Source organism: Pseudophryne corroboree, chromosome 2 (assembly GCF_028390025.1).
Source record: "Pseudophryne corroboree isolate aPseCor3 chromosome 2, aPseCor3.hap2, whole genome shotgun sequence".
Classification (NCBI taxonomy): Eukaryota; Metazoa; Chordata; class Amphibia; order Anura; family Myobatrachidae; genus Pseudophryne; species Pseudophryne corroboree.
In genome coordinates, this window is record NC_086445.1 from 386316712 (window position 1) to 386439094 (window position 122383).

The window sequence follows — 122383 nt, forward strand, 5'->3', positions numbered from 1 at the left end:
TATAGTTCACAGGAAACAGTCATTAGATAATGAGAGAATCTGGTGTGACATACACTGCACAGCTTGTGCTTACCTATATTTCATAGTAAGTACAAAAACACACAGACAGTTATAGTGCAAGCCTGCCCTACTGTATGTGAGAGGAGACAGAGAGAGGGATGATACCAGCACACTCTGAGCTGCACAGCCCCAGTGAGACTGTCAGCTCTGTAAAACACAGTAAACACTAACAACTGCAATCCTAAATATGCTCAGGATCAGTGGCGGAACTGTGGGAGGCAGTGGAGTCGGCTGCCGCCGGGCTCCTGGCCACAAGGGGGCACATCTCCACTGTCTCCCCATGCCGGACGATCGCTCGCTGCTATTGCAGACGGAGAAGCTGTGTCAGTGACACGGAAGCTGCCTCCTGTGTATACACTGGCACTGGCTGCAGCTAGGGGGAGCTCCAGAGCGCAGCTCCTCCCGGGCCCTGCCAGTTAAGCAAGCCAGCCCGGAGAAGCTCTCTACTCCTCTGTCAGTCTGATGGTAGCCAAAGGTAGGCACTGTGTGGGGGGTGGGGGAGAGGTGTAGTTGGGGGTGCTTTAATAAATGTTGGAAGCACTGTGTTTTGTGTGTGCATGTTTTTAAGTGAGGTGTGTGTTTTTAAGGAAAGTTGTGTGTTCAAGTAAAAGAGGCATGTGTGTGTGAGAGGCATGTGTGTGTGTAAGTGAGTGGCATGTGTGTGAGAGGCATGTGTGAGTTGCATGTGTGTGTGTGTGTGTGTGTGTGTGTGTGTAAGTGAGTGGCATGTGTGTGAGAGGTGTGTGTGTGAGAGGCAAGGATTAAAGGTGGCACACACCTGGTCTGGCTACACGCTACCTTACAAATATATGGAGGGGTGTCTGTTTCTGAATGTGTGTGAGAGGCATGTGTGTGTGTAAGTGAAAGCGGCGTGTGTGTGTTTTTAAGTGGAGGCATGTGTGTGCCTATAATGTGTCTCGGTGCTCTCTACCTGGTGCAGTGTGTCTCAGTGCAATCTACCTGGTGCAATGTGTCTCAGTGCTCTCTACCTGGTGCAATGTGTCTCAGTGCTCTCTACCTGGTGCAATGTGTCTCAGTGCTCTCTACCTGGTGCAGTGTGCCCCAGTGCTCTCTACCTGGTGCAGTGTGCCTCAGTGCTCTCTACCTGGTGCAGTGTGCCTCAGTGCTCTCTACCTGGTGCAGTGTGCCTCAGTGCTCTCTACCTGGTGCAGTGTGCCTCAGTGCTCTCTACCTGGTGCAGTGTGCCTCAGTGCTCTCTACCTGGTGCAGTGTGCCTCAGTGCTCTGCCTGGTGCAATGTGTATAATGTGCTCTATCTGGCGCAGTGTGCCTCAGTGCTCTCTACCTGGTGCAGTGTGCCTCAGTGCTCTGCCTGGTGCAATATGTATAATGTGCTCTACCTGGTGCAATGTCTATTAGGTGCACTACTGTGTGGTGTAATGTGAATTGCCACTATTATGTGGCCACGCCCCTTCCCCATGAAACATCGCCCCTAAATTTTTGGTGCGCGCCTTCGGCGCACACTGTCCGTGCTTTAGCCTGTAGGAATGGGAGCACCAAGCATTATAGTATGTACCTAAGTTTACCTATCTAACTTAAAAATGTGCCCTCCTGAATGAAAAATGTGCCCTCCCCGTGATCAGCGCCCTGCCCTAAAAAAATCCTAGAGTGAACATTAATTATATCGGCACACCGCTGCGCCAAAGCATCTCCATCGAGACCCGCTAGCGGGTGAGGGAGCACTGTAGGTTTACTATAAAGGTATGCTGGTGTTTGTTTAATTGTAGTGACTGACTTGGAGTGCATCCACTTTCTATGTGTATCTATATTACTATTGGGAAAGGTACCTGAGCACGCTGCTACTGTTCACCCTGAGTTCCGGATAGCTACATATGGTATGTGTGTGTATATGTAGGGGGCACCAACATTTATCATGCCTCCGGGCGACTGGGACGAACTTACGCCACTGCTCAGGATAGTGTACTCAAGTGGCTCTCCCCCCTTTGCTACACCCTGTACCAGTTTTCCAGCGTGTCTGTGAGGCAGAAAGCGCTGTGTGTGCTGTAGATGACTGCATTAAGCAAAGGAAGGCGGCAAAATGCCCCAAGACCCGCTCTGAGGAAGCTCCACCCCCTCCAATGGCACCAGAGCTGTACAGATTTTTTTATACTGGCAAAGTCTCCTAAACAGCTTAAAACAGCAACCAAGTGCTAGTCAAGCAGTTTTGTGCCAGTTTACACATGGGGGATCCTATGGTGACCCCCCAGGGAGGGTCCCATACGCCACGTCTGTTGTCCACCGCACTTTGAACTTAAGAGTAAGCGCTCTTTCCAGATACTTTGCGAGCATTGGACTACACAAGACCACCAGGGCACAAATGTATTTGGACAGCCACCGATTGTGCAAGTTGACCCACTTAAAAAGATTAAAGAGGTCTGTCATTTCCATCATAGGGACACTTCAAGTGTGAGAGACAGAATCTGAAAAAAAAATAAACAGGAAATCACATTGTATGATTTTGAAACAATTTACTTGTATATTCTTGTGGGAAATAAATATTTGGACACCTACCAAGCAGCAAGATTTCTGGCTCTCACAGACCTGTTACTTCTTCTTTAAGAAGCTCTTCTATCCTCCACTCGTTACCTGTATTAATGGCACCTGTTTTAACTGGTTATCTGTATAAAAGACACCTGTCCACACCCTCAAACAGTCAGACTGCTACCTCTCCACCATGGCCAAGACCAGAGAGCTGTCTAAGGACAACAGGGACAGAATTTTAGAGCTGCACACGGCTGGGATGAGCTACTCGAAAATATGCAAGCAGCTTGGTGAGAAGAGATCAACTGTTGGCGCAATTATTAAAAAATGGAAGAAATACAAGATCACTGACAATCTCCCTCGACCTGGGGCTCCATGCAAGATCTCAACTCGTGGGGTATCAATGATCTTGAGAACGGTGAGGAATCAGCCCAGAACTACACAGGGGGACCTGGTCAATGACCTCAAGATAGCTGGGACCACAGTCACAAAGGTTACCATTAGTAACATACTACGTCGTCATGGATTGAAATCCTGCAGCGCCTGAAAGGTCCCCCTGCTTAAGCCAGCACATGTCCAGGCCCCTCTAAAGATTGCCAGTGACCATCTGGATGATCCATGGGAGGATTGGGAGAATGTAATGTGGTCAGATGAGAGCAAAATCGAACTTTTTGGTATAAACTCCACACGTCGTATTTGGAGGGAGAAGAATAATGAATGGCATCCCAAGAACACCATACCCACTGTGAAGCATGGGGGTGGAAACATCATGCTTTGGTGCTGCTTTTCTGCAAAGGGGACAGGACGACTGATCCGTATTAAGGAGATGATGAATGGGGCCATGTATCGTGAGATTTTGGGCAAAAACCTCCTTCCCTCAGTAAGAGCATTGAAGATGGAACATGGCTGGGTCTTCCAGCATGACAATGACCCCAAACACACCGCCCGGGCAACTAAGGAGTGGCTCCGTAAGAAGCATTTCAAGGTCCTGGAGTGGCCTAGCCAGTCTCCAGACCTCAACCCAATAGAAAATCTGTGGAGGGAGTTGAAAGTCGGTGTTGCCCGGCGACAGACCCAAAATATGACAGATATAGAGAAGATCTGCATGGAAGAGTGGGCCAAAATACCTGCTACAGTGTGTGCAAACCTGGCCAAGAACTACAGGAAACGTTTGACATCTGTAATTGCCAACCGAGGTTATATTACAAAGTACTGAGTTAAACGTTTTGATTGTCCAAATATTTATTTTCCACAAGAACATACAAATAAATTGTTAAAAATCATACAATGTGATTTCCTAGTTTTTTTTTTTCCAGATTCTGTCTCTCACAGTTGAAGCGTACCTATGATGGAAATTACAGACCTCTCTCATCTTTTTAAGTGGGTCAACTTGCACAATCGGTGGCTGACCAAATACTTTTTTGCCCCACTGTATATTATTGGTGCTGGGGACACTTTCATAAGGCCAATGTACTGGTGGTTAAAGTCAGCTAGGGGAGGCAGCACTTTCCCCAGTGCTTTTCCCCCAGCCCAGGGTGCCATTACGCTGCGGTTTTCACAGCCCTGGGCTGCTCCTTCTCCTTCCTCACAGAGACCCTGGGCAGCTATTTCAAGAGCTCTGCAGGTCTCCAAGAACGCTGGGTTCGGTCTCCCTGTATGCCTCTCCTTGGAGCCAGGTTATACGCCGTTGATTCGTACCATCTCTAATAGCTTAGTTGAATTTAGTGCTTAGTGCAGTTAAATTGTGATTTCTGCACTGTATGTGAGTAATGCTAGATCTGTTTTTTTCTAACTGGACATTTATATCCCTTTCCCTTTCTACTTATGTCTCTACACCAAAATGTCTTTCAGCTTTTGGTGAACAAATGGGGTCTTCCAGGAGTGGATCTGATGGCCTCCAGTCACAATCGCAAGGTACGCATGTGGGCGGTCGAACAGTTCCATGATCCTTTCGTCTGGCATCTCTTTCCTCCGGTATCTGTCCTTCCCAGAGTGCTACACAAATTCAAAGAGGAAAGTGGCACATTCTTTCTAGTGGCTCCAGCATAGCCCAGACACCATTGGTTCATGGATCTCCAGTGTGTTTTCATAGACGTGCTGTTTCCACTTCCTCTTTGACCAGACCTCTCATCACAAGGTCCATGTCTACACCCAAACCTAGGTCGCTTGTCTTTGACAATGTGGCTCTTGAGTAATCCATCCTAAGGGATAAAAAAAAATTCCAGTACGATTATTCAAACTATGCTCAGTGCCTGGAAACCAGCATCAGCTTGCATCTATTATCGCATATGGTGTGCCCATCGACACTATGATCTTCTGGTGTTTCGGATTTCTAGACTCCTGGCATTTCTTCAAGCTGGCTTTGTCATGAGCCTACGCTTTGCTTCTCTTAAGGTTCAGGTCTCCATTCTGTCTGGTTCCAGAAGAGACTTGCTCCGTTGCCAGATACGTATTTTTCTTTAGGGGGTACTCCAGAATTCAGTCTCCCTTTGTTCCTCCATTGGTTTCTTGGGACTTGTCCTTGGTTCTTCGGGCCTTGCAGCCTCCCTTTGAACGGATTCTGTTGACCTCATATGGTTGACCGCAAAGACTCTTCCTCATGGCCATCGCAGAGTCTCAGACTCGGCCTTCCATACTCCTGGCCTCTCACCTGAGGAAGCTGTTAGATGTGGTCCGTGCTCTAAAGATCTACGCTGACCGTAATAGTTCCATTAATAAAACGGATTCCTTATTTGTTCTTTATGTATTCCTCAAACATGGCTGTCCGGCTAAGAAACAAACTTTGGCTTGCTGGCTCCACTTCATCATCACACAGGCCTACAAGCAAACTGATCTTCCACTACCGGTTACAGCCTCTACTTGCTCTGTGGGACCTTCATGGGCAGCCCGCAATGGTGCATCTGCTGAACAACTATTTGAGGCCGCTACGTGGTCTTCTGCCCACACGTTTCTTAGGTTCTAGGCCTGTGATACATGTGCCTCTCAGTATGCAACCTTTGGCCACAATGTCCTCCTTTCAGCTTAGTAGCATTCCCTCCGTATTACAACTGCTTTGGTACATCCCCAAGGTAACCCTGTTGAGACTATGGACACTGAAGAAAAAAAAATGAGTTATGGTAAAACTTAATTTGGTTAACTCTTTTTCTTCGAGGTCCATAGGATCCACAGGGCACCCACCCTGACGCACCCATCTTCAATTGGTTAGTCTTCTCGGTCACCAGTTCCCTTCTCCTCCTAGTGAGTGTGTTTCCTGTGTTTCCCATTTTTCCATCACTCTTCTCCAACTCCTGCTTTAGGTTTGTTAACTAAAATGGAAGAGCCTGAGCTGTGGATGGGGTATGAGGGGAGAGGGGTCCAGTGCATCCTGGGAGCTTGCAAAAGCTTTGCTGTTCTGTGTCTGTCCTGGTCTCAACCAGCATATCCAGGGGTTAACCCAGTGGATTGTATGAACCTCAAAGAAAAAGTTAACAAAGATAAGTTTTACCATAACTCTTACTTTCCAAGTTAACCACATTAATTCCACTGTGTCAAGTGGCTCAAACGGAGCCAGCTTAAGAGCAGCTAAAACTAAATTAAAGGTCCCATGGTGTGACTGGCGATACATAAGGTGGTTGGATATGCAATATCCCTTGCATCTGGTATAGACGCCAGATGTCTCTGAAAAAGAATAGATAAGGCTGACACCTGACCCCTCAGGGGCAAGAGGCGGAGGTCTTTAGTCAATCTGTACTTAAAAAAGAAAAATAAATACAATAACCGAAACAGAGAAACCAAAACCTTTCTATAGTCGCACCACACAATGTAAGCCTCCCACACCCTATAATAAATTATAGAAGTGGATAACTTATGTGCCCATAACATAGTCTGGGTAACGGCTGTAGAAAACCACTTGGACCTCAAAATACTGGTATCAAGTGTCACGCCTTAAAGCCAATTGAGGTAAATTGGGATGGTGGAACGGACCTTGTGACAGAGACAGAAGATTTGAGGACCATGACCCCCATAGCCAGTCTGGCACTATTAGAAGGGCATGAGCCTTTTTTGCGCTTGACCCTTCTGATATAGTGCGGGAGTATGGGAATTGGCAGAAACAGATAACCTTGCTTGTGGATATCTGGACTGTGGCAGCTTCCTGTTCAACCTGGATACCATGAGGTCTGTCTCTGGCAGACCGCATTTCTCCACAATTAGCTTGAATATGTCCTGATGCAGTGACCATTTGATGGGTGAACCATGTGCCGACTAAGAAATTCGGCTTCCCTTTTGTTCACCCCTCAGATACAATCTTTGCCAATCTAAGTCTCTTTGCCCACATCATAATCTGGGCAGTCCCCACCAGAGACTCCTGGTTCCTCTCTCCTTTGTTGATATATGCCACTGTCGTGGCACTGTATCTGGTTCAATACTTCCCCATTCTCAGCAAAAGATCCTTCTGAATCCTACCCTTCCCCCAAGATATGTACCGTCTCGGTTGGCTGTCGTTTACAAACACCTGCACCCGCCGAGAACAGACCCTGGAAAGTCTATCCACCTGAACAGACATCTCTATTCATCGGGTTACTGACTCAGGGGAAGGAAAACCAGATGGTGGAACCTGCTGCAAAGGTATAAAGGTTGATGCACTAACATTAGCCTGTTCCCGAACATCTTGTACCTCCTCAGCCATATCTGCAATGGACTGAGCCATAGCCTTTGCCCATGTCTGTAACACCTCCTACGACGGAGTGTCCATGGATGAGCACAGCACAGGCATCTCAATCTCACAATACACATACACAGGGCTCCCTGCACGCTACTTCCCTTAAGGAGTTTGGCAGACCATGTAAAACATGTATAATGTAATGCAGCCACCTGCTTAGCCTTAGGAGGTTGGTCCCCTTTTGGAGACATACTGTTACCACCAATGGTAACTCAAACAGTACAAAAAACTTACAGCCTAAGTCTGTATAGTGAGAGAGAAGAAAAATAAGAAAATCAAGAAGAAAAAATTTTTTTTTGCCACATAACTCTGAAATGAAGCAATGAATTACGTCATAATTTTTCTGCAAATCCACGGACCAAGACCTTAATTATTAATTTTGGTATAGTCAATAGCAACCTGCTCAGACAACAGTAGTCTAGAAATAGGTCACATACAAGTAATCCTTCTATTAATAATATATAACTGGCTCAACGGTCAAGTTGTCCTTAACAGCTCTGTAACAGAGCATCCATGCAAATACTTTCTAGGTAAGATACCAAGCGATCTATTGAAACTTTAACATAGTTACAGTCATGGGAGCAAAGTTTGTTTATGGGATTGCAACAATCCAGGAACTTCACATAGCTACAATTTATTAGTATTGTTGCACTGACTGTAGTAGGGAAAACAGAGTATACATAAAACCTCCACTGTTTTACATCTGCATTTATTTGGTCTTGCTTATGTCCTCTCATGGCACCTGTGAGAAACTTTAATATGAAGTGGAAAAACTCTGATGAGGCCAATAAAATTTTTGGCCTCAATGGTAGGTACAATGTTTAAACAAGATCTCATCGTGAAACATCTAACCTTACCATGAAGCATGATGAAATGACTGTGGAGATGTTTCTTTTGCTTCAAAGAATGGAAGATTGTCAAAAATGTATGGAGCAAGAGCAAAAACATTTTAACATAAAACCTGCATGATAAACAACTCAATCATGCAACATAAGCTACACTAGAAAATAGATATGAAAACAACAAAAACAAATATATTGTATGTAGATAATTACAGTAGATCTATCTAATAAGAAGCTTTGTCTGAATGGGGTGCCCATTATGGTAACATTATTCTCAGATGGTTTGGGAGCTAAATGCTTAATTTTTTTTCGCCTGCTGGTCTCCTTGAAGATGGGAGAATTGTCTTCTGGGCTCTGTCTTCTCACCTCACTTAGGAATAAAGTAGAAAAACCCAAGACAGTCAACCTGGCCAATTTGACAAGCAAAAACGTAACTATTTTCATCTGTAAATAATATATCTAGCTTTGGTCTAAATAAAATATTCCTTCCAGACCAAAATCCAGCACGCATCACGTGCGATGACCACTGAAGCTGAATCCTAACCTGGTGAGCCCAGTATTCAGTTACCCCTCCTATGGTACCTAGAACTGCAAGACAGGTGCAGCCCCTCCAAACATGGTCTACCAGTCTGCCATATGCCTGAAAACACCTACCTATTGGAAGTACTCATTTGACCTTCCAAGAGTGACCTTCAGCAGAGTTTGGGAGGTTTGTTATACTTTGCAGATTTAATCATTTTGGACGGATGATACCTTTAACAGAGGTGATGTACCAAATTCATCCAATATACTGGCTACCAGGTTTGTCCTGAGATGTATTAGTGGGAACCAATGGTCCCTGCCATCCATTACAGGTAAAAAAGCATACATTCTCAAAGCTTTCGTAGAGGGAAGCATCACATTCGACCCACAGGGATGGGCAGAGAAAGTGTAAAACCTTCCTATACCCCAGACCTAACACCTCACCCAGGCTAATTCGATTAATTAAATAGAACCCCCCACTGCCAATGTGTGTAGCTGCTGGACCTCCACCTCCCATAGTGCATCAGCCATGACTGGCCACTAGAATGGATCCTGAAATTGGTAATATATATATATATTGCCATTGGTGCTTTACCTAAGCAAGCCTATGATCTGGTGGAGACCAGGACTGCGCCAAACAATAAAGCTTTGTGAGCCTCCCAGGATGCAGTGGGCTCCTCTCCCCTGATAGCCCACCCCCATGCACAGGTACTTCAGTTTAGTTAACAAGCCCAAATTTCCACAGGGTTAACCTTGGGGATGTCCCAAAGCAGTTGTAATATGGAGGGAATGCTCCTAAGCTGAAAGGAGGACTTGGCGACCAAAGATTGATACATTTGCCTCTCAGGAGGCAAAGGTAAAAAACCTAAGAAATGTGTGGGCAGAAGACCACTTAGCAGCCTTGACCAATTGTTTAGCAGACGCTCCATGGCGTGCTGCCCATGAAGGATTCACAGAGCAAGTAGAGTGAGCAGAGACAACTTGTAAAAGGAAGATCAGCCTGTGTGCATTCCTGTGAGATGATCAATGTGCCAATGTTTGTTTATTGGCAGACAAGCCCCATTTGTGGAATCCATAGAGGATGAATAAGGTATCTGTTTTCCTAACGGAACTAGTACGGTCTACTTAGATCCTGAGAGCACAAACCTCATCCAACAAGGCTTTCTCTGGATATAAACCAGGTTCCTGGAAGCCCCGTACCACAATTGGTTCATTGATATGAAATGGAGACCCTACCTTAGGTAGGTACCCATGTCTAGTCCGAAGGACCGCCCAGTCCTGGTGGAATATCAGAAAGGGGGAAAGACAGGAGAGAGCTCCCAAGTCAGAGACTCTACGGGCTGAAGCAGTTGCTAGCAGAAAAAGAGGCTTAGTTGTGAGCCACTTGAGATCTACCATTTTTAATGGTTCAAATGGACTCTGTTGTAAGGCCTGAAGAACCAATGATAGGTCCCAAAGAGCAACCAGAGGAACGAATGGAGGCTGTATTCTCAGTACTGCCTGGAGAAAGGTAAGCACATCGGGCAAAGGAGCCAGTCTCTTCTGGATCCAGATGGACAAAGCTAAGACCTGGACCTTCAGAGAAGACAAGCGCAGACCCATGGCGAGGCATGCCTGTAAAAAGGCTAACAGCCAAGGGATCTGGACAACTTAGGTTCGTGTCGACGATGACCACACCACTGAAAATAGGAGTGCCAAATCCGGTGATATATGTAAGCCAAGACTGGTTTCCTAGCCCAAAGCAGTTTGAACTATCGCACCGGAGAAGCCTTTCTCCCTTAGGAGGGATTACTCAAGAGCCAAGCCTTCAAAGACAGGTGAGGCAGGTCCGGATGAAGGCAGGGCCCTAGACAGAGTAGGTCTGGCTGAAGAGGCAGAGGGAAGGGCTTATCTATGGAGATATTTAGTAGATCTGTGAACCAATGGCATCTGGGCCATGCTGCAGCTACCAGTATGATCGTGCCGCAGTCCTCTTTGAACTTCCACAGTACTCTGGGAAGGAGAGACACTGGAGGAAAGAGAGAGGCCAACATGGAATACCCAGGGGACTGTGAGTGCATCCACGAAGCTCGCTCCTGGCCCCGTACACTGGAACCTTGCGGTTGTGTCTTGAGGCCATGAGATCAACCTCTGGAAGGACACATTTCTGCACCAGAATCTGAAGACCTCTGGGTGTAGGGACCATTTGCCAGCATGAATATCCTGCCAACTGAGAAAGTCTGCTTCCTAGTTGAGTATTCAGGGAATTAATATTGCAGAGATGGCTGGGAGGTGGTGTTCTGCCCAGGAGAAAATCTGAGTTACCTCCTACATTGCTACAACACTGCAAGTGCCGCCCTGTTGATTTATAAAGACCATTGCCGTGACGTTGTCTAACTGTATTTGGACCGGAGAACCCTGCAGAATAGCCTGAGCCAGCTGAAGGGCCTGGTAAACAGCTCAAAGTTCCAGGACGAAGATATCATTGATGCTATAGGTACATGGAGGTACGCATCCTAAGTATCCAAGACGACCATATATTCTTCATTGCGCTTAGCCAAAACAATGGAACATAGTGTCTCCATACAGAATTTTGGGACCTTGCGGTACTTGTTCGGCAGTTTCAGATTCAGAATGGGACGGTATAACCCATTTGGATTCTGAACCAAAAAGAGCGTAGAATAGAACCCCTGACCCTGTTGAGGCCATGGGACAGGGATAATGACCCCGAGTGTAGTAAGGAGTGTATGACTCCCTTCAGTGGCTATGCTTTGCCGGAGTCTGGTGACGGAATAGTAGGGAAGTATTGTCTGGGAGGACGCTGCAGGAAAGAGTATACCCATGAGAGACCATTTCTAGGACCCAGGGTTGTGTGGTGACCTGACATGTGTGGGTGAACTGAAGTAGTCCGCTTCACACCCTGGGATTCCCCAGTGGGAGTCCGGCCCCATCAGGCTGAGGGTATGTCCTCTGGCTTGGTAGTTGGACGTCTGGTAGCTCAAGCCTGTTTGGTTTTGGGATTAGAGATCTTGACAGTGTGAGACATTTGTGCGAAGATCTGTCATTTGGCCTTGCCCTGCTGACAAAAGGACGAAGTCCAAGGCCGCACCGAGGATGCTGAAGGCAGGCAAGAGGTTGACAGTTTCTCTACAATCTTGTCCAGTTCCGGTCCAAACAGTAACATTACTGTGTATGGCTAGGCATCCAGGGCCTTTTTTGTGTCTGAATCCACTTTTCATGAGCGAAGCCACACAATTCGGTGAGCTGCAATGGAAATAGCGGAAGCCTTAGAGGATAACAGAACTGTGCCCAAAGCTGCCTCACAAATGTTATAGGCTGCATCTCTGATATTAGCGAGTAGAGACAACTGGTCCTTGGTGGGATGAGACGTGAAACTATGTTCATGGTTGTCGGCTCAAGTCTTTATGTCCTTAGCAACCCAGGCTGTATCTATAGCTGGTCTGGCAGTCACTCCTGTAAGGCAGTACAGAGATTTGAGACACGTGTCCAGTTGTCTATACGGCAGCTCCTTAAGAGAAAATGCAGTCGGGATAGGGAGTATGGAACTTTTAATTAAATGTGTTACATGAGCATCCACTGTGGGTGGAGTGTACAACTTTGTACAATCTGCTGTAGGCAACGGGTAAATGGAGTTGAGCTTATTAGGAACCGTACATTTTTTAGTGGGAGTTTTCCATGCCTCATTCATAGCTTCAAAGAAGTGGTCTGAGTGTAGAAACTCGACTAAAACTACCTTCTGCCATTTGCGTAGAGGATCTTTAGTAGCAGGGGCTGGTTCAGCCCCTTCCAGCTGAAATGAGAATTTGACCGCTCTAATTAATGCAGCCACATGAAATTTAGGTGAGGTCTTCTCATCTCGAGGGTGTCACGATCCACGTAATTCCTTATCAGTATTTACCTTCCAAATGCCTCTTGAGACTGTCCCAGCGTTCCAAGCCTGGATTCCATCGGCACTGTCTGCATGCAGCACGCTGCATCTCATTGTCTTCACTGTGATTCTGGCAGCTTCATGGTTAAAACTCACATGCAAGTTAAAAACAGTCTTTCCCTCCAAGTTCAAACATGGGCGCAGCCATGTTTGTTTTCATCACATGTTACTTTTCAGCCTATCAGCTGCACTCTGGTTTCTGCCTAATTATCCAGCAGCTGCACTCTAGATTCTGCTTAATCAGCCAGCCAATCCCTGTTTCCCAGCTGCTATAAATATCCTGTTCCTGGGCTGGAAAGTGGTCAGTGCTTCAGTTGTCATACCCTGTGATAGAAGGCTCTCCTGCTTGTGGTGTTTCTGTTATTGATCCAGGTATTCCAGCACCGGCGTACAGCTCCACAAGAGACCCGCACCAGCTACCACCTTGCGGTGCAGCCTGACTCTGCAGTGTCCCAGCATTGCATCCTGTGACCGGCAGTTTCCCGACACCGGCTTACAGCGGTGCTCTGCCCTGCCAGTAACCATCGGTGCTCCGCCATCGATCTCCAGTCACCATCGGTGCTCCGCCATCGATCTCCAGCATTGCCTTCTGCGACCGGCAGTTACCCGACACCGGCTTCCAGTTTCCAGTGGTGCTCTGTCCTGCCAGCCATCGATCCCTATTTCAACATCTGTGTTCCACCATCGATCTCTATTTAATCACCGGTGTTCTGCCATCGATCTCCATTCCATCATCAGTGTTTCGCCATTGATCTCAAGCATCACCAGTGTTTAATCTCCTGCTACACTGGTGCCTTAAACAACATCTCACAGTTCATCTTCGGTGTTCCTGTCATCTCATCGTCACTTCATCAAGTGAGTTCTGTGCACCCGCACCATCTGGTCTGGTTCCATCCAGCATCTCCGGCAGTACATCAGTGCTCATGCCATCACAGCATTTCATCTATACCTCCAGCTTCCAGCGAGTCATCTGCTGGTCAGTTTCTATATTTATCCCTTAGTGCAGTGGTTCTCAAACTCGGTCCTCAGGACCCCACACAGTGCATGTTTTGCATGTAACCCAGCAGGTGCACAGGTGTATTAATTACTCACTGAAACATTTTAAAAGGTCCGCAGGTGGAGTTAATTATTTCATTTGTGATTCTGTGAGGAGACCTGCAAAACATGCACTGTGTGGGGTCCTGAGGACCGAGTTTGAGAACCTGTGCCTTAGTGGATAGGTGTTGGTTATGGACTTACCATCTCCAGGTCTTCCAAGACTGTCATATATTTAAAACCACACCTAACAGTATTCTACATCTCTGCTGCATTCCGGGAACTGTGTTTTATTCATATGCTACTGCTTCTTATTGCTGGGCACTGTCATTTCATGTCTACTGCCAATTTATATTTGAACTGTGCTTAATAAAAACCCATTGACTTTTATCCACTTGTCGTGGTCACGCCCTCGGGCATTGGTACTGCAAGTTCCCTATATGTCAAGGAATCCAATACGGTCTTCCAGGTTCACACACACGCCAGCCCCTACAACTGAGGTTTCCCCTGGTCAACACCAGCCCTCAGTTGTGACAGAGGGGGATTCAGCATCTGAAACTTCAGCATGATCAGCAGTATAACTGAATCAGAGAGGGGAGTGGACTGTGAGGAAGGCACAGTAAGCTTAGATGTAGAGGATGTAGGCAATGTACCCTGACCCTGCTCTGAAATGCAGCAGAGGAAGCAGCCAATCTCTATACAGAGGCAGAGAATTAATCCAACCATGGAGGGGGGACGGGTGGGGTTGCAATTGGCTAATAAACAGGCTGTAATGACTGTTGGAATTCCATAAGAGGAGCCTTTGAGGGCTGCAGTGGTTGTGTTATACCCATAGAGGGCCACAAGTGGGGTAGCAATGTGGTCAGCAATTTGTCAGTACTGTAGCAATAGATGCCCATGGGGGTTCCTTTACAAGTGCAGGGGGGGTATGAGGTGCTGGGAGGCACCAAACAGGTTGTGCACAGACCATCCTGTGACAATTATTGAGGTAAAACCTCCACTCTACAGGTTTTGCATGCTACCAAGGTAGCAGCCCCTGTCTGCTTGGTCTTAAACTTGTTAGACATGGCAGAAATAAAGTGTACACACACAAATATGGCAATGTGCAGCGTGTAACAAGAATAGTATGTGACAAGGTGCTCACACAATGTACAGTACAGTGTGTCAAATTCATCCCAAAACACACTAGTTTTCAAGGATTATTGAAAGAAAAGGGAAAGCAATAACAGACAGTGAAGCGATGTGAAAACATGCAGCAGCACTAGCATAAGTCACATAGGGGTCGATTCAATTCGGCAACAGTTGAATAGCGCCGGGAATTAGCTCCCGACGCTATTCAATTCAGCTCCAGTTAAGTCAGCGATGGCCCGTTCTCGCCGACTTAACAGGTAGTTTTGTCGGGAGAACGGGCATTCTCCGACTTAACTACCCGCGGCGATACTGATTCCCGACAGAATCAGCCTCGCGCCGGCCACACTTTTGTCTGGTTTCTTCTCTCATCCCCCGGGGATGAGAGAATTCCTGACAATTGAGGGTCAGTCGTCACTGTATTGAATAGCGCCGGGAGCAAACTTCCGGCGCTATTCAACTGTTGCCGAATTGAATCGACCCCATAGAATGAAGAGTAAACAATTTCACTGCAATGGCCACTGATATCAACTACCCTGCTCTGTGGAAGATACCTGCTATGTGGTAGAGGTATACAGGGAGAGTCAGCCCACTGATCCTGGAGACCTTGCAGAGCTCTGATAATGACTGCTCAGCATCTCTCTCTGGAGGATGAGGAGGAACAGCCCAGGGTGGAACGCTGTGGAATAGCACCCTGGGCTGCGGGAGGGTCCGCTTGGGAAGCCCTGACCTCCCCTATGCTAAATGTCCCCACTGGTTCTCATGTCCTGCATGTGTCACCAGCACCAGTATATATTAAAGCCCTGGTAGTCTAGTGCGGCCGCAGGACCACTTAATGGTCCGGGAGCACCTCAGCAGCGCTGGTCCTCTCTCCAGACCAGCGGTAAATGGATACTGCTATACACGGGTCCTGCAAGCGCAAAACCCACCTTACCTGTCCACCAGTATGGTCTCCTTACCTGTCCACCAGTATGGTCTGGTTGCCGTCCAGGGTGCCCCTGTGCCTCTGCTAGTAAAAGGTGTCGCCAGTGGTCCTTCCAAAATCACTGATCCAGTTGTGGTGTCGCGGCTCAGTGGGGGTGTTTGAGCATCAGCACTGGCTTCCTCTGAACTGCCAGACACTGGTTACTCATAAAAATATTAAAAATCTTGGGTTGCAGTGTGCAGCCCTTGTTCAGTTTGACCAGCTCCTTGCTGGCACCGAAAAAAGTGCTGGAGCATGGTATGAGGAGAGAGAAGCCTAGTGCATCCTGGGAGGCTCACAAATCTTTATTGTTCAATGCTAGTCCTGGTCTCCACCAGATCATACCCAAGGTTAACCCTGTGGAGACCATGGACCCCGAAGAAGAAATAAGTTCATGGGGAGAAACAGAAAGCAGGTTGCAATGCACAAACACAACTGCAAACCAGAGGTAAAATCTAGAGAAGAGCGGGTTCGGTTTTACTTGGTTCTCAAAACGTCATCTTATTGGCTCACGGATGTCTCTTGTATTGGATAGCCAATAAGATGCCGTTTTGAGAGAGTAAAACCCGAACCCGCTCCTCTCTAGTAAAATCTAATTAAAAAGCAATATATAGCGATAAGCTGCGATTGCAGAACAGATACTAATTTCAGAGTAACCTGTAGTGAATAAGATGCTGGCTGCTCCTGTATCAGTCTCTTGATTGGTTGACTTGTCTCCCCTGCCAGGGAGGAAGAATTAGATAGGGATAGTACCCCCTTCTCCCTAGTGTCAAGCAGCGAGACTTCATCATTCAAAAAGGACAGCCCCCCCCCCCCCCCCAAAACATGCCATGTACAGTTAATATTTTCCCGATGTAAGACTAATGAAAAACAAACCTCTTAATATGGCATGTGCAAAACATGTACAGGAACTGTTCTAGTTGATAAATGGATATTATTTGAAAACCAAAATAATTTTTAATTCACACGGTCTTAATTTATGCCAAGTAAAGTTATTCCCAGAGATACAGATGGAGCCTCCCTCATCGTTGCAGTTTCTCTGCCTAAACAGAGTATTTGTCACACCTTAGCTATAGCTCAGGTTGTTGAGGTGTTGCACAGGGGATCCGGTCTGAAGATCGACAGTATCTAGGTCGACAATGTTTAGGTCGACATGAATGGAAGGTCAACAGGGTTTCTAGGTCGACATGTGCTTTTCACATTTTTTTTCTTTTTTTTAATTTTTTCATACTTAACGATCCATGTGGACAACGATTGGAACGGTAAAGTGTGCCTAGCGGAGCGAAGGCACCATGCCCGAAGCATGGCGAGCGAAGCGACGCGGTGCACTAATTTGGGATCCCGGTCACTCTACGAAGAAAACGACACCAAAAAAAAAACCTCATGTTGCACAGAGAGGCTTGTTGAAGTGCGACTACACAGCATGCAATACACATCTTCACCACTAATCCAGTACTGTAGAGCGATTAGCGGCGGATGGATATACAGTACAGTAATCATACTGTAATAGTGTACTCTTAACAAGCTCTGGCAAATAGCCAGTGACAACTGTAATGTTATACACACAGACCAACGGTGAGACGTAGAGAGTCAATCAGGAACTTGAAGTGTATAGCGTACTGTAAATAAAGGGACGATGTAGAAAATATTCACTTTGTCTGGACCCAAAAAATTAAATAATAAATTAAAATGGTGTATACAGACGCAAACTTGCGTGTTAAAGCAATGCTCAATCTCAAAGATAAGACTCTCGTAATTTGAAAAGTCACACCTTGACTGGTACCCCCATCCCCCCCCCCCCCCCCCCCATTAGTTCCAGTGCCGGGGCTTGAGGATACATACGCTGCTTCTTTGCTGGATTTCCTGTCGGTGGTCCCCGGAGGTGCTCTTTCTGCTTGAAACGGCTGCAAATTGTTGGTAGAGCTGAATGAAGTGTCTGCTCCTTGGCTGCACCTGTTGAATCTGTAGCTGTCCCCTGTGTGCAATTTGGCAACTCATTTCAGCGGAGAGTTCACTTCACCCTATAACCCGGTATCTAAAGCTGTCTGAACCGAACTGCTATATGCTTATACAGATTTATATTAGAGTCAAAAACTGAGATAACTGAATCTGGATATACAGTACTGACTGAATTCATCACTTGTCTTTCTATTAGCAATAGTAGATAACTTTACACACTGTTAGATATTCTGAAGAGGATAGTTTACCAGTATATTGTATTACCAGAAGTTACCTCTTGTGCTTATTCAGTCAAGTCACTCTTGGAACGTTTCAGATCTGTTACCTACTTACTATTCGTGTTTATTACAGAATTTTTTTTTTACTGCAGTAAAGTTATTCATGTCTTTATTGAGACATTGATTGAATTTGCTACCTTGATTATATTAGCAGTAATTGATAATTTCACATGAGGTTGAACATTGTATAAAATACAGCTTTCTATATTCACCTTTAACTCACAATAAACAACTGCCATGTCTTTGTTAGATAGAAAGCTAGATAGCATCTTGATGTCTTTACAAATCGCATTGTTACGCCTTGATTCGTTTACTTCTCCAGTTGCTAGTTCCCAAAACAGCCTCACTGATTGCACTAGCGTACCATTTACAATGTTGACTACAACACAAACTTCTCAGGTCATTGCTTCTCCGCCCACCATTTTGGCTAACTCGACTACTACCGATATTGGTCTCAGAGTTTCCTCTTTTGATCTACCTGAGAGGTATCGGGAATTTCATTTGTCCAAACCATCTTATTTTGGCCGTATGCCTGTGCTTAATGAAGTACCTTTGACCACCTTGATTACACCTGGTCTTTGTCGTAAAGTTACGCTTATTGACATAACCAAGACAATTGGGGAATCTCATTTGCCAGCATTGACCAACTCTCTCATTCTGGTCATTTGCCCATACTTCTTGATACACAGAACCCATTAGGACTAGTTATGTGTCAGACAAGAGCTGTGCTTACCGATGTAAAGAAGCTCATGGTAGTCATCATGTGGAACACAAGCCCCCCTATTTACTCAAATTGTAATGCTCTCCCTCGACAGGGAGAAGGTTAATGCATAAATCGGCTTGCTTACTTATCGATATCCGGACAGAAATTTTTTTTTCTTTGGAAATCTTATTGATTTTCCTTAGACTGTTCCTATACACACACCTGAAGCCTTTCTCTTTAATGATTCAATGTATAAATATTTCTCTAGTTTCATACATAACTATTACATACCATGTGACACTTACTATCCAGTTCAGATATGTGTAGCTTTGTGTTATCTGGTTACCTATATGGTGTACTGTTCCTTATATACACAATAATTCCTTATTATTACTGAAATCATAGTGTTATCCTTTCATACTAGTTGGAAAAAGAGAAAATGGATGTCAAAATCCTTGCTTTGATATCGTAAGATAGACATTTGTGCTTGTGTATTTGATGATACCTAAAGACCGTGAAGACGGACATCATTACAGTTTTATTTTTTTCTCACCTCTCATCACTGTATGTCACAAAATAATTGTGTAACCTGACTTATATGTTGATGTTCTCTGTTTATTGTACTGTCACTTGCACTCGATTATGGCATGTCTATAATACCTTGTACTATATTTTGCTTGACTTTAATAAAAACATTATTGAAAAAAAAAAGTCACACCTGTATATTTGTGTAAGAAGTAGCACCTACAGTTTTTTTCTAATTTTCACTGTATATCTGTGTGCATGTCTGAGATTGTATACTGTACAAAGTATGACATGACTTGTTTTAGCAAAATTAGAAAAACTGTGGATGCTAATCTTTACACAGATATACAAGTATGTCCTTTGTGGGAAGCGAATCCTAGCTCACGGGCATGGCAACCATCGATGATACAACTCTGCCAAGCTGTGTAGAACTCTGAACTGTGCTTTTTTTGTGTGCATTGAAGACGCTGAACCAATCTACAGATGTGCCCTCTTACATCCTTGCTTCAGTCACTCTAAACAGCCGTTGAAGTCACACCACTCCGTAGCACCGATTGTCTTTGTTTGCATTTTCTGTGAAAATGCGTATTAGATGCAAAGGAATGTAATAGGATGCACAAGCAACTTCTGCTTGACGCATGCCTATATTCTGTGTGTGACTGCAACTGTATTTGCATACATAATGCGTTGCACCTGGAAAACACTAACATTTCATTTTGGATGCAGAGAGCCGCTATTACACATAGAATGGTGTAGGACATGGTAACCATCGACGATACCACTAGGCCAACATAGACACAGATATGTACAGTAAAGTAGTTCTTGTGCTATAGTGTATATCAATGGAGACCTCACTCATGCACAATGGTGATTCTTGCACTATAGTATTTTATTGGACAACTCACGCATGCGCAATGGTGATTTTCAAAAGCTAGATGATCGCTGGTATTACACTCACTAGTAACGCCATATGCTCTATGGGCCACCCTGCGACCAGGCACACTGCGACTCCGTGATCGGGACAAACGCCATAGATTGTATAGATGAGCAAGACTCCATCTGTAACTACTCTAAGGTGGGTACACACTAGGCGATGTGCTCTATAAGCGACGTCGCCTAGTGTTTCCCATTCCATCGCTCAGCGACGTCACGCTGCAGCCGGGCCATGCAGGCAGCTCTTGTACAGTCCAAATGAAGCTGCATGCATGACCGACAGAGAGGGACGTTAATGACCCGCGGGGCCAAGCATCGCTCACCGGTATACACACTTGCCAAGAAAGTAAACAACTACGCTCAGGAAGGGTGAAAATGAGCGACGTCATTTACTTTCTCGGCAAGTGTGTAGGCACCATTAGCCTTATATCCCTCTCCGGATGTCATACATATTCTTGACAACAATGATCTCTACTAAGAAATTTACTGAATTAATTTAGATAATAATGACTGTTGCAGAGCATGAAGTACTTTAAAAGATAGCTAGTTTGGCATAGTGACTGTCAGAAACATAACTAAAAATTAAAGTCAAGGTAAGAGCTGGATGACCCAAATAAATATCTTATTATTTAACTGCTCTTAAATGGACCAGATAAGAAAAGCAGAACCCACACACTGAGGAAAACCTATAGAAAGGTGTACCCAACACCCAAGTAGTGGCTCAAAAAGTATCACATAGGGAGACTTAACTAGATGTCATTTTAATTTTCTTATTTTTTTTAAAAAAAATTTTGAAATGCAGATTAGACAGAACATGTAATGTAAGTGAACCCAAACTCTGACTACACCTGAAAGTTATAATGTGCGTACATAACTTGGTGGGAGATGCCATACAGGTCAAAGTGTGACTACAAATGTTTTTGCAATTTTCTATTTTTATTATTATTATTATTATTATTATTATTATTATTATTTTTTAACTGTAGTAGAATTCAAAAAACATTTGCATTTCAAAATACTTTAATTTACTAGTATTGAAAATGTAATTTACAGGACAAATCTACAGCATTATGCGTACAGAGATTAAATTTAGGAACTGATTTACTTATGTACAATTACAAGTTATCAGTGCAACATCTTTTAGAATGAGTCATAAAAAGTATGTTAAGGCAAAATAAAACACTATCCCACAAGCTGGTCCAATTATAATTAAATTAAAAGCAAAGTTAAAATGATTGTCTATACAACTGGGGGAAATAAAAATCAGTGTTCAGAGATAGATATTTTGAGACTGGCAAAGTGAAAATACGCAGATTGCCCTTCGGCTCAGTTAATTACTTTTAAATAACATTAGATATCACTAAATATTTACAACAGATTTTTGCATTGACATTTCAGAAAGCTGGTATGGCCTCTTAATGATAGTTTCACTGTCACAGGCCACCAAAAATACTGTTCTTAAAAAGGATTCATCACATCAATTCACACTTACACAGTATTGGTCAAGTGGGGGGTCTCCACTGGCCTAACCAGTACCTTATATTAAAGTAGTAATCTGATGGGCCACAAGCAGCTCAAGGAAGAACACAATGGAATAACCGTGTATGACTAAAAACGAGATTTATTCCATGTTCCAGACATGGAATGCCTCAAAAGACTGAAAACATTACCACATTCTTCTAATGGAGATGCCATTCTGGTTATATACTGTATGTAGGAAGTTCTCCTGACAGGACCCCTGTAAATTTTAATCTTTGTTTTCCCTGCAAACTTCTCATCCTCGTTTTGCCAGAGGACTCTTAATACATGCCTACTGTAAATGAAACCAGGACCAAAAACAAAGAAATGAAGACAAACATTTAAATAATGGTATGACCAAATACAAAATATACTGCATGTAGAAAGAGCACTTCTGCTATAACCATTTAAGGTTCACCTTAAAGCAGACTTTCACTTTGCACATACTGTATACCACTCTGGTTTCTATCTATGAAGTGTTAGTGCAACATTCCTATCACCCACTCTAATGCCTAATCCTGAATTATACCAATGTTGCACTTTTGTTCTTCAATGCGTACCAACCGGTGGCTCTTCCAAACTCTGGTTCCATAACAGGATGCCTATATCAGTTTTAGCTAGATAACATGCCAGGGACAATTAAAGTTCTTACGAGACCTACAGTAAAACACTTTTAGTGCTGTATCTCAAAGCCACAGATTATTATGGTTAACTTCTGATATGATCTTCTTTTACTTATTTTCATTTTGTTTTGTAGAAGTTATTCATTGGTGGTTTATCCCTTATTGTGTTTACAATGCTTTTCCTGTAATGATCCACAATATAGAGAGCAGCAGGATGGTGTCACAGATAAAAGAAGGCATTCAATTATTTATTTATGTGACCAAGCAAAATGTCAAAGGCAATTCAGTAATTAATATTCAGCCAATGATCCATCTGAAGAGTTTAGGATCATGCTTTTTGTTTTGCTGCCAGTGACTAGAATATCAATTTTGATTCAAAATGAAGCTAAACTGCCATTGCGTCGGGAAGCAGTGCCCTCATTCATCTGTAGGTCGCCGTCACAAAGGTGACTCTCTTCGTCGCCATTCAGGTGTTCATAAATATGGTTGGAAAGGCTCCCATTTAGAACTCGTTCGTCTTTCCGTAAAGAAAGTGGCAGGTTGGATAGGTTAAGAGATACATCTTTGAAGGCGTGCAATAAAAAGATTCCAATAATAATGGTTATAAAACCACTGAAAGTGCCAATCATGTCTTTCGCCGACATATGTTGCCATTCTTTGAACAGAATGGCGGAGCACGTAAGCACTGAGGTGGTAAAAAATACATAGTAAATTGGAGTCACTAAGGATGTGTTAAATATATCCAAAGCTTTGTTTAAGTAGTTTATCTGAGTGCTTACACACACTATAAGGCTGATCACAAGAATCCAAGACAATGGATTCCTCAGAACAGGCTCTCCAGCAAACAATCCTTTAATAGCAATTCCTAATCCTTTAACACAAGAGACAGATAAAGCTCCGATGACCGAGCAGATGGAGATATAGACCAGAATATTGGACTGTCCATGACTTGGTCCCACCACAAAAATCAGGATTAGCGAGACAATGACCACTCCTGTTGCAAAAATTAAAAAACCTAGAAAGAAAAATAGATTGTTACCAAAATTATGTATCTGCAACCTAAATCTTTCCACATATGTCCCTAGTAACTTACATAATAATTTTTAAATATAAAAAATGCCACTACTCAGATTTCTTTTTCTTTCTTGTAGCAATATCATCATGTTTCAAGGACAGTTTTACCCTTCATTCAGGCTAAAAAAAATAGGATTTTAATTACCTACCGGTAAATCCTTTTCTCATAGTCCATAAGGGATATTGGGGAGACTTAGTACGATGGGGTATAGATGGGGTCCAAAGGAGCCGGTGCACTTTAAATTGTTTCACTTTGTGTGCTGGCTCCTCCCCTCTATGCCCCCTCCCACAAGCAGCTATAAGTAAAAGAGTGCCCGAAGGAGAAAGGACATACATGAGAGAAGGAACATAACAATGAGTACTGAGATTTATACACCAGCACACCACTAACATAAAACAACCAGCAACGGCTGGTAACCAAACAGCAACAGCTGAACAGGTAACCATAGAAATGACATCCTGCAGAAAAGTCAACGCACGGAGGCGGATGCCCAATATCCCTTATAGACTAGGAGGAAAGGATTTACCGGTAGGTAACTAAAATCCTATTTTCTCTAGCATCCATAAGGAATATTGAGGAGACTTAATACGATGGGGATGTCCCAAAGCTTCCAGAACGGGCAGGAACGTGCAAAGACTGCTGCAGCACCGCCTGCCCAAACTGAGTATCCTCTTTGGCCAGGGTATCAAACCTGTAGAACCTCACAAAGGTGTTCTTCCCTGACCAGGTAGCAGCTCGGCAACGTTGCAAGGCCGAGACTCCACAGGCAGCCGCCCAGAAAGACCACACCGATCTTGTAGAGTGGGTATTCAGAGACTGTGGAACGGGTAAAGCTGTTGGACAGTAAGCCTAAGCCAATGAGCAATGGACTGCTTAGAAGCAGGACAACCTTTTTTCTGTGCATCATATAGCACGAACAAAGAATCAGTCTTTCTGATCCGAGCCGTTCTTTTGACAAAGATCTTCAAGGCTCGCACCGCATCCAATGCCTCCAGAGGAGCAGAAGTGCCAGAACCTGACAGAACCACAATAGGTTGATTCAAGTGGAATGCAGATACGACCTTCGGCAGGAACTGCTGCCTAGTTCTGAGTTCCGCTATGTCCTCGTAAAAGACCAAGTAGGGACTTTTACACAATAAGACCCCCAATTCTGAGACACGCCTAGCAGAAGCCAGGGCCAGTAACATCACCATCTACCATGTGTGGTACTTGTCTTCTACCGTCATCCATTCAAACCGGGAGGACCGTAGAAATTCCAACACTACATTCAAATAAAAGGGTCAGGGGGGGCACAAAAGGAGGTTGTATATGAAGTAACCCTTGCAAGAAGGTCCGAACTTCTGGCAACACTGCCAATTTCTTCTGGAAGAAGATGGAGAGCTGAAATCTGGACCCTAAAAGGAACCTAGACGTAAGCCCTTATCCACTCCAGCCTGCAGGAAACGGACGAAGCGTACCAAGTGGAACTCCGGCAGGCGGATACGTGCATTCCTCGCACCAAGAGACATATCTACTCCAGATATGATAGTGTTTTGACGTCACAGGCTTCCTGGCCTGCACCATGGTAGCAATGACCTTTCTGGAAAGGAGATTGTGAACGCTCCACCTCCATGCCGTCAAACGAAGTCGCCGTAAGTCCGGGTAGACGAACGGTCCTTTTTGAAGATCTCATCTTTAGTGGTAGAGGCCAAGGGTCTTCGACGGACATATCCAGGAGATCCACATACCAAGCCCTCCAAGGCCAATCTGGGGCAAACAGAATTGCCTGGATTCTTTGATTCCCGATTCGCTCGAGCACCCGTGGGAGCAATGGAATCGGAGGAAACAGGTAGACCAGCCGGTAAGGCCACGGCGATGTCAGGGCATCTCCTGCCCTCGCCTGAGGGTCCCTGGTTCGTGAACAATACCAACGAAGCTTCTTGTTGAGTCTAGAAGCCATCATGTCTATTTGTGGGCAACCCCACCGATATGTGATTTGCTAAAAATAGGATTTTGGTACTTACCAGATAAATCCTTTTCTTTGCATCCATAGTACTCTTGGGATATGGACGGCTTTAGCAGGACAGGCACTGAATATTTAAATTTAGTAACTCTCCTCCCCTCCATACTCCCAGAACACCTCAGTGTTTTTACTGAGCCGAACAGGAGCGATAGAGAGGATGACAATGGAGAATTACATATAACATTATAACATAACGGACAACAATAAAGTTGACACATAACGTAACTGACAACTAAACAGTTGACACCATAACCGATATAACTTGAACCTTTGAACAAGTCGGTGAGAATGTGTTACCATAAGATCCACTGAACTTACCACAAGACAGGTAAAACTGCTCTGGGTGGGCATCCAGTGCCCCCTATGGATTCAAAGAAAAGGATTTATCTGGTAAGTACCAAAATCCTATTTTCTTTTTCATCCACTAGGGGTCACTGGAGTACTCTTGGGACCTACCAAGTTTCCCCCTTGGGCGGGAGAGCTGTTTGGCACCTGTAACACTAGGCGACCAAAGCTAGATGCTGATGCCGCAAACGTATCAAACTTGTAAAAGCGCACAAACGTGTGCACTGATGACCATGTAGCCGCACGGCAAAGCTGTGTCGTAGAAGCACCACGACCAGCTGCCCATGAAGTTCCCACAGAACGTGTGGAATGAGCTGACACGGATGTAGGCGGCTGTAGCCTAGCATGAAGGTAAGCCTGACGTATGGTCAGTTTAATCCATCTGGATAAGGTCTGCTTGGAAGCTGGCCAACTCATCTTGGCAGCATCATAGAGAACAAACAATGTATCCGTCTTACGAACTGTAGACGTTCGGGCTACATAAACGCGTAGTGCGCGTACCACATCCAAAGTTCCTGAATCTTCTGATAACACAGGAACTACTATTGGTTGACTGATGTGAAAAGATGACACTACCTTTGGCAGGAAAGCGGGATTCGTCCGAAGTTCCGCTCTGTCATCATGAAACACCAGATACGGTGGCTTGCATGACAAGGCACCCAAATCTGAAACACGCCTTGCTGAAGCGAAGGCTAGGAGAAAAACTGTTTTTCAAGTGAGAAACTGAACATCCACTTGTTGTAAGGGTTCATGAAGCCTGTAAAAAATCTAAAACTAGATTCAAGTCCCATTGCGCTGTAGGTGGTATAAATGGAGGTTGTACTCTGAGGACGCCTTGCAGGAAGGTGTGTACAGTTGGCAAAAGAGCCAAAAGCCTTTGAAAGTAAATTGACAAGGCCGAGACCTGCACCTTGAGTGTAGATAAACGTAGTCCTCCATCTAACCCAGTCTGTAAAAATAGCAAAAGACGGGATAACTTGAAAGATGATGTCGTAAACTTCCGAGCTTGACACCAACCTATATAGGCACGCCAAATTCTGTGATAATGAGCTGCTGTAACTGGCTTCCTAGCACGTAACATGGTTGGTATAACCGATTCCGGAATGCCCTCTCTTCTTAGGAGGGCAGTCTCAACAGCCACCCCGGCAAACGCAGCCGCGCTAAATCGGGGTAAAGGAACGGACCCTGTTGTATCAGGTCCGGACATAGTGGGAACGGCCAGGGATCGTCTGCGAGTAGTCCGCAGAGATCCGAGAACCATGCTCTCCGAGGCCAATGAGGCGCCACTAGTATGACTGTGGCGGACTCTCGTTTGATCCGTTTTAGCAACAGAGGGAGCAGTAGAAACGGTGAAAACAGATACACGAGGCTGTACAGCCACGCGATTGTGAGAGCATCCACTGCCTTTGGATCTCGCGTTCTGGGGTGTTTGGTGATTGTGGCGAGATGCCATTAGGTCCACTTGTGGGTAACCCCACCTCTGGACCAACATGTGAAACACTTCTGGATTTAATGCCCATTCTCCTGGATGAAAATCCGACGGCTGAGATAATCCGCCTCCCAGTTGTCCGCTCCCGGAATGAACACTGCCGACAATATCACTTGGTGATGCTCGGCCCAATTGAGGATTCGAGCTACTTCCCGCAAGGCCATGCGGCTTACATAGTTACATAGTTGTTGAGGTTGAAAAAAGACAAATGTCCATCGAGTTCAACCTATTGTACATTACATTATTGTCAGAGTCGGTTTAGTTTGTGTCCCCGGAGGGGGCGCTAGTGGGTCAGTGGAGGTAGGTGGAATGAAGTGAGGAGGCAGTATTGGGTTTCTGCGCATGTGCACAATGTAGATTTATTAATAACAGAAAGTCCAGATAATAATGCAGCAGAAAGTAAAACAAACGAATGCAATGGAAATGACAATGGTAACGGCAATGGTAATGGCAATGATATAATATGGTTTGAAACTGAAAGTCTATGGCAGAGTTTGTAATGCAGAAATGGAGCCAGAGTAATTAAAACGTGGAGCCAGCAGAGGTGGAATAATGGTAGCAAACCTGGTAGCAATGCAGGAGACTGGATGGTAATGTTCACTGTGCTGTTGGAAGTGCACAATCAGCATGCAGGCTGAATCACAGGTGAGATGACGGAATGCACCTGGAGAGGGAGTCTCTACTGCTGTAGGCTGGAGCACACTGCAGGTGTAGAAGGTGTGAAGCCAGAAAGGTATTGCTGGTGCTGGTACTTGTAGTTCCACGGAAGTAACAGGTACAGAAGAATATCCAGGAACACGGAGGATCAGGAGAATATCCAGGAACACGGAGGAACAGGAGAACAGGTCCAGACACACGGGTCGCAGGAGTGACACAAAGTTCAGGACAACCTCTGTCTCACCCTGCAGCTACTGATATACCCCCTGACCGGCAGGTATTGGCTGGAGTGAGACGAGGAGGTGCGGCCAAGCTCCGGATTGGCTGCCGCAGTTACACTGGGGAAAACTGTCATGGCGGCGCCCATGACGCGGCCCGGCTGGGACGCGGCGCGCCCACACGCCCGTTGACTCCAGGGGCGCTCCCAGGCCTGAGATGGTATCCACGAGCAGGGTGACAGGTGACAGCAACATGCAGTGACCCCGGACGGAGTCCGCTCCGGCGGACAGACATAACAGCGGTAAGTCGATTCCTGACAGTACCCCCTCCCTTATGGGTGGGCACCGAACACCCACGTGGCTTGGAAGGATGAGACCTGTGGAAAACACGGACCAACCTGGGAGCGTGGACATCAGCAGAGTTCACCCAACTCCTCTCCTCAGGACCATAGCCGGCCCAGTCGATGAGATATTGCAGACGACCATACCGGTGACGGGAGTCCAGGATCTTCTCTATCTCGAACTCTATGCCCCGCTGAGTTGGAATGCTGGGGCCAGCTGGAAGAGCTCTTTGGAAGCGATTTAGGACTAATGGTCTGAGGAGAGAGACATGGAAAGCATTAGGAATACGCAATGAAGAGGGTAACTTGAGCTTGTAAGCCACAGGATTTAGAACTCTTTCGATGGAGAAAGGACCAATGAAGCGTGGTGCAAACTTCATCGAAGGCACTTTAAGACGAAGATTCCGGGTTGACAGCCAGACTTTATCCCCAGGTTTCAAGCTGGGAACTGCACGTCTCTTGCGGTCGGCAAAGAATTTGTACCGGGCAGAAGCCTTTTTGAGTGAAGTATGAATCTTCCTCCAGATTGTTGAGAACTGACTGAGGACAGTAGTGGCAGCAGGGACATCGATGCTAGGAAGGTCTTGAAAATCAGGAACTCGTGGATGCTGCCCATAAACAGCGAAGAACGGAGTAGTTTCAGTAGATGTGTGGTAGCGGAAATTGTGAGCGAATTCAGCCCACGGGAGCAAATCTACCCAGTCATCTTGGGAAGATGATATGTACAGTCTCAGGAAAGTTTCTAACTCCTGGTTTACCCTCTCTGTCTGCCCATTCGTCTGAGGATGATACGCTGACGAGAACTTGAGATGGACCTGCATGGCAGAACAGAGAGCTCTCCAAAACCTTGCCACAAACTGGACTCCACGGTCAGATATTATTTCAGTGGGTAGTCCATGTAAACGGAAAATCTCCCGTAGGAAGATTTGAGCCAGTTTTGGAGCGGAAGGAAGTCCTTGGAGTGGAACAAAATGAGCCATTTTGGTAAATCTGTCGACCACTACCCAGATGGTATTGAATCCTTGGGAGGAGGGAAGGTCAGAGATGAAATCCATAGACAGATGTGACCAAGGACGGCTGGGAATGGATAATGGCTGTAACTGACCTGCTGGAGACTGACGAGGAGTTTTGTGCTGCACACATTTAGGGCAAGACGCCACAAAGTCTTTGATGTCGACTTTCATCTTCGGCCACCAGTACGTTTCAGAGAGAAATTTAAAAGTCTTTAGGACACCAGGATGCCCAGTAAATTTAGACTGATGAGCCCAAGACAACAACTTAGAACGGAGTTCAGGAGCAACAAAAGTCTTACCAGGAGGCGGAGCTGGAGAAACTTGTGAAGAAGCAAAAGCAATAGGATCCAGGATGGAGCGTGGTACTGGATCGGATATCTCGTCCTCAGATTCCATGGATCGAGACAAGGCATCTGCTTTGGTATTCTGAGAACCTGGGCGGAAATGGAGCTTGAAATTAAAACGGGAGAAGAACATAGCCCATCGGGACTGGCGAGGATTAAGGCACTGAGCTGCCTTCAAGTAGAGCAGGTTTTTATGATCCGTATAGATATTAAATGGAAACTTCGCCCCTTCCAGGAGATACCTCCATTCCTCAAGGGCCAGTTTAATCGCCAGAAGCTCTTGATCTCCGGTGGAATAATTAACTTCTGCAGGAAGAAACTTACGGGAAAAGAATCCACAGGGATGAATCTTCCGGTCAGCTCCCATCTGAGAGAGAACAGCTCCCACTCCTACTGTGGAAGCATCCACCTCCAACTCGAATGGCTTATTAATATCGGGCTGTAACAAAACTGGAGCGGTAACAAAAGCCATCTTGATTTTTTGAAACGCAGCCAGGGCATCTTCTGACCAGTTGGAATGATCTGCCCCTTTCCGAGTTAAGCTAGTAATAGGAGCAATGAGAGTTGAAAAGCCTCGGATGAATTTCCTATAATAATTGGCAAAGCCCAGGAATCGTTGAATGGACTTGAGAGTGTTCGGAATGGACCAATTGGCAATAGCTTCCAATTTTGCCGGGTCCATCTGGAGATCCGATCCAGAAATTATATACCCCAGGAAGGGTATGGAGGTAACCTCAAAGGTACACTTAGATAATTTGCCGTAAAGACAATTCTCACGAAGACGTCGGAGGACTTCACGAACTTGGAGACGATGAGAAGGGAGGTCTTGAGAGAAGATGAGGATATCGTCCAGGTAAACAACGAGATACTTGTACAGAACGTCACGGAAAATTTCATTAACAAAGTGTTGAAACACTGCTGGAGCATTGCTCAACCCGAATGGCATTACCAGGTACTCGTAATGGCCATCCCGAGTATTGAAAGCTGTCTTCCATTCGTCACCGCTGCGGATTCTGATGAGATTATAGGCACCGCGGAGATCTAACTTGGTGAAGATGCGGGCTCCTTTGACTCTATCAAATAACTCGGTAATAAGAGGTAACGGGTAGCTGTTCTTAACGGTAATATCATTAAGTCCCCGGTAGTCAATACATGGACGTAGTCCTCCATCTTTCTTTTTAACAAAAAAGAAACCTGCCCCAGCAGGTGATGAGGGACGGATGAATCCTTTCTGTAGGTTTTCTTTGATGTATTCGCTCATCGCTTCGGTTTCAGGAACAGATAACGGGTAGGTGCGCCCCCTAGGTGGTTTTTTGCCAGGAATGAGGTCGATGGGGCAATCCCACTCTCTATGGGGCGGCAGGACATCAGCGGCCTTCTCGCTGAAGACGTCAGCGAAATCTTGATAGGCCATAGGAAGAGTAGACTGGGTCTTGATTTCAGAAGTCTTGACAGGAACAACTTGGGCTAAACAGGACTGACGGCAATGTGAACCCCAAGCAGTTAGTTGTAAGGTAGCCCAATCAATCTGTGGGTTATGTAGCTGGAGCCAGGGCATACCTAACACAATCTCCTGAGTTGCCTGAGGAATAACTAGAAATTTTATTAACTCAGAATGCAGGAACCCAACCCCCAGTATCACTGGCCGGGTTTGTTGAGTGATATACCCCTTAGAAATACGACTACCATCAACTGCCGTGATGTAGACTGGATATGGAAGTTCATAGACCGGCAGATGAAACTTGTCTACCGCAGCTTGAGTGATGAAATTTCCCGCTGCACCACAGTCTACCAACGCAGTTGCAGATTGGAGTCCAGCCGCCGTCTCTAAGGTCACTGGAAGAATGAAATCTTGGGTTGAAGGAGCTTGCTTGAAAGATCCCAACTTGACTCCTCCCCTACAAGTCAGGATCTGGCGTTTCCCGAACGCACTGGACAAGAATTTATTTGGTGACCTACTGCCGCACAATAAAGACACAGTCTCTCACGAAGTCTCCTTGACCGCTCCTCAGAGGTTAAGCGGGACCTATTAATTTGCATAGGCTCGTCAGAAGGTGGAGGCTGCAACTGTACAGGAGGTACCATTCTTGGTTTGCGACACTCAGCACGAGCACGCTCATTGTTGCGTTCGCGGATGCGAGAGTCCAACTTGATACATAGGGAGATTAGCTCGGGTAATTGCTCAGGAATATCACGGGTTGCCAGTTCATCTTTTATCCTCTCCGAGAGTCCATGCCAGAAGGCTGCTACCAAGGCTTGGTTATTCCACTGGATCTCTGCGGCTAGCGTCTGGAACTGGATGACGTATTGGCCCATACTGCGAGTCCCTTGACGGAGCTGGAGAAGATCTGCGGAGGCTGATGTTGCACGACCCGGTTCATCGAAGATGCGTCTGAAGATGGAAACAAACTCAGCATAGTTGTTCATCAACGGGTCGGCACGTTCCCATAGAGGAGACACCCAGCTCAGGGCTGATCCAGAGAGCAGTGAAATGATATAAGCAACCTTGGACCTTGGCGTGGGAAAATTGTGAGGTAAAAGTTCAAACTGGACTTCACACTGGTTGAGGAACCCACGGCATAACTTCGGACTGCCATCATACCTGCTAGGCACAGGCAAGTGCAAACGAGATACAGGAGCAGATGCAGCCGGAGAAGAAGAAGAACCCCCAACACTGGCATGTGCAGGGGTAACAGGAACTGGAGGTGCAGGCGCACTTAGCAGAGATTGTTGTAACGTATCAATCCGGGAGGACATCCCTTGCAGAAACTGGAATATCTGCTGCTGCACAGCCTCTTGTCCATCAAAACGGGAGACCAGGTTTTGTAAGGCCCCTGACCCCACACTCTGACCACCGTCCGAGTCCATCGGTCCTGAACTTACTGTCAGAGTCGGTTTAGTTTGTGTCCCCGGAGGGGGCGCTAGTGGGTCAGTGGAGGTAGGTGGAATGAAGTGAGGAGGCAGTATTGGGTTTCTGCGCATGTGCACAATGTAGATTTATTAATAACAGAAAGTCCAGATAATAATGCAGCAGAAAGTAAAACAAACGAATGCAATGGAAATGACAATGGTAACGGCAATGGTAATGGCAATGATATAATATGGTTTGAAACTGAAAGTCTATGGCAGAGTTTGTAATGCAGAAATGGAGCCAGAGTAATTAAAACATGGAGCCAGCAGAGGTGGAATAATGGTAGCAAACCTGGTAGCAATGCAGGAGACTGGATGGTAATGTTCACTGTGCTGTTGGAAGTGCACAATCAGCATGCAGGCTGAATCACAGGTGAGATGACGGAATGCACCTGGAGAGGGAGTCTCTACTGCTGTAGGCTGGAGCACACTGCAGGTGTAGAAGGTGTGAAGCCAGAAAGGTATTGCTGGTGCTGGTACTTGTAGTTCCACGGAAGTAACAGGTACAGAAGAATATCCAGGAACACGGAGGATCAGGAGAATATCCAGGAACACGGAGGAACAGGAGAACAGGTCCAGACACACGGGTCGCAGGAGTGACACAAAGTTCAGGACAACCTCTGACTCACCCTGCAGCTCCTGATATACCCCCTGACCGGCAGGTATTGGCTGGAGTGAGACGAGGAGGTGCGGCCAAGCTCCGGATTGGCTGCCGCAGTTACACTGGGGAAAACTGTCATGGCGGCGCCCATGACGCGGCCCGGCTGGGACGCGGCGCGCCCACACGCCCGTTGACTCCAGGGGCGCTCCCAGGCCTGAGATGGTATCCACGAGCAGGGTGACAGGTGACAGCAACATGCAGTGACCCCGGACGGAGTCCGCTCCGGCGGACAGACATAACAGCGGTAAGTCGATTCCTGACAATTATTTTATTTAATTATTATCATTATTTTTAAATAAATATTATTTAAATGCTGTATCCCTGGGAAAAAATTTCAGCTAGGAATTTATCTAATCCATTTTTAAACTTATTGATTGTGTCCACCATTACTACCTTCTCTGTAAGAGAATTCCAAATCCTAACTGCTCTTACTGTGAAGAATCCTTTTCTCCGTTGGGTATGGAATTTTTTCTCCTCTAACCTCAGTGGGTGTCCTCATGTCCTATGTAGTGTTTTTTTTGGTAAACAAATCGTTTGATAGATCCTTGTATTGTCCCTTAATGTATTTATAAATATTAATGATGTCCCCTCTCAGTCGCCTCTTTTCCAGTGTGAACATATCAAGCCTTCTAAGTCTTTCCTCATAATCCAATGCCTCTAACCCCTTAACCAGTTTGGTGGCTCGCCTCTGAACCCTTTCGAGTTCCAAGATATCTTTTTTTATAGTATGGTGCCCAAAACTGTACACAATATTCCAGGTGTGGTCGGACCAATGATTTATACAGTGGCAGGATTACACTCTAATCCCTTGTCTCCATACCCCGTTTTATGCATATAACACCTTATTAGCCTTTGCTGCTGCATTTTGACATTGCAAACTGCTACCAAATTTATTATCGATGAGCACACCAAGATCCTTTTCAACTACGTTATCCCTACAATTTCCCCATTTAGTTTATAGGCTGCCTGATTGTTCTTAGTCCCAATGTGCATAACTTTACATTTGTCTATAATGAACCTCATTCCCCATTTGTCTGCCCAAGCCTCCAGTCTAGTTAAGTCGTTCTGTAGAGACTCAACATCCTTGTCTGAATTAATTATTCTACATAATTTAGTGTCATCTGCGAAAATTGACACTGTGCTTTCCAGTCCCTCACCTAAGTCATTAATGAATATATTAAACAGCAATGGCTCGAGTACTGAGCCCTGCGGTATTCCCATTAACCCCCACTCGCTGTTCCTTATTAAACAGCCAATTACTCACCCAAGTACAGATAGTATTTCCCACCCAAGCTCTCTTAGTTTGAGGATTAGTCTCCTGTGTGGAACTTTGTCAAAAGCCTTAGAGAATTCTAAAAAGATCACATCCACTGCTTGACCCTTATCAATATTATCGCTCACTTTCTCGTAGAAACTTATTAAGTTAGTTTGACATGACCTGTCCTTCACAAATCCATGTTGATTCCTAGTAATAACCTTGGAGGTATCCAAGTACTCTAGAATGCTATCCCTTAACATACCTTCTAGTATTTTCCCCACTATAGATGTCAAGCTAACCGGTCTATAGTTCCCGGGGAGCGTTTTAATACCATTTTTAAATATTGGGACTACCTCTGCTATACGCCAGTCCTTTGGTAACATTCCTGATCTAATTGACTCGATGAAGATCAAATATAGATGTTTGGCTATCTCTACGTTGAGTTCCATAAGAACCCTGGGGTGGAGTCCATCCGGCCCAGGAGATTTATTTATTTTAATTTTACTCAGTCTCTCCCGGATTACTCCCTCGTTTAAGCAAGTACCAAGCAGTGGGTCATTATTATTATTTCTGCTATGCTCTATTCTTGTCAACCTGTCCTCTTTCGTGACTACTGATGAAAATAATTTATTAAATAAATCTGCTTTTTCCCTATCATTAATCAACACATCCAGCTTACCCTTTAAGGGCCCAATATTCTCCCTTTTCAACCTTTTACCATTTATATACTTAAAGAATTTTTTCGGATTTGTTTTACTCTCCTTTGCGATTTGTTTTTCGTTTTCTATTTTAGCTGCTCTAATCGCTTTTTTGCATTTATTGTTACACTAGGTGATTCATCGCGCCCTACGGGCGCTCTTCACACCGTCGTAAGGGGCTACTCCCCCGTAACCCCCGGAGAAATGTCAAGGTGTAGAATAGTACTTTCAGAGTGTTTTTTTGGTGGAGGTGGAGTTGGGGGGGTTTGAGGTGTATGTGGTTTACAGTTTAGGGGCAGATGTTGTATGTGATAGGTTTTGGATGGTTTTGTGCTGCATTGTGGAGGGGGGTGAAGTGACTGTGGGTGGCTGAGTGTGTTGTGGGAAGGTGTACATGGATTCGGTTGGCTGGGCCGAAGATGCTGTGGTTGGTGGGTGACCAGAGTGAGGTTGGACGGTGTATGTGGTCCAGTCACTGTATACTTTGGGCTAGGACTGATGTTTGGGGGAGGGGAGGGGAGGGGAGGTGTTCCACTTGGTGGAGGTGCAGGGGTTAGGGGTAGGGTAGACGAAGGTGCCATGGCTGAGGGATGTTTACATGGGGTGAGTTGTGTAGGGTATTGGGGTGTGTGGTTGAATTGTAGTGGCAGGCTTTGTTGTGTGTTGTAGTTGTGGGTGTGCAAGGGCTGTGAGGGTTAGTGGTTGCTAAGGTGGAGTTGGTGGGTGGTGGTTTTGCAAGTATGGGGAACTGGTGTTGTGCGAGCAGGGATGTGTGGAGGGTGCGTGCATGGTGTGTTTGGGGGAGGGGTGGGTGGATTGTTCCTTCGTGTGGTAAGGAGAAGAAGATGTGGTGTTACAGTGTTTGTTGGGGGCTGAGGTGTGTTGGTTTGGTAGATGTTGGAGTTGCGATGTGCATCTTTGTAGCTGTAGGATATACGGGTAGTGTTGTGCGCTAACTTGTGTTTTGTTGGTTTGAGATAATGAGTTGGCTGTAGATGGAGGGAGGTGGGTGTGGGATTGGTTTAGGGTGGTGTTGGGCTGGAGTGTGGAGGGTGTTGAAGGGAATGTGCGTGGTGGAGTGTTTGGGAGGGCAACGTAGTTTGCTGTGGGGGTTGCAAAAATGCTGTGGGGAGTGTTTTATGGTGCTTGCGCAAGTGCGTGGAGGTGGGCTGCTGACTGTATACGTTTTGGGTAGGGGTGAGGGATGGTGGTGGTGACAGGAGGTGTAGTTTGTGATGGAGTTGTGGGTGGCAGGGGGATGGGGGTTGGAAGTTTGCATGGGTAGAGGAGGTCCACATGGAATGGTTGGGTGGAGGTATTTTTGGGGTTGTGGTGTGTGCATGCAAGGGGGGGTGACTGGGTTAGGCAGATGGGGAAGGTTGTGGTGTAGGGGGTGTTGGATGGGTGGTGTATTTAGAGGGTGGGTGGCAGGTATGGGTTAATTGTGGTTGTGGGATGGGTTTGCGGTGTGCGGCGGGTGTTGGTCAGGTGGTTGAGTGGGTGTGGGGTTTGTAATTTGTAGTGTTGGGTGTGTGAGGGTTGTGTTTTTTTATGTGGTGTGAGGGTGAAGGGGGCAGGAGGGGTTGTTGGTGGGTGGGGGTGTAGCAAGGATGGGGAAGGTGTTTTGTGTGTGCAGGGGACGGGGGAGGGTGCGTGCGTGTTAGGAGTGTGGAGGGTGAGTGTGTGTGTATGTAAGGGAGAAGAGGTTGCACTGTATGTGTGCTGATAGGCGATGGTATGTCTCTGGCTGATGGCTGGATCTGTAAAGTGTTGTGGTGATAGGGCTGTGCTGGGACCATGAGGCTGTACTTGTTCCCCTCCTTGTGATGGCGGCATGCAAGTGTGGATTAGGGCATAAGGCATTGCTGCACATACGGGGATGGGTGATAGTGCAAGGTGGCTGTCTGTGAGTGTCTGGCTGCGTTAGGTGTATAGAATCTGGAATGTGCGCTCGTGTCTCTTGTCCCGCGGTGTGGGTGTCTGGTGCTGGCTTGGAACATACATGTCTTCCGCAGGACTGGGGGCAGTTGTGTCGATACACCTAACGGAGGTACAGAATGAGGTGCGGGGTGCTTGCAGTGTGATGCGGTGTAGCATGTGCAGCAACGGGCAGTGTTAACATGGTGTGTGCTGGTCCGTTGCGCGGACGGCGGCTCCCGGCCAGCATGTCCCCTCAGTGGCTGGATTTGGTTGCTGGTGACGGGGTTTGGCGGAGGGAGGGTTCGGTGGTGTGGCATGTGGGTGTCAGTTGGGGTGTGGGTGGCTGTGTGTTGGCGGGAAAGGAGGCTCTCGCTTCCACAGGGCCGCAGTGTGTGTGTGAGCTGGCAGCTGTGTCCGGAGCGAAGTATGGTGCGTGCAGTGGGAGTGTTGTGTGAGCAGGGATGGGTGGGTCGTGTGGCGTTGTGCAAATGGCGTGTGTTGGTCTGCATGGCCCCCCTGTGTTAGGTGGTGATGGGGTTGCATAAGTGAGGGGTCCATGGCGTGGGGTGTGGGTGTATACGTGGCCGGATTAAGTCCTGGGGGGACCCAGGGCACCCAAGACAGGCGTGCGACCCCCCCTGCCGATCACCAGCACCATCCCCCCCCCCCGATTTCCGGCATCCCCCCCTGCTGATATCAAGGACCATTCCCCCCCCCCCCCAATTTGCAGCACACCCCCTGCTGATCACCAGCACCATTCCCCCCCTCAATTGCCACCACACCCCCTGCTGATCAGCAGCATCATTCCTCCCCCCCAATTTCCAGCATCCCCCCCCTGCTGATCACCAGCACCATTCCCCCCCCCCAATTTCCACCACACCCCCTGCTGATCACCAGCACCATCCCCCCCCCCCTGATTTCCAGCATCCCCCCCTGCTGATCACCAGCACCATTCCCCGCCCCCCGATTTCCAGCATCCCCCCCTGCTGATCACCAGCACCATTCCCCGCCCCCCGATTTCCAGCATCCCCCCCTGCTGATCACCAGCACCATTCCCCGCCCCCCGATTTCCAGCATCCCCCCCTGCTGATCACCAGCACCATTCCCCCCCCAATTTCCACCACACCCCCTGCTGATCACCAGCACCATTCCCCCCCCCCCCCGATTTCCAGCATCCCCCCCTGCTGATCACCAGCACCACCACCCCCCAATTTCCACCACGCCCCCTGCTGATCACCAGCACCATCCCCCCCTGCTGATCACCAGCACCATTCCCCCCCCCTGCAGATTTCCAGCACCCCCCCCCCCCCTGCTGATCACCAGCACCATCACCTCCTCGCCGATTTCCAGCACCCCCCCCCCCTGCTGATCACCAGCACCATCCCCTCCCCGACGATTTCCAGCCCCCCCTTCCTGATCACCAGCACCATACGACCCCCCTCCCCGCTGCAAGCGCGGCTCACCTGGGTCGGTCACACAGGCAACGGGAGCGCTGCAGCAGGGAGAGAGGAGACCAGGTTGCCGGGGCTGGAGGGATCCCCGCTGGCGGGAGCGGAGTGCGGGCTGTGCATGCGGCTTCCTCCTCTCGGGCAGCATGGTCGAGCAATCTCCAGCCTCCGCCGCCAGCAGCATCTCTCCTGGTAGCGGCGGAGGCTGGAGTTTGCTCGATCGTGCTGCCCGAGAGGAGGAAGCCGCATGCACAGCCCGCACTCCGCTCCCGCCAGCGGGGATCCCTCCTGACCCGGCAAGTTGAATGGGGACCGAACTCCGGCTGAGGGCCCCTTAAAGTAGGGGATCCCGGGGTAGTGATCCCCCGGCCACCCCCCTTAATCCTACTCTTGTGTTGTGTGACCGGGCACGGTAGGGCGTCTGTCCAGTGGCGGCTTTTCCGTGGTCAGTGATTGTGTCCGCCTCCTTGGTGTTGTGCTGGCACAGGGGACAGGCCGTTGACTCCGCCCAGCACTGTAACTCCACCCAGCGTTACGGCAGGCACAGAGTCACAGATTTAGCCTAATATATAGGAGATTCCTTGTAGAACTGGAATGATTCCACCTTTCCGTCAGACTTAAATGCTTTGAAAGCACGCTTCTTTTTATCCATTTGTTCCTTGACCTTTATATTAAGCCACATCGGTTTGGATTTCCTACTTCTGTTTTTGTTGACTTTGGAAATAAATAAATTAGTGTACTTATTGAGCGCAGTTGTAAAAATGTCCCACATTTCAGCCGTATTCTTACCATGAAATACAATTTCCCAATTAATCTCCTTCATCGCTTGTTTCAGCAATTTGCTTTCCTAAAGTTATATTGTTGTTTTTTAAAGCCGATATCGAATGTGATCATATTGTGATAGCTATTTCCTAGGGTCTCCCCTACTTTAGTATTTGTTATTATTTCCTCATTATTTGTTAGTACTAGGTCCAGTATAGCCCCTTGCCTAGTTGGCTCCTCAATTACCTGTGACAAGTAATGATCTTTTAGCATGTTTAAGAACCTGTTACCCCTAGCTGTATTTACTGCTTCTGTGTTCCAGTTTATGTCCGGGTAATTGAAGTCCCCAACAATAACGACGTCCCCCAGTAATTCGTTAGCCACACTAATATCTGGCGGTTTATAGCATGTCCCTATTAAAAGTTTTTTTGTATCTTTACCCCCACTCGAAATCTCAACCCATAAAGACTCTACGTTATCTCCAGTCCCCTCGTAACTGACCTCCTGTTTGTCGATGTACGCGACTGCTGTTGCGTTGTCTGACTGCACCAGGACAGTCTGAGACCGGAGCATGTGCACTGTTTGTCGCAGCGCATTGTAAATTGCCCGAAGTTCCAGGACATTTATTGACAGCAATCTTTCGTGATTCGCCAAGAGACCCTGGAGCTGACAATTTTGGACCACAGCTCCCCAACCTCTGAGACTGGCGTCTGTTAGAATTATCCAATTCCAGACGCCGAACCGTTTCCCTGCGGTGAGATTGTGTACATTGAGCCACTAGAGTAGAGATACTCTGGCCCGTGGAGACAACCGCACCATCTGGTGAATCTGCAGATGCGAGCCTGGCCACTGTGCGAGCACATCCAGTTGAAAAGGACGTGAGTAAAATTTTCCGAACTGAAGCGCTTCGAAAGCTGCCACCATTTTCCCTAACAGGCGAATGCATAAATGTACAGAGACTGTGCGTGGCTTGAGCACTAACTGTACCAGATGACGAATACTGTGTACTTTCTGTTCTGGTAGGTAAATTCTTTGATTCACCGTATCGAGAATCATTCCTAGGAATTGAAGTCGTTGAGACGGAATCAGATTTGATTTTTTTAAATTGACAATCCAACCGTGCTGAACTAGCACATTGTATGTCAGCAAGGCATGTTGTAGGAGTATATGTTGAGACGGAGCTTTGATGAGCAGATCGTCCAAGTACGGAACTATTATCAGTCCCAGGGATCTGAGATGAGCTATCATCACAGATATCACTTTGGTGAATACCCAAGGCGCTGACGAGAGGCCAAACGGTAGAGCCTGAAATTGGTAATGGTTTTGCCGCACCGCAAACCGAAAGAACCTCTAAGGTGGCCAAATTGGAATATGTAAGTACGAATCCTTGAGATCCAGCGCAATCATGAATTCATGTGGCTCTAAACCTGCAATGACTGACCGCAGGGATTCCATCTTGAATCTGTAGTAAGTGACGTACTGATTGAGACCCTTCAGATTCAATATTGGTCTGACTGAGCCATCTGGCTTTGGTACTACAAAAAGACTGGAATAATAACCCTGACCTTGTTGGTGAACAGGGACCGGAATCAAAACTGCTGAACCTAGCAGAGACTGAATCGCGATTTGCAGAACCGCTTTCTTGTCTTCTGACACAGGCAGTCCTGTCTTGAAAAACCGCACTGGTGGGAGACAGTCGAACTCTATTTTGTAACCTTTTAACACTAAATTACGGATCCACCCATCTGTGGATGTCTGGAACCACGCCAAATGGAACGTCTGAAGGCGTGACCCCACAACTGAAGATCCGAGATGGGCTGGGAGCCCGTCATGCCACTGGCTTGTCGGTGACCTTAGCTTCCTGACGACGGGTGGTGGTTTGTTGAAAACCACGTCCTCTACCGGACGTATTGGAGGCAATGGAAGGAAAACAATAACGTGGACTGGGCCAACTTTCGGATGGCCTTTTGCAACGTAACTTGCGTATCCTCCAAAGCTGGTAAGCTTGATTTGAAAAATCGTTGGGGTGGAGCACCGTCGAACTCCAGCTTGTAGCCCTGAGAAATGAGGTCCTTGACCCAAGTATCCTGGCAGGATCTCTCCTAGACGCGGCTGAAGTGACACAGTCGAGCTCCCACCTCGAGATCCCCTTAGGACTTAGTGGAAGTAGAACTGGTGTTCTGTTCCTGAGAACCTGTGTTTGTAGGTCTTCTTGTCTTACCTCTGGTGTCTCTAGCCGCATTGGAGGCACCTCTGGCCCTAGATCGAAATCTGTTAGACCGAAAAGACTGAACAGATGGCCGGGTAGGAACGCCTAGCCGGCGGGGCCCCAGAGGGGTGAAACATGGCTTTCCCCGCAGTAACCTTAGAAATCCACATATCCAACTCAACCACGAAGAGCCATTCCCCAGAAAGGGGGAGAGATTCCACACTGCACTTGGACTCTGCGTCCGCTATCCATTGACGCAACCACAAGGTCCTGTGCGCCGACACTTCCATCGCAGAGGTCCTAGCATTAATATTGGCCATCTCCTTCAGCGAGTCACAAGGGACACGTGCAGTGTCCTGAATGTGTTTCAGGAGAGTCACCGTAGTGACCAGAGGCATATCCCAGGAGAAGCCCGCCTAAATTTGAGAAGACCACGTGTGAATGGCATTGGTCATCCAGCAACCCGCTATGACCGGCCTTTGTGACACACCTGCTGCTTTGTAGATAGACTTTAGTGTAGTCTCTATTTTTCTGTCCCCAGGGTCCTTTATGGTAAGGGGCAGGCAGCACCGCCTTTTTAGACAGTCGAGAGACTGATAAGTCAACCCCTGGGGGTTCTTCCCAGAATTTCCTACCTTCAGGAGCAAATGGGAAAGTGTGCAAAAATCTTTTTGACACTTGGTATTTTTTGTCTGGATTTTTCCAGGCTAACTTAAAACAGGTCATCTAACTCTGTAGAATCAGGAAAAGTGAGATTACGCTTGTTCTGTGTAAAGAAAAACGGGAAGTTTTAACTTGTCCCGTATAGCCAGAATGAGGGGTTCAAAACCATGAGCAGAAGTGGAATCCAAGTCCTCCCCATTCTCCTGTATATCTTCATCTGAATCAGAGAAAAGAGCAGGTAAACCACGCTTTTGTGGCCCTTTGGACCCCGTCTATACCCCATCGTACTAAGTCTCCTCAATATCCCTTATGGATGCTAGAGAAAATAAGATTTTACTCACCGGTAAATCTATTTCTCGTAGTCCGTAGTGGATGCTGGGAACTCCGTAAGGACCATGGGGAATAGCGGCTCCGCAGGAGACTGGGCACAACTAAAGAAAGCTTTAGGTCACCTGGTGTGCACTGGCTCCTCCCACTATGACCCTCCTCCAAGCCTCAGTTAGGACACTGTGCCCGGACGAGCTGACATAATAAGGAAGGATTTTGAATCCCGGGTAAGACTCATACCAGCCACACCAATCACACCGTATAACTCGTGATACTTTACCCAGTTAACAGTATGAATATAACTGAGCCTCTCAACAGATGGCTCAACAATAACCCTTTAGTTAGGCAATAACTATATACAAGTATTGCAGACAATCCGCACTTGGGATGGGCGCCCAGCATCCACTACGGACTACGAGAAATAGATTTACCGGTGAGTAAAATCTTATTTTCTCTGACGTCCTAAGTGGATGCTGGGAACTCTGTAAGGACCATGGGGATTATACCAAAGCTCCCAAACGGGCGGGAGAGTGCGGATGACTCTGCAGCACCGAATGAGAGAACTCCAGGTCCTCCTCAGCCATGGTATCAATTTTGTAGAATTTAGCAAACGTGTTTGCCCCTGACCAAGTTGCAGCTCGGCAAAGTTGGAAAGCCGAGACCCCTCGGGCAGCTGCCCAAGATGAGCCCACCTTCCTTGTGGAATGGGCTTTTACAGATTTTGGCTGCGGTAGTCCAGCCGCTGAATGCGCCAGCTGAATTGTGCTACAAATCCAGCGAGCAATAGTCTGCTTAGAAGCAGGAGCACCCAGTTTGTTGGGTGCATACAGGATAAACAGCGAGTCAGTTCTCCTGACTCTAGCCGTCCTGGAAACATAATTTTTCAAGGCCCTGACTACGTCCAGTAACTTGGAATCCTCCAAGTCCCTAGTAGCCGCAGGCACTACAATAGGTTGGTTCAAGTGAAAAGCTGATACCACCTTAGGGAGAAACTGGGGACGAGTCCTCAATTCTGCCCTATCCATATGGAAAATCAGATAAGGACTTTTATATGACAAAGCCGCCAATTCTGATACACGCCTGGCCGAAGCCAAGGCCAATAACATGACCACTTTCCGCGTGAGATATTTTAGATCCACGGTTTTTAGTGGCTCACACCAATGTGATTTTAAGAAACTCAACACCACGTTGAGAACCCAAGGTGCCACTGGAGGCACAACCGGGGGCTGAATATGCAGCACTCCTTTTACAATGTCTGAACTTCAGGTACTGAAGCTAGTTCTTTCTGGAAGAAAATCGACAGAGCAGAGATCTGTATCTTAATGGAGCCTAATTTTAGGCCCATAGACACTCCTGCTTGTAGGAAATGCAGAAATCGACCTAGTTGAAATTCCTCTGTTGGGGCCTTTTTTGGCCTCACACCAAGCAACATATTTCCGCCATATGCGGTGATAATGTTTTGCAGTTACATCTTTCCTGGCTTGAATCAGCGTAGGAATGACTTCCTCCGGAATGCCCTTTTCCTTTAGGATCCGGCGTTCAACCGCCATGCCGTCAAAACGTAGCCGCGGTAAGTCTTGGAACAGACAGGGCCCCTGCTGCCGCAGGTCCTGTCTGAGCGGCAGAGGCCATGGGTCCTCTGATATAAGTTCTTGAAGTTCTGGGTACCAAGCTCTTCTTGGCCAATCCGGAACCACGAGTATCATTCTTACTCCTCGCCTTCCTATTATTCTCAGTACCTTTTGTATGAGAGGCAGAGGGGGGAACACATAAACCGACTGGTACACCCACGGTGTTACCAGAGCGTCCACAGCTATCGCCTGAGGGTCCCTTGACCTGGCGCAATATCTTTTATAGCTTTTTGTTGAGGCGGGACGCCATCATGTCCACCTGTGGCCTTTCCCAATGGTGTACAATCCTTTGGAAGACTTCTGGATGAAATCCCCACTCTCCCGGGTGGAGGTCGTGTCTGCTGAGAAGATCTGCTTCCCAGTCGTCCACTCCGGGAATGAACACTGCTGACAGTGCTAACACATGATTTTCCGCCCATCGGAGAATCCTTGTGGCTTCTGCCATCGCCATCCTGCTTCTTGTGCCGCCCCGTTGGTTTACATGGGCGACTGCCGTGATGTTGTCTGATTGGATCAGTACCGGCTGGTTTTGAAGCAGAGGCCTTGCCTGACTCAGGGCATTGTAAATGGCCCTCAGTTCCAGAATATTTATGTGTAGGGAAGTCACCTGACTTGACCAAAGTCCCTGGAAGTTTCTTCCCTGTGTGACTGCCCCCCAGCCTCAAAGGCTGGCATCCATGATTACTAGGACCTAGTCCTGTATGCCGAACCTGCGGCCCTCTTGAAGATGGGCACTCTGCAGCCACCACAGTAGAGATACCCTGATCCTTGAAGACAGGGTTATCAGCCGATGCATCTGAAGATGTGATCCGGACCACTTGTCCAACAGGTCCCACTGAAAAGTTCTTGCATGGAACCTGCCGAATGGGATTGCTTCGTAGGAAGCTACCATTTTTCCCAGGACTCGCGTGCAATGATGCACCGATACCTGTTTTGGCTTCAGGAGGTCTCTGACTAGAGATGACAGCTCCTTGGCTTTCTCCTCCGGGAGAAACACTTATTTCTGTTCCGTGTCCAGAACCATCCCCAGGAACAGTAGACGTGTCGTAGGAACCAGCTGTGACTTTGGACTGTTTAGTGAGCGGGCGTTTTTGAGCCCCTGATGGCCTTTGAGACGCCTGGGCAGGCGCGGACTGAGAAGCCGGCTGTCCCACAGCTGTTACGTCATCCACCCTTTTATGTAAGGAGTTGACACTGTCGGTTAATACCTTTCACCTAACCTTCCACTCTGGTGTCGGCCTCACAGGGGGCGACATCACATTTATCGGCATCTGCTCCGTCACCATATAAGCCTCCTCATTAAACATGTCGACACAGCCGTACCGACACACCGCACACACACAGGGAATGCTCTGACTGAGGACAGGACCCCACAAAGCCCTTTGGGGAGACAGAGAGAGAGTATGCCAGCACACACCAGAGCGCTATATAATGTGGGGATTAACACTATAACTGAGTGAAATTTCCCCAATAGCTGCTTGTATATATAATATTGCGCCTAAATTTAGTGCCCCCCTCTCTTTTTAACCCTTTGAGCCTGAAAACTACAGGGGAGAGCCTGGGGAGCTTTCTTCCAGCTGCACTGTGAAGAGAAAATGGCGCCAGTGTGTCTGAGGGAGATAGCTCCGCCCCTTTTTCGCTGACTTTTCTCCCGCTTTTTTCTGGATTCTGGCAGGGGTATTTACCACATATATAGCCTCTGGGGCTATATGTTTTTATTGCTGCTCAGGGCGCCCCCCCCAAGCGCCCTGCACCCTCAGTGACCGGAGTGTGAAGTGTGTATGAGGAGCAATGGCGCACAGCTGCAGTGCTGTGCGCTACCTTGGTGAAGACTGATGTCTTCTGCCGCCGATTTTCCGGACCTCTTCTTGCTTCTGGCTCTGTAAGGGGGACGGCGGCGCGGCTCCGGGACCGAACACCAAGGCTGGGCCTGCGGTCGATCCCTCTGGAGCCAATGGTGTCCAGTAGCCTAAGAAGCCCAAGCTGGCTGCAAGCAGGCAGGTTCGCTTCTTCTCCCCTTAGCCCCTCGCTGCAGTGAGCCTGTTGCCAGCAGGTCTCACTGAAAATAAAAAACCTAATTCTATACTTTCTTTCTAGAAGCTCAGGAGAGCCCCTAGTGTGCATCCAACCTCGGCCGGGCACAAAATCTAACTGAGGCTTGGAGGAGGGTCATAGTGGGAGGAGCCAGTGCACACCAGGTGACCTAAAGCTTTCTTTAGTTGTGCCCAGTCTCCTGCGGAGCCGCTATTCCCCATGGTCCTTACGGAGTTCCCAGCATCCACTAGGACGTCAGAGAAATGGAAAAAAAACACTTGGTTGTTAGTACTAGTCTCATGGAAGACAGAAGCAAGACTTGACAACCCACTAGTTGGCAGTGCTGCATATTCTGCCTGGATTAGCCTCTTGCATCTCTTATAAACTCTGGTTTTCGGGATCCCGGCAGTCAAAGTCCTGACACAGCTCAGGGTTAGGGAGGTTATGGATTAGGTTTGGCATGGTCACCTACTAGGTGTCTGGGTCCTGAGCGTCTAGATCAGGGCTGGCCAAACCGGTCCCCGAGATCTACCAACAGTTCATGTTTTCCAGGCATCCTGGAGATGTGTAGAATTGTCAGTTAGGAATGAATGCAGCACATCTTAATTAGTAATGACTACACCTGTGCACCAGCTAGGTGGTCTGGAAAATGTGAACTGTTGGTAGATCTCGAGGACTGGTTTGGCCAGCCCTGGTCTATATGCTGCTGTCTGTATTTTGTTTGCCAGCATCCCAAGCACCAGAGTCCAGATACCATACCGGCAGTGCACTCTAGACTGCACATCTGTTATGGAGGAATTTTGGGCGGTATACGTAGCTATAGCAATTCCAATATTATATTAACTTAACACTTTGCATCTAAGCACAAACACTGATAATCACTACTGAATCAAGTATGTTACCTGGATCAGCTAGTTTAATTGACATTTCATTTAAACTTTCAATCTCCTCTTCTTGGGGAGCATGGATGACCATCACTGTGGATCCCAATATACTCAGCAAACATCCAATTTTTCCATGAAGATTTAGCTTCTCACTTAAGAAGTATGAAGATAGGATGGCGCTGAAATGTAAGATGTGTGTTATCAGGCAGAACCATATACATATATCTCACTTTAGCACATGGGTGCGCTGCCCCCACTGGCAGTCAGAACTCACTTCACATTATAAAATAAGAAATAAAGGGAACTATAGGTGGTGAGTGATGTACATTTGTTTTGGGTCGTATAAGTAGACATGTGGTACCCTATATCAGTGGCTCCAAACACGATCCTCAAGGGGTATTAACGGTCCAGGTCTTAAATATATACATGGTTTAGCAGCAATGGTCAAATCATATTTAAGCATAGATTTACTTATACCCTGGACAATTAGCGACAGTTTGGGGACCACTGCTCTATAGTAAGGAGGAAAAGAGTACATATAAATAGTATTATATATATATATATATATATATATATATACACACACACACACACATATACACACACTGTATATACTTACACATGTATATATTATATACATATTATAAACACACACTGTATATATTCTATACATACACATATGCGCGCACACACACATTAGAGATAGATAGATATATATATATATATATATATATATATATATATAAATATAAGAGAGCACGTTTAGTTTACATGTTTTGTCGTCATTAATTATAAATATAATTCATGTTGTTATTCTTTCACCAACATGTTTTTTGTTAGCAGTTGGGCAAAACCATGTGCACTGCAGGGGAGGCAGATTTAACATGTGCAGAGAGAGTTCGATTTGGGTGTGGTGTGTTCAATCTGCAATCTAATTTGCAGTGTAAAAATAAAGCAGCCAGTATTTACCTTGCACAGAAATAAAATAACCCACCCAAATCTAACTCTTTCTGCACATGTTATATCTGCCTCCCCTGCAGTGCACATGGTTTTACCCAACTGCTAACAAAATTCCTGCTGCGATCAACTTGGAATTAACCCCATTGTGAAGTAAGATGGGCTGTATCACTGTTGAGGGACTTGAGTTCCCTGCAGGGTGAACATTTAACAGAGTGAATACAAGGAATGCTGACTGGCAAATCTATTTTATTGGTACTGTCTGAGTTAATGTAAAGCTCTGTTTAAATGCTATTTATTATTATCCTTTATGTATATGGCGCCACATGGGGTCCACAGCACCATACAAAGCTGGGTTACTGATTTTCACATTGCTGTAATACCCTAGTTTATTTATGTCATCACATTGTGCTCTTGTCTGCTCTGCTACTGATCTCAGAGACAGCATGGAATAATTACGAATGTAGTGCTTATATGTATTGTTTTATGACACCTGCAACAAGTCCCCATAATTCTCGGAACAGTATTACTTTAGTTACTGCCAAGTGCTTTCTGCCTGCTCCATCACTGATATAGTTAAAATTTGTGTACTATTGTAGTGTGAGCTAACGCATTGCATTTTATGTGAACTTTTATTGAATTTTAGACTTCCTGGGATGGGTGAGGCTCACACGTTGGCAGGCAGGTGCGGTCACATGGTCAGCTGCTCTATACAATATAGGAATTAGCACTCCTTTAAATAGGGTTTTTTATATCTAATGCTCATTTGTTATTTGTACTTAATCAATATTGGTATTACATAGTTAGTATTGGAGTCAATGTACAGATGTTTATTTTCATCTTAACAAAAAGGTGGACATATTGTTTAGCATTCCTGCTGCGATCAACTTGGAATTACCCCCAATATTCCCCAAAGGAGCCGACACAGGTCAATAAAACCAAAGTGAGTGGAGACATTGCAAAAGTAGCTAGCTCAATTAGAGTAAGTGTAAAGTTTTAATTAGGGTAAGATAAATAAATGAGGGGGGGGGGAGTTTGAATTGTATGCAGTGGACAGATGGTTCTGGAATGGCATATTAACCACTTAACTGGCATGGTCAGATTTCATGCAACTGCGCCGTCCCACCCTGTCCCCCCATTTTTGACGAGGAGATCCGTTTTAAAAAACAATGTTAACGCTTTTGAAGGGAAAAATAGTCAGTTAAGTGATTTTAAGGCCAGACGCATCGTAAGTGTTCCCCAGTAACCCATAAAGTGGGGAGATTCCACTCTACTGTATGGCTCTATGGGGGAAATTCAATTTTTTTTGGGTCATCCAAAGTAATGGGTGCACATCACACCCATCACAGCAATTCAATAGTTGCTCTGATCAGGCGGCCATTACTTTTTAAGCACTGGGTTTAGCCTGTAACGCAAAACATCACACATTTCTGATCACCACCTCAGGAGGCTGCAAGCAAAAATGTTGGCGCCCGTGGTGACTGTGCTTGAACAACAGAACAATTGAATTGCTGCTGTTGAGCGCCATCTAGTGGCTGGCACCTAAAAAAGAAAAAATTAATCGCCCCCTAAGACTCGATACTGAACATCACATCACACCCAGCTGAACTGCAAGTCTTCCCTTGCTCCCCATAGGGAAAACTTTTGATGTCTGCACTACCATAAATGGGCAATACGTGCACACAGCACATGACTTTGAATCTCGCCCAATTACACTTACATAATCATAAGTGCACAATGGAACATTTTCTGTTTCCACCAAACAAGGCAAAAATGGTTTAACTGAAATATCGGTGCTATGTTACATTTCAAAATGTATTCATGGTTACTAAAAGTAAAAGCCTGGATAAATAGGTGCTTGCCATTTATTAACACATCACATATCACTTTTGCTACAGTAGTTATGTAGCAAAAAACAATGAAATATAAAATCAGACAGACAGCACCAATGAGTCATGAAATAATTTAGTTTCTTTCAAATACTTTATTGTCTGCACGGTAAATGGGTTTTTTTTAATTAAAATACAGCTGTTGCAATATGGAAGTACTTGAACACTTAGAATGGGTTTATTGAAAGGGACACTTACCTCATTTTGGTTTTCTTTATTTGTGTTGTGTGCAGGAAAGTAAACAAATCTCTTTAGAATGTAAAGTACTTCTATTTGCAGTATGGAAGGGGAGCGATGTATGAAGGAGGTGGGAATTCTTAGTCACAGATATATGGAGGTATACAGTATTTTTAACTAAACAGATAAGAACAATGGTGGTTCTGCAAACAGTCTGGTTTCAGCAGGCACTGACATTTATACATACTGTATACATATTACCTATCTTTATGTATAACTAATGACGTACTAAATCTGAATTCTATTGAAAACTAAAAGATGGCTTAAGAAGCTATGAATAATGGGAGTTATACATAGATGGTTATACTAACAATTCTGCTGATTGCTTTCAACATGCTCTATGCTGGCATTCAGGCTACATTGTAATACGTCTATTCTCAATTTTATCGTTTCTGTGGAAGGGGCGGGGGTTAAACACAGCTGCACCACTTAATGGTTTGTCCTCCATTCATTCCATGGGCACCAATATTCCCAGTCTCCCTCCCATCATCCCCAGCAGTCCTCCTCTACTCCACATGTTGCTGTCACTAACAGATCTCCTCTCTACCGCCATACACTCATACACCCCCACCCCCTCCCTTATGAACAGTAGTTTTCCTTTCCCTCTGGACACAATTTGTGTGTCCTCAATAGAATTTTACCAAGGCAAAAATTCTATTTCTACAATTAGTGTATTTACACAACAGTTATTTTTATCCATGCATAAATGAAGTTTTTAAAAGTTAGATTCCCCAAAGGAGCAGCCACACAGGTCAATAAAACCTAAGTGAGAGAAGGCATTGTAAAAGTAGCTAGCTCAATTAGACCAAGTGTAACGTTTTTACAGGCTAGAAAGTTAGGTTAGTTTCTGTATGTTAGAAAAAAAGAATCCAAAATATTACCTGACTAACACACTTAAGGCGCCTAAGGGTGTCACAAGTGTAGCCGGTGCAAAGGCATATGCAGCGAAGTTTGCAACTTCCCCAGCTCCCACTGAAAGAGAAAATAGGATTTTAATTACCTATCAGTAAATCCTTTTCTCGTATTCCGTAGAGGATACTGGGGTCCACATTAGTACCATGGGGTATAGACGGGTCCACTAGGAGCCTTGGGCACTTTAAGAAATCAACAGTGTGCACTAGCTCCTCCCTCTATGCCCCTCCTACCAGACTCAGTTTAGAAACTGTTGCCCGAGGAGACGGACATACTTTGAGAGAAGAATAGAGAAGGACAGTGGTGAGATTCCGAACCAGCACACACAACAAGAGGAAAGCCATGCTAACTAAACATGAAACAGGAACAGCAACAGCTGAACCAACCTTAAACAAGGAACAGTGCAGAAAAACGAAGCACCGGGCGGGCACCCAGTATCCTCTACGGGCTACAAGAAAAGGATTTACTGGTAGGTAATTAAAATCCTATTTTCTCTTACGTCCTAGAGGATACTGGGGTCCACATTAGTACCATGGGGATGTACCAAAGCTTCCAAACCGCGTGGGAGAGTGCAGAGGTCCCTGCAGAACTGATTGACCAAACTGAAGGTCCTCAGAGGCCAAAGTATCGAATTTGTAGAACTTCGCAAATGTGTTCGAACCAGACCAAGTCGCTGCTCGGCAGAGCTGTAAGGCAGAGACACCCCGGGCAGCCACCCAGGAAGAACCCACCGACCTAGTAGCGTGGGCATGTACAGATCTAGGAACCGGCAAACTTGCAGCAGAGTAAGCATGCTGGATAGTAAGCTTGATCCAGCTAGCAATAGACTGCTTTGAAACAGGACTCCTACTTTTATTGGGATCAGAGTACAAACAGCGAGTCTGAGTTTCTGTGACGAGATGTCCGTTTGACATAGATTTTTAAAGCACGCACAACATCCAGGAACTTTGAAGTGGAAGAGGTGTCAGTAAGCACCGGAACCACAATAGGCTGGTTGATGTGAAACGCAGACACCACCTTTGGAAGAAATTGCTGCCGAGTTCTGAGTTCAGCTCTATCTTCATAAAAAATCAAATAGGGGATCTTGTGAGACAACGCCCCCAATTCCGTCACATGTCTTGCCAAAGCCAGCAATGTTACGGTCTTCCACGTAAGAAACTTTACACCAACCTCCTGTAAAGGCTCAAACCATTCAGATTGTAGAAACTGCAACACCACATTGAGATCCCAGAACACCTTTCAAGAACGACTGAACCTCAGGGAGGGAAGCCAACTGTTTTTGGAAGAAAATGGACAAGGCAGAAATCTGGACCTTTATGGAGCCCAGGCGTAGGCCCACATCCCCACCAGACTGCAGAAAAAGCAGAAACCGACCCAGTTGAAATTCCACTGCAGGAATTTTCCTGTTTTCACACCAAGACATATTTTCTCCAAATCCGGTGGTAATGTTTAGACGTTATCCCTTTTCTGGCTTGGATCAGGGTAGGAATTACCCTGTCCGGAATTCCTTTCCGGGCTAAAATTTGACGCTCAACCTACATGACGTCAAACGTAGCCACGGTAAGTGTTGATAGACGAACGGCCCCTGTTGCAGAAGATCCTCTCTGAGAGGTAGAGGCCATGGATCCTCCAGAAGCATGTCCAGTAGATTCGCGTACCAAGCCCTTCTTGTCCAATCCGAAGCAATGAGAACTGCCTGAACCTTTTCCCTTTTTATTCTTTTGAGAATTCTTGGGATCAGTGGAAGTGGTGGAAACACATACACCATCTGGTAGGCCCATGGAGCCACCAGAGCGTTCACCACCACTGCCTGTGGGTCTCTCGACATGGAACAATACCGCCTGAGTTTCTTGTTGAGAAGAGAAGCCATCATGTCGATTTGTGGAATTCCCCACCGATGTGTCACGCACCCGAACACCTCCGGATGAAGGCCCCACTCTCCTGGGTGGAGGTCGTGTCTGCTGAGGAAATCTGCTTCCCGGTGGTCTACTCCCTTCTGCCCAGAGGAGTATCCGTGTTACCACTGACATTGCTGCTCTGCTCTTCGTTCCGCCCTGTTGGTTTATGTACGTTACCGCCGTCACATTGTCCGACTGAACCTGGATTGCCTGATCGTGAAAAAGATGTGCTGCCTGTAGAAGGGCGTTAACATAGTATCTGAGGTTGAAAAAAGACAATTGTCCATCGAGTTCAACCTATTTTTGGTCTCCTATGCATGATGATTTGACTAAAATTTCTGACTGATGCTGCTGTCAGCCGTTGCATTTTATCCCTATTTATAGTAACTATGATGCATGACTATGCACCATACCCCTGGATATCCTTATCTATTAGGAATTTATCTAACCCATTCTTAAAGGTGTTGACAGATTCCGCCATTACAACTCCCTCGGGCAGGGAATTCCAAACACGTATTGTTCTTACCGTGAAAAAGCCTTTATGCCGTATTGTGCGGAATCTCCTCTCCTCTAACCTGAGCGAGTGTCCACGAGTCCTCTGTGTTGATCTAACCAAAAACAGGTCCCGCGCAAGCTCTGTGTATTGTCTCCTTATATATTTGTAGATGTTGATCATATCCCCTCTTAGTCTTCGCTTTTCCAATGTAAACATGCCTAGTCTTTCAAGCCTTTCCTTGTATTCCAGCGTCTCCATGCTCTTAATTAGTTTGGTCGCCCTCCTCTGTACCTTTTCTAGCTCCAGGATATCCTTTTTGTAGTACGGTGCCCAGAATTGTACACAGTATTCAAGGTGTGGCCTCACTAGTGATTTATATAACGGGAGTATAATACTCTCGTCCCTAGCATCAATACCCCGTTTTATGCATGCTAATATCTTATTAGCCTTCTTTGCTGCAGTCCTACTTTGGGTACTACTGCTTAGCTTGCTATCTAGGAGGACACCTAAGTCCTTTTCCAGTACAGAATCCCCTCATTTTACCCCAGTTAGTAGGTAGGTGTAATTTTTGTTCTTCTTGTTACCACAGTGCATTACCTTACACTTGTCTGTGTTGAAGCGCATTCTCCATTTGGCTGCCCATGCTTCTAATTTAACTAAGTCGTTCTGAAGAGACTCGACATCCTCCTCTGTATTTATAGCCTTACACAATTTGGTATCATCTGCAAAAATTTACACCATGCTCTCTAGACCTTCTGTTAGGTCGTTAATGAAAATATTGAACAATAGCGGTCCTAATACTGAGCCTTGCGGCACACCACTTAGCACTTCAGTCCAAGTTGAAAAAGATCCATTAACCACAACGCGCTGCTCCCTATTATCTAACCAGTTTTTGACCCAAGTGCATATTGTGCTTCCTAGCCCTTAGTTCCAGAATGTTGATTGGAAGAATGGTTTCCTGATGTGACCATTTTCCTTGGAAGTGTTCCCCCTGGGTGACTGCTCCCCAATCTCTGAGGCTTGCGTCTGTGGTTAACAGAATCCAATTTTGAATCCCGAACCTCCGTCCCACAGTCAGGTGAGAAATCTGGAGCCACCACAGCAGAGGAATCCTGGCTTTTGGCGACAGACGAATCCTCTGGTGAATGTGGAGATGCGATCCGGACCATTTGTCCAACAGGTCCAGCTGGAAGGGTCTAGCGTTTAACCTTCCGTACTGCAGCGCCTTGTAAGCGGCTACCATCTTTCCCAGAAGGTGAATGCAGATACCCGGGTTGATTTTAGAACATCCCGCACCAGACTGGATCACCACTGCCTTCTCCAATGGAAGGAATACCTTCTGTACTTCCGTATCCATTATCATCGCCAGGAACGGAAGCCTCTGTGTTGGTTCCAGGTGAGATTTCGGTAGGTTCAGAATCCACCCGTGATCCCGGAGTAGCTGAGTTGAGAGGGCAATGCTGTCCAACAACCGCTCCCTGGATGGTGCTTATATCAGCAGATCGTCCAGGTACGGAATTATGTTCACTCCCCGTTTGCGGAGGAGGAACATCATCTCCGCCATTACCTTGGTGAACACCATAGGAGCCGTGGAGAGGCCAAAAGGCAAAGCCTAAAACTGGTAGTGACAGTCCTGTAAGGCAAACCTGAGATGAGCCTGATGAGGCAGCCAGATCGGGATATGAAGGTATGCATCCTTGATATCCAGAGACACTCGGAATTCCCCTTCCTCTAGAGTCGAGATCACCGCTCTCAGAGCCTCCATCTTAAATTTGAACACCCATAAATACGGGTTCAACAACTTGAAGTTTAAAAATGGGTCTCACCGAACTGTCCGGTTTCGGTACCACAAACAGGTTGGAATAATACCCTCTGTTCCGTAGCTTAGGTGGAACTGGAACAATGACCTGGCATGATGTCGCCCATACGTGACTGAAATCTTTTAAATCGGGCTCCCACCTGCCTGTCTTCCAGGCAGAGGGCTCCACCATCATGCTGAAGGCTTTCTGGATTTACCTCTATTGCCTTTGAAGGCTGTAGAAGAACCCTTGGATTTATTTTAAAATTTTGCTGTCCGAAAGGACTACAGAGTCGGCACAAAATAGGCCTTCCTAGCTGGGGGGGCTGCGGAAGGAAGATATGTAGACTTACCCGCCGTAGCCTTGGATATCCACGTATCCAGTTTGTCACCAAACAGGGCCTCGCCTGCGAAAGGTAGGCTTTCTATCCCCTTTCTGGAATCCGCATCTGCCGTCGCCATAGGACCCTGCATGCAGACACTGCCATGGCCGTGGTGCGTGCATTTGAGCAATCCGATCCTGTATATAATGCAGGGGTAAAAGTATCTTACCTCTTGGTAAGGAATCTAACCCCCTCAAGTAGGTTACCCGACCATTTTGTAATGGCCCTAGTGATCCAAGCACAAGCTATAGTGGGTCTCTGGGCCACCCCCGCAACTGTGTATACAGACTTGAGAGTGATCTCAATCTTGCGGTCAGCCGCATCCTTTAAGAAGGCTGCCCCCGGGACAGGTAAGACTATCTTACGGGACAATATAGATACTGATTTGTCAACAATTGGTGGGTTTTTCCATTTTTTCCTATCGTCCTGAGGAAAAGGGAAGGATGTCAGTTACCTTTTTGGAATCTGAAACTTCTTGTCAGGATTAACCCAAGTTTCTTCAAATAGGGAATTTAATTCCTTAGATGCCGGGAAAGCAGCAGAGGATTTATTTTTTACATTAAAATAGGATTCCACCTCATCCTCTGTCGCTTTGTCAGGAATGTGCAGGACATCTCTAATAGCTTCTATCAGGGCCTGTATTCCCTGTGACAAAGCTGCATCCCTCCCGAGTCCAACTCACCCTCCTCAATGTCTGATACATCATCATCAGTATCAGTGTGCAGGATTTGGGACAGTGTACGCCTTACAATTTTGGGCCAGCAACTGTCTTAAGTATTGCGTCTCCTCATTTTAGAATCATTTATGGGAAATATTTGAGATCATCCCTTTCAATAAATCTAACCATACAGGTTCAGATCCACTAGCCCGAGAATGTGTACTATCCTGAGTACACTGCAGTGATCCCCCTGAGTGAGAAAATAAGAATTTACTTACCGATAATTCTATTTCTCATAGTCTGTAGTGGATGCTGGGACTTCCGTAAGGACCATGGGGAATAGCGGCTCCGCAGGAGACTGGGCACAAAAGTAAAAGCTTTAGACTAGCTGGTGTGCACTGGCTCCTCCCCCTATGACCCTCCTCCAAGCCTCAGTTAGGATACTGTGCCCGGACGAGCGTACATAATAAGGAAGGATTTTGAATCCCGGGTAAGACTCATACCAACCACACCAATCACACTGTACAACCTGTGATCTGAACCCAGTTAACAGTATGATAAACGTAGGAGCCTCTGAAAAGATGGCTCACAACAATAAACAACCCGATTTTTTTGTAACAATAACTATATACAAGTATTGCAGACAATCCGCACTTGGGATGGGCGCCCAGCATCCACTACGGACTATGAGAAATAGAATTATCGGTAAGTAAATTCTTATTTTCTCTGACGTCCTAGTGGATGCTGGGACTTCCGTAAGGACCATGGGGATTATACCAAAGCTCCCAAACGGGCGGGAGAGTGCGGATGACTCTGCAGCACCGAATGAGAGAACTCCAGGTCCTCCTCAGCCAGGGTATCGAATTTGTAAAATTTTGCAAACGTGTTTGCCCCTGACCAAGTAGCTGCTCGGCAAAGTTGTAAAGCCGAGACCCCTCGGGCAGCCGCCCAAGATGAGCCCACTTTCCTTGTGGAATGGGCTTTAACAGATTTTGGCTGTGGCAGTCCTGCCACAGAATGTGCAAGCTGAATTGTACTACAAATCCAACGAGCAATCGTCTGCTTAGAAGCAGGAGCACCCAGCTTGTTGGGTGCATACAGGATAAACAGCGAGTCAGATTTTCTGACTCCAGCCGTCCTGGAAACATATATTTTCAGGGCCCTGACTACGTCCAACAACTTGGAGTCCTCCAAGTCCCTAGTAGCCGCAGGCACCACAATAGGTTGGTTCATGTGAAACGCTGAAACCACCTTAGGGAGAAATTGAGGACGAGTCCTCAATTCTGCCCTGTCTGAATGAAAAATTACGTAAGGGCTTTTTTTTTTTTTAAATTGTTTATTTTAATTTTCAGGGTATAAACTTTACAGGGTACAAACATTACTGCAGCCTTCCCCCTTACATGGGATGGGCTGTTCTGTCTAGCATAACATAACCGATAACTGATATATAACCTTAAAAATAAGGAACATGTGGTTCCCACATTGCAAAGAAACAGCAAAGAGTTATGTCTCAGGGTAGACAGAGACTATTCAGGTGGGTGGGAACCGACACACAGGTTCATTAATATGACTGCAGGAGGGTAGAGACTAAAGAGGTAGAACCTGAGAGGCGAGAAAAAGAGACAGGGGAGATGGGGAGGGAATAGAGTAGGAGGAGAGGTGGCAGGGTTAGGGAAATTCCGCTGGTACGCCCCCGTTTTGCGTTGGTACGCGCATGGCGTTAGTATTAAATGGAAAGTGCTACTCGGGGGAACACGAAAAGGTTATGTTAAGGATATCCTCTGAGTTACTTGTCGGGCTAGGAGAGTACAGGGGTCATAGTAGTATGGCCGTCGAGCTCCCGGGGGGTCGAGCTCCGTGTGCGGGGGCCTGTGAGTCAAACCAGAGTTCCCATATTTGAAGGAACTGAAAAGATCTGTTATGGAGGTATGCCGTGATTTTTTCCATGCTTGCGAAGTACCATATTTTGTTGATGACCTGTTGTATAGGGGGGGACTCCCTCTTTTTCCAGTTTAGGGCAATTGCGCATCTAGCCGCGTTCAAGATCTGTGTCTGTAATTTACCAGAGTTCGGAGGTGCGTTGGCAGTGGGGAGGCCTAGCAGAAAGGACCAAGGATCTTTGTATATCCGGGTCTGGAGCACTGTACTCAGCAAGTGGGCGACTGAATCCCAGAATAGCTCGATTTTAGGGCATGTCCACCATATATGGAGGAAAGAGCCGTGACCGCCGCATCCTCTCCAGCACAGTGGCTGGGAGGAGGGGAACATTTTGTGAAGTCTAGAGGGGACTAGATACCACCTATATAAGATTTTATATGCGTTTTCCTTAACTAGGGTTGAAATCGAGGATTTCGCGGCAGCCGCAAAGACATCTGACCAATCATAGTCATCTGGTATCGGGCCAAGGTCCTGTTCCCATCTGAGTATAAAAGCCGGGGTCGTCTCCTTATCCCCTACCTGGAGAAGGGAATACAGTTGTGAGATGATTCCACGAGCGAGCGGTTTGTAATAGCAATAGGACTCCAGGGTGGAGAGAGGTTGGAATGGGGATGTGCTTGTTAAGGACGAGACAAAATGTCTCACCTGTAGATAGGTAAAAGGGTTCGCATCCGGGAAGTCATATTTTGACGCAATTTCCGGTAAGGGTGTACAGGCCCCTTCGGACAATACATCTAGAACGAAGCGGATGTTATGTGTGTAAGGGCTTTTATATGACAAAGCCGCCATTTCTGAGACACGCCTGGCTGACGCCAGAGCTAACAGCATGACCACCTTCCATGTGAGATATTTTAATTCCACAGTGGTGAGTGGTTCAAACCAATGTGATTTTAGGAACCCTAAAACTACATTGAGATCCCAAGGTGCCACTGGTGGCACAAAAGGAGGCTGTATATGCAGTACCCCCTTGACAAACGTCTGAACTTCAGGCACTGAAGCCAGTTCTTTCTGGAAGAAGATCGACAGGGCCGAAATTTGAACCTTAATGGATCCTAATTTTAGGTCCATAGACAGTCCTGCTTGCAGGAAATGCAGGAAACGACCCAGTTGAAATTCCTCTGTGGGGGCCTTCTTGGCCTCACACCACGCAACATACTTTCGCCAAATGCGGTGATAATGTTTCGCGGTTACATCCTTCCTGGCTTTGATCAGGGTAGGGATGACTTCATCTGGAATGCCTTTTTCCATCAGGATCCGGCGTTCAACCGCCATGCCGTCAAACGAAGCCGCGGTAAGTCTTGGAACAGACAAGGTCCCTGCTGGAGCAGGTCCTTTCTTAGAGGTAGAGGCCACGGGTCCTCCGTGAGCATCTCTTGCAGTTCCGGGTACCAAGTTCTTCTTGGCCAATCCGGAGCCACGAGTATAGTTCTTACTCCTCTCCTTCTTATGATTCTCAGTACTTTGGGTATGAGAGGCAGAGGAGGGAACACATACACCGACTGGTACACCCACGGTGTTACCAGAGCGTCCACCGCTATTGCCTGAGGGTCCCTTGACCTGGCGCAATATCTGTCCAGTTTTTTGTTGAGACGGGACGCCATCGTGTCCACCTTTGGTTTTTCCCAACGGTTTACAATCACTTGAAAGACTTCTGGGTGAAGTCCCCACTCCCCCGGGTGGAGGTCGTGTCTGCTGAGGAAGTCTGCTTCCCAGTTGTCCACTCTGTTGACGTGGGCGACTGCCGTGATGTTGTCCGATTGGATCAATACCGACTGACCCTGAAGCAGAGGCCTTGCTTGACTTAGGGCATTGTAAATGGCCCTTAGTTCCAGGATATTTATGTGAAGAGACGTTTCCATGCTTGACCACAAGCCCTGGAAATTTCTTCCCTGTGTGACTGCTCCCCAGCCTCTCAGGCTGGCATCGGTGGTCACCAGCATCCAATCCTGAATGCCGAATCTGCGGCCCTCTAGAAGATGAGCACTCTGTAACCACCACAGGAGAGACACCCTTGTCCTTGGAGATAGGGTTATCCGCTGATGCATCTGAAGATGCGATCCGGACCATTTGTCCAGCAGATCCCACTGAAAAGTTCTTGCATGGAATCTTCCGAATGGAATCGCTTCGTAAGAAGCCACCATTTTTCCCAGGACTCTCGTGCATTGATGCACTGACACTTGGCCTGGTTTTAGGAGTTTCCTGACTAGCTCGGATAACTCCCTGGCCTTCTCCTCCGGGAGAAACACCTTTTTCTGGACTGTGTCTAGAATCATCCCCAGGAACAGTAGACGTGTTGTTGGAATCAGCTGTGATTTTGGGATATTTAGGATCCACCCGTGCTGACGTAGCACTACCTGAGATAGTGCTACTCCGACCTCTAACTGTTCCCTGGACCTTGCCCTTATCAGGAGATCGTCCAAGTAAGGGATAATTAAGACGCCTTTTCTTCGAAGAAGAATCATCATTTCGGCCATTACCTTGGTAAAGACCCGTGGTGCCGTGGACAATCCAAACGGCAGCGTCTGAAACTGATAATGACAGTTTTGTACCACAAACCTGAGGTACCCTTGGTGAGAAGGGTAGTTGAATTTGAACCTTTTTATGTAAGTGTTCAAGGATTTTAGATTTAAAATTGGTCTCACCGAGCCGTCCGGCTTCGGTACCACAAACAGCGTGGAATAATACCCCTTTCCCTGTTGTAGGAGGGGTACCTTGATTATCACCTGCTGGGAATACAGCTTGTGAATAGCTTCCACTACCGCCTCCCTGTCGGAGGGAGACGTTGGTAGAGCAGACTTCATGAACCGGCAAGGGGGAGACGTCTCGAATTCCAATTTGTACCCCTGTGATACTACCTGCAGGATCCAGGGGTCCACTTGCGAGTGAGCCCACTGCGCGCTGAAATTCTTGAGACGGCCCCCCACCGTGCCTGAGTCCGCTTGTAGAGCCCCAGCGTCATGCTGAAGACTTGGAGAAGCGGGGGAGGGCTTCTGCTCCTGGGAAGAGGCTGCCTGGTGCAGTCTTTTTCCCCTTCCTCTGCCCCGGGGCAGAAATGAGTGGCCTTTTGCCCGCTTGCCCTTATGGGGACGAAAGGACTGAGTTTGAAAAGACGGTGTCTTTTTCTGCTGAGAGGTGACCTGGGGTAAAAAGGTGGATTTTCCAGCCGTTGCCGTGGCCACCAGGTCCGATAGACCGACCCCAAATAACTCCTCCCCTTTATACGGCAATACTTCCATATGTCGTTTGGAATCCGCATCACCTGACCACTGTCGCGTCCATAACGCTCTTCTGGCAGAAATGGACATCGCACTCACTCTAGATGCCAGGGTGCAAATATCCCTCTGTGCATCTCGCATATATAGTAATGCATCCTTTAAATGCTCTATAGTTAGTTAATAATATACTGTCCCTATCCAGGGTATCAATATTTTCAGTCAGGGAATCCGACCAAGCCACTCCAGCGCTGCACATCCAGGCTGAGGCGATTGCTGGTCGCAGTATAACACCAGTATGTGTGTATATACCTTTTAGGATATTTTCCAGCCTTCTATCAGCTGGTTCCTCGAGGGCGGCCGTATCGGGAGACGGTAACGCCACTTGTTTTGATAAGCGTGTGAGCGCCTTATCTACCCTAGGAGGTGTTTCCCAACGTGCCCTAACCTCTGGCGGGAAAGGGTATAGTGCCAATAATTTATTAGAAATCAGCAGTTTTTTATCGGGGGAAAACCACGCTTTATCACACACCTCATTTAATTCATCTGATTCAGGAAAAACTACTGGTAGTTTTTTCACACCCCACATAATACCCTTTTTTGTGGTACTTGTAGTGTCAGAAATATTCAATGCCTCCTTCATTGCCGTGATCATGTAACGTGTGGCCCTACTGGACATTACGTTTGTCTCCTCACCGTCGACACTGGATTCAGTATCCGTGTCTGGGTCTGTGTCGACCATCTGAGGTAACGGGCGTTTTAGCGCCCCTGACGGTGTCTGAGACGCCTGAACAGGCACTAATTGATTTGCCGGCTGTCTCATGTCGTCAACAGTTTTTTGCAAAGTGCTGACATTGTCACGTAATTCTTTAAATACGACCATCCAGTCAGGTGTCGACTCCCTAGGGGGTGACATCACTAACACAGGCAATTGCTCTGCTTCCACATCATTTTCCTCCTCATACATGTCGACACAATCGTACCGACACCCAGCACACACACAGGGAATGCTCTGAAAGAGGACAGGACCCCACGAGCCCTTTGGGGAGACAGAGGGAGAGTTTGCCAGCACACACCAGAGCGCTATATATATACAGGGATAACCTTATGTAAGTGTTTCTCCCTTTATAGCTGCTGTTTTATATTAGCTGCCAACAGTGCCCCCCCTCTCTTGTTTTACCCTGATTCTTGTAGCAGGACTGCAGGGGAGAGTCAGGGAGCCATCCTTCCAGCGGAGCTGTGAAAGAAAATGGCGCTTGTGTGCTGAGGAGAAAGGCTCCGCCCCCTTCACGGCGGCCTTTTCTCCCGCTTTTTTCAGGAAAACTGGCAGGGGTTAAATGCATCCATATAGCCCAGGAGCTATATGTGATGCATTTCTTTAGCCATATAAGGTTTTTATAGTGTTTTATTGCGTCTCAGGGCACTCCCCCCCAGCGCCCTGCACCCTCAGTGACCGGAGTGTGAAGTGTGCCGAGAGCAATGGCGCACAGCTGCAGTGCTGTGCGCTACCTTATCTGAAGACAGGAACGTCTTCTGCCGCCGATTTCTGCGGACCTCTTCGCTCTTCTGGCTCTGTAAGGGGGCCGGCGGCGCGGCTCCGGGACCCATCCAGGCTGAACCTGTGATCGTCCCTCTGGAGCTAATGTCCAGTAGCCAAGAAGCCCAATCCACTCTGCATGCAGGTGAGTTCGCTTCTTCTTCCCTTAGTCCCTCGGTGCAGTGAGCCTGTTGCCAGCAGGACTCACTGAAAATAAAAAAATAAGAATTTACTCACCGGTAATTCTATTTCTCGTAGTCCGTAGTGGATGCTGGGAACTCCGTAAGGACCATGGGGAATAGCGGGCTCCGAAGGAGGCTGGGCACTCTAGAAAGATCTTAGACTACCTGGTGTGCACTGGCTCCTCCCACTATGACCCTCCTCCAAGCCTCAGTTAGGTACTGTGCCCGGACGAGCGTACACAATAAGGAAGGATTTTGAATCCCGGGTAAGACTCATACCAGCCACACCAATCACACCGTACAACTCGTGATATGAAACACAGTTAACAGTATGAAACAATAGAGCCTCTCAACAGATGGCTCAACAGTTAACCATAACTATGTACAAGTATTGCAGATAAACCGCACTTGGGATGGGCGCCCAGCATCCACTACGGTCTACGAGAAATAGAATTACCGGTGAGTAAATTCTTATTTTCTCTAACGTCCTAGTGGATGCTGGGAACTCCGTAAGGACCATGGGGATTATACCAAAGCTCCCAAACGGGCGGGAGAGTGCGGATGACTCTGCAGCACTGAATGAGAGAACTCCAGGTCCTCCTCAGCCAGGGTATCAAATTTGTAGAATTTTTGCAAACGTGTTTGCCCCTGACCAAGTAGCTGCTCGGCAAAGTTGTAAAGCCGAGACCTCTCGGGCAGCCGCCCAAGATGAGCCCACCTTCCTTGTGGAATGGGCATTGACAGATTTTGGCTGTGGCAGGCCTGCCACAGTATGTGCAAGCTGAATTGTACTACAAATACAACGAGCAATAGTCTGCTTAGAAGCAGGAGCACCCAGCTTGTTAGGTGCATATAGGATAAACAGCGAGTCAGATTTTCTGACTCTAGCCGTTCTGGAAACATATATTTTCAGTGCCCTGACAACGTCTAGCAACTTGGAGTCCTCCAAGTCCCTAGTAGCCTAGGCACCACAATAGGCTGGTTCAGGTGAAACGCTGACACCACCTTTGGGAGAAACTGGGGACGAGTCCTCAATTCTGCCCTATCCATATGGAAAATCAAATAAGGGCTTTTACAAGACAAAGCCGCCAACTTTGATACTCGCCTGGCAGAAGCCAAGGCCAATAACATAACCACCTTCCACGTGAGATATTTCAGATCCACGGTTTTTAGTGGTTCAAACCAATGTGATTTTAAGAAACTCAACACCACGTTGAGATCCCAAGGTGCCACAGGAGGCACAAACGGGGGCTGACTCTGCAGCACTCCTTTTATAAATGTCTGAACTTCAGGTACTGAAGCTAGTTCTTTTTGAAAGAAAATCGACAGAGCCGAGATCTGTACCTTAATGGAACCCAATTTAAGGCCCATAGTCACTCCTGCTTGCAGGAAATGCAGAAATCGACCTAGTTGAAATTCCTCTGTTGGGGCCCTTTCGGCCTCACACCATGCAACATATTTTCGCCATATGCGGTGATAATGAGTTGCTGTAACCTCTTTCCTGGCTTTAGTAAGCGTAGGAATGACTTCCTCCGGAATGCCCTTTTCCTTCAGGATCCGGCGTTCAACCGCCATGCCGACAAACGCAGCTGCGGTAAGTCTTGGAACAGACAGGGCCCCTGCTGCCGCAGGTCCTGTCTGAGTGGCAGAGGCCATGGGTCCTCTGATATAAATTCTTGAAGTTCTGGGTACCAAGCTCTTCTTGGCCATCCACGAGTATCGTTCTTACTCCTCGCCTTCTTATTTTTCTCAGTACCTTTGGTATGAGAGGCAGAGGGGAGAACACATAAACCGACTGGTACACCCACGGTGTTACCAGAGCGTCCATAGCTATCGCCTGAGGGTCCCTTGACCCGGTGCAATATCTTTTATAGCTTTTAGTTGAGGCAGGACGCCATCATGTCCACCTGTGGCCTTTCCCAATGGTGTACAATCCTATTGGAAGACTTCTGGAGGAAGTCCCCATTCTCCCGGGTGGAGGTCGTGTCTGTTGAGAAGATCTGCTTCCCAGTTGTCCACTCCGGGAATGAACACTGCTGACAGTGCTAACACATGATTTTCCGCCTATCGGACAATCCTTGTGGCTTCTGCCATCGCCATCCTGCTTCTTGTGCCGCCCTGTTGGTTTACATGGGCAACTGCCGTGATGTTGTCTGATTGGATCAGTACCGGCTGGTTTTGAAGCAGAGGCCTTGCCGGCCTCAGGGCATTGTAAATGGCCCTCAGGTCCAGAATATTTATGTGTAGGGAAATAACCTGACTTGACCAAAGTCCCTGGAAATTTCTTCCCTGTGTGACTGCCTCCCAGCCTCAAAGGCTGGAATCCATGGTCACTAGGACCTAGTCCTGTATGCCGAACCTGCGGCCCTCTTGAAGATGGGCACTCTGCAGCCACCACAGTAGAGATACCCTGGTCCTTGGAGACAGGGTTATCAGCCTATGCATCGGAAGATGCGATCCGGGCCACTTGTCCAACAGGTCCCTCTGAAAAGTTCTTGTATGGAACCTGCCTAATGGGATTGCTTCGTAGGAAGCTACCATTTTTCCCAGGACTCGCGTGCAATGATGCACCGCTACCTATTTTGGCTTCAGGAGGTCTCTGATTAGAGATGACAACTCCTTGGCTTTCTCCTCCGGGAGAAACACTATTTCTGGTTTATGTCCAGAACCATCCCCAGGAACAGTAGACGTGTCATAGGAACCAGCTGTGACTTTGGACTGTTTAGAATCCAACCATGCTGTTGTAGCACTTTCCAAAATAGTGCTACCCCGACTACCAACTGCTCCTTGGACTTCGCCCTTATAACGAGATTGTCCAAGTACGGGATAATTACAACTCCCTTTTTTTGAAGGAGTATCAACATTTCGGCCATTACCTTGATAAAACACCCTCGGTGCCATGTACAGTCCAACGGCAGTGTCTGGACTTGGTAATGGTAATCCTGTACCACAAATCTGAGGTACTCCTGGCGAGGATGGTAAATGGGGACATGCAGGTAAGCATCCTTGATGTCCCAGGATACCATGTAATCCCCCTCGTCCAGGCTTGGAATAACCGCCCTGAGCGATTCCATCTTGAACTTGAATTTTTGTGTTCAAGGATTTTAAATATAAAATGGGTCACACCGAACCATGCGGTTTCGGTACCCCAACCCGTGTGGAATAGTAACCCCGTCCTTGTTGAAGTAGGGGCACCTTGAGTATTACCTGCTGGGAATACCGCTTATTAATTGCCTCTAGCACAGCCTCCCTGCCTGAGGGAGTTGTCAGCAAGGCATATTTTAGGAAACGGCTGGGGGGAGACATCTCGAATTCCAGCTTGTACCCCTGAAATACTACTTGAAAGAAACAGGGATCCACCTGTGAGCGAGCCCACTAATTGCTGAAATTTTTGAGACGGCCCCCCACCGTACCTGGCTACACCTGTGGAGCACCCGCGTCATGGTGTGGCCTCACAGGAGGCGGGGGAAGAATCTTGATTCTGGGAACAGGCTGACTGGTGCAGCTTTTTTCCCTCTACCCTTGTCTCTGTACAGAAAGGAAGCGCCATTTGACCCGCTTGCTTTTCTGAAGCCGAAAGGACTGTACCTTTGTCTGTGAGGAAACCTGAGGTAAAATTATTTCTTCCCAGCAGTTGCTGTGGATACGAGGTCCCAGAGACCATCCCCAAATAATTCCTCACCCTTATAAGGCTCTCTATGCGCTTTTTAAGTCAGCATCACCTGTCCAGTGACAGGTCTCTAATACCCTCCTGACAGAATGGACATTACATTTATTTTGGATGCCAGCCGGCAAAATATCCCTCTGTGCATCCCCCATATATAAGACGACGTCTTTAATATGTTTTTATGTTTGCCAACTAGTATCCCTGTTTGACAGGGTCACCGACCACGCTGCAGCAGCACTATCTGCAGGTCTCAGTCTAGTACCTGAGTGTGTAAATACAGACTTCAGGATAGCCTCCTGTTTTTTATCAACAGGTACCTATTAAAGTGGCCGTATCCTAAGACGGCAGTGCCACCTTTTTTGACAAACGTGTGAGCGCCTTATCCACCCTAGGGGATATCTCCCAGCGTAACTTATCCACCTGGCGGGAAAGGGTACGCCATCAGTAACTTTTTATAAATTACCAGTTTCTTAACGGGGGAACCCACGCTTTCACACACTTCATTTATTCATCTGATGGGGGAACAAAACACTGCCTGTTTTTTCTCCCCAAACCTAAAACCCATTTTTAGAGGTGCTTGGGTTAAAGTCAGAAATGTATAACACATTTTTTATTGCCGGGATCACGTCACGGATGTTCCTAGTGGATTGTGTATATGTCTCCACCTTGTCGACACTGGAGTCAGACTCCGTGTCGACATCTGTGTCTGCCATCTGAGAGAGCGGGCGTTTTTGAGCCCCTGATGGCCTTTGAGACGCCTGGGCAGGCGCGGGCTGCGAAGCCGGCTGTCCCACAGCTGTTACGTCATCCACCCTTTTATGTAAGGAGTTGACACTGTCGGTTAATACCTTTCACCTATCCATCCACTCTGGTGTCGGCCCCACAGGGGGCGACATCACATATATCGGCCTCTGTTATGTCACCATATAAGCCTCCTCATTCAACATGTCGACACAGCCGTACCGACACACCGCAGACACACAGGGAATGCTCTAAACGAGGACAGGACCCACAAAAGCCCTTTGGGGGGACAGAGTAAGAGTATGCCAGCACACACCAGAGCGCTATATATATACAGGGACTAACTGAGTTATGTCCCTAATAGCTTTTATATAATATACTGTATACAGTGCCAATTTTAATGCCCCCCCTCTCTTTTCCCTCTTACTGTGCAGGGAAGAGCCAGGGAGCTTCCCTCCAGCCGAGCTGTGAGGGAAAAATGGCGCCAGTGTGCTGAGGAGATAGGCTCCGCCCCTTTCGCGGCCTATTCTCCCGTTTTTTATGGAATTCTGGCAGGGGTATTTACCTCATATATAGCCCCTGGGGCCATATATTGAGGTATTTTAGCCAGCCAAGGTGTTTTTATTGCTGCCTCAGGGCGCCCCCCCCCAGCGCCCTGCACCCTCAGTGACCGGAGTGTGAAGTGTGTGAGAGGAGCAATGGCGCACAGCTGCAGTCCTGTGCGCTACCTTGGTGAAGACAGAGTCTTCATGCCGCCGATTTTCCGGACCATCTTCTTGCTTCTGGCTCTGTAAGGGGGACGGCGGCGCGGCTCCGGGACCGAACATCAAGGCTGGGCCTGCGGTCGATCCCTCTGGAGCTAATGGTGTCCAGTAGCCTAAGAAGCCCAATCCGGCTGCAAGCAGGCGAGTTCGCTTCTTCTCCCCTTAGTCCCTCGCTGCAGTGAGCCTGTTGCCAGCAGGTCTCACTGAAAATAACAAAGTCTAAGACTATAACTTTCTAAGAGCTCAGGAGAGCCCCTAGTGTGCATCCAACCTCGGCCGGGCACGAAATCTAACTGAGGCTTGGAGGAGGGTCATAGTGGGAGGAGCCAGTGCACACCAGGTAGTCTAATATCTTTCTAGAGTGCCCAGCCTCCTTCGGAGCCCGCTATTCCCCATGGTCCTTACGGAGTTCCCAGCATCCACTAGGACGTTAGAGAAACCTATTTAAACTTTTACTCTAAGCAGCTCAGGAGAGCCACCTAGCATGCACCCTTCTCGGCCGGGCACAAAAATCTAACTGAGGCTTGGAGGAGGGTCATAGGGGGAGGAGCCAGTGCACACCAGATAGTCTAAAGCTTTTACTTTTGTGCCCAGTCTCCTGCGGAGCCGCTATTCCCCATGGTCCTTACGGAAGTCCCAGCATCCACTAGGACGTCAGAGAAAAACACTCTGCCACACTCCTTTGACATAGTAAAATGTGAAAGAACCCCCACACACAGGACAATAGGATAAAAGCACAGTTAACCCACACAGAGCCCCCTAGGGAGACAGAGTATGATGGAGCCAGCCACAGCCCGCCCTTATAGCTAATTTCCAAGTTTAGCTGGGTCGCAAACTAAGCACCCTTAACAGGGCTTAGTATACTATTATTGCACCCCTACCTTGCTATTACCCCCTGGTACCGCTGAGGTGATCTGGAGTCTTTGTGGAGGAGCTGCGCTTTCCTGCCAGCCTGTCTGTGTATAGCTGCAGAGGGAAAATGGGGCTGGTGAGCTGCTGGGTCCGCTCATAGTGAATCCACGCCCCCTTAATGGCGCGCGGGCTTCCAGTTTTTTTTATACTGGCTGAGGTAATATTTCTGCTCTACAGTGGGTTAAAACCCCTGTAAGATGTACTGCCAGCGTGGGCAATAATAGTTATGGCTTCAGCTCGCCCCTCACAGCGGACCACGCAGCACCCTGCATGTTTCTGAAGCCTGGGGCCGCAGCCTGCTTTTCAGCGCTGCGCTCCTACCCCTGAGTCGCCATTACAACCATCCACCCGCTAACAGGGTTGCCGGCCATTTACTCACCACTCTTCTTACTTCTGGCTCTGTTACGGGAGGCGGCGTGCTGCGGGTCTGTACACACGCCGTGGTGGGGCTTGCGAATAGGACCCACAGGAGCTCAGTGTCCTGTCAGCGGGGAACGGGACCATTAACCCTAAGGAGGTTGGGCCGTTGCCCCCCCTAAATCCCACGAAGCAGGCAGTCTGGTGCCACCCAGACCTGCCTGAAAACAAAAAATAGAAAATAAATGCAGAAAACTCTTCAGGAGCTTCACAATCGTGACCAGCTCCTCCGGGCACATTTTCTAAACTGTCTGTTAGGAGGGGCATAGAGGGAGGAGCCAGTGCACACTACTGATTTCTTAAAGTGCCCAAGGCTCCTAGTGGACTAGTCTATACCCCATGGTACTAATATGGACCCCACAGTATCCTATAGGATGTAAAAGAAAATCATTGTTCAGAAAATATTATAAGTGCTACAACTGATACAATGATCTAAGTTTACCGTAATAAAAACTATAGAGTGAAAGGAGTTCTCGAGTAGACATGGGTTTGTTTATTAAGGCGTATCCTATAAGAACAAAAATGGATGACTATGATGCTAGAACAGCAGTTACACAAATTAAGAGGGTATGATTATGTGTTGTTTCTCATTAGATACTTACTTGAGAGAAGACCAGCCCACCACAACCATTCTTTAAGATATGCATGACCTCCTTGACCTGTAGCAAATGGAAGAAAATTAAAAGAGAACATTAGGTGTACTGTACTATAAATAAAATTACTGCTAAGAACATAAAGATTTTAAGTTTAAAATTTACTTGACAAAACTAAATGTTAAATAATTTACTACACTTAAAACATATTTCACTGATCATACTTGCAAATGCCCTGGGAAAATGGCTAAAACCGCGTGAAAACGAACTGGAACGTCAGCAATGTCTTCTAACGGGTTGGGGATGGAATCCCGGTGGCTGGGATCCTGGGAGTTCAGAATACCGACACCAGGATCCTGTCCGCCAGAATACCGGCAGCGGGGTGAGCGCTGGAAAGTCCCTTTGCGGGCTCTGTGCGCTCGCCACAGGTTCTATTCCCACTCTGTGGGTGTCGTGGATGGCCACGACTGGAAAATAGCCCTAGCACAGCTGACCGCATTCTCGGATATTAACTACATCCCTCTTTAACACCTTTACAATATGCTTTCACCAGGACAATCCAGCGTACTGATCGTACACTTTAAACACATGCTGCATAAAAAATAAAAAAAAAAAGCATAAACACTCCACTAAAATTAAACCAAATAATGGCATGAACAAGGAGATATACACTACCACCAAGTTTTATTGCAAGTGTTAATAAGTAGATGGAAAGCACACTAAAAATGTATCTATGTGAACAAGCCCTTGTGGGGAATTCTGATGTAATTGATGGAATTGCACTATGGAGGTCATGTGCAGATAAAAATGCAAAATAGGATTTTGGTTACCTACCGGTAAATCCTTTTCTCGTAGTCCGTAGAGGATGCTGGGGTCCACATTAGTACCATGGGGTATAGACGGGTCCACCAGGAGCCATTGGCACTTTAAGAGTTTGAGAGTGTGGGCTGGCTCCTCCCTCTATTCCCCTCCTACCAGACTCAGTCTAGAAACTGTGCCCGAGGAGACGGACATCTTCGAGAGAAGGATTTAACACAGATAGTGGCAAGATTCATACCAGCTCAAACATACAAGGCACATCAAGCTAACTTAGCTTGACAACGCAGCAACCGCTGAAACAGTACTTACCAAGTAACAATGCAGTACGTAACTAAAAACAAAGTTGTACTGAACCAGATTAACAATTGCAGGAAAACGAAGCGCTGGGCGGGCGCCCAGCATCCTCTACAGACTACGAGAAAAGGATTTACCGGTAGGTAACCAAAATCCTATTTTCTCTTACGTCCTAGAGGATGCTGGGGTCCACATTAGTACCATGGGGATGTACCAAAGCTCCCAGAATGGGAGGGAGAGCACGGAGGTTCCTGCAGAACTGATTGGCCTTTGATGAGCTGAAATTCAGTCAAAGTATCGAACTTGTAGAACTTTGCAAACGTGTTCGACCCAGACCAAGTTGCAGCTCGGCAAAGTTGTAACGCCGAGACATCCCGGGCAGCCGCCCAGGAAGACCCCACCTTATGAGTAGAGTGGGCCTTGACATACGTAGGACGCGGCAAGCCTGCCGTAGAATACGCATGCTGGATAGTGAACCTGATCCAACGAGAGATAGTCTGCTTAGAAGTAGGACACCCAATTTTCTTGGGATTATACAGGACAAACAGAGTCCGATTTTCTGTGACAAGTAGTCCTCTTCACATATATTTTCAGAGCCCTTACAACATCCAAGGACTGTGATGAAATTGAGGAGTCAGTAGCCACTGGCACCACAATAGGTTGGTTGATATGAAATGCCGACACAACCTTCAGAAGAAACTGCTGACGTGTCCGGAGCTCAGCTCTATCGTCGTGGAAGATCAAGTATGGGTTTTTACAGGACAAAGCCCCCAACTCGGACACACGTCTAGCAGAAGCTAAGGCCAACAACGTGAGTGTTCCATGTAAGAAATTTGACCTCAATCTCCTGTAGAGGCTCGAACCAGTCTGATTTGAGGAACTGCAACACCACGTTCAGGTCCCAAGGCACCGTAGGCGGTACAAAGGGAGGTTGGATGTGCAGAACCCCCTTCAAAAAGGTCTAAACCTCAGGGAGGGCAGCCAATTGTTTCTGGAAGAAAATGGATAGGGCCGAAATCTGGACCTTCACAGATCCCAACCTCAGGCCCATATCCACACCGGCTTGTAGGAAGAGGAGAAACCGTCGCAGTTGAAACTCCACCGCAGGAAAACTTCTTGGGCTCAAACCAAGATACATATTTTTTACAAATTGGATGGTAATGTTTAGACGTTACTCCTTTCCTAGCCTGCATCAGGGTAGGAATAACCTTTCGAGCTAGTATCAGGCGTTCAACCTCCATGCCATCAAACGTAGCCACGGTAAGTCTTGATAGGCGAATTGCCCCTGCTGCAGCAGGTCCTCCCGAAGAGGAAGAGGCCTCGGCTCTTCTTGCAGTAGATCCGCGCACCAAGCCCTTCTTGAACCCTTGTTCTCCATATGAGTTTTAGAACTCTTGGGATGAGTGGAAGTAGAGGAAACACATACACCGAATGCAACACCCACGGAGTCACTAGGGCGTCCACCGCCACTGTTTGCGGGTCCCTCGACCTGGAACAATACCGCCAAAGTTTCTTGTTGAGACGAGGGGCCATCATGTCGATCTGGGGTACTCCCCAAAGATCTGTTACCTCCTTGAACACCTCCGGATGGAGAGCCCATTCCCCTGGATGGAGATCGTGTCTGCTAAGGAAGTCCACTTCCCAGTTGTCTACTCCCGGAACGAAGATTGCTGACAGCGCCAACGCGTGTTTTTATGCCCAGAGGATGATTCTTGTTACCTCTGACATTGCAGCTCTGCTCTTCGTTTCGCCCTGTCGGTTTATGTAAGCCACTGTTGTCACATTGTCCGACTGTACTTGAACGGCCCGATTTTTCAGAAGAGGGGCCGCTTGGAGAAGACCGTTGTAGACGGCTCTTAGTTCCAGAATGTTTATCGGCAGGCCGGCTTCCAGACTTGACCACCTTCGTTGGAAGGTTTCCCCTTGAGTGACTGCGCCCCAGCCCCGGAGACATGCATCCGTGGTTAGAAGGATCCAGTCCTGAATCGTGAAACCTGCGGCCCTCTAGTAGGTGAGGTAATTGCAGCCACCAGAGGAGTGAAATCCTGGCCTTTGGTGACAGACGTATTCTCTGGTGCATGTGTAGATGGGATCCCAACCACTTGGAAGGACCGAGCGTGAAACCTCCCGTACTGCAGAGCCTCATAAGAGGCCACCATCTTCCTCAGAAGGCGAATGCACTGATGAACTGACACCAGGGTTGGCTTCAGTACATCCCGGACCATTGTTTGTATCACCAACGCTTTCTCATCTGGAAGAAACAGCCTCTGCACTTCCGTGTCGAGGATCATTCCCAGAAAGGACAACCTCCTGGTTGGTTCCAAATGTGATTTTGGAAGATCCAGGATCCAACCATGTTCCCTGAGAAGCTGTGTCGTGAGAGCTATGGATCGTAACAGCTTCTCCTTGGACGATGCAGAGAAAGATAAATACTGGCGCCGGCCGAATCTCAGAATAAAGAACGTCAACAATTAAATCAATTAAAAAAATCACATATTTAATATAATAAATCTAAGAAGTGTGTAAATAGCACATGAATTATAAAATAACACATGAATTAAAAATATATAGCAGAGAGATCCTAATGGAAAATTGAGAGTCTCTCAGATAGGTTAGTGACCACTTCAATTTGGATAGGGCAATAATCACTGATGATCTGGCTAGAACTCAGTCCTCCAAGAAATCCTCATAAATTAGTGGTTATGAATATTACCATCGTCTCAGTAAAGGGTCCCCTTGGTTCTCAATTGCAGATCGAGGTCCAATAGCAGCAGGGGAATAAGCAGAGACGTCAAACAGTGCCGTTTGCAGAGGTTCTTGAGGATTCAAAGAGAGTCCCAAAAATTGCCAGAGGATTCCAGGTGAAAGTCAATGTGGTGCCCGTGGTCAGATGAGAGTGGTGGTTCAACGCGTTTCGCTGGTCTATGTCACCGCCAGCTTCCTCAGGAGCCATCACCTTGGTGAATACCCTCGGTGCTGTGGAGAGGCCGAATGGTAGGGCCTGGAACTGAAATGACAGTCCAACAGTGCGAATCGAAGATAAGCTTGATGCGGCAGCCAAATCGGAATGTGGAGGTACGCATCCTTGATATCCAGGAATTCCCCCTCCTCCAGACCAGACATCACTGCCCTTAGAGACTCCATTTTGAACTTGAACTCCCTCAGAAAGGAGGTTTAGTGATTTTAAGTTCAGAATGGGCCTGACTGAACCATCCGGTTTCTGTACCACGAAAAGGTTTGAATGGTAACCTTTGTTTTGCATATGGGGTGGTACTGGCACAATGACCTGTTCCTCCACCAATTTCTGGACGGCTTCTTGCAGGACAGTCCTGTCCGCCAGCAGAGCTGGCAAGCCTGATTTGAAAAATCGGTGAGGAGGGAGATTTTGAAATTCCAGCCTGTACCCCTGAGACACAATATCTTGCACCCAGGGGTCCAGGCCGGACGACACCCAGACGTGACTGAAATGACTGAGTCTTGCTCCCACTGACCCCACCTACGGGGCGTGCAGTCCACCGTCAAGCGGAAGACTTTGGTGTACCTGAAGCAGGTTTCTGTTCCTGAGAACCTGCAGCCGCAGGTTTCTTGGACTTGGGCCGACATCCCCAAAAGAAGGTGTTGGACGACTTGGCCTTTCTGGGCTTGGCAGACCGAAAGGGCTGTGATGTAGCTGAAGAAAAGGGTTTCTTCAGAGCAGGTGTAGCCGAGGGAAGAAAAGGGGACTTACCAGCCGTAGCCGTGGAGATCCACGCATCGAACTCTTCCCCAAAGAAAGCCTGACCTGTGTAGGGTAGGGTCTCAACACTTCTCCTGCATTCCGCTTCTGCAGACCACTGGCGCAACCACAGTCCTCGACGAGCCGATACAGACATGGAAGAAATTCCCGCAGCCATGGAACCCAGGTCTTTCATGGATTCTACCAGAAATCCTGCCGAATCCTGAATGTTACGTAAAAACAATTCAACATCACATTTCTCCATAGTATCCAAGTCTTCAAGTAACGTGCCTGACCACTTTACTATAGCTTTGGCAATCCAAGCACTGGCAATAGTGGGACGTGGTATTGCCCCAGAAGCTGTGTACATTGATTTGAGCGTATTATCAATTTTACGATCAGCCGGCTCTTTTCAAGCGGTAGATACAGGAACAGGTAAAACCACCTTTTTTGAGAGTCTGGATACAGACGCGTCAACAATAGTCGGGTTTTCCCATTTTTTCCTATCCTCTACCGGGAAAGGAAACGCTACCAGAACCCTTTTAGGTATCTAGAATGTTTTTTCCGGGTTTTCCCAAGACTTTTCAAAAATAGCATTTAATTCCTTTGATGCAGGGAAGGTTAGCAAGGCTTTCTTATTTTCAGTGAAGTAAGCCTCCTCAACCTGCTCGGGTGTTGTATCAGCAATATTCTACACATCCCTAATAGCCTCTATCATCAACTACACCCCTTTAGCAAGAAATGCTGCCCCCCGCAACACATCCCCATCACCATTTGCAGTGTCAGAATCGGTGTCCGTATCATCCTGCATGATCTGCGCAAGAGCACGTTTATGTGAATATACAGCGGGGAGTCCTGGGGGTATATGCAATTGCGGTCGAATTCCCGAAATTTGTCGAAAACCGGGACTTTTTCGACAAAAAAAATAATAAAAAAAATTAAAAAAAAAAAATCGACAATGCAATTCAGTACTTTCCATCAAAAAAACGGACTTTCAAAATTCGACTTTTTGAAATCCGACATTTGTCAAATTCAACTTTTCTGCAATGGTACAAATGCGTCAATTCGACCAAAGTATATTCAATTGAAGTTTGGAAATTCGACAACAGTGCTTTTAGACAGTAAATTCGTCATTTTCAATCCGCCACACTTTGGTGGGTGAATCTAATAAAAAAAATTTAAAACATGTTTTTTGGGGTGTTTTTTTTATTGGTAATAGCATATCTATTTATATTAGAAGGGATTAGGTACTTGGTTTGTGTTTTTGGGAGGCACAAGTATTATTTATATATTTTTAAAAATATGTATTTTTTTTAGATGGAATGGTAAAATCCCGGAAAAAAATGGCGTGGGGTCCCCCCTCCAAAGCATAACCAGCCTCTGGCTCTTCGAGCTGGTCCTGGTTCTAAAAATCCGGGGGGAAAATGGACAGGGGATCCCCCGTATTTTTAAAACCAGCACCGGGCTCTGCGCCTGGTGCTGGTGCAAAAAATACGGGGGACAAAAAGAGTAGGGGTCCCTCGTATTTTTTACACCAGCATCGGGCTCCACTAGCTGGACAGATAATGCCACAGCCGGGGGTCACTTTTATATAGTGCCCTGCGGCCGTGGCATTAAATATCCAACTAGTCACCCCTGGCCGGGGTACCCTGGGGGAGTGGGGACCCCTTCAATCAAGGGCCCCCCCCCACCACCCACCCAAGGGCCAGGGGTGAAGCCCGAGGCTGTCCCCCCCATCCAAGGGCTGCGGATGGGAGGCTGATAGCCTTGAGAAAATGTAAAGAATATTGTTTTTTCCTGTAGTACTACAAGTCCCAGCAAGCCTCCCCCGCAAGCTGGTGCTTGGAGAACCACAAGTACCAGCCTGCGGGAGAAAAACGGGCCCGCTGGTACCTGTAGTACTACTGGGAAAAAAATACCCAAATAAAAACAGGAGACACACACCTTGAGAGTAAAACTTTATTGCACACCTGCCGACACACACATACTTACCTATGTTGACACGAAGCAGTCGGTCCTCTTCTCCAAGTAGAATCCACGGGTACCTGAAAATAAAAGATAATTATACTCACCTGATCCAGGGTCCAGATTATAATCCACGTACTTGGCAAAACAACAAACCGAACACCCGCACCAAACGTACTGAAAGGGGTCCCATGTTTACACATGAGACCCCTTTCCCCGAATGCCGGGACACCACGTGACTGCTGTCACCGAGGTCCCTTCTGCCAATCAGCGAGCGCAACGTCCTGGCACTCTGCTGATTGGCTGCACGTCTGAGCTGTCAGACAGCGCCTCGCAAAACCTCTCCATTATACTCAATGGTGGGAACTTTGCGTCAGCGGTGAGGTCACCCGCGGTCAGCGGCTGACCGTGGGTAACCCCACCGCTACCCGCAAAGTTCCCACCATTGAAAGTAATGGAGAGGCTTTGCGAGGCGCTGTCTGAGGTCACACGCGCATACAGCCAATCAGGTGAGTGCAACGAAGTAGCACTTCCTGATTGGCTGAAGGGACCTCGGTGACAGGAGTCACGTGGTGTCCCGGCATTCGGGGAAAGGGGTCTCATGTGTAAACATGGGACCCCTTTCAGTCCGCAGGATCGGCTGTTCGTTTTCTTTTTTTGCCAAGTACGAGGATTTATATCTGGACACTGGATTGAGGTGAGTATAATTTGATTCACAGGTACCCCGGATCGTCGGATCAGGAGACGTGGCAGTCGGCGGGTCAACATAGGTAAGTATGTGTGTCGGCAGGTGTGCAATAAAGTTTTACTCTCAAGGTGTGTGTCTCCTGTTTTTATTTGGGTATTTTTTTTCCAGTAGTACTACAGGTACCAGCGGGCCCGTTTTTCTCCCGCAGGCTGGTACTTGTGGTTCTCCAAGTACCAGCTTGCCGGGGAGGCTTGCTGGGACTTGTAGTACTACAGGAAAAAACAATATTCTTTACATTTTCTCAAGGCTATCAGCCTCCCATCCGCAGCCCTTGGATTGGGGGGGGGGGGGGGACAGTCTCGGGCTTCACCCCTGGCCCTTGGGTGGCTGGGGGGGGGACCCCTTGATTGAAGGGGTCCCCACTCCCCCAGGGTACCCCGGCCAGGGGTGACTAGTTGGATATTTAATGCCACGGCCGCAGGGCACTGTATAAAAGTGACCCCCGGCTGTGGCATTATCTGTCCAGCTAGTGGAGCCCGATGCTGGTGTAAAAAATACGGGGGACCCCTACTCTTTTTGTCCCCCGTATTTTTTGCACCAGGCGCAGAGCCCGGTGCTGGTTTTAAAAATACGGGGGATCCCCTGTCCATTTTCCCCCCGGATTTTTAGAACCAGGACCAGCTCGAAGAGCCCGAGGCTGGTTATGCTTTGGAGGGGGGACCCCATGCCATTTTTTTCCGAGTTTTTTCCCGTTTTTAAAAAAACGGAACAAATCCGTCAAATCGGCCGTTTTTCGACAGCGGGACTGTCGAATCCGTTTTTTATTGCATATGGTCAATCTCGGCACCCACTTGCCGAAATTAGACTGTCGAATTGTGTCGAATTGAAAAACGGCCGATAATTTGCCGCGATTCGCCGCTAATTGCATATACCCCCTGATGTACCAGAACTGGGCCAGACTGCCATAGAGTTCTGTAAACGCGTGAGTTGCAGATTCATTCTGTGCAACCCTATTTGAAATCTGAGAAATCATAGATTTGATAGAGGATAACCACTCAGGCTACCTTGTTGGAATCTGTGCTAAACCAGTGCAATCCTTATTACATGGAATGGGATCATCCTGAGAGGACATATACTCTGCAGCATATGACACAGAGTCCCTGGACATTGCTTAATGGAGACCACAGACACTCCACACACACACACACAGGGGAGGACAGAGAGTTTCACTCCTAACAATGGCAAAAGACACAGATTGGAGCCAACCCACACACAGCGCTTTTAATGTAAAGGGAGACCCTTACTAGCGCTGACTGTGTACCTTAATAGGTTACACAGTCTTAATGCAGCCCCCCCCCCTCCCCTTCTACAACCCCCTGGTACCGTGAGAGATAGCTGGAGTTGCTGTGGAGGGACTTGCTCTTCCTGGACAGCGCTGTGCAGGCAGGAAAATGGCGCTGAACGCTGCTGGGTCCGCTCTGAGGTGAATCTCCGCCCCCAAAATGGCGCTGTCTTCCCGCTCTTCATAGGATTATACGGGCCTGAGGATTTATGCTGCCTGAGATCCCGGGACACAGACAGGCTATGTGACAGGTGTAGGCACTGGCTCAGGGCGCCGCACAATTTACAGCTGAGCCTCCGGAACGCAGTTAATACTGCACTCCTACCCTGAAGCCGCCATCTTCACACCGGCCCCCGCTTGCCAGGGGTGTCAGTGACTCACTCACCACTGATCTTCAGCTCTGTAAGGGGGTGGCGGCATATTGCTGGGGTGAGCGTTCCCCTGTGGCGGGGAGCAATCTATCCTCTGGAGCTCAGTGTCCAGTCAGCGGATAGTGGCTCAAACCCCGCAGGGTGGACACTACTCCCCCCTTAGTCCCACGAAGCAGGGAGGCTGTTGCCAGCAGCCTGCTTGTAAAATAATAAACTCTAAAATAAAACTTTACTAGAGAAACTCTGGAGAGCTCCTCTAGCTGTGACCGGCTCCTCCAGGCACATTTTCTAAACTGAGTCTGGTAGGAGGGGCATAGAGGGAGGAGCCAGCCCACACTCTCAAACTGTTGAAGTGCCAATGGCTCCTGGTGGACCCATCTATACCCCATGGTAGTAATGTGGACCCCAGCATCCTCTAGGACGTAAGAGAAATATTGTTTAGAGAGAAAAGTTCCTAATAGATTAAATAAAGGACAACTCCTATTTCACAATACAGATATTCCTCACATAACGACCGGGTTCCGTTTCTACGACTCAGTTGTTAAACAACAGATCTTATTTACTATATAAAATCAAGGATTTTATACATAATACAAGTACAGTACACTTCTAAATAAAGAAAAGGAAACTTGTTTTATTTTGCATTTTTTTAATTTTGCAAACAGTAAGCTATTTTTTAACATAACTTGTTTTACTGAGCATGTTAGTAACATTACTTTTTTTTTTTTCTTTGAATGTTTTTATTTTGCAAGTTTTTTTACTTTGTATAACATAACTTGTTTTACGTTGCATGTTTTATTTAGCAAGCATTTTTACTTCACATAACTTTACTTTGCATAACTTGCATAGAGAACATAAATAAAAAAATGAAAAAGACAAAAAAAGACAGAGTACAGTACCATCAACCAGCAAGGTTACCTGGAGTTGTAGAGGGCCCAGGTAAGGGATTATGACAGCAAAGAAATGGCAGGACTTGTAGGGGTAGGGGTACCGGGTGTAGCTTTTGAGACGAATCCCATCAGTGAGGGGATTGTTTCAATGTTCTTTAAGCAGTGTAAAATGTTGTATGATTCCAAAAATCACGAAGGGTTACTTAATCACTTTCTGTTGCTAATACAAGTTTGTAAAAAGTGGAGCCCAAATAGTATGCTTTGAACGTAGCTATAGTTCCTGCTCCATTGGCTGTAGGATAGCAGTTGTGTTTTTAGGCAGAAACATTACCTTTACATCCTGGTGTACATCATTAAGATGTTGAGGGTGGCCTGGGCAATTATCAAGCAGGAGGATAATATTAAAGGGAACGCCCTTTTCCAGACAATAACACTTGACCTGGGGTATGAAACAGTTGATGTACCAATCCTCAAATAAATCTTGTGTCATCCATGCCTTGTTAATTGCACAATAGTAAATGGGCAACATGTGCTTACTAACCTGCTTCAATGCACGTGGGTTCTGGTAGCAATATATGAGCAAAGGCTTTAACTTGAAACCAGTAGCATTTTCTCCCAACAATAATGTGACTCTGTCCTTAAAAGCTTTGAAACCGGGCATTGTTTTAGCTTCTTTGTGTATGTAGGACCTTCCAGGCATTTTCTTTAAAAAAAAAAAAAAAAAAAAAAAAAGTCTAGTTTCATCCACATTGAAGATCTGTTCCAGACAGTAGCTGCCTGTCTGGAGGATTTGATCAAATTCGTCAACAAATTTTCTGCTGCTTCTAAATCAGCACTTTGAATCTTCGACAAAACTTTTGAAACCATCCATGGCTTGCTGTAAATGTTCCCGTTGATTCTTCCCTTTCACGCACCTTCAAAGTCTCAAAAATACTGGATGACTTGGCTTGAATTATTGAAAGGCTCAGTGGCATTCTTTTTTGTATGTGGTCATTAAACCAGATCACCAGTAATTTTTCCATTTCAGGAATGAGGCCTTTCGCTGCCTAGTTATTATGGCTTTAAATCCTGTTGATACTTTCACTCTATCTTTATCCTTCAAGATTGTTGAAATGGTTGAATGTGCCTACTCCAACTCACATGCAATCTCTAACTTTCTTTCCAGCTTCATAGTTATTTATGATCCTTATTTTCAGCTGAAGATCAATAGCCCTCCGTTTTCTTGGCACTATCTCCGCATGCAGTCATACTCCTCCTTTTCTCTGGCATGTCACTGAGATGCTGCAAACGGACAAACGGGTCACTAAACAGTCTGGGCGGGTCGTAAGTACAAACCGGTAGGCGGGAGGCATGGGCGGGTCGTAAGTCTGAGCGGTCGCATCACAGTTGGTAGAAGAAGAACGGATCGTAAGTCCGAGCGGTCGATAAGCGGGTAGGTCGTTAAGTGAGGAATGTCTGTAGTTGTAGTGACATGTGAAACTATGATATTATACAGATCTAAATGTCAGCAGTAGTACAAATCAGCCATCGTATGAGTGTAATGCTGGGTACAAACTAGGGAAATAGCTGATGATAGATAAATGCATACACACTCATCGATCGTTGGCCCAATATGTCGTTCCTGATATCACAACTGGGCTGGCATTTACATGTGTCCGCCCAGATAAGCCGTCCATTGCAGCAAGTGTACGACCGCCCGTACACACAGCGCGATGTGCCAATTATCTAAAGATATATCGGCATTGCTGCAGGGCCAACGCAATATGTCTGAACAACGATTTTCACAGACATATTAGGGTACACACCCGCCGATGCGTCCACTACATATCACCCGTTCAATTGAATGGCCAATATATCGGACAGTGTGTACCTAGCTTAACACACAAAAATGTTTTACAAGAGGTTTCCTACAGTACTTATTTAATATCATAGCTTATGTTCTGCAGAAAGTATGTGCTGGTCTTTACCAATATGGAATCTAAATACTAAAGGTTAACAATGTAACTTTAAATACATGTACAATATATACAAATATACTTGAAATTAATAATATATGCTTTGCACCTGAATAGTTGTAAATGGCGCTGACAGGTAGTATGAAATGTTTATATGTGAGGGCAAAGTACTTACTATGTTTCTGCGTCTTGCCAGCCCAAAGCTTGTCATGCACTGTGCAATAATCATGCAAACCAAACGACTTGTATGAACAACTATCGTTCAATGTAAGGACCTTATCAATAACAGTCACAGCCTGAAATTGGTAAAACAACTGTCTGGATCGTATGGCTATCAAACCTGTCTAATCCAGCCGACCTTTATTCATCCAACTTTATGCCGTGAATGGAGATCTGCACTATTTATCGAGGCGTGGCAATTTTGGGCCTTTGCTCCTCCCCTCATCTGTCCAGCAGGTTGTCTTCACTAATTATGCATGGTCAACCTCTACCGAAACAATAGTAGTCTGAGAGACCAGTCACATTGGAAATAGGTCTAGAACAGGTGCAGCTTGGTGTGACTGGACCAGAACCGCTATGTCCTATCAGAAGTTAGGATTTTTTTTCACTAGTTCTTTGTGTGTATTAAAACACATAACAGGATTTAAGAAAGCATGTACATTATACATTACTTATTCAAGAAGACAGACATTCAAGTGTCCTCATCATTAGATTGAACTAGCCTTACAACGAATGTCATTAGAAGTACATAATAATAACAGGAATATGTCATGTTGGGACAGATCTAGAACAGAGGAGGCAGAAGTACATAATGTATACCTGCTCTCATGGAGCCCTTTCTCGCCAGCCGGAGAAGCCCTTTCTTTTTCAAGATGAAGCTCCCGCCAATGAAGAGGCTTGAGCTGATCGCCAATATCAGCCCAATGTAAAAGTCAAATTTTCCTTTGTCTTTGCTCATCTTGAAATGTTATTAATCTAACCACATCGGTACCCAAGCTAGAGACGAAGACACATTGATATTAGGGCAAAGAAACTTCTTGAGAGAATTCACTATTATGTCTGCAAGTAAGAATAATAAATAGTTATTTCTGCTTTTCAGGAAGAAAAATAATATGAAAACTATCATCCCAATTAAACTACCATGATGTAATACAGGTCTATGAAACAAGACCTCCAGTGCTTATTCTGCTTTTCTAGGCCACCAAAATGCAATAGACTCCAGGCAAGCAGGTAGAACTGTATACTCCACATGCACTGAAGATAAGTGCTACAGGGGAGATGTATCAAAGCCTGGAGAGAGACAAAAGTACCAATCAGCCAGCCCTGTCATCTTTCAAACATGAGGGCGACGTATTAACCCTGGAGAAGTGATAAAGAAGTGATAAGTGTAATTTGATAACGCACCAGCCAATCATTACGGGTTTAAAAAAATTACAGTTAGGAGCTGACTGGCTGGTGCGTTATCACCTTTCACTTCACTTCTTTATCAATTTGCCAGGCTTAATAAATCTGTCCCACAGACTGTAAAAATAAGAATTTACTTACCGATAATTCTATTTCTCGGAGTCCGTAGTGGATGCTGGGGTTCCTGAAAGGACCATGGGGAATAGCGGCTCCGCAGGAGACAGGGCACAAAAAGTAAAGCTTTAGGATCAGGTGGTGTGCACTGGCTCCTCCCCCTATGACCCTCCTCCAAGCCTCAGTTAGGTACTGTGCCCGGACGAGCGTACACAATAAGGAAGGATTTATGAATCCCGGGTAAGACTCATACCAGCCACACCAATCGCACTGTACAACCTGTGATCTGAACCCAGTTAACAGTATGATAACAGCGGAGCCTCTGAAAAGATGGCTCACAACAATAATAACCCGATTTTTGTAACTATGTACAAGTAATGCAGATAATCCGCACTTGGGATGGGCGCCCAGCATCCACTACGGACTCCGAGAAATAGAATTATCGGTAAGTAAATTCTTATTTTCTCTATCGTCCTAGTGGATGCTGGGGTTCCTGAAAGGACCATGGGGATTATATCAAAGCTCCCAAACGGGCGGGAGAGTGCGGATGACTCTGCAGCACCGAATGAGAGAACTCCAGGTCCTCCTTAGCCAGGGTATCAAATTTGTAGGATTTTACAAACGTGTTTGCCCCTGACTAAATAGCCGCTCGGCAAAGTTGTAAAGCCGAGACCCCTCGGGCAGCCGCCCAAGATGAGCCCACCTTCCTTGTGGAATGGGCATTTACATATTTTGGCTGTGGCAGGCCTGCCACAGAATGTGCAAGCTGAATTGTATTACACATCCAACTAGCAAAAGTCTGCTTAAAAGCAAGAGCACCCAGTTTGTTGGGTGCATACAGGATAACAGCAAGTCAGTTTTCCTGACTCCAGCCGTCCTGGAACCTATATTTTCAGGGCCCTGACCACATCTAGCAACTTGGAGTCCTCCAAGTCCCTAGTAGGCGCAAGACACCACAATAAGCTGGTTCAGGTGAAACACTGACACCACCTTAGGGAGAGAACTGGGGACGAGTCCGCAGCTCTGCCCTGTCCGAATGGACAAACAGATATGGGCTTTTTTTGAGAAAAAAACCACCAATTTGACACTCGCCTGGTCCAGGCCAGGTCCAAGAGCATGTTCACTTTTCATGTGAGATGCTTCAAATCCACAGATTTGACTGGTTTTAAACCAATGTGTTTTGAGGAATCCCAGAACTACGTTGAGATCCCACAGTGCCACTGGAGGCACAAAAGGGGGTTGTATATGCAATACTCCCTTGACAAACTTCTGGACTTCAGGAACTGAAGCCAATTCTTTCTGGAAGAAAAATCGACAGGGCCGAAATTTGAACCTTAATGGACCCCAATTTGAGGCCCATAGACACTCCTGTTTGCAAGAAATGCAGGAATCGACCGAGTTGAAATTTCTTCGTGGGGCCTTCCTGGCCTCACACCACGCAACATATTTTCGCCACATGTGGTGATAATGTTGTGCGGTCACCTCCTTTCTGGCTTTGACCAGGGTAGGAATGACCTCTTCCTGAATGCCTTTTCCCTTAGGATCCGGCGTTCCACCGCCATGCCGTCAAACGCAGCTGCGGTAAGTCTTGGAACAGACATGGTACTTGCTGAAACAAGTCCCTTCTTAGCGGCAGAGGCCATAAGTCCTCTGTGAGCATCTCTTGAAGTTCCGGGTACCAAGTCCTTCTTGGCCAATCCGGAGCCATGAGTATAGTTCTTACTCCTCTACGTCTTATAATTCTCAGTACCTTAGGTATGAAAAGCAGAGGATGGAACACATACACCGACTGGTACACCCACGGTGTTACCAGAACGTCCACAGCTATTGCCTGAGGGTCTCTTAACCTGGCGCAATACCTGTCCCGTTTTTTGTTCAGACGGGACGCCATCATGTCCACCTTTGGTAATTCCCAACGGTTTACAATTATGTGGAAAACTTCCCCATGAAGTTCCCACTCTGCCGGGTGGAGGTCGTGCCTACTGAGGAAGTCTGCTTCCCAGTTTCCATTCCCGGAATGAAACACTGCTGACAGTGCTATCACATGATTTTCCGCCCAGCGAAAAGTCCTTGCAGTTTTTGCCACTGCCCTCCTGCTTCTTGTGCCGCCCTGTCTATTTACGTGGGCGACTGCCGTGATGTTTTATCCCACTGGATCAATACCGGCTGACCTTGAAGCAGAGGTCTTGCTAAGCTTAGAGCATTATAAATTTACCCTTAGCTATATTTATGTGGAGAAAAATCTCCAGACTTGATCACACTCCCTGGAAATTTTTTCCTTGTGTGACTGCTCCCCAGCCTCTCGGGCTGGCCTCCGTGGTCACCAACATCCAAAACTGAATGCCGAATCTGCGGCCCTCTAGAAGATGAGCACTCTGTAACCACCACAGGAGAGACACCCTTGTCCTTGGATATAGGGTTATCCGCTGATGCATCTGAAGATGCGATCCGGACCATTTGTCCAGCAGATCCCACTGAAAAGTTCTTGCATGAAATCTGCCGACTGGAATTGCTTCGAAGGAAGTCACCATTTTTTTTACCATGGCCCTTGTGCAATGATGCACTGATTTTAGGAGGTTCCTGACTAGCTCGGATAACTCCCTGGCTTTCTCTTCCGGGAGAAACACCTTTTTCTGGACTGTGTCCAGAATCATCCCTAAGCACAGGAGACTTGTTGTCGGGATCAGCTGCGATTTTGGAATATTTAGAATCCACCCCTGCTGTTGTAACAGTATCCGAGATAGTGCTACTCCGACCTCCAACTGTTCCCTGGACTTTGCCCTTATCAGGAGATCGTCCAAGTAAGGGATAATTAAGACGCCTTTTCTTCGAAGAAGAACCATCATTTCGGCCATTACCTTGGTAAAGACCCGGGGTGCCGTAGACAATCCAAACGGCAGCGTCTGAAACTGATAGTGACAGTTCTGTACCACGAACCTGAGGTACCCTTAGCGATAAGGGCAAATTTGGGACATGGAGGTAAGCATCCCTGATGTCTCGGGACACCAGATAGTCCCCTTCTTCCCGGTTCGTTATCACTGCTCTGAGTGACTCCATCTTGATTTGAACCTTTGTAAGTGTTCAAATTTTTTTAGATTTAGAATAGGTCTCACCTAGCCTTCTGGCTTCAGTACCACAATATAGTGTGGAATAATACCCCCTTTTCTTGTTGTAGGAGGGGTAATTTAATTATCACCTGCTGGGAATACAGCTCGTGAATTTTTTTCCCATACTGCCTCCTTGTCGGAGGGAGACCTTGGTAAAGCAAACTTCAGGAGCCTGCGCAGGGGAAACGTCTCGACATTCCAAACTGTACCCCTGGGATACTACTTGTAGGATCCAGGGGTCCTGTACGGTCTCAGCGTCATGCTGAGAGCTTGTCAGAAGCGGTGGAACGCTTCTGTTCCTGGGAATGGGCTGCCTGCTGCAGTCTTCTTCCCTTTCCTCTATCCCTGGGCAGATATGACTCTTATAGGGACGAAAGGACTGAAGCTGAAAAGACGGTGTCTTTTTCTGCAGAGATGTGACTTAGGGTAAAAACGGTGGATTTTCCAGCAGTTGCCGTGGCCACCAGGTCCGATGGACCGACCCCAAATAACTCCTCTTCCTTTATACGGCAATACACCTTTATGCCGTTTGGAATCTGCATCACCTGACCACTGTCGTGTCCATAAACATCTTCTGGCAGATATGGACATCGCACTTACTCTTGATGCCAGAGTGCAAATATCCCTCTGTGCATCTCGCATATATAGAAATACATCCTTTAAATGCTCTATAGTCAATAAAATACTGTCCCTGTCAAGGGTATCAATATTTTTAGTCAGGGAATCCGACCAAGCCACCCCAGCTCTGCACATCCAGGCTGAGGCGATCGCAGTATAACACCAGTATGTGTGTATATACTTTTTATGATATTTTTCCAGCCTCCTGTCAGCTGGCTCCTTGAGGACGGCCCTATCTATAGACGGTACCGCCACTTGTTCTGATAAGCGTGTGAGCGCCTTATCCACCCTAAGGGGTGTTTCCCAACGCGCCCTAACTTCTGGCGGGAAAGGGTATACCGCCCATATTTTCTATCGGGGGGAACCCACGCATCATCACACACTTCATTTAATTTATCTGATTCAGGAAAAACTACGGTAGTTTTTTCACATCCCACATAACACCCTCTTTTGTGGTACTTGTAGTATCAGAAATATGTAACACCTCCTTCATTGCCCTTAACGTGTGGCCCTAATAAGGAATACGTTTGTTTATTCACCGTCGACACTGGATTCAGTGTCCCTGTCTGTGTCTGTGTCGACCGACTAAAGTAAACGGGCGTTTTAAAACCCCTGACGGTGTTTTTGAGACGTCTGGACCGGTACTAATTGTTTGTCGGCCGTCTCATGTCGTCAACCGACCTTGGCGCGTGTTGACATTATCACGTAATTCCCTAAATAAGCCATCCATTCCGGTGTCGACTCCCTAGAGAGTGACATCACCATTTCAGGCAATTGCTCCGCCTCCTCACCAACATCGTCCTCATACATGTCGACACACACGTACCGACACACAGCACACACACAGGGAATGCTCTGATAGAGGACAGGACCCACTAGCCCTTTGGAGAGACAGAGGGAGAGTTTGCCAGCACACACCAAAAACGCTATAATTATATAGGGACAACCTTATATAAGTGTTTTCCCTTATAGCATCTTTTTTATATATTTCTAACGCCAAATTAGTGCCCCCCCTCTCTGTTTTAACCCTGTTTCTGTAGTGCAGTGCAGGGGAGAGCCTGGGAGCCTTCCCTCCAGCCTTTCTGTGAGGGAAAATGGCGCTGTGTGCTGAGGAGATAGGCCCCGCCCCTTTTTCGGCGGCCTCGTCTCCCGCTCTTAACGGATTCTGGCAGGGGTTAAATATCTCCATATAGCCCCCGGAGGCTATATGTGAGGTATTTTTAGCCAAAAAAGGTTTTCATTTGCCTCCCAGGGCGCCCCCCTCCCAGCGCCCTGCACCCTCAGTGACTGCCGTGTGAAGTGTGCTGAGAGGAAAATGGCGCACAGCTGCAGTGCTGTGCGCTACCTTAAGAAGACTGAGGAGTCTTCTGCCGCCGATTCTGGACCTCTTCTCGTTTCAGCATCTGCAAGGGGGCCGGCGGCGAGGCTCCGGTGACCATCCAGGCTGTACCTGTGATCGTCCCTCTGGAGCTAATGTCCAGTAGCCAAGAAGCCAATCCATCCTGCACGCAGGTGAGTTCACTTCTTCTCCCCTAAGTCCCTCGTTGCAGTGATCCTGTTGCCAGCAGGACTCACTGTAAAATAAAAAACCTAAGCTAAACTTTTCTAAGCAGCTCTTTAGGAGAGCCACCTAGATTGCACCCTTCTCGGCCGGGCACAAAAATCTAACTGAGGCTTGGAGGAGGGTCATAGGGGGAGGAGCCAGTGCACACCACCTGATCCTAAAGCTTTACTTTTTGTGCCCTGTCTCCTGCGGAGCCGCTATTCCCCATGGTCCTTTCAGGAACCCCAGCATCCACTAGGACGATAGAGAAATCACAGTTGGATGCTGAATGGCTGGTACTTTTTCCAAACGTTGATAAATCTCCCCACAGGCTTATAAATGCACAGACAATACAAAGGAGGCCATGGGAAAAACAATGACTGCAGGAATATCTAATCTGCCACACTGATAACCTTGTATATACCTGCAAGGTGATCCTGTCATTGCTGTACGAAAGGATATCATTACTACAATACAGGCCGTGATTTCTAGGTATATACTGTACACATGACAACTAAGCAGGTATCTGTTCTATTACCTTGCAGGCTCTTATGTAGCCCATACACTTGTGAGATATCAGGTACAATCCTTCGATTTCGACCGCATCTGTGAGATAAATCAAAGGATTGTATGCACATTTTAGGTACCATGCGATGCGATGCGCGGGCACGCCAGTCTAATGTCGTGTCGCAAGATATTAAGTGCTGCACTTAATATTTATCGCATCGCAGTGCGATTGCATGTGTTTTTAAAAATACATGCGATGTGCGATGGGCACCCGGCGGGAGTGGACAGAGGCCGCTCCCAATCTGCAGTGACGTGCCCATCACGATCTATCGCATGGTAATCACTTTGGCAGTTCAGGTGCGATGTCGCGTCGCAGGGCATCGCACAAGTGTATGGGGACCATTACTTTGATACATACAAGTCTTTAATTTATTAAATATTATAAAAGAGAAAAAAAAAAAAAAAGATTTTAAACCTACCGGTAAATCTTTTTCTCGTAGTCCGTAGAGGATGCTGGGGGCTCCGTAAGGACCATGGGGAATAGACGGGCTCCGCAGGAGACATGGGCACTTTAAGAAAGACTTTAGATCTGGTGTGCACTGGCTCCTCCCTCTATGCCCCTCCTCCAGACCTCAGTTAGAGAAACTGTGCCCAGAGGAGACGGACAGTACGAGGAAAGGATTTTTGTTAATCCAAGGGCAAGATTCATACCAGCCACACCAAATCACACCGTATAACTTGTGATATACTATCCAGTTAACAGTATGAAAACGACATAGCATCAGTCCAAGACCGATGAGACTATAACATAACCCTTATTTAAGCAATAACTATATACAAGTCTTGCAGTAGTCCGCACTTGGGACGGGCGCCCAGCATTCTCTACGGACTACGAGAAAAAGATTTACCGGTAGGTTTAAAATCTTATTTTCTCTTACATCCTAGAGGATGCTGGGGACTCCGTAAGGACCATGGGGATTATACCAAAGCTTCCAAATGGGCGGGAGAGTGCGGATGACTGCCGCACCAATTGAGCAAACAGGAGGTCCTCCTCAGCCAGGGTATCAAACTTATAGAACTTTGCAAAGGAGTTTGAACCCGACCAAGTAGTAACTCGGCACAGCTGTAGCGCCGAGACCCCTCTGGCAGCCGCCCAAGAAGAACCCACCTTCCTAGTGGAATGGGCCTTGACCGATTTAGGTAACGGCAATCCCACCGTAGAATGCGCCTGCTGAATCGTGTTACAGATCCAGCGAGCAATAGTCTACTTTGAAGCAGGGGCACCAATCTTGTTGGTTGCATACATGACAAACAGTGCTTCTGTTTTTCTGACTGTAGCCGATCTGGCCACGTAAATTTTCAAAGCCCTGACCACATCAAGGGACTCGGGATCCTCCAAGTCACGCGCAGCCACAGGCACCACAGTAGTTCATATGAAAGGATGAAACCACTTTTGGCAGGAATTGAGGACGGGTCTGCAATTCCGCTCTATTCATATGGAAAACCAGATAGGGGCTTTTATGTGATAAAGCCGCTAATTCCGACACTCGCCTAGCCGAAGCCAAGGCTAATAACATGACCACCTTCCAAGTGAGATTTTTCAACTCCACCGTTTTAAGTGGTTCAAACCAGTGTGACTTAATGAAACTTAACACCACGTTAAGGTCCCAAGGCGTCACCGGAGGTACAAAAGGAGGCTGAATATGCAGTACTCCCTTCACAAAAGTTTGTACTTCAGGGAGAGAGGCCAATTCCTTTTGAAAGAAAATGGATAAGGCCGAAATCTGAACCTTAATAGAGCCTAATTTTAGGCCGAAATTCACTCCAGTTTGCAGGAGTGAAGGAAATGGCCCAGATGGAATTATTCCGTAGGAGCATTCCTGGCCTCACACCAAGAAACATATTTTCGCCATATACGGTGATAATGTTTAGATGTCATGTCCTTCCTAGCCTTTATTAGCGTAGGAATGACCTCATCCGGAATACCCTTATCCGCTAGGATCCGGCGTTCAACCGCCATGCCATCCAACGCAGCCGCGGTAAGTCTTGGAATAGACATGGCCCCTGTTGCAACCGGTCCTGTCTTAGAGGAAGAGGCCACGGATCTTCTGTGAGCATTTCCTGCAGATCCGGATATCAGGTCCTTCGTGGCCAATCTGGAACAATGAGGATTGTTCTCATTCCTCTCCCTCCTACCATTCTCAACACCTTGGGTATGAGAGGAAGAGGGGGAAATACATAGACCGACTGGAACACCCACGGTGTCACTAGGGCATCTACAGCTACTGCCTGAGGGTCTCTTGACCTGGTGCAATACCTCTGTAGCTTCTTGTTGAGGCGGGACGCCATCATGTCTATCTGTGGCAGTTCCCACTGACTTGCAATCTGTGCGAAGGCTTCCTAAAGAAGTCCTCTCTTGGATGCAGGTCGTGTTTGCTGAGGAAGTCTGCTTCTCAGTTGTCCACTCCCGGAATGAACTGCTGAAAATGCGTTTACATGATTTTCCGCCCAGCAGAGAATCCTGGTGGCTTCTGCCATTTCCACTCTGCTCTTTGTGCTGCCTTGGTGGTTTACATGAGCCACTGCGGTGATGTTGTCTGACTGGATCAGAACCGGTAGGTCGCGAAGCAATGTTTCCGCTTGCCGAAGGGCGTTGTATATGGCCCTCATCTCCAGGATGTTGATTTGAATACAAGTTTTTTAACTTGACCCAAAGACCTTGGAAGTTTCTTCCCTGTGTGACTGCTCCCCCACCTCCGTGGCTACCAGAATCCAGTCCTGGATGGCGAACCTGCAGAAGGTGAGCACTCTGCAGCCACCATAGGAGAGACACCCTGGCCCTAGGGGACAGGGCGATTAACTGATGCATCTGTAGATGTGATCCGGACCACTTGTCCTGTAGATCCCATTGGAAAGTCCTCGCATGGAACCTGCCGAAGGGAATGGCCCCGTAAGATGCCACCATCTTTCCCAGGACCAGAGTGCAGTGATGCACTGACACCTGTTTTGGCTTTATTAGGTGTTTTACCAGAGTCATTAGTTCCTGGGCCTTCTCTATCGGAAGATAAACCCATTTCTGGTCCGTATTCAGAATCATACCCAAGAAGGGCAGACGAGTCATAGGAACCAACTGTGACTTCGGGATATTGAGAATCCAGCCGAGTTGCTGTGACACCTTCAGTGAAAGTGACACGCTGTTCAACAACTGCTCTTTTGATCTCGCCCTTATTAGGAGATCGTCCAAGTATGAGATAATTGTGACTCCTTGCTTGCGTAGGAGCACCATCATTTCCGCCAATTACCCTGAAATTGGTAATGACAATACTGTACAGGTTAAGTATCCCTTATCCAAAATGCTTGGGACCAGAGGTATATTGGATATGGGATTTTTCCGTATTTTGGAATAATTGCATACCATAATGATATCATGGTGATGGGATTTAAGTTTAAGCACAGAATGCATTTATGTTTCATATACACCTTATACACACAGTCTGAAGGTATTTTTAGCCAATATTTTTTATAACTTTGTGCATTAAACAAAGTGTGTCTACATTCACACAATTCATTTATGTTTCATATACACCTTATACACACAGCCTGAAGGTCATTTAATACAATATTTTTAATAACTTTGTGTATTAAACAAAGTTTGTGTACATTGAGCCATCAGAAAACAAAGGTTTCACTATCTCACACTCACTCAAAAAATTCCGTATTTCGGAATATTTGGATATGGGATACTCAACCTGTACCATAATTCTCAGGTACGCCTGATGGGGTGGATAAATGGGAACATGAAGGTATGCAGCCTTTATGTCTAGATACACCATAAAATCCCCCCTCTTCCAGGCTGGCGATGATCGCTTTGAGCGATTCCACTTTGAATTTGAACCTTTTCAAGTACAGGTTCAGAGATTTTAATTTTAAAATAGGTCTGACCGAACTGTCCGGTTTCGGGACTACAGCCAAGGTTGAGTAATATCCCCTTCCTTGTTGAAGGAGGGGAACCGTGAGCACCACCTGTTGGAGATACAATGTGTGAATTGTATTTAATATTATCTCCCTTTCTGGGGGAGAAGCCGGTAGGGCGATAAGGAAAACCGGCGAGGAGGCACCTCTTCGAATTCCAGCTTGTAACCCTGAGAAACAATTTCTATTGCCCAGGGATCCACCTGTGAGTGAAGTCAGATGTGGCTGAAGAGTCGAAGACGTGCTCCCACTGGGGCGGACTCCATTAGCGGAGCCCCAGCGTCATGCGGTGGATTTAGTAGAGGCCGGGTAGGACTTCTGTTCCTGGGAACTAGCTGTGCCCTGCGCCCTTACCGCTGGTAAGAAAGGACGCTCCTCGTACTTTCTTGTTTTTCTGCGACCGAAAGGACTGCATTTGATAATGTCGTGCTTTCTTAGGCTGTGAGGGAATATAAGGCAAAAGATCAGATTTACCAGCTATAGCTGTGGAGACCAGGTCCGAGAGCCCTTCTCCACACAATTCCTCACCCTTGTAAGGTAAGGTAAAACCTCCATATGCCTCTTTTAGTCGGCATCACCTGTCCAGTGCATGTTCCACAGGACACGTCTAGCAGAAATCGACATAGCGTTGACTCTAGAACCCAGTAGACCAATGTCTCTTTGAGCATGTCTTATATATAAGACAGCATCTTTTTTTTCTTTTTTTTTTTGAAATAACGTTTTATTGATTATATAAGCATATAAACATATAGATACATCGTTGTAAACAATAGAAGGCAAATAAAATAGTCATGAGGCATCATAGTCAGAAGGAGGGGGCACTCAGGAGGCATATCAATTATTAGTTATCACACTCGCCTCCATGTAGACAGATTACCTAGATTGTTACAACTATCCGTTATAGTAGAAAGAGGGGGAGTAAGAGAATCAGGATACATAAAGAAAAGGTTACAGGGTAGAGAATAAAATACAATAAAAAAAGGGGATTGTAGATAACCGTGGGAGGGAAAAGGAAGAGGGATAGGTCGGCCAGTCTGAGCCATACATAGCAATAATTTTGTGGTGTGAATATAGTCTAGCTTAAATATTAGATATTCAGTGTCATAAATTAATTATTAGACACCAAACATCAAATGTTAAATGGTTGTCAATGGCGGTTCAGCATTAAAATGCTGAGTCCAGGGTGTCCATGTCTCAGTAAATGAGACTGGGGAGTCTCGGAGGGAAGCAGTAATTCGCTCTAGCTTATATGTGAACCAAATTGCATTAATCGTAGCGGTCAAAGTGGGAGGTGTCACAGACTTCCAATTAGACGCTATTTGACATTTAGCCGTATTCAAGATATGTTTAATTAGGGCTCGTTGGTAGCGTGAGGTGTCAGGGATGGGACGGGAAAGTAGTGAGTAAAGGGGCGAGGCAGGGATGGTTAAGTGCGTAACTTCTAAAACCAATTTATGAATTTGTCTCCAATATTGGCGGATCGTTGAACAAGACCACCAAACATGCAACAGGGTCCCCCTACCTCCACACAGTCTCCAGCACTCATCCGAGCTCGTGGGATAAATAGAGTGTAGTCTAGTAGGAACTAGGTACCAGCGGTAATACAATTTATATGAATTTTCAGCTATACGGACTGAGATAGAACTTTTGGTAATTTCCTGTCTAATATCCTCCCATTCCTCCACAGTTAAGATCTCTCCCACCTCTCTTTCCCAGGCCAGTTCGTGACTCTCCTTGGGGGGGACATTGTGGGTCAGTAACACCCGGTAAATGCGCGAAAGGAAGACAGCATCTTTTATATATCCTAGAGTCAATAACATGGTATCCTTATCTAAGGTTTCAATCTCCGCTGATAAGGTATTTGTCCACGCTGCTACAGCGCTATAAACCCCTGCCGACACAATAGCCGGTCTGAGTAGTGCACCAGAATGTGTGTAAATGGACTTCAAAGTACTTTTCTGCATGCTATCTGCAGGATCCCTGAGGGTAGCTGTATCTTGGTATGTTAGCGCTACCTTATGGGGAAACATGTCAACGCCTTGTCCACCCTAGGGGAGGACTCCCATCGTATCCTGGCCCTAGCAGGGAAAGGATACGCCATGAGAATTCTTTTGGGAAACTGCAGTTTCTTGTCTGGAGATTCCCGCTCTTTTTCACACAATTCATTTGGTTCATGAGAGGGGGGAAATGTTATCTCCGCTTTCTTCCCCTTAAACAGGTGTACCCTCGTGTCAGGGACATATGGGTCATCAGTGATATGCAAAACATCTTTTATTACAATAATCATATATTGAATACTTTTCTGCCAGTTTTGGCTGTAACTTTGCATCATCGTAGTCGACACTGGAGTCAGACTCCGTGTCAGTATCAGTGTCTATTATTTTGGATAGTGGGCGTTTTGAGACTCTGAAGGTCCCAGCGACATAGGGACAGACATGGGTAGATTCCCTGTCTGTTCTCTAATCTTTTGTGCAATAAATTTACCTCAGCACTTAATTCCACATATCCAGTCAGGCGTCGGCGTTGTCGACGGAGACACCACACACACACATTTGCTCCAAGAGCCTTTTACCTCAGACATGTCAACACACACGTACCGACACACCACACACTCAGGGAATCCTCTTATCTGAAAACAGTACCCCCGCAAGGCCCTTTGGAGAGACAGAGAGAGAGTATGCCAGCATACACCCAGCGCTAATACCCCAGGAAAAACACACAATGTGTTTACCCAGTAGCGCTGTAATACTATTATTTGCTGCCAATTATGTGCCCCCCCCCCTCTTCTCTGAAACCCCCTTTCACCTTGGATAAGCAGGGGAGAGTCCGGGGAGCTTCCTGTCAGCTGTGCTGTGGAGAAAATGGCGCTGGCGAGTGCTGAGGGAGAAGCCCCGCCCCCACGGCGGCGGGCTTCTGTCCCGCTTAAATAAAAACTGGCGGGGGCTCTTTATATATACAGTGCCTAGCTGTATATATATCTCTTTTTCCAGAAATGAGGTTTATATTGCTGCCCAGGGCGCCCCCCCTGCGCCCTGCACCCTTACAGTGACTGCCGTGTGTGAGGTGTGTGGGAGCAATGGCGCACAGCTGCACTGCTGTGCGTTACCTCAGTGAAGATCATGAAGTCTTCTGCCGCCTCTGAAGTCTTCTTTTCTTCTCATACTCACCCGGCTTCTATCTTCCGGCTCTGTGAGGAGGACGGCGGCGCGGCTCCGGGACGAACTCCAGGGTGAGACCTGTGTTCTGACTCCCTCTGGAGCTAATGGTGTCCAGTAGCCTAAGAAGCAGAGCCTTGAAACTCACAGAAGTAGGTCTGCTTCTCTCCCCTCAGTCCCTCGATGCAGGGAGTCTGTTGCCAGCAGGCTCCCTGAAAATAAAAAACCTAACCAATATACTTTGTCAGAAAGCTCAGGAGAGCTCTCTGAAAAGCACCCAGTCTCCACTGGGCACAGTATCAAACTGAGGTCTGGAGGAGGGGCATAGCGGGAGGAGCCAGTGCACATCAGCTCTAAAGTCTTTCTTAAAGTGCCCATGTCTCCTGCGGAGCCCGTCTATTCCCCATGGTCCTTACGGAGTCCCCAGCATCTTCTAGGACGTAAGAGAAAAAGTAATTTGTAATATAAAATGCCAACCATCCTATCAAGAAGTATTCATACAGTAAAAGAGTCTTCAATGGTTGCAAAATGTAGACATTGGTGTACAAATATCAGCCTCTAACTAACATCACACTACATAGCACTGTGGAAGATGTCGATATGCTCCAAAGGGCACCTGGCAGCAGACACATTCTGAACAAGAGTCCTTACAATCAAATATAGACTGCACAACACAGTGTTGAGAAATATTTAAAAGCTTAAAGAAAATGACGTAAACCAGCTATTTCCAGGAGCCTCAGATATGGTCCTTGGTTTAGTGGGGAAATGGACATCAGATCAACATATGGAATCAGAGCATGAAGTTTTCACAACTACCAAAGAACTATCAGAATCTCCTACAATTTTTGCATTGAGAATAACAGACCCATCTCACATGATAAGTAATGCAAATCTCCCAGACATGAGTGGAACGGGTGTGGATCATTGGGTTGACCAGAAATAGGTTGCCAATCAACAGGTTGACTGGGACGGGGTCAATAGGTCAACATGAAAAAGATAGACACCACAAAAAGTCTACAGGTACAAAACGTTGAAACAAGTTTTTTGTTTTTTTTAAATGTAATTTTGCATGTTTAACCACATGTAAGCCAAATTAGCAGACACGTGTACGCTCGCTGCACTTCGGGCAAGGTGCCTCACCACAGTTACGCTTCGCTTGGCACAGGTTACTATTCCAATTCGTAGTCCACGAGGATGGTAAATGCTTTAAAAAAAGAAAAAAACTGACCATGTCGACCTTTTTTTTTTAACTGTCGACCATATAGGGTCGACCTATAATCCAGGACCTGAGTAGAACAAGTATCCTAGTACAAATAAATAAATGGTTAAAGCAGCAGCTTTATATCCCTTTCATACCGCTGCTCCACCGTGGTTATTGCCAAGTTAAGCCAAGTCACGGCTTGGTGTGAAAGTGTCCCAAAAAAATAACCCAGATTTAGTTACCCGGAAATCCAACCCAGGCAGCTTGCAGGGTTGGATCCTGAGAAGGACCCAGGTTAAGGGGCAACAAGTGATGATATCTCCAGGTGCTGACAGATCAGTTCCATAGCACCAGTGTGCACTGTAAACGGCGCCGACCCAGGAATAGTCTGGGTCAGAGCCGCGGTCTGAAAGGGATCTGTCCCGGATTGGAAAAATGTCAATCATTAAACTAGAACAGGGGTGGGGAAGGCCGTATAAGGCCCGCGAAGCCGTTTGGTCCGGCCCACCCGCTCCTCTCAGTGAGACACGCCGCCGCACAGTCCGGCGGCAGTGTGTCTCAGCTGTCACCACACGGAGGAGAGCGCGGCTATTGTCGGGCGGCGGCGTGTAGGACTTGAAACCAGCCGTCGGTTCGGGAGCCAATCAGATCTCGCGGATCGGCAGCCAATCAGGAGCAGCGGCTGCCGGTCCGCGAGCTCTGATTGGCTCTCGAACCGGCGGCTGGTTTCAAGTCTTACACGCCGCCGCCCAACATAGCCGCTCTCTCCTCTGTGTCCCCGCCGAAAGGAGCGGTAAGCAGCACGGGGGGGCATCTGTATACCTGGCACTGTGGGGGGCATCTGTATACCTGGCACTGTGAGGGGCATCTGTATACCTGGCACTGTGAGGGGCATCTGTATACCTGGCACTGTGAGGGGCATCTGTATACCTGGCACTGTGGGGGCAATTGTGGATCTGGCACTGCACTATTGGGGGCATATGTGTATCACGTCCCATTTTAACTGGCCACACCCATTTTTTGGGCGCACGCGGGGGCAGACTTGTATGGCCCCCGAAGGATTTTATGAATATCCAAATGGCCCTCGGTAGAAAAAAGGTTCCCCACCACTGAACTAGAGTAACACTGACAAATTACACGAGTGCAAAAGTGTATTTGTTTTCACCTGCACAAACGTAAATGCATGTTTGCACAACATATTTAGAACATGAAACAATGTCAATATTATTCTGTTAAAGATAAGAGGCAAAAAGGTAAGCTGGGCTTAGTTACATACACAGCTAAAAACAGTAGTACTAATGCATGATACGCTGTCCAGCGTGAGTGGAAAAACATTTTACATACAGCCGAGTGAGAGCCATTGTTCTTTAATGTGAAGGCATACCATTGCATTTTCTAAGTATAGCAACATTAACATATACCTGTGAACATCATTAGTCATGCTTTTTATAGAATTCAGCTTGCATCAGATTTAATGGTTCAATCATACCTGGTTCACAAGCACAAGGGTATCATAAATGTAACACGGCCCAGGACTGAATCACCATTGCTTAGGATTTACACTATTGCTCATCATATTTACCTAAGAGTAAATGAAAATAAAACATTTTAATAACACATTGTTTCAGATTAGGGACTTTTATATTCCCAACAGCATTAGCCATTACAGTGATACTAAACATGCAGGAATCTGTTAAATATGGTTGATTTCGGGGGCGTGGCCACGGCGGCAAGAGACTAGGTAGCAGAACCGAGGAGCTCCCTGGAAAATAAATCCTGTCAAAATCCTGGGGCTCTGTTTCTGGTCTCCTCCAGTCTCCTCTCCTGCATGAAGGTACTGGGAAGGCGGTGGGCGCTGCGTGGATCCGTACGAGCGCTCCCTGCTCGCGTCGGCGGCCGCCCGGAATCCGGGCCTAGGCCGCAGCTCAGTCCCCGGCCTCAAGTTTGGAGCTCCGTCGGGCGCGTGCGCGCGCGCACAAGATCGAGCGCCCGGAACGACCACAGCGGCCGGCGGCGCAGAGGGAGAGCGGCATCACACTCCTGCACCCCCAGGGCTCCACAAACAAAATATCATATACCCCTGAAGGCTGGTGCAGTGAGAGAGGGGGGAGAGATCTGAGAGCTGGGCGGCCATTTTACCTGCAGCTCCCTATACAACTACTCACAACAAGGTACAGTGTGTACTGGGTTGGAGGTCTGGACTTTGTCCCAGCTGCCCTGCATATTGCCTATATAAAACCACACGCTGGACATATTTATCTATACCATTGGACCCCCCTGGTCCCCCTTCTCCCTTCAACATAAAGGCTGGATACCTCAGGGTCTGGAGTGCTGCTGATATTGCACCTACTGCCCACTGATATATATTTTTTGACACTGAATATTGGGACTCTCAAATAGTGCCGGGCCCTAACAAGATGGTGAAAGGCGGCCAGAGTGCGGCCGCGGCTAAACTGGAGAAGTTTGCCCGACAGCCTGCATCCCAGTCGACACAGACATCTCCTAAGCTCTCCCCCCCAGCCGGAGCGGACCCATCGGCTGGGGCCGACTCCGGGGGGAACGCACAGCCATCTGCTCATTCCATTCAGCAGGTCCTGGAGGCCATAGCGGCTAGTGAACAGCGTCTGTCGGACAAGATGGAGAAGGTGCAGTGTGATCTATCTCTGCTACGACAGGATGTCCAGCGAGTGCGGGAGAGGGTGGGCGAAACCGAGACAAGGGTGTCCAATCTGGAAGACCTCAGTGGCCCTCTACAGAGATCGGTGTCTGCAGTCACACAACAAGTCGCAACGTTGCAAACCAAACTCCTGGACATGGAGGGCAGACTCCGCAGAAATAATGTGCGGTTTGTGGGCCTCCCCGAAAAGGAAGAAGGGGCACACCCCGAAGATTTCTTGGAATCCTGGCTAAAAGAGGCATACGGTGCTGAATCCTTTACCTCTCAGTTTGCAGTGGAACGGGCTCACCGCGTGCCCTTCCGGCCTTTACCCCCAGGCGCCCCACCACGAACTTTTATAGCAAAATTCCTGCACTATAAGGATCGGGACTCTGTCCTGCGCTTGGGACGCGTGAAGGGCCCTCTAACCCGGAATGGAGTCCGGGTGTCGGCATTTCCGGACTTTGCAGCGGACGTTCAAAAAGATCGAGCTCAGTTTCTTCCCATAAAGCGACGTCTTCGTGACCTGAACCTATCCTACTCGATGCTGTTTCCATCTAGGTTGCGTGTGATAGCAGACGGGGAGACCAAATTCTTCGGCTCGCCCAGGGAAGCGGCATCCTGGCTGGACAGATATGCTCCGGGGGCCCGCCAGCTGGATCCAGACTGACATCGGGTCGTCCTCCCTTTTATGGGCCTACATTCTGCAAGTATAAGTCCAGGGAGCTCCCTCTCGTTTAGTGGTTCTGGACTTTGCTGAGAAGAGTTCTAAACGTATAAACGTACAAAGGTTTAGGTATTGGGGTTGTTTGATCTGTACGCCTAGTACAGTGTTGCCGTAGGCTTTGGGATCTCCAGGGCTAGAGTTCGGTTAGGGATATGGGTATGCCACAGTTCGGGGAGGTATACGGGGTGGGGGGATGGTTGGGGGCAGTTGTTGGCCCCTCAGCAGTTTTTCTTCTGTTTTTTGTTTTGTATTTACGAAGCCTATATATTTGCTATTCGGAGGGTGTGGTAGATTCGCATGGTTTTCAGGGGTTTGGTTCGGGGTCCGGGGCCAGCGAGAGACACGATTACCTGAGTGGAGGGCGGGGTGGGTGGGGGGTTGATTGGAGCGCTGTACCCCTGTTGATGACTTGGCCGACATGCCTCCCTTAAAAATCTTGGCGTGGAATGTCCGGGGCATCAACAACAAGGTAAAGCGATCCTTAGTATTTAAAATGATCAAGAAATATGGCCCGGATATCATTTGCCTAAGTGAAACTCATTTGGAGGGAAACAGGCTGTTGTCGCTCCGCAGGCCTTGGGTGGGGTGGGCATATCATTCCTCGCACTCCTCTTATTCCCGAGGGGTGTCGGTAATGATTAAGAGGACCGTACAGTTCGAAATGATAAGGGTAAATACAGATCCACATGGTAGATACGTGTTCATAGAAGGTAAATTATTCTCACGTAATATTTTCCTATTGTCTGTGTATGTTCCCCCCCCCTTTTCATATGATGTCCTGCAAAAGGCCGCCTCATTTGTTGCCTCCTCCCCCCACACCCCTGTCATCTGCCTGGGGGACTTCAACGCTGTGTTGGATGCCTCTTTGGACAGATGGAGGGCTCCTCGAGATCAAGGGACGGGGGGTGGTTTAATCTCATCTGGATCTAAATTTGCAGATTTTCTAGATAGTATGCAGTGGGTAGATGTCTGGAGGATTAGGAATCCTGGTCTTCGGCAATACTCATGCTACTCGGGTACACATGGCTCTTTTTCCAGAATCGACCTGGCCCTGGTCTCACCTGGGCTTCTGCCTGGTGTGACGGGTGTTCATTACGAAGCACGGGGGGTGTCCGATCATTCGCCCCTGGTGCTCTCAATAGATGGGGAATATCAGAGGGGACAGTCATATTGGCGGCTGCACCCATCTTGGCTTGCCCAGCTGGGCGACTGCCCGGATCTGGTGTCCACATGGGAGGGATTTTTTGCGGTTAATGTGGGATCAGCCCCGGCCCCGGTTGTTTGGGATGCATTTAAAGCACATTTGCGAGGCACATTGATTGGCAAAATTGCTGCCTGCAAGGTGGCTAGTAGAGCAATGGAAAGACAGCTTGAGACAGAGTGTAGGGATCGGGAGACGCGATACCTGACTGAGGGCACCCCCGCGCTGAGGGCATGCTGGCTGGTGGCTCAGGAAGCCTGGCTGGCTCACCTCGCAGACAAAAATGCACGTTCCCTTTTGTTTAGGGCCACTAACATCTATATGCAGGCGGACAGGCCAGGTAGCTTGCTGGCCCACTTAGTGCATTACGATCGACCTGGGACCACAATAGCGCAGCTGATTGACTCCGACGGCTCCTTGGTGGATGCCACTCCTGACATGGCACAAATGTTCCGTGGTTACTTCAGGGAGGTATACGATAGTCGACTGACATGTACCATGGAGGAATTAGACCTGTACCTGACAAATATTCCCCTTTCTAGACTCTCCCCCGAGGCCGGGGACGCCTTGGAGGCGCCTCTGACCTTGGAGGAAGTGACGTCGGCGGTTGGGGCGTCTCCTGGTGGTAAGTCCCCGGGTAGCGACGGCATACCCGCCGAACTATATAAACAATATATTAAGTTCTTTGGTCCTCAGCTGCTCAACACGTACGATGAAATGTTTGCCGCTAACAGCCTTCCTCCCTCAATGTCCGAGGCGATTCTCATACTGCTTCCCAAACCTGGTAAGGACCCCAGGCTGCTGGAGTCCTACAGGCCGATATCCCTTATCCCCACTGATGCCAAAATCTTGGCGAAAATTCTTGCGGTCCGGCTCAACCTAGTGATTGAATCTATAATACACCCGGATCAAACAGGCTTCATGCCTGGGAAATCCACATCCATTAACTTACGCAGGCTATACACCATTTTGCAGGCTCCTCGAGACTTCCCCTCGGACGCGGTTGTGGTCTCTTTGGATGCAGCCAAGGCGTTCGACAGCGTCGAGTGGCCTTACCTGTGGGGAGTCCTGAGGAGCATGGGCTTTGGCCCAAACTTTATTAAATGGATTAAACTGCTATATCAGAATCCACGAGCCAGGGCTCTGGTAAACGGCTATATTTCCTCCTCCTTCCCTTTGACACGGGGCACCAGACAGGGATGCCCCCTCTCTCCTGCCCTGTTTGCCATAGCCATAGAGCCCCTCGCTTGCTTGATCAGGTCGCAACCGGACATTGAGGGAATAGGTACGGGTTCCTGTACTGATAAAATAGCCCTTTATGCGGACGACCTGCTATTGTTCCTTCGAGACTATGCGGTGGAGATGCCCGCTGCACTGCGGGTCATCGAGACCTTTGGTGGGTACTCGGGACTCCGCATAAACTGGTCTAAATCAGTTATTATGCCCATTATAGGTCCCCCCCCTCAGGTACCGAAAATGGCCCTACCGCTGGGTTGGACAACCCAGTTTAAGTACCTCGGGATTCTAATTACTAACAACCCAGCAGACTTTGTGCCCCTAAACCTTGACCCTCTTGTACAAACAATAGTGCGCAAATCGAGAGCTTGGTGTAAACTACCACTGACAATGACGGGTAGGGTCGGCCTCATTAAAATGGTAGTTCTGCCTAAACTACTATATGTTCTATTGCAGTCCCCAGTATACATCTTCCCAGTCTTCTTCAGGAGACTAAATAGTGTCCTGACGTCCTTGATATGGGCCAACAAAAGACCTAGAATAAAGTGGACCACTCTCACCAGACAGAAAAGGGACGGCGGCCTGGCCTTGCCCCACTTCCAACTGTACTACTATGCTGCTTGTGGCTCCAAGGAAGGGAGGGGGCGGAGCTGGGCCGGGCGTTCCTTCGGTGTTATTACCCGGATCTCTCCCCGGCACAGGTCATGGTGGGGGGTATTCCTTCTAGACTCTCACCTCCTATCATCTTTCAGGCAATGAAGATATGGCTGGCATTAAGGGGCATGCTCGGGTATGAAGGTATCGACCCGGATACTCCCCTATGGCACTCCACACTGCTTAACGAACTGAGGTCCCTAGAGGGCAGGGAGGTATGGGCTCCATATTCGATAGTCTCGCTGTCCCAGTTATACGATGACGGTACATTGAAATCATTTCAGCAACTGAAGGAGGAGTTTGGACTCCCAAACTCTCACTTGTATAGATTCTTACAGCTCAGGCATGCCTTGCAGGCGCAATTCGGAGATTCCCCCCCGGCGCTCTCCCCTTTCCCCATAAAAACATTTCTTACTTCACTGGGTCGAGTTAAGGTGATCTCCTTCACCTACTCGTACCTTCTTCAAACACTACATGCGGACCCGCTCTCGAATCTTAGGGGAAAATGGGAGTGTGACTTGGGTCCCATGGACGGGGAGGACTGGGAAGGAGCTCTGGGTAACCCGAGCCAGGTCACTAAATCGCTGCGGTTTCAACAGATACAGCTTTTCATTCTGCATAGATCATACATGACACCGAGCAGGCTGGCCAGATTCAGGTCTGATAGTACTGATGATTGCCCCAAGTGCGGGGCTGCTGGAGGCACATTCTGGCACCTCATATGGGAATGCCCAATGCTGCAGGTGTTCTGGGCTGGGGTCGGGTCGATTCTGGAACATACGGGAATATCGAGAGGATTACTGACTCCGAGATTTTGCATTTTGGGGGTGGGCGACTCTGACTCTGGGTCCCGATGGGAAGGCATGTATGCCCGTAGTGTGTGCGCGCTTGCAAAAGTGTGCATCGCGCGGACATGGATGGCCACGCGTCCCCCCACGATACTTGCTTTCACAAATTTGGTAAACGATACCCTATTAAAAGAACGCTATGTATATATGAAATATAATGCTCTCACCAGATACGAGAAGATATGGTCTCCTTGGATCACCTCCACATACTCCTCTCTTGCCCTTCAAAGTTAGAAGGCATTGGCTCTCGCTGCGGAGGGGTTGTTTGGGCCCCAGGGCGTCGGGCCGAGCTTTTTGTCTCCCTGAGTCTCCCCTTTAATGTAGCTGGTTAACTATTCAACTGCCACACCACACCATGTATATCTTAGCTTGATTAGGCTTGAGTTTGTTATAGAGGGTTTAGTTTGGGGGTAGTGGGGTTGTGGGCTATGTATGGCCCATTAGATGAGAAATCACACTAAAAAGTGTGGGGAGAAAATATCTAAAATGTTAAGTATGTGAATCAAGACCTGTATACAGACATCCAATATTATGCATAATGCGGGATGACCGCACGGGAATAACAACGCGGGGAATGTCAGTCATACAAGTATACCGTTATAATGGAAAATAATTGAATGTAAACAGAGATTGACTCAGAATTTTGTGATACTCCAAATATGTTTCCCAGTGTAAACTGAAATGTCTGTATCTTTATTATGATGTGGAATAAAAATTACTCTATTAAAAAAAAAAAATATGGTTGATTTCATTTAAGCTCACAATCTGCATTCTGTATGTCAATATTAGGCTCATTATAAACAGATCTTAATAGAAAAAAAAAAAAAAAGACATTCAGAAGGAAGAGCAGTGTCAGAGCGTTAATAATTCAGGGAGGAATCATATTCACATATGTTATCAAGATGCAACAAGACAACAAAAAGCAGACTCCTCTTGTAACAGGGAGGCTAATTATGAGGAAACAGATCCCAAAGGTGCGGCCTCACCCTCTGGGACTGTAACTACAAGGCAGGATGACTGATTAATAGAGAGAGAGAGAGAGCGCAGAACCTTTACCACAGGTAGAATGGGCTACTGCGGCGATAGGCAACAGGCGGCCCTCCGAGCAGTCACTTGTTGCCCGCAGCTTGTTCCTGCTTTGCGGTCATATTTGTTACAGCTTGTAATGCTTGTCTAAAAGACCTGCAGATATTATTACAGGTAGGGGCCTCTGACTTTAACTGTATTCATTTAAGCTACTGCTAAAAAGAGTAATGTGAGGCCCTTTCAAAGAATAGAGGGATGCCCAACGTGCATCAGGCGGTCTATCACTGGGTTACCCCGCTATCCTGCGGGACTTAAGGGAACAGTGGTCCTAGCAAGCATTTATTTTATTAAGGGGAAGAATATATATATATATATATATATATATATATATATATATATATATATATATATATATATATATATATATATATATATACACACACACTGCATATGAGACATTGCCTATACGACAATTGGCAGCTACAGCAGGCTTCTGGGTATAGAAAAGAATATTGTGGGGGGGGGGTTATTGGTCAAACTTTCTCTCTGTTATCACCATCGACACAACACACACATGACGATTCCATGCAGTGACAGCTGACTTACTGGTCGCCCCTCTCTCACCACCGCCGCCGTGTTGCTCCCGGAGCCGCTCCGTCTCTCCATTGATGTCAGCAGCAGCCACACAGCAGCACAGGCCGGGCGTGACGTCACCGCGTCTCCCCAGTTTCCTGCTTCCGCCAGCGCCGGGTTAGGGGGGGGGGGGAAGGTGTCACGGGCAAGGACATGTGAGGGGCTCCCAAGCTCCCTCACAGCTTTCACCAAACTTTATCAAAAGGACAGAGACGGTCAGGGACAGTCAATAGAGGCGGGCCGGAGAACAGCAGCTGTCATGCTGAAGTCTAATGTCAACAAGTTCAACAACTCTGCTGGTAGCGTGTCACGCCCAGCAGCCGCAGCCTGGCTCATAAAAATGGTCTTCTACCTTTCTCTTCCCGCTACAAGGACCTGGGCTCTGCCAGTCACTGTGTCTGCTGTTAAAGCATTTTAAAACTGTAGTTAAATATAGCCTCGGGTATGTTGCAAATGGAAAATTGGTGTGAAAAATATAAAGCAAGTATTAGTTTACTGTCACAAGAGGTGAGGATGGCAGCTAGATGATGTTCTGGAATGCAATGCTATAAAATACTTCTTTTAGACTAGCTGTTCTATCAGTTCTTCGCACAGGAGTTTCTGGTTTTCACGATTGTAAATATAAAGGGGGAGATTCAAATGTTTAAAAAGTCAGTTGGGAGTCTGTTTTTTCTTATCTAATAGGAAAAAACAAACACCCAACCGACTTTTCAAACATTTGAATTCCCCCCAAAGAGTGTTAAAAATCTGGTAAATCTATAGAGATGTAAAGTAAATATTAATCCATGGTTCTTGGCGTTACCTGAGGCGCACCCGTAGCAGATACGGTAAAAAGTGACAGGAACATTTTTGTAGTTTATTAAATTCTACAGGAGGTGCACTCCAAATTTTGATCCGATTGTCCATTTGGGTGTTATCGTTCATACAATACAAGCCATGCATCAGTAATTACGTCATTATGTCAACCCCTTTTTCACCCCCCTTAGGGGAGGTTTTTTAGTATTGTAATTCCGTTTTCCTATTTCCCACCTGATGAATACCTATGTTCAATTTCAGCTTCCTAACATATTGGGAGATAAAAACAGGATTTTAATACCTATCGGTAAATCCTTTTCTCCTAGTCCGTAGAGGATGCTGGGGTCCATTTCATGACCATGGGGTATAGACAGTTCCGCAGGAGCCATGGGCACTTTAAAAATTTTCAAGGGTGTGAACTGGCTACTCCCTCTATGCCTCTCCTCCAGACCACAGTTATAGGAACTGTGCCCAGGGAGACGGACATTTCGAGGAAAGGATTTACTTTTATACTAATGGTGAGATTCATACCAGCTCACACCTCAACACTGCCGCACAACATGGCATTCAACATAACACGCCAACAGGCATGAATCATTTACAGCAACATGCTGAAAACAAATGTAACGCACTTGTGTAACTAACTGAACAAAACTGCAGGTAAAGTACGCACTGGGTCGGGCGCCCAGCATCCTTTACGGACTAGGAGAAAAGGATTTACCGGTAGGTATTAAAATCCTGTTTTCTCATACGTCCTAGAGGATGCTGGGGTCCATTTCATGACCATGGGGTTTATACCAAAGCTCCAGTACGGGCGGGAGAGTGCGGATGACCCTGCAGCACCGATTGACCAAACTTGAGGTCCTCATCGGTCAAAGTGTCAAACTTATAAAATTTAGTAAAAGTGTTTGACCCTGACCAAGTAACTGCTCGGCAAAGCTGCAATGCTGAGACCCCCAGGACGAGCCCACCTTCCTAGTAGAATGGGCCTTCACCGACGTAGGTAATGGCAATCCAGCCATAGAATGAGCATGATGATTCGTTCCTCTGATCCAGCGCACAATAGTCTGCTTAGAAGCAGGACACCCAATCTTGCTGGGAGCATACAGGACAAACAGCCTCTGTTTTCTGTAACCGAGCTGTTCTTTGCGACAAAAATCTTCAAAGCTCTAACCACATCTAGAAACTGTGACTCAGTGAAAGTTTCAGTAGCTACTGGCACCACAATAGGTTGGTTTATGTGGAAAGACGAAACCACCTTTGGAAGAAATTGTTGACGAGTTCTTAACTCTGCCCTATCTTCATGGAAGATCAGGTAAGGGCTCTTGTGAGACAAGGCCCCCAACTCAGACACCCGCCTTGCGGATGCCAAGGCCAAAAGCATCACCATTTTCCAAGTGAGAAACTTCAATTCTATCTCCTGCAGAGGTTCAAACCAATCTGATTGAAGGATCTGCAACACCACATTAAGGCCCCATGGTGCCACTGGAGGCACAAATGGAGGCTGGATGTGCAGAACCCCTTTCACGAACGTCTGAACTTCTGGAAAGGAGGCCAATTGTTTTTGAAAGAAAACTGATAAGGCCGAAATCTGGACATTGATTGAACCCAATCTAAGGCCCGCATCCACACCAGCCTGCAGAAAATGGAGAAAACGTCCCAACTCCAACTCTTCCTTAGGAGCCTTCTTGGATTCACCCCAAGACACATATTTTCTCCAAATACGGTGGTAATGTTTAGACGTTACTCTTTTCCTGGCCTGAATAAGAGTGGGGATGACTTCCTTGGGAATACCCTTTCGGGCTAGGATCCAGCGCTCAACAGTCATGCCGTCAAACGTAGCCGCGGTAAGTCTTGATACACACACGGACCCTGCTGTAGTAGGTCCTCTCGAGGAAGAAGAGGCAGAGGATCTTCTATGAGCAACTCCTGAAGATCTGGATACCAAGCCCTCCTTGGCCAGTCTGGGGCAATGAAGATTGCTCGAACTCTTGTTCTTATTATTTTGAGAACTTTTGGAATAAGTGGAAGTGGAGGGAAAACATATACCGACCGAAACACCCACTGGGTCACCAGTGCATCCACTGCTATTGCTTGAGGCCGTTGTAAATGGCTCTCAATTCCAGAACGTTTATGTGAAGGCAGGCTGACTGACTTGACCATTTTCCTTGGAAGCTTTTCCCCTCTGTGACAGCTCCCCAGCCTCGGAGACTTGCATCCGTGGTTATTAGGACCCAGTCGTGAATCCAGAACCAGCGTCCCTCTAGTAGGTGAGAACTGTGTAGCCACCAAAGGAGCGAAATCCTGGCTTTGGGGAACAGGATTATTCCGGTGCATATATAAGGTGGGATCCGGACCACTTGTCCAACAGGTCCCACTGGAATACTCTGGCATGAAATCGGCCAAACTGTATGGCCTTGTAGGCCGCTACCATTTTCCCCAACAACCGAATGCATTGATGGATCGACATGCTTGTTGGTTTCAATATTTGTTTGACCATTTTCTGGATTTTCAGAGCCTTTTCCACTGGAAGAAATACTCTCCGTACTTCTGTGTCCAGAATCATCCCTAAAAAGGACAATCCTGTCGTTGGTTCCAACTGCGACTTTGGAAAATTCATGAGCCAACCGTGTTGTTGGAGTATTGACAGGGAGAGTGTGATGTTCTGCACCAACTGTTCCCTCGATCTCGCTTTTATCAGGAGATCGTCCAGATAAGGATTATATTGACTCCTTTTTGACGAAGGAGGACCATCATCTCCGCCATCACCTTGGTGAATACCCTTGGTGCCGTGGAGAGTCCGAATGGCAACGTCTGGAACTGGTAACGGCAATCCTGTACTGCGAATCTCAGATAAGCTTGGTGAGGAGGATAATGGGAACATGCAAGTAAGCATCCTTTATGTCTACTGACACCATGAAGTCCCCCTCTTCCAGACTGGAAATCACTACCCTCAGGGATTCCATCTTGAACTTGAACCTTTTCAGGTAGAGATTCAGATTTTTCAGGTTTAAAATCGGTGTGACCAAGCCGTCCGGCTTCGGAACTATGAAGAGGCTTGAATTAAAACCTTCTCCTTGCTGTGACAAGGGTACCAGGACAATGACCTGCTCCTGACATAATTTTTTAATTGCCGTTGTTACTGCCTGTCTTTCTGGAAGAGAAGCTGGCAAGGTCGATTTGAAAAATCGGCATGGGGGGACGTCTTGAAACTAGTTTGTACCCATGGGACACTATTTGTAAGACCCATGGGTCCAGGCCAGATTGAATCCAGATTTGACTGAAAAGTTTCAGACGTGCTCCCACCCGAGCGGACTCCAGCAAGGGAGCCCCAGCGTCATGCTGCAGATTTGGCAGAAGCAGGGGTGGACTTCTCCTGCGATCCGGGAGACGCTCCGCATTTCTTTCCTTTTCCCATTCCCCTACCTGCAAAAAAGGGGGAACCTTAGGCCTTTTTGTATTTGTTGGCCGAAAGGACTGCATGTGAGAGTGATGTGTCTTTTTCGCCGGTGTAGGAGCATAAGGCAAGAATGTTGACTTACCTGCGGTAGCCGGCGAGACTAACGCATCCAGCCCATCACCAAACAAGGCCTCACCTTTATACGGGAGAGCCTCCATATTTCTTTTGGAATCTGCATCAGTATTCCACTAGCGAATCCACAATGCCCTCCAAGCCGATACTGCCATGGTAGCGGTTCTTCATCCCAAGAGACCAATATAGTTCATGGTTTCTAGTACGTACGCAGCAGCGTCTTTGATATGACCTAACGTTAGGAGTATCTCGTCTCCATCTATTGTGTCAATGTCTAATGACAAGTTTTCTGACCACTTCTCAATAGCACTACTCACCCACGCACAGACAATGGTAGGCCTGAGTAGTGTCCCAATGGCCACATTAATAGATCATCTCACTCACTTGCGCCTGTCGGCTCCTTAAGTGAAGCCATTCCAGGCGCAGGGTGAAACATCTTTTCTCTTTTATGACAGGGCCCTGTCTAAAATGCGGGGTGACTCCCACCTTTTAGAAAAAGGTAAGCTGCCTGAATTCCTTTTGGGAATCTGAAATGTCTTTTCAGGTTAAATCAGACTCCCTCCAAGAGACTGTTCAACTCCTGAGGTGGAGGGAAAATGACATTACTTCTTTACTAAAGTAAACCCTTTCCTTGTGGTAAAAGAGGGGGCTTCGTAACTTCTTACACCACCTTTATAGCTAAAACATGTTTTGAATGCTTTTTTGCTAACTTAGGACTTATTCCCCTGGAATCACTAGTGTCGACACAGGAAACAGAGTCCGTGTCAGTATCAGTTTGTACTACTTGTGCAAATTTGTATGTGACTGTAAATGTTGATTTACTTACAGGACTAAAAGCAACACTTTAAAAAGACATTCAATACACTTTAAATGGAGCCGCTGCGGCCGCTGTAATCAATCCTTAGCCTACGTACTTTTTACCCAGTCTGTGTACAAAGCCTTGTACCGTGTACGCACTTTGCGTACAAATGCCGCGATGGTTGTACAAAGTACACGCGGTGCGTACACACACAAAGACATGCCGTGAGCACTTTGCAGCTACACTTGTATAACACTAGCAAGGAAAGAGAGACATTACACCAATTTGTATTTCAAAGACTATGTTGGGATCTGACCCACCAACGGTTCTTTACTAGCAGGGGGTTACAATAACAACAATACAATACAATAAGAAAATGGCTACAGTCAATGGTACATACGTTTTGGTTTCGCCTGCGCTTCCCGGTCCGGTCCTCAATCATCAAGGTTGATGATCTTCATAGATTGAGAGAGTGACCTGGCCTGCAGCTGGCTATTTATACATTTGTCCAAAACCTAACACAATGGGAACTGTAATCTCTTTATCCATTGGACACAGGGATGGTCATTTACAGTACAGGAGAGGTCATAGGTCAGTTTGAATAGGTGGGCGATGTCTGTTCCAGGTGCACTTGCAAATGGTCTCCTCTGGGTTCCTGCTGCATATCAAGTGTACAGTAAATACAGTTAATATTTATATTCTGCTCCTGCGCATAACTATTCGCAGGAGCGTGCGATCTTCTGCAAACTAACACCGGAATATTGCTCTTAAAATACCCTACAGCTGGATACCAAACACCTCCTTATAACCTAGTTCTGTCCCCTTCTGTCCTGTAAAGGTGAATCCCTTTGTTCTTATACCAGTTAAACATGTGTAACTCACTGGTGTGGTGCAGGGAGACTATGTGTACATTGTGCACTATTTGGATTAAATATTTAATGTGTTTTTATGGCTTTTCAATGCTATTACAAACACAACCATAATTACTCATACCACGCGCTAATACGCAGGACCGCGGGAGCGACCATACGCAAATTGCGAATATGCGCACGCACGGCAGAGCAAGTACGCGCACGGAGACCATTTGTGTGTAGTTTGTACGTGATGTGTGTATTGCAATATTTTTCGACTTTGACAGTCCACCCATTGGCAGTCATCAATAACTGCCACTAACTAATCAATAAACAGAAAAATATTACCTATACAATATATACAGAAGCTTGGATGATCGGGGGAGAGTTGTAGGTGGGAAATGTAAGACCTAGTGGGATAGTAAAAAGCATGTATGTATGAATCAATGTCTGAGGGGCATGTATCATCGTGCCGTATATGTTCTAAATAAGCTTCGAGGTATTGCGAAGTATACATTAAATCCTTCTCATCCCGTATTAAGGGTCTGTAAATGGGCAAATAAACACTACCGAGTTCTTTTCGGCTTCTTATTCCAACAAATGGGGTGCACATTTAGTTGATGATACATGGAGGGGGAACATATGTGAGTGCTAATATATGTGGATATCACCTGTCGACTATGTGTGTCATTAATTGGAGGTTGCAGAGATGAATAGAAGACACATATATAAAAAATACATTCACATAAACATTTTGGGTAGGGTTGACGTCTTTTCCGGTTGGATGTATCTGGTCAGATGGGGAGACAGAAAAAAACGGGTGAAACAGGCCATGAAATTCGTTTTTACAATCCTTATCATATCACAGTTTCTATTGAGGGGTCATAATCATAAATTAAATCTGCTGCTGTAACAGCGCCCTCGCTCCTTAGACTCATCAAATTTGTGCTGCGTTAGAATTCGAACACACCTGAATATCAGACCAATAATTATGATGACTCCCAGGATACAAAGGAGAAACTTCCCCACACTCATAATGACATTTTCAGCCCACTCTCCTAACCCTGAGAACCATTTGCGCGGGTTCAACCATGAGACCCAGCCAGTCAGTTCATTACCCACAGTCGCTAAGGTAAGGTTGTGTTTCCTCCTGAACTCCCACTTCAACTGTAAGATCTCGTCCATCTTCTGATCGATGATCTCCGTGGGGTCGTCAGTGCTGTTCGTAATATATGTACAGCACTTCACACCATACTGAGTTGCCAAAGTAACACAGTACCCACCTGTCATGGCTGTAACATAATTAAGGACCATCCTGTGCTGGATCAGTTCCTTCTTGTAGGCTTGTAACTCCCTTCCCGTATACCTGAAGGTGTCATCATACATCTCGGTAATATTGTCTGTCAAGTTCGCTAGCGCATGGATGTACCTATAATTTATAGTTCCTCTGGCAGTACGGGTGATATCTAATGCGAGAAGGAACTGAATCCCGGTGGATTCATGGATCAAATCAGAGGCTGCGTGCTCTGCCCTATCTATGAGGTGTCTCTTGATGATGTGTTCATAGTGGGTATGAGTATAAGGAGTCTGAGCACTGCGGTGAATGTCTTTCATTTTATCGTGGGTTACGGTCATGACCTCGAGTAGTACCCTTTCAATGTAACACAATTCCTTTAGAGCTCGGAGCAAGCCACTTGTACGCTTTCCTCCCACATATGAAATAGGCATCATCTGGGAGAACATAGGGGACAAAATGTAACATCACCATGTTGCAAACTTTCCAGGTAAAGAAACCAATCCCTAGTTCTCTCATTTGCTCAGTACAAGTATCGGGCTGGATGATATGGGCACAATACCCTGACAATACTTTTCCAACCCACATGGTCTTGCTTCCACGTGTATACCTATACCGAAATTACCTCCCACTGTTGGCTATCTGGCATACAAGTTCAGAGTCAATAGGAATCCTATCAGCTCTGTTTGAAAAAGTAATTGTCTGGTTATTCCAAGTCACTTCCCAATTTCCGGGTTTTCGGTAATTGGAAATATTGAAACACAACAGGGACCTATCTACGTTGTACTGGTGGAGCTTCAAGCTAGGGGGCCTAGAGATATTGAATTTCTTGTCCACCGGTCTCCCACCCCATAATTCGAGTACCTCATCTATTGCTAAAGGGTATGGTACTAATTCTGACTTACTCTGTCCTTGAGGTACCTGTGAGCACACCCAACATTCTGTCTGGTTTAAGACCTTACCCACTAGTGAGTGGTAATCACTCAACGGATGTCGGTCCATGTCGATATTAATGTTGGACTGACATTTCTGGATGCACCCATCTTCAACTAGATTCTCACAATTCCTACAAATACAATATTTATCAGACAATAACCCTTCACATTGCCTCCGAGCTCCATGACTACCAGAGCGCTTACTGATACCAGCCTTTACTCGAGTGATGGGCTGCTCCTGAGATCCTACAAATTCATACTCGCCACCAGAACCCATTCCAGATCCCCGCTCGACCTTTCTGGGACCCTCACCAAAACAAATTGTCCTGATCAAAAACAGAATTAATAGTAGAACTCGAAACGCAGTCTCTTGTGTTAGATCCATTTCGTTAGGGGAAAGAAGGAAAATAAGGAGGAGAAAACAAAAGAAAACGCAGGGAGAGGTGAAAAAAGAAAATGGTGCGACAACCGCCTTGGTCTTGATGCTCTCTGTGCTCAGGTGCCTTTCAACAGTCCTGCCTCTCAACTTTCCCGGAACAAACACTCTAGTGATACGAGGTTCTCTTCACCTTGCTCTTTGTCACGAGTTCTCTCCGGGTCAGCGACCTTCTTACAGTGGGACGAGTGGACCCAAGTCTATCTTTCGGCGACCTTTAGTGCTGTCGTGCTGGTTAACAAGACTTGGTATGGTCCTTCCCACCTGTCTATGAGGCAACCTGAGCGTAAGAAATTTCGAATCATCACATAATACCCAGGCACAATGTCAAGACAATTACTGTTCGGTAGGTCAGGAATCACCAGCTTTAGATTTCTTTGTTGATTTCTCAGCTGCTGGCTCATCCTAACCAAATATTTCACAGTTATTTCATTATTGCATTTCAAATCATCCTGGGGGTCTATCATTACATGAGGTTGTCGACCAAAAAGAATTTCAAAGGGTGATAAGTTAAGCAGAGACCTGGGAGTGGTTCTGATGCTGTACAACACTAGTGGCAAAGCTTCTGGCCACAGCAATCCAGTTTCAGCCATCACTTTGCTCAGCTTGTTCTTAATAGTGCTGTTCACTCTCTCTACCTTTGCACTCGCCTGTGGCTGGTACGGACTATGCAGTTTGCTATTAATTCCCATCAGTTTGCACATGACCTGAAAGACTTTACCTGTAAAATGGGTACCCCTATCACTTTCAATCATTCTAGGGATACCATATCTACACACAAATTCCTGCACAATTTTCTTTGCAGTGAACGTAGCGTATTTGTGGCAGCAGGGAACGCTTCTACCCAGTTGGAAAACACATACTAACACATATTTCAAATTCCTACAGGGTGGTAACTGTATGAAGTCGATTTCTATTACCTGAAAAGGTCCGTCTGTTGGAGGGATATGGGATGGCTCTGTTGGTATTGTCTTACCAATATTCTTCCTCAAGCAAGTAAAACATGTCATTGCTCTCTTACCTGCATGAGAAGAGAATCCTGGCGCACACCAGTAGGCTCTTACCAGCTTGCACATACCCTCTTTGCCCAGATCAGTCAGACCGTGTGCCGCCTCAGCTAGACTTGGAAGATATGCTCTGGGGGCCACTGGCTTACCGTGTCCACCTGTCCAAAGTCCTGAGGACTCCTGACCATACCCCTTCGATTTCCAGACCGCCTTTTCCTGTAGGGAACACAAATTTTGCATTTCAATTAGCTGTTGTGTGTTGACCGTGTTAAATGTCATCAGTGATGTGATGTTCATCTGTATGAGGGTGCTTGCTGCTGATTTAGCAGCTCCGTCTGCCCAACTGTTACCAAGTGAAATTGGGTTTTGGTTGTAAGTGTGTGCTTTGCACTTGATAACAGCCACTCTGTCTGGTTCCTGTATTGCTGTCAAAAGCCTTTTGATGTGGGACGCATGCGCTACAGGTGTGCCAGCTGCCGTCATGAAATTTCTGAGGCGCCACAGGGCCCCAAAATCATGCACCACTCCAAAGGCATACCTAGAGTCTGTGTATATATTAGCTGACTTACCCATGGCCAATTCACATGCTCTGGTTAGGGCGACCAGCTCAGCAACTTGTGCTGAGTGCGGTGGGCCAAGGGGTTCAGCTTTTATGATACCTTCCCTACAACTGCATATCCGGTACACAAGTCTCCCGATTCAGTCTGTCTGTGGCAACTATCGTCAGTGTAGAAGGTAAAGTCTACTCCTTCCAGTGGGTTGTCACTGATGTCAGGTCTCGCAGTGAAAGTTTGGTTCAGGTATTCCATACAATCATGCGTATCAGTATCTGCACTAAATCCTCCTTCACCATCATTCTCATCCTCGACCCTTTGTGCCTGTCCAGGCACACTTGGCAAGTAAGTTGCAGGATTTTGTGAGCTGCATCTCTTAATGGTGATGTTTACAGGGGCCATCAGTGATAATTCCCACTTTGTAAACCGAGCAGATGAGACATGTCTGGTTTGGGCAGAGTTTAGTAAGGCTGATACTGCATGAGGTGTATTGATGGTCAAGTTGTGTCCTAACACTATGTCCTCGCTTTTACTTACCAGCAAAGCTATCGCTGCAACTCTTCGCAAGCAAGTGGGGAGAGACCGCGCTACAGTGTCCAACTGTGCACTGTAGTAAGCTACCGGTCTGCTGGCATCACCATGTCTCTGTGTTAAGACTCCTGCCGCGTACCCAGCACTTTCAGTACCGTACAATTCGAAGGGCTTCTCATAATCTGGCATACCTAATGCAGGTGCTTGTGATAGACACTGTTTGAGTCTCTCAAACGCCAGTTCAGACTCATCTGTGTGAGAGATCCGTTCCGGTTTGTTCGAAGAGACCATTTCTTGCAAAGGTAAAGCCAGTATAGAGAACCCTGGAATCCAGTTTCGACAGTACCCACACGTTCCAAGGAGTTATGTCGCGAATCGCCTGTATTCTATCAGCGGTGAGGTGTCTAAGTCCTTGTGCCAAGCAGTGTCCCAAATATTTGACCCTGGTCCGGCACACCAGCAAGTTATCCTTTCAAACCTTGTGTCCTGTATGGGAAAGATGAAACAGAAGCTGTTTCGTATCTTTCAAGGACAATTCGAGTGAGTCAGAACACAACAATAAGTCATCGACATACTGTATTAGCACTGATCCACTCTCAGGTTGAAAGGATTGTAAACAGTCATGTAAGGCCTGGGAGAAAATACTCGGGCTGTCAATGAAACCTTGGGGAAGACGAGTCCAGGTGTACTGTACTCCCCTGTACGTAAAGGCAAAGAGGTATTGGCTGTCAGGGTGAAGAGGGACAGAAAAGAAAGCAGAACAGAGGTCAATGACAGTGAAGAATTTTGCTGTAGAGGGAATTTGCATGAGGATGTGGGCACTACGGGGAATTGGCTCTCATCCCCCTTAGATCCTGCACTAGCCTGTAACCCCTACCCCCACTCTTTTTCACAGGGAAGATGGGACTATTGGCGGTGCTGGATGTCCTGACTAGGATGCCCTGCTGTAGCAGCCGCTCTATGACGGGGTACACTTCTAATTCTACCTCTGGCTTCAGAGGATTCTGAGGGATTTTTGGAGCTATCCTACCATCTTTTACTTGTACTGCTACTGGAGCTACATTCGCCATCAATCCAGTGTCCTGTCCATCTTTGGTCCAAAGGGAACCCGGTATTTGCGAGATAATTTCCTCTACCTTTGATGGACACGTGTCTATAACAGTAGAATGCGACATTAGCCTTTGAGGGGTGTCTAGTATATCTTGCACTTCTTGAGCGTGGTTCTCAGGTATATCCAAGAAGACACCCTCAGGAGTACAGTATATGACACACCGCATTTTACACAATAAGTCTCTGCCGAGTAGATTAGTCGGAGCCGATGCAGCCAACAAAAAAGAATGTTTGGTTTGCAAGGGCCCTATCGTAATCTCTGCAGGTCTACTCAAAGGGTATTGTTGCACCGTTCCTGTTACTCCCATTGCCGAAATCATTTTACCCGTGGTTTTTACACCTGATGTGGAATTCAACACTGATCTGGCCGCCCCCGTATCTACAAGGAAAGGTAATGGTACACCAGCTACATCAACCATGACCTCAGGTTCACTACCAAGGCTAGAAATCAACTTCACTGGCTGCAGACTACAGGTGTGGCCCAACCCCTATTGTGTAGGGGGACCCTCCCACAGTGCATTGGCAGCTACAATATGTGAGGGGGGTAGCTGATTTTTCGGAGGCCTGCCAGTCCCTCCTTGGTGGGTACCTCCTTGTTTCCCTTCTATGTGGCTCATAATCTCTCCTATATGGTCCCTGATCCCAATTATGTGAATTGTAGTATGACTCGTATTCAGGTCTAGGGGGTCTGTATACGTTATGTGTCCCTTTATTCCTACAGTCCCTTGCAAAATGTCCTTCCTTATTACAATAGAAGCATACTATTGACCGTGACTTACCATCAGGGGTCTGGGGTTTTTGCTGATGGGGTTATCCTGTAAGAGCCTGTATACTCACCGTCATCAGCTTATCCCCTTGCGACTCCCTGTGCTTACTGATGTTCCGATCGTGCTCGACAGCGGACTCTCTCAACGCAGCCACCGAGATACCTCTCCAATTAGGTAGAGAGGTTTGCACCCTTGTTCTCAGTGCCTCCTTTAACCCGTCCATTAATACAGAAACAGCTACCTCCCTGTGATGTGCATTATCCTTAATATCCTCGATCCCAGTGTATCTAGCTATTTCCTGCAGTGCTCGATGGAAATATTCGGATGCCATTTCACCTTCTTTTTGTCTTATGGAGAAGATTTTATTCAATTTAACAATAGTAGGGAAATACACTCCTAATTGCAGGTTGATTTGCCGTACATTCTCCTGATTGTATCCATCAGTGAGAGGTACCTCTGCGTCTAACTTACAATCCGTTATGAATTTCGGGATGTCAATATTTGAGGGTAAACACACCCGTAGCACTGTTCGCCAATCTTTATTTGTGGGCTCGTGGGCGTTACCTAACTCTTTAATGAACCTCTGGCATCCGACTAGATCTTTTCTAGGATCAGGAAATTCTGACATAATTGACCTTAACTCTGCCCGGGACCAGGGACAATGCATGGCAATGTTCCTGATGGGAGTCACCCCCTGAGTGTCAGTTTTCCCATTGGGAACTGCAATCACCCTGACAGGATTTAACTCAACTACATGATTCTGGCTTGACTCTATAATGTGGGGAGCTATTGTCTCTGCATAGTGTATGGTGCCGTACTTACCTGTGGACATGACCTCACTTATCCCTCCGCTAGGGGGCCTTGCTACAACTCTTGGTGGTTGGGCCGTGCCCTCCTGGGTGTCCTGTATGGTGGCTGATAGAGAGAGTACCGATATCGTGCTGGGCTCATCTTCCTGCTCAATGTCCTGAGGAAAATTTAGAACGGGATACAACTGGCAAGGGTTAAGGTTAGGGTTAACACATTTATCAATCATTTTCCTATCCTTTACCGATGCACCATTGCTTGTAGCCAATTTCTCCCCATCAATATATGGTGGTGGTGGTGGTGCGCTCGCAATTGCCTTCCCGCTAGATTTGGAACTTGCTGTGCAAGCCAGTTCCTTTTGCATCTCCCCCTCTTGCTGCCACAGGTTTAAACAATTTGTATGTCTGAGCCTTTGTTTTCTGGATTTAATCAGACATACTTTAATCCTTATGTTCTGTAACACCTCTGATTCAAAGCTACCAACTTTTGGGAATGGGGCCCTATCTTCCGCAGTCATACGTACCCACTCATTGCAAAAAGCCTCCGTGTGTGAACCATATTTTTCACACATAATAAACCTTGCTGACCCTTTCGGCCGCAATTCTGACCTTCTCGGCTCGATCCCAACTTTTCTGCCTGAACCATAGCTACCAAACGCCCACTGCTTGTGAAATTGGATCCCATCGCGGACTTTTTGCCTATAAACGCAATCCCCAAATGCACAATACAATAGACGGTGAAAGACACCTAACGCTTTCACTCGCTCCTTCTCCGCTGACGTACCACGACTCGCTCCAATAGTGAACACCGCGTACCCAGTGAGGCCCTAACTGGCTTCTATTCACTGTAAATTTTTAGGAGTAACTTACCTCTTCCAGCGAATATCTGCCGCTGAAGATTTTCCTGAGAGAGACCAGCGAAAACTTCCCTTTTTGACTTACACAAATCACGCTTGCGTATGCTCTACACAACGATAATGATACCGCGATTTTACGCAAAAGCTCGTAAAAGGGGTATCAAGTTGCGCTATGTATCACACCCACAAACATGCGGTCCAATCGCACAGCGTATAGGTACTTGTTACCTATCCGCCCTACGACCACTGGAATCGAATCACAAGCTGCAAAACCTCAGGCGGAGCGTAATACAAAACCTTTAAACTTCAATTAACAATTTCTATACTTCTGCACAATGCACAATCCTATATTACGCTCCTCTACAAATCACCTCACGGTTTGCGTATTATCTCTACCTTTATTAACGTGAGTCAGCCGCCTCACGCCACCAAGTCTCCACTCACTTGGTGTACCCAGGGGACACGAATTTCCGGGGTTCAAATCCTCTCACTCCGCTTTCACTCACTCAAATACACCTTGTTTTTCTGTACAGAAAATTTTTACTCCCTTTAGGTGAGCAGCTTTTTTCCAGAGGTGCTTACAGTTTTTAAACTAAATTTAGAGTAACCTGCTTTTGAAATCGGATAGTTATGTGCTATTGTATTAAATGTCTACTATCCCACCTTAATTGAACAAATATTGTGTGCTTTGTACTTAGCGTCCGTATTCCTACGCAACCTTGGGTAAACACGCGACCAGCATGCCTTTTACACTACAAGCGCTCTCCTGTACTTTGTCCGGACCACGTGTACAAACGTGCGTCCGCATTAAAACTAATCACACAATCTCTATAAATGTGAGCAATACAAACTATAATTACTCACTTAATACACCCCACACTTGTTCCGTACAACCCTTTACGACTGGGTCAGAACTGCGTTTTGTGTTTTCTTATAATTACTCCCTTAAATACATTTATTTCAAATTTATCTATATAGCAAACAAATGTATCCGATTTCACGCAGGTTTAAAAATGATTACTACCCTATGGCAACAATGTATGGGAGAGTCTGCAAACTATTGGTACGCTTTGTGTACGCTCTTGGCTCCAAAATTACACAGACTTTTAAATAGCTTTTTTCCTGTTTACCTCCGGGCTCTATCAGCACCTCTATAGACCAGACAGAGCA

At 46.9% G+C, this 122383-nt stretch overlaps 1 protein-coding gene across 4 annotated transcripts; it reads right to left on the reverse strand.

Moving 5' to 3' along the window:
- Positions 1-21079: 21079 nt before the first annotated feature.
- Positions 21080-107241, reverse strand: NIPA2 (NIPA magnesium transporter 2). Of its 4 annotated transcripts, none has more exons than XM_063953282.1 (7): positions 106913-107241; positions 99448-99540; positions 83157-83396; positions 70308-70364; positions 51072-51162; positions 47126-47286; positions 21080-23233 (listed from the first exon to the last, which is right to left on the reverse strand). In XM_063953282.1, exons 3-7 carry the CDS (start codon positions 83293-83295, stop codon positions 22593-22595), a joined length of 1089 nt encoding a protein of 362 aa, XP_063809352.1. In that variant the 5' UTR covers positions 83296-83396; positions 99448-99540; positions 106913-107241; the 3' UTR covers positions 21080-22592. The 4 variants fall into 4 exon arrangements, with proteins under 4 accessions (XP_063809352.1, XP_063809351.1, XP_063809353.1 ...); XM_063953281.1 differs by having other exon boundaries at positions 83157-83333; positions 106913-107240; XM_063953283.1 differs by lacking the exon at positions 99448-99540 and having other exon boundaries at positions 83157-83333.
- Positions 107242-122383: the final 15142 nt, after the last annotated feature.

What these genes read in the sequence shown, in the direction of transcription:
- NIPA2 (XM_063953283.1), bottom strand. Translation starts at nt 83,295, where the DNA reads ATGAGCAAAGACAAAGGAAAATTTGACTTTTACATTGGGCTGATATTG. An exon ending in GTGGGCTGGTCTTCTCTCAA is followed by an intron (nt 51,163 to 70,307) that starts GTAAGTATCTAA and finishes TTTCTCTTTCAG; the next exon opens with TGGGAGCTGGGGAAGTTGCA. An exon ending in AATTAAACTAGCTGATCCAG is followed by an intron (nt 23,234 to 47,125) that starts GTAACATACTTG and finishes TTTTCTTTCTAG; the next exon opens with GTTTTTTAATTTTTGCAACA.